The sequence below is a fragment of the Lagopus leucura genome, unplaced genomic scaffold (assembly GCF_019238085.1).
Source record: "Lagopus leucura isolate 7727_CA_CO unplaced genomic scaffold, USGS_WTPT01 Super-Scaffold_100019, whole genome shotgun sequence".
In the NCBI taxonomy this organism is placed as follows: Eukaryota; Metazoa; Chordata; class Aves; order Galliformes; family Phasianidae; genus Lagopus; species Lagopus leucura.
This window is the reverse complement of record NW_024962273.1, coordinates 13,031,421-13,174,396: the sequence shown is the minus strand read 5'-3', so window position 1 is coordinate 13,174,396 and position 142,976 is coordinate 13,031,421. Positions and strand designations below refer to the sequence as shown.

Below are 142,976 nucleotides of genomic sequence, written 5' to 3'. Positions count from 1 at the left end.
GTTAATAAATGAGAAATTTTGAATTGGTTTAATTTGCATATGTTCTGTTTGTTTTTTTTTCAGACCATACATATATGGTCCCACTGCACAAGGAGAAAGAATGCAAATTCTACAAAACTTCAAGCACAATCCAAAAATCAACACTATTTTCATTTCAAAGGTGAGGATGTAGTATGTTGTTGTACTCGTCTTCAGAGTGCTCCTTATATAGGAACAAGTTGTACATGCACATTGGGCATTTGACATTATTGCGACTGATAAAGGTGCACTTTGTACAGAGTTGTTACTGTGGCAATCAGATGCTGCTTCTTTGTTGTAGGTGGGTGACACATCCTTTGATCTGCCTGAAGCCAATGTTCTGATTCAGATTTCATCCCACGGTGGATCTCGAAGACAGGAGGCTCAAAGGCTGGGGCGAGTACTGAGAGCCAAAAAAGGTGAGGTAGTGCTTGGGCTCTGCTCGTTGGAACGCGGTACGGCGTTCAGGTAACTACTCAACTGTTTAGAATACTGGAACGTAGACTGAATAAATGGCAGTATCATGAATAAGAAGGTAGTTTAAGATCCTGTGTGAGAGAAGTGTTGGGGTTTTTTTTTTTTTTGTAATAATGTGGATGCTGTTCTGTTTGTCGTTTGCAGAATCTCTTCTTTCTTTTCTCCATTCTTTTTATTCAGAAATGAATTTTCTTGAATGCTTTCTTGCATTTTCCTTGCCTTCCTGTTATGATGGTTTACTATGCCAAAATAGCATTGTTTCCCCTTTCTGTTTTAAGAACTTACGCTCAGCTATGTCAAATCTGCATAGTATTACTAGAAGCATTCAGTGTTCCAGGAGCCAGAATACCCAGTGATGGTTTTTTTTCCTCCAAACTTGTGAATTTGTATATACTATGTTACAATAAATCTAGCATTGTTTCTATGAGGTATTTCTCTCCTCTAATGCTTGTTTTATTAAAGTTGAGTAGTTGCTGAATGTTTATTAAAGTGGAGGTTGTAGAAAGCTGTATCACTAACAGGAGCAGGAATCCTGTCCATCCATAGCAAAGTGTAAATAGAGTGCTGTAGCATTCACTTCCTACCCAAAGACTGTCAAAATCACGTTTATATCATCAGATTGAATAGTTCATCAGGTTTGTGCTGTTCCTCCCCTCATCCTCCAGTGTATTTCTAGAGTTTAAATAAACTGTAGACTGAAAAGCTATTTGTTGCTCTGGCCTGGGATATCGGTGGAGTTGCAGTGTCACTGTAGCTTCAGTGATGGTGAGCTTTGCTTTTTGTGGTATGTTCTGGACTCAGTGTGGAGATCACCTAGGAAAAAAAACTGTCCAATTGTACTGGCATTTTTTTTCTCTGCTGGGTATGTATGTGAGTAGGATTAAAACTTACTGAGGGGTCAGGGATGTAGGAATTGCTTCATTGGTTTGAAATTTATCTGTGTTTCAGTTTGAAGAATGTGTGTAAGTGCTATTGGGATGCTTCTGTCACTTTGTCTTCTGACGTTTCTATTGGCCTTGAAGTAAGGAGAATTGCTCTTAGGCAGAATTTGCTGGTTGACTTGATTAACTGAATGTTTCCTGAAAGACACTCACATAAGTCTGTTCTATTAACTGATAAATAGGAGATGTTTAATCTGCTGTAATCCCATTTATATCTTCTTGAGATGAATTAGGATGTAGCTCAAGGTGAAATGGTTCTACTTCAAGAATTCTCTCGTTAAGGTAGTAAGAAGCTTGAAAATTGTTTGTGTCACAGCCTGTTGGCACTTAGTTTAGATAGAATGAGTATTCCCTAGGAAGTGGTCATACTTCAGAGGAAATTATTGGTAACTGTCAGGTGGAGAATAAAATTGCAGTGCTTCAGTTCTGTTGGTTGGTGGGTTTTTTGTTTGTTTTTCGTTTGTTTAAAAAATGCACAGACTGGTTTATCCTTTTATCCTCCTTTTAATGCAAACAGATTGCTAACTTTGGCTTACATTGATGAATTTCCATTGCAGTTTCTGTTTAGTTTTTTTGACATCTATTACAATCTTTGTTCTTCTTACTGCTTGTTTGCAAACTATTATGTAAGTAATTTTTTCTTTTACTTTGTTTTGCATGGTTAAGCAGCAAGTTGTCAGGGTACCAGCATAAGTGGGTTAGTCTGAATTTCCTTTTCCATTTAAACTTATGCTCAAGTTATTATGAATGATAGTAGGGATTTCGGCGTGGTGTGCTTTGTCACTCAGTTTATGTAAGCTCAGGATGTAGCTTGTATTTTAAATAAACCTTACAAATTGATTTTGTGGAGAGAATTCTTATTGGAACACTATTTTTACAATTTAGTCCTCTTTTCTTCTTGGTTGTAGTAATCCAAATGGAACTAATCGCTTGGTGGCTTTGTCTCCTAGGCATGGTTGCAGAGGAATACAATGCCTTTTTTTATTCTCTTGTATCCCAAGACACTCAGGAAATGGCATATTCAACCAAGCGACAACGGTTTCTCGTAGATCAAGGCTATAGCTTCAAGGTAATTAATCCATTCTTATTGTTAAACTATGGCCTGTGAATATAACTTTAATTCTTTCATTTTGTGGCTAGGTCAGATACTTGAGAATTACTGTTGGGAAGTGTATTAACGAAGGTTTTGCTTGCGGGCAAAAAAATTTCCTGCATTATTCTGTTAACTGTGTTACTGTGAGGGTAGATACAAGTATTTTAATATAGACTTTAGGAAGGTAAGTATTCAATAAGGGCAGATCTGAAAGTAATGCTTCCTATTGTATTATGTTGGTCCATAGAATCAGAGGTAGATATTGGTGGAATGGCAGCACAGGCTGAATGTTCCCACCAATACTCCGTTACGTGTTGTTGTGCGACAGATGGCAGCAGAGGGGCCCTCTGACAAAATAGTGCCTGCCATGGAAGTGCATATGAAGCAAAGCTGCTGCATATGGGAAGCAGGAAAATTTCCATGCAGGAAAAAATGGCACCCATGGACTTCATTGAGGCTTGCTGAACACTTATGGAGACTAAACAGTGGATGTGAGCACAGTGAGGTGGTGCATTTCAGCAGTGGTGACAGTGACGTGGAAGACAACTGATGTTCCAGATGGCCGTGCACAGCAGTCACACCTCAGATTGCACAGGGTGAAAGCAAGCAGCCTCAGCTGGACTGCGCTTGAACCCAGCTGTTGAAGATCATTAGAGACACACGTGCATTTTGGGACATCTGTGTGGGTAAAACCTGTATGAACTGCAGGTACTCTGAATTAAACTGCTTTGTTATCATTGGCTCTGTTAAAGAGGAGGTCTTTCCATCAAAACAGACGTGCCATAGGCTTTAAATGTAAAAGCTTTGCTTTGTAGTGAGTGTATCTTCACAAAATTGTAAGTCAGTCACCTGCAGGTAATTACAACAGATGAGTCTCTGTGGCTATAGCCAAGAAGATTAAAGAAATCCCTTTTTTATTTGCTTTTATTTGAATATAAATCTTGGATTATAGAGCTCAGTAAGGGGTTAAAATAGAGGAAGATGTTGTCCTAGGAGTTCGGACTTCATGGGAACAAAAGTGCAAATGGCAGCTGAATTTCTGGAGCAGAATTTTAGCTGACCAGTACTGGAATGTTCTTTATTTGAAGATTAGTAGCAAAATGTTAAAATACCTGTTTTCTTCTGTTTGCTGAACTTTAAGCTTTAGACATAGCTGGCGTTGAGCAACAGTAGGGTTGGAAGAAACTTGAAGAAACCATCTAATGTTTCTTCATTACAAGCCAGAATCAACTGTGTATGTCATTCCCAGCTGATGTTTGCCTTCATGACTATTTCATCTTTAGGCAATTATTTCAGTGCTGGTGTCTTTTCTTTTGGAATTTTTATTCCTGATACCTAACATTACTAAAAATTTGGTACTCTCTTAGAAGGGTAACAGTATGCATTTTTTTTTTTCTAGGACTTTCTTCTTTTCATCTGTCAGTAGCTCATTTCTCTGCCTTCCAGCAGAAAGGGAATTATTCTAACTGTTTGCTGAATCACACCTTTCGTCTTTGCTTCTTTTATACAGCCTTGCCATCACTATTTGCTGCTTGGGGTCTAAATTATTTAGGAGTAGTTTGGTTAGCTAACTGAAGGTTAGTTACCATACTGTATATTTTTTTTTTTTGAGGTTGAATGCAGGATAAATTGCTTTTAAATTAACAGCAGAAGAACTTAATGTATCAAATAATCTAATTAGTTTAAACTTGGCATCTGTTCAACATCTTAAAAATATTGTGATGCAGTGGAAATTATTTCTATTTTATGAAATATGCTAGCACTGTTTTGCAACAACTGTAAACATGCTAATGCGGTTCTTCCTGTGGTTCCATTTTGTTTTTGACATGATCGTAGCACGTGCACTTTGTAAACAAGAGGAATCGTAGAGTTCATTTGTTTGTATAATAGGACAGGTTGCTTCCCTGCATAGATTCTTAGAAATACACATTTTTCAGAGAAATGCATTTTTCAACTTAGAAATTGCCACTGACAGCAGTGACACTGCTGACACTTTGTTGCAGGTTGTTGTGCAGTCTCTCAGCTTATTGTGAGTGTTCCTAAATGTGAATGTTAAAATTCTTGGTGTCAGGAAAGCTAACTGATTATTGTTCTGAAATACAAAGTCCTTTAGTGTAAAGTATATTCATGCAATATAAAGCACTACTTCTTAAACTGGACAAAACCTGAAGGTACAGCATAAAGTCAGCCTTCCAATAAGGTTCCTGGTCAAGCTGGCATGGAATTTGGTATACGTTCTCTTGTCTAGAGCTAATGCATTTCCAGCCTGAACATTACAGGAGATTGTGAGGTGGGGGATAACTTGCACACGCACCATAACTGGTAACAGTTCAAAAACCCCCACCTTGTATTGTGCTCTGTTTCTTAGGTAATAACAAAGCTTGCAGGCATGGAAGAAGAAGAGCTTTCATTTTCGTCCAAAGAAGAACAGCAGCAACTTCTTCAGAAAGTCCTACAAGCATCTGACCTAGATGCTGAGGAGGAGGTAGTTGCTGGAGAATATGGTTCAAAGTCAGTTCAGGTAATGAACAATACTTTGAAAAGGATGACCACAAATGCAGTAGAACAGGACTGTTCCATTTTAATTCTGAATGTGATGCCAGCATTGTGCTGCATTGAAATTGCATGTAATGCACTGATGCATTAGTGTTTTGTTTTTTTTCTAAGCTGCATTAGCACTTGGCTAATTAATTCACTAATTTGCCCATGCCCAAAGGACAGAAACTAAGAGGCCACTTATGTAGAGTGAGTGGTAGGCAGTTACTTTCTTAGTAGAAATTCTCCTTTAAGGAAAATAAAAACTGACTTTGAAGGCATTTTGGTCTGAAGGTCTGTGGATGAGAGCTGATCTGTCTAATCACCCACTGCAAGCATGTGTTTTTTCTCTCCGTACTTACAGATGTCACGCCGTGCAGGCACAATGAGCTCTATGTCAGGAGCAGATGATGCAGTTTATATGGAATATCACTCATCTCGGAGTAAGGCATCTTCAAATAAGCACATCCACCCGCTGTTTAAGCGCTTCCGGAAGTGACGGCCTTCGTGTGTGCATGCTATAAGAACTGTGCATCCGTGTACCTCTTTCCATAACTAAAAATATGGATTTGAGACTTCTGGCAGGTCCTCTAAAAGGCATCTTTGTGTGCGTCTGTGTAACCACGTTTTTGCTTAGCAGCATTTATGTTCTCGTGATTAAATGTGAAAGAAGATAAGGAACTAAATCTCATCATGGAGATGTATATTATCCAGTGGCTGGATCCTGTTATACCTGTCTGGTTTTCAGTGTGATGAACAGATTTTATTTTTATCAGCTGAAGACACTTTTTCAGGTGAATTCTGAAAAGGTTTTGTATATGACGTTTGTACTGGTATTAGAAATATTATTTATCTGGTTACTGTCTACTTAGCAAAACATTGATGTTTAAATTGCTTAAATGAAAGTTATAAATGGAGTCCTGATAGGAGCACTTTACGTAATGTTTTTAAGCTAGGACCCAGTTGGTAATCATGACTTAAATTGTTCTAAAATCCTAACAAATTGGTTGAAATATTTGGAAGTTCTAAGAGAAAGAAGGGCTCTGTCTTCAAAGTAAACTAGAGGAGAGCATTGGTAAGCACAAATAAACTCTGTGCTCCATTTCCTTTATTTTTGTTGCTACTGTTGAGAAGTTTCTGAAATAAAAGCTACTTCCCTTGTTATTTATGTACTGTTTATTAGTTACATAATAAAACCATAACTGCTAAACACTGCGGTGTCACCATAGAAGTTACTGTTGGATCAAAGAGTGTTTTGTCTTGCCAGAGGGTGGCTAGGAGGCAAAGGCATGAAGGAGAGATTCCTGCGGCTTTATTCGTAATGAAGTCAATAAAGTAACTTAGTAGAAGACCTGTGAAGAGGTAAAGACCACTTTTAAAAATAAGCAAACAAAAACCCTTCAATTTAATACTGCAACAATTAGTTATACTACTCGTATTGTGGATTTTTTTTCTTCTTTACCTTGCTGAGAGTTTATAGAGTTCTAGGAACAACCTATCAAATAGCATGGATCTTGAGCTGTTGTTTCAAAATGGATTACTGTAAAAAAAGAAAGGAAAAAAGAAAGGAAAAAAAAAAATTGCTCTACTGGAAGGAGTACGTATGGTAAAGCTATCCAAGTTATGTGACAGATGTGTTTCAGAAACAAATTGATTCTTTTTAGTATGAATCCACGGATGAAAAATATTTCTTGAATACAGTAGGCTGAGCTCAGAGCACACAGCACTTGTTTTCAGTTTCTGTATCAGAAATAATTTTGAAAATGAAACTAGTCTGATTCTGTTAAGGCTTTTGTTCTGTCCTCTGATATACCACGTAATGCCTGGTTCTTCTCTTTCTTGTTCTAGGTTTTTTGCCTCTTAAGTTGGGACTAGTCACAACAGTACCTGAGCATCTTAAAGGCAAAAGACTAATGGACAGTGTTCTAGCACTGATTTCCATTTCTCAGTTTTGAAGCATTATTTCCTTCTAATAATTCAGACAGGCTCTCGTAGCAACAGTTAATGGAAAGAGTCTGGCAGTGGGACAGATGAGAAGGCCAGTAGCCCTCTGTGTAATTTTCTGTACCACACTTTATGAATAACTTTGGAATTCTTCTCCTTTCATCATAAACTGTGGAGGAGGAGAAAAGGAGAAGAACTGCTACATTTGGAAATGACAGCAATATTTGTTTTTATCACTGTTGCATTAGTAGCACTTGAAGTTAGGACAGTGATGCAGTATTCTGTGAATCTTGGCTATGATGTCCAATGATCTTACTTTAAATAACAGTCTATGTGGGATGCAGTACTTCCAGCATTAAGCAAAGAAAAATAATGTAAGAGGTAAGAATCCATGTTCCAGTAATGTGTTGGTGTTCACAGTTTAGATGCAACAACTTGATGGAATTGCTGCAGTGATTACTCCATACAGATGATTGTGGCTGCACGTGGCAAACAGATGTGCAATGCACTTGCTCAGTATGAAACAGTTGCTGTCCTGTATCTGTGCTGCAAAATACTCAATTCTGCCTTCCAGACAGGAATCTGGAATCTGGTTGCTGAGGAAAAAGTGCTTGTTCCTCACTAACTGCACGGGCTAGCAGTTCTCTAAGGCATGACTCCCAATGCAGTGGGCACAATGTACTGCTCCAGAATTAGTCTGCAATCCCAGTTCTGCAGGAAACGAAGCTATCTTGTCCAGCTACAAAACTCAGCACTGAGTTTTGTCACACAGGTATCTGTTTGAAGCAGTATGATAGGTTGCATGATGCTTCACAGTAACTGCACAGTACCTGTGGTGGGCTCTCACTGCCCTGTGGCCTAAATCCCAAGAATCTGATCCCTGGAAGCTGCAGTCAGGCACTCACATTCTTTATCAAATGCTTACTGGCCGTTTATTGTGCAAATGGATTGTGAGATTGCTTGCTACAGAAACTGTAGAAACAACATGGCTGAGAGCTCTGAGCTTGTCTTGAGGAAGCATGTGAAGGAACCCTTTCTTTCTGCCATTACACATTTGTAATTTTTGAGATGCTGCCTATATCCCTGTAGGAGTATTCTGGCATAACAAAGCGCAATGCAGTTCATGGATCCTGATAAACCATGGACATCTGGAAGTGATAGAGCTCAATGATATCCTGAATTCTCATTAAGTGGGGGACAAAATAACACTAATTTGTATAGCAAAACTGTTTTCAGACTGAGTGGTGACAGAAGCAGGTGAACTTTAGGGTAAGCATATTACTTCTTGGAAGTCAGTGAATAGATGTGCAATTTCCTTGGACATAATTCAGGTTACTCTGCTCCTGGTTGCCTCCTTAGCCAGGCTGAATTCCAGACAGAGAAAGCTTCCACTTCCTAGCTTCATGGAACTGTCATTCTTTTTTATAGTTCTTTGTGGTTTTGACAGTCTACAATACTGAAACTCATGTTTGTGCTCTTTATCCCCATGGCAAGTCAGCAACTGTCTGTGAAGGGATTAATGCTTGGAGAGTGCTGCTATTCATTAAAACAACTTTAAAGACTATAAGGGCACGCTGGTGTTGGTGTTACACTTTCCAACAGCATTTCAGCTCTGCAAAGCACTGAAATAGATGCAGTTTCTATTTCTCTGTGGTTTCCTGTGCCCTCCTGATGCTCACAGTCTTTAGTGGAACCTACCTACGATGTGCTTAAGAACTTAAAAATGGGAATTGGAGGCAGCTATTCTGTGAGACAGGATAAGCATTTATACCTGGTACAAGAAATCTATAAGTAGAGCTGAATCACTTATTTATTGCAGTTGATTTATGGTTTTCTGCTTAAGCATTAAACAGTAAATAATAAACAGAGCTGTCAGATGCTGGGATGGGCTAGCTTCTTGGATTTGTGAGTTCTTTTATACAATACTTGATTAAGACTTGAAATTAAAGTATGGTGGGTGAAATCAAAGACAGTGAAGTAGTTTTCTTTTTTTCTTGTAAACTAAAGCTGCTTCATGAGTAAGTTACTATAAGCTCTGTTGTCACCTAATGCTCTAAGTTCAAATTTGTCCTTTTTCAGGAAAACGAATGGGAATTTGGTAAGCGTTTAGAATTCCAATGAAGTGATTTCACAACTTGAAAAGGTCTTTCAAAATACGCATTTAAGAGCAGTCAGAAGAAGCAAAACCCATGACTAATGGCATGGCTTTCTCAGTGAAAAGATATTTCAAATTACAATGGAACTTTGCTGAAATTTCTGACGTTTCAGTGCTTCAACTGTTCTTCCTTTTGAAATTTCTGCAGAGCCCATCTTTATAGCATTAGTTGAAGGTGTTACTTGGGCCAAGTTAAATGCCTCCAGGCAAATGCCTTTTGCTTTCATAACAGTATTTAGATGCATTAGCTATTTGAACACTGTGATGTCTTGTATGTAGTACAATATTTATAACGCTGTTCAAATAATTACAAGGCAGGTACAGCCTAGGCTATTAAAAAATGAAAATAATTCTGAGAAAACAGAATTCCTGCTAAGACAATAATGTAACCACTGACTCTGCATAGCAAAGCTATTAGGACACAAAGAAAGCTTCAGATGAACTTTGTCAGAGTTCATGCGAAGAGGAGGGCAAGTTTAAATTGGATTTAGAAATAACTTAGTGAAGGTAACAAAGCACAGTTAATATGACCCCACTAGGGGGTCTAGACTGAGAGAACAGGATGATTGTGGATTTCCAGGCAAGCTATCCTCCAATAATAATACCCAATCTTAAATTGTCAATAGTCAAGTTTAGTTTATACTGTGATCCCGTTACATACCAAAAGTTAACTGAAATTGAAACACATCTACTGTGAAAGAGGCATGTGCTCCAACTTGTTTGGAATAATAAGTGTCCAAGCTGACTGGTTACATAAAACAATTTTTTAAAATCAGCAGACTGCTGATTTTAGCACAAAAGTCATCGTTTAAATTTAAAGAACTGCATATTCAAGTTTCTGTTCAGTCTGGTGAATACATGTTCTGCAAGATTGTGGAAGTAGGAGAAAATGTTTATCTTCCAAGTCACATAAATGTGTTTTGGTTGGCTAGAGCTGACGGCATAACTTCTTTACGGTTCAGTGGGCTTACGTGGATTGGAACAGCAAGTTTTATGTTACAGCTGCTACATTCACTGTTTTTCGTGGGAATTCCTTGTTTCTCTGATACTACTGGACTTCTGGTACCTGAAACAAATCTGTAATTGTATTTCTAAGGAAAAGGGAACCAGACAATACACATCCTTTCACAAGCCTAGCTTTTACCCTAGGTCATGTGAAATCTGCTGCTGCTCGCTCAAATGTAGGTAAGTTTCATTCTATTTGTCTTTTTCTAGTCTACTCTAGGAGACTTATTTCAGCTTTGTCTGTTTCTTGGAGCAAAATCTGGGTTTTACTGATTATGTTGATTATTTAACATGCTGTAGTTGGTCGGTCTAACCTCCATCTTGAATTCTGCCGTAGTAAGGATGCAAAGTGTGGTGGTAAAGCAGCAAACAGTGATGCATGCTTTAATAACTCTTATTTGAAAGTCAAACAGAACCACACAATTATCATCTGGCACAGCAAAGAGAAGAAAATAGTGTAATTACATATTCAGTGCTGTGGTAGCCCACACAATTGTTCACGTTCGTAAGTATTCCGTTCCTGGTTTTCACTGTTTAACCATGGAGTAATTTGGCTATTACAATTCCAAGTATTATTTTTCAATAGTTTAGCTAGAAAAACAAAACTGCGTCTGCATTGATAGATGACTACATTATTACTGATAATAATCAATGACCAGGGGAGGTTCAGGTTGGATGTCAGGAAGAGGTTCTTCACTGATAGCGTGGTCACACATGGTACTGTGGCCACTTCCAAGCTTACTGGAGCTCAAGAAGCATCCCAACAATTCTGTCAGACGTGGTCCTGTGGAGCCAGGAGTTGGACTCAGTGATCCTTATGGGTCCCTTTGAACTCAGGATATTCTATGGCTACTGTACAATGTTACTGTATAATAGCATTATTGTAAAAGTCTATCTGAACTTGTATCTACTAGCAGCTCTTCATTTCTACTCCGTTCAACAAACTTCCTAGAAACAGATATCTATCATGTTCCAAATATATTTATAAGATAATATTATAACTTTTTTATTTTGTTATAAATTACTTTGTGAGCCTTCTGTTATTACAAGCTATGGTATGCAGGCCTCTTAGGCTTACTGGTACTATGTTTTTGCTGACACGACTTCAGAGCTATTGGCTGCCTTGTATACTGAGTAAAAATTATATTACTGTGGATGTCAGTCAAGTTGTGCCTGAAAGGAGCCCATTTTACAGATATGTGGAATTGCACTGTTAATTTTCCTTTAAATTTCTCTTCTGTTATAATCAAGAAAGTTGACATTTTAGTCATCATGGCTGTTTCTTCATTAATTTGCATTACACTCAACCACTGCCTCTAAGCAGATTCTTCAGTATTTTTATTTGGGGAGAAATGGGTTAAGATATTATTTGTTAATTCCTAATCATTGAAATTACAAGACAGTAAGGAGATATGGAAGTATCTCACAGGCATGTCTTAGGTCTCTTTTATCAAATGCTTTCTGCCACATTCGTTCTGCCTTTTCTTTAAAAGCTGATAACATTACTCAAAAACAATCAAATTCATTGGCTTTTCCCTGCATTTTGTTTTGACATTAATACGTGTGCATGTGAATAATGGGAGAACCTTTCTTAGACTTCCTAATGTTGAGCATGATCTTTAAATGACTAAAAAGTCTATCCAGGTGGCAGAGATATATAGGCGTTTGTTTTCCATTTCCTAAAACTAGATTTATTATGATAAACTTGATAGCAGGCAGTCACGGAATGATAGAATGATATTATATATTTATGGTATTATATATTGTATATTGTATGCAAGTTCTATGGTTTAGTCTCCTTTGAAGTGAATAGAATACGATTAGTGTTCTCTTCAGCTCTGCTGTAACTGAAATTGCATTTTCTCTGTCTACCTTTTTTTAAATACAATGTGTTTCAGACTTTTTTTTACAAACACACAACAAGAGAAGTGAAACATGAAAATGAGCTAAACTGCTTAGATGTGTGAGCAGAAGTGTGGATTTACAGTATAGTTCCTATGCTTGGACTACTGCCACCTCTAGAAACTCCTCTGAGAAAAAATAGGCACAGTTCTGATGAAGTTCTTAGAGAACAAAGCTTCTGAAACTCTTTTTCAAGTAGGCTGGCTTCAAAAACTCTCTTATAATTGATTTTGTGAGGAAGAGGTAATTCATTGTGAAATAAAGGGTAGGGGGAGGGAAATGCCCAAATATGGAATTAACTACAAAAACATACAAGTGGAGAAAGCTAGTGCCAGTTGCAAGATTGAAGCCCTACAGTATGTAGAATATCTGAGTTTCTTACTAGCGTATGAACAGAAGCAGGTACTTTTTGTGATATTAATGGTGTGAGGCTGATATAAAATACTTACCATATTAAAAGATGTGAGAAGCAGTTTCAGGAGGAGCCTATATTCTCTCCATCAATCTAGAGATTAGAACATAAAAATCAATTTTTAAAGCTGGTGAGCTACTGCATAAACTTGAAAACAAAATTTACTTCCCAGTTTCTAGTACTGATCTTAATTTATTTTTAAAATTCTGTTGTAACCTTTAATATGTATGGCTATGGAGTTATACCAGTGTTCCTGGCAAAGTGAATTCATGCTCTTTTCGTTTTATTTGTTGGCATTCAATCTGGGGACATCATCAGTTATTCAATAGCTTTAAATATTTTAGATATTGTTCTTAGAATATTGCCAATGCAATCTAGGTGATTTAGTTTGGAGTGTCCTTTCCATTCTGTAGGGCTACTGTCCATCTTCCTGTTCTTTTTAACTCCTCCTACAGCTCTCTTAGTGCATCTACTATTTGCTTTAAGAGGTATTCCCTGTTTTTATAATTTTGGTTTTTTTTCTTCTCCACTGTTCGTAAGCAAGACACAGATTTACCTTTCGATAGTACAAGTCAGAACAAGTTTATCATCACATCTACCTGATTTTATTTTTTTATTTTTCCCCAGAACCATTTATTTTATAAGTAATTGTCTCCCAAACCATCTTTAGGCAAATGTTAAAGAAATAACATAGCTACACCAGGCATAAACGTAGACAGTAAAGGGAAACTACAAAGGTAATCTAGAATGTGATACACCCAGACTGTGCCCAACAGATGTTTATTAAATCTGCTCTTACAAAGTTAGTGAGAGCAACTGCATAACCTCATGAGGTAGCTTGGCAGTCTGAAATGTGAGAGAAGCCAGAGATATGAGGTAGCAAGGCTATCTGAAAATCTACCCAAGACACTTGTAGCTGCAAACTAAGCCTATTGTTTCTTTTCTTCTGATACGCGTTTCAACAGAAGATGTATACATCTGTATGCTGTTGTCATGCTTCTGGCAGTCATCTTTACCAAATGATGTAACTCCATGGCCTCTATTTATCATTTTTAAAAGCTTCTAATTTTTTATGTTGCTTTTCTCTGGACTTTTCAAACATAACGAAGTCTATTTTAAAGGCGCTAATTTAGCTTAAACAAGTGCATACTTTGTAGATGCTATTTATCCTGTGCATTTTATTTCTGGAACATATAATGCAGTGCTTACTAAGGGTGATGTCTAACAGGACACAGACTTTATTCTCAGTGATAAAATCAAGCATGTACACAAATCTTAATTGGTTTGTGACCCCAAATACAAATGTACAAAAACAGAGAATAAAAGGAAAAACAAGACAAATAACTTAGAAGCTCACTGAACATAGTCATGATTAAATTGCTGGTAAAGTAAGTTCTAGAAATGTGGATCTTGCCTTTTACTTTCCTCTGTCTTCTGGTTTTACCGGAGCTTCTGATCTACTTGTAACTGAGCTGCATCTCTTGCGCACCTTTTCTGAAGCTAATGAGGTTTTCACAGAATATCACAAATACTTCCATGAGCATATAGAAATGGGTATGAAGGTAGAACAAAGGACTTTGAAATTGTGTGAAACAAGCTGATCTACAGGCTGCAGCTCAAGTTCTCTGTGTGTGATTACAGACCTGTGCAGCTGAATTGAGGAAAAGCTGAGGTGACCATTGCAAGTAGTTGGAAAGCACTGGATATTTTCTACAAAAGTTGACACAAGGTACATCGCTTCACAAACATACCTCTCTGTAATACAAATAACATCCCTGGTTGTTGTAACTTACAGGAATGTAAGCTTGTAGTATTGCAGTGGGAAAACCATTGCTGTTTTCTGTGGGTGTAGCAGTGTTTCTGTATATATGTTCTTGGATGACAAATGATACTGAGAGAACTTCTCACAGAAAATACTGTTTTCTAACATATGGGAGGGTGGGGGGAAGGAGAAGAAAAGAAGGTGAGTTTGGGGCCTTTGTAATGAAGGAGAAAGTTGGGATAACCCACATGTGAGATTTTGCCAAAGCAATTGGGGAAAGAGGAAAAAAGTAAACTTGGACTGCATGCTTAATGGGCAAACTTATCTGATTTGAATTATACGAAATAATAGGTTAGTTCTATTCAAGTCTCATCCCAGACCCACCCCCCTTTTCCAGCCCTAGGGGAGGGAGCGTTAAATAATGGTCTGTGTAAACTGATGCTCATGCAGTAAGAGTTTGGAGTAGTGCTGCTTGTACAAGTTAAAGCAGGCAGAGAAGAAAGAACAACCAAATAAAAAGCAGCTGCAGGGGGGGAAAAATAATAAAAGTGGACCTTCCTGAAATTAAGACATGTCTTTCCTGACGAGAGTTCTGACCACGAAATGCAAGCAGACACTTGAATCCGAGAGGACTTACTTCCAGCACGCGCTTTTTGTCAGCAGGTTTCACCAGGCGCCCGTGCCGTCGGGCAGTCAGTCCCTGGAGGTGCGGAGCGGCGCGGGGAACAAAGCGGCGCGGCCGGGGGAGCTGCTGGAGCCCTCGCCGCAGCTGGGCAGGGTGAAGAGTTTGCACGAAATGCCCGGACCCAACACCCTCTACAATCTCTACGAGTTCTTCTGGAAGGACGGCTTCGGCCGCATTCATGAGATCCAGGTACGACTCGGTCGGCTCTTTCGGGCTTTATTCACTCCGGATTACCGAACTTTTCCTTCTCTCCCCTCGCAAAATGTTGCCTAATCGCCGCGTTACCGCATCGCCGCGTTCCTGCTGTTACGAAAGAGCCGAGGCGAGGAGGTCCCCGTTCGGTTCCGCGTCCCTCAGCTCTGGACGTTTAGCACTTTTTGTTTCGGGTTCTGCGGGCATCGCCTTCGGCAGTTCCCCTTAGACGTGCGGGCGGCCGCTTCGCCGGCACACCCAGGCTTTCGACTCTTCCCCTTTTTTGGGGGGCTTTTAGCTGAGTGCCATAGGCTCTGAAAGGGAAAAGGAAGCACCTCTGGAGCACGGTTGCCGCAAAGACTCGCGCTTCCCCCGCTCGCTTGTTTTTGGCGGCGGAGCTGGGAAACGAGGCTTTTCCTGCAGCCTGGAGGCGAGGCCGTGCCGCGGCTGAGGTGCCTCAGCCCGCAGGGGCTTCTGCCCATCCTTCACCTCAGCCCGGCGTCACCCTGTTGTGCCCAGAGACCATTTTTCCTCCCCGCCCCTCGCTTCTACCCTGGCCTCTCCTTACGTAAATATACTTCGGCTCTACAGGTCCCCTGAGGGGGCGGTGGATGCGCCTGGCCCCCAGCAGCTGCGGAGGGGCCGCCCGCAGGGCCCTCCCCTCCGCGGGAGGCGGGCGGTTTGAAACCTTCCCCCGAAGGGGCCGTGGAGGGGGAACCAACGGTCGCGGTTCGCGCTGCCCAACCCCTGCCCGCGCCCCCTCCTCTGGCGGCCCCAGCGGCGCGCGCGGGCGGGGAGGCGGGAAGCGGGGCGTGATGGCGGCGGGAGCTGCCTGAGGGAGGGAGGCGCAGAGACACCGAGAGTCCCCTCGGGTCCTTCTCAGAGAGCGCGGCCGCTGTCACCTGGCGTGAGGGTGGGAGGGTAGGGGCGGAGAGGTGACCCCTTAGTTTGGCTCTTCGGTCTCACCCCTCGTGAGGGGGCAGCGTGGGCTGGGCGTGCGAGCCCCTTAGTCTAGCTTTGGAAACCAGCAGGAATAGAGCTTAAAGAACCTGGAAACCGGGAGCTTGAAAGGAGCTGGAAATAAAGGAGATCGGGGAACAAAAAGTCAAACGCGTTCCTTAGTTTTGACTGCAGCGTGCTTATCACTTGGATCTCTAAAAAGAAGTGTCAGTCTGCCCTGTGATCTGAGCTGTTGGTGAATTAATAGCTTAATTACTTAACAACAGTTATGTGCAGATTAAACTTAATTGTATTTGCGGAAGGTGTGTTTTTTTTTTTTTTTTTTTTTTTTTTTTTTTTTTTTTTGTTATACTGCGTTTCTTATTTCCACTGCTGCTGTGGTAGTGCCCAGTTTGTGAGGCACTCTCCATATGCCGTCACACCGAAAAAATACCTTGCATGTTGAATTCAAGATTTCACTGTTGAAAATACGAAAGCGGGAACATTCAAAAGCATCAAAGTATTGGAATGGATATAAAAATAGGTAAATAGTGTATGCTCTGAACCAGAAAACCTCTTCACTGAATGTTATTCACAGAGAAGAAAGCAGGAGGAAGGATGAGGAGGAGCTGTAAAGCGGTGCTGGTTTTTATTCTGCATGGAGCCTCAGAAATCACTTTGCAAATCACAGATGGCCTGTTTGCATACATGCTGCATGCAAGCAGGCATTAGCCGGCTTAATAACAGTCTGTTAAATTTAACAATACAGTGAACATCAGGAATGAATTAATTTGAAACCCTTTAGTAACCAGCAGAGCTACTTAAGCAGTATCCTTTGGTGTGCAGCAATGCTCATAGGCTATATGCAGGAGGGGTGGGGAAAGCTGGGCTTTTCACAAAGGAGGTTCTGTTCTCTGTAACATGATTCCAGTCAGTCCTGGCCAAAGCAATGCTTACAGCAATTATGATAAAGGGAATGTATTCCTAATTTGACAGGATCAGATCTTGTGTCTCATCAGTACTGTTTGAGTATAAAGGAAATAAAAGAGAGAGGAAAGGGTTTGGATGCTTACAGAATTTATGACATATGGAAGAATGTATGGTGTGAGAGTGAGTGGTATGTGAGTCATTAAACTGCAATATTTTTAAGGTCTGGAATGAGGGAAAGAAAACCTGTGTTGTGATAGAAAATATGGAAGAGAAATTCCAGGCATTTCTTTAAACATCAGGTTAATACTGAACACCGTTCTGCTGAAAGCAAGAGAAGGCCAAATACCTTGTTGATTTTTGTTTGAGGACTGATATTTCATTTATTTGGTTGAACGGCTTGATACTCAATTTGTTTTCTGTTCAAGTTCAATCTCCTATGTCACCCTCACAATCAGTGGAAAAAACAGACAGTTCTACTACAAAATTTGATGAGCTTGACATTCTGAGATTGGTATTTCCCCCCTGTATCCCCCTCACACCACTGCCTTTTCCTTGCACCATTTGTGCCACAACATGCCTACCTTAAAGACTCATGGTCTCAGTTCTCTCCATGCTCAGCTTCAATATCCCTTGAAATTCCTCTGGGGCAAGAGCTGCTTTGGGTTTTGGGAATGCTTGTTATTTATACGTTGGTCTGCATGTATGTTTGGTTAACAGGAGACCAAGCAGGAGTGGTCATGGTTGAGTTCCTACTGCAGCACTTCCTTTGTCAGAATGGCAAATGTGTGCGTCTAGTTTAAATCAAGATGCTGATCTTTGAAAATGGGAAGAATATATTTGTAGGAGATTTAACTGCTTGTTTAAACTTGACTGAAATTGGCCAATGTGTTTCAAAAGTAGTTAAGTGGAGACTGGCAGAGACCACAGTTGCACAACTCTTGTTTTGTTTGGAAAGGAGGCAAAAAGAACTACATTTTTATAGGCACTTGGTATCATATGGTAGAAAGTGATTCATGTGTCTTAAATTTACTTTTGGCAATTGAACATTTCATCTCTCTGAGCAATACTGATTAAAACATCTCATAAATTAGTCTTGGTCAAAACTGGACTTTCACTAACTTAAGTGTACTGAACTTGTTTGATTTATAACCAGCACAACTCTGCAAGCAGATGTCTTTACATTAGATGAAAGTAATGTGTCAAACTTCGGGCAGTTTAACTTATTTTGCTGCTTCAAACAGAAGTAAGATCCTTAAGATCTTAAACAGTCTTAAATTTAAGTCCCTGTATGGTTTCGACTGTTCCTTTGCAGACTTTTTTTTTCCCTAGAATGATGTTGAACCTCTGTTCCAAATGAGTTCCTGGGAGTTGTTTCATTTCACAACATTGGAATTAAATTTGTTGAACATAATCATTAAATTTCCTCAGACAGTGATGCATCACTTAATGTTTAATGGCCTGTTGCTCGCCTCCAGCTTGAATCATACAACTCATGAATCAACCACTAAACAAACTTCTCTGCTGGAATAATCCTTCAACGTTTTCTTCTTTTCTCAGAATTAATCTGTGTCATCAATTTGCTGCTCATGAATGTGTCCCAAAATGTTATTTTATTGGGCTGTTACATAGTTGCTATCCTAGTTTAGATGGAAGAAAGTATAAACGTTTCTTTGTAAACTGCTGCAGCATGTACATTAAAGGCATTAAAAGTGACTTATGGTATCTCTCTATTATACTTTCAAATTCGCATACTGCCTTGTTTTTTTTCTCTTTTTTTTTTTTTCCCCCAGATATTCTAATGTATTTGATCTGAAGATAAATGTGTTTTTAAATGCCCTATGTCCTTCCATCTTTTCGATAGTTTATTTCACCAATAATTTTGTGCCTTAGAGCTGAATGTTCAGGCAGTGTGACTGCTGTATTTTCCTTATGGATTTTTCCCAGTAATACTTCAATGCTTTCTTGTGATGTTTCAAACCATTCCATGACTAAAAAGCTAGAAGTCAAGTCCTAGGTGTGATAAGTTGACTCACTCTGTGACAAATTGTCAGCTTCCTTCTCAGTTTCCTTAGTAATATTTTACTTCTCTTTCTCTTTGTTGGTGACGTTGTAGCAAAAACACACTCAGGAATATGGAAAGATCTTCAAGTCTCACTTTGGTCCCCAGTTTGTTGTATCCATTGCAGATCGAGATATGGTTGCTCAAGTGCTCCGGTCAGAAGGTAGAGCACCACAGAGAGCTAACATGGAATCATGGCAGGAATACAGAGACTTAAGAGGAAGAGCTACAGGACTAATTTCAGCGTGAGTTCTGTTATGCCTTCATTTTCTAAGTTTTGTTGTAAAAATTGAATCGCTTTTCTGAAGGACTGTACAGGTCATCTGAGAATTCGGGCTTTCCTGTAGATATCCATATGGTTAGCCAGGGGAGGAGGGAATTAATTTTTAGTGACTTCTACATTATGCTGTAAAATTTCAGGAAGTTGATCGTGATGCATAGTTTGACAGTGGAATGAGCGACCTTATACAATAACATTTGTGGGTATTGGTTATCTGGACGCAGTATATAGGAGCAGGGCACACTGGCTTTGACATAGCACTGCACAAACATGCTTTTACTGCTTCAAATCCAAGCGACTGTATCCAGTTGGCAGCGTGTTGTGTGGATGCTGGTTTGGGTTCACTTTATTGTTTATCAAAGTTCTCTCTCGTTGTATTAAAGCACAGAAGTCGCTGCATTGTAAATCCATACTGAAGTGCATCCCTATGCAGATATATGTTTGTGTGCAGCTAGACTGTAGAAAAGATATCCATCTTTAAAGCTTTAATAAACTGACAGTGAATGTGTGGGTGTGTGGTTAGCTGCCACAGGGAGCAGCCCACAGTTGGCACTGAGATGGCTTGTTTATTTAGAGGGAAACTTTTCCTGAGCCACAGCCAGTCTATTTCTTACATGGTGACAAAAGGCAATATGGATTGCACTGCAGAGTCAAGCCAGCAGTTCCTTGATATTTTGTGTAAGAAGAGCTTAAACTGAGGCATTCAGAAAGTGTCTCCAAAGAGAGACTAAAGAGGTTCAATTTTGCTGCTGGCCAGTAAGTTTCTGTACCTTACAGCAGCATTTCTCAAGGTGAGCGAATTTCTTGGGAATACACTGCAATTCAAAGTAACTGTCACTAAAGAGAATTAGCTGTCTTTTGAAGGAGTTGAAAGACATCTTTGTAATCACTGTTTCCAGTCGCTCTGCTTATATCAAGCATGCAGATGTTACAATTCAAAATTCAAGAAGATTTCAATACATACCTCAGCTAAAGGAAAGCTTGCAAATGTACAGGAAGTATGAAGTAAAAATGTAGGCACAAAATACTGAGAATGTTATACCTCCGCTGTTTTCATTTCACTACTTGATTTTTCTTCTCAAAAACATAAATGATCATCATGACAGCTTTTACCGAGCTAGCGGTTGTTAAGAATAATTTTGTATAGATGTTATTAATGTTTTTTTTTTTCTAGAGAGGGGGAACAGTGGCTAAAAATGAGAAGTGTACTGAGGCAAAAAATTCTGAAACCCAAAGATGTGGCGATTTACTCCGGAGGAGTCAATGAAGTTATCACAGATTTAATTAAAAGAATCTACACCCTTAGAAGTCAAGAGGAGGATGGGGAAACTGTGACCAATGTTAATAATCTTTTCTTCAAGTACTCAATGGAAGGTAAGTTTTGGCTGAGTAACACCCACGAAGAAGAGTTAATGCAAAGCAACGTGGTTGCATTTAGCTATTTTTGTCATAAGTTACTGTTACCTTATTGTGATTAATGGAGACTGATATTTTGCATCCATATGCATCTCTCCCAGCTTAGGGAAATGGATATTGGTAGAATTGCTTTGTACAATCCAAAGAGATACTTTGTATTAAGTAACACTTACTGTGGAAACACTGATGTATAGGCAAAATGCATGGTGAAGGCCCCAGCTGCTTTCCAGTGTTCCTTGTTTCTATCTACATCTCAAGAACAGAAGTGTAAACCTTCTCTCAGTTTGAATTCTAAGATGTGTCAGTTTAATACACCACTGGCCAAATTACAGATGGGCAATCATGGCGTGATCTGTCTAAATTCTCTTCACTGTATATTGGGAGAAAAGGCACTGTTTTTCCCTGCCTACAACACCCCGAGTGTGAGATTGTTATGCTTGCCTTAGAATAACCTGGCACTTGCAAACAATAGAGAGATGATGTTGTGCTAGATTGAACTTCACCCTGAGCTAGTATGGGATTTTGTGTTTTCTTTCAGAGATCTAATGGTGAGATGGGTTTCACATATTCTTTTAACTGACTTCTTATGATCTGATCTCGTTATATGTTACACCTTTAAAAAACACAGGCACTCTGCAGACATGCAGCTGAAGAGCTTGAGTTTTGCAAAAACTTTCAAATAGCTCAAGATGCTGCATCAAATAGCTGTCTGTTTGGCAAAAATAATTGAAATCTGTTCTACATCAGTAATGTCTACAAAGGTATTCAACTGAGTTACAAATTTTGAGATTTTAAACTCTGAGCTTAAAGATTCACTTCAACTTGTAGGTTAAAGTTCCTCACGTTCTTTTAGCTTTTCATTTATTATGTGCCTGACACACATGGTTTATTTCTTATATCAACTGCATTTTTGACTTCACTCACTGTCAATTGTTCAGGGAACCCAATAAGTCAGATTTAAAAAAAAAAAAAAAAAAAAAAGACTATCTAAACAATAAAAGAATGCATATGAGCTGGCAGTTGTTGAAAGATGCCTGGGAGAAATAAAAGGCGTATCAAAATATCTCCAGAGGGAGGAAAGCTAAGGAAGGAAAAATATGTGAAAATAACCAGATTCAGCAATTATTTTTGTCAGAAAAGAAGAAATATGAAGGAAAAAAAAAAAAAAAAACAAAAACGTGTACAAAAAAAATACGAACAGAACAAAACCAAAAAAACCCCAACAAAAACAGAAGTAAATGGAAATTGCTGAAAATTTCTGTATCTCTCTGTATATTCTTGAGGATTCATGGGGTCTTTGGAGGGCAGAACAGGAGTTAAGCATGTTTATTGTATCTATTAATAATAAGAAAGATGGGGGTGAAAAAGACTTTGAATGGCAATCACTACAATACTGCAAAAATGCAAGTGAGAAAATCATAGTAAATTGTGAACAGCAGTTAGTCCTGTCATTTGCACTGCTGTCTGACAGCTGCTGTTTTTCAGGGCCAAGTGGAATATATTTATATGGTGTGCAGTGAAATCACTGTAGTGCAGTATGTGCTCGTTATCTGTTCATGTGTACTAATTATCCATTTACTACTAGCTTATCAGGATCACGAAAGGCACTACTAGAAATTCCTGCATTATCACCAGTTACCAGAAATATTTTTGGACTTATATCTCCCTATGTGCTCAGAGGAGAGACTATCAGGCTTAGAATTTGTGGTACAGTGGGAAAAACAGCAAACATGCTGGAGGGCTGCTCTGCTTCTTTTGTGATTCCTGAATATCTTCTCATGCTAAATGTTATTGCAGAAAGACATGGCTACTGTGTCAATATCTAGCTAGGATTTTTTTTTTTTTAAGTATTTTAATATTTTATTCACTTACAGCTGCAGTGAGAATAACTATGAGTATTTGAAGGCAGTTCCATTGTGTTAGAATTCAAATTCCTCAGCTTATTAATGTGTGTATATGCAAGTGAATAGCAAATTCTTTGATCTCATATGTGCAGGTGTGGCTACTATTCTGTATGAATGCAGGTTGGGCTGCCTGGAAAACAACGTCCCACAGCAGACCGTTGAATATATCGAGGCTCTGGAGTTGATGTTCAGTATGTTTAAGACCACAATGTATGCAGGTGCCATTCCCAGGTGGCTTCGTCCGTTTATTCCAAAACCCTGGAGAGAGTTCTGCAGATCCTGGGATGGACTCTTCAAATTTAGTAAGATTTAATAGTAGAAAAATTTTCACTGTATTTCTGCAGGTGCTTTGTGTGTTTGAACAGGACTTCATAAATTTCTCTTCTGCAGTTTAAAGGAGGCAGAAGAAATGCTGTGATAATACAACAAAACTCCATCTGAAATACTAAATAATTATTAGAGTAATACCTATGGAGAAATTGAACAAAATGTTTAGGCTGTATATCAAGAAATTTCTGATATTAGTTGGATCTGCATAGAATGTGAGAGTAAGCTTTGTATTGAACAATTTTTCGAGAAAATGTATTGTTTAAAAAGAATTAATGTTTCTAGTGTGCTTTAAATATACCCCATGTTACCATGTTTTTTTTCTTTTGTCTTCATCTGTTCCAGTACTCTGTCTTCACTCAAGGTCTGAGTTCTCTGCAAATGTTTTACCTTAAGCCACTCAAATTTTGATGAAGATAATTACTTTTGTTGACTTCAGCAAGATTTCATTCAGGCACTCTGAATGATGGCCACTAAAGCTGACTAGAAATTAAAAAAAGTGAATTCATTGTGAAGTGTGTGTATATACATGTATATAAGCACAGAAGCTGGCATAGAAATATACCGCTGTACTGCAGTATGTTTTTTGTAAATAAAACATTCTTTGCAGCTTGGTTCATAAAGTTGCAGTCATCTGAATTAAGAAAAGAGGAGTTATCCCTGTAGCATACTGTCTTATTCTGCAGCACTTAAAACCCCTGAGCCCTCTTTCTGTCTCTAATGTTAGGAAGCTGCATGCATCTTTGTATTTGTTTTATTAACAGTATTTGCCTTGGTATGTCTGTGTAGATTACCTTGAGAGCAGATTCTTGGGTTTCTTCATTTTTGATCTGCTTGCATGTACTGAGCAGTACTACAGTAAGCATCAGGGAATCTTTTTAATGCATAGGTGCGTTTTCTGTAAAAGAGTTGTTCCCTTTTGTTGGTTAAAACCAACATCAGATTTTAGCTTTATCCCTAGAGCAGAGATGAATCTGCTCTTGAGGAATTTGTTCCATGCAAAATTTGTTATGCAGCTTCTTCCTTTAAGTTCTTTGTGAAAGAGGAATTGAACAGTAAAACTCACTGTGATGTGTGCGTTTGTGTGGTTTTGTAAGGGAGTAAGTTGGTTCATGTCCTTTTGTAAGCTCATGCTGTGAGACATTAACTTCCAGAGGAGTTTTCTCCTTTGAAGCACTTGTTTCACTGAAGATGCTGTTTGTAGCCAAGTATGTATGGGAATATGGGTAAAATAATTCAGGAGTTACCATTCACTGAAGTTTTTCAGTTTTTGTTATCGCTTGATGCCCCTCATCTTTGTCTTCATTGTGATTCAGTTCTGTAGTTTTGACCTCCAAGTTGCTGCTAACATTGTGAAACAGCTGCTGTATGTTGAGCTGCAGCATCATTCTGCAGTTTGCCATTTCTTGCAGTCATCAGAAAACAAGCCACTTCAGTGGGCATAGAACTCAACCTTGAGGTTCCTCTGCCCCCAGTCAGAATCTGCATCTTGTGTCCTTTCCCCATGCTAAGTGTTCTCATGCTGTGAGCTAGGTTGTTTCTGCCAGTTCAGGCTTTCCTCACTGTGAGTCCCCAAGGAGACCTGCACCACTAACTGCTCTTTTATCTTTGCACCTAGAAAATAGATAAAAACATTTTATCTGTTTGGGGCTACATAGCAGAAGAAAGAACTGTCTTTACTGAACCGAAACAAAAGAGAAATAAAAACAGAAGCTTAACAATTTTTTTTGAATCCCAAAGGTCAAATTCATGTTGACAACAAACTGAAGTCTATTCAGTCTCAACTGGATCAAGGAGAAGAAGTGAATGGTGGGCTACTTACCTACCTCCTCGTGAGTAAGGAGCTTACTTTGGAGGAGATCTATGCCAATATGACTGAAATGCTTCTGGCAGGAGTGGACACAGTAAGCTTGCTATCACTTTTCTTGTGCACACTGTACCTTTCACATCTTCCTTTAGGAGTATGAGGGTGGGGTGGGAAGGTACACTGTTTTTAAGGGCATTATTTCTGGTACGTTTATATCATTATATCTTTCATATGACAGAAAAGTAACAAAGTCAATGAAGTTCTTTTCTAGCTGCAGTTTACAGGATCCCACCAGTTCCACAGTTTGTTAGATGGACAAAATGGCACTTGTCTTCACATTCACTTCAAATTTTATACGTTTTCTTTCTGTGCTTTGGATCTCAGACTGGTGTCTGTGCTTTTTTAAGTAGACCACAGTACAGAGACTGACACAAGTTAGTGTGAATAATTGATCAGTAAACTCACATGTAGGATTTGGTAAAGGATTTTTCATGTACGAGTTGCAGCCAACTGGTACACTCATTTTGGATCAAACACCTCGTTTCTGCTGAAATCCATAAGGCCAGCACTGATGTAGGAAGGTGTGAATTCACTTTTTCTCTTTTTTTGTACTGGTAAGTTTCAATCAGACTGAGACAAAGAGCTCTGCAGATGGGAGTCAGTGTTACTGAGGCTGGAGTACAAGGTATGTTACATTAATAAAAAAAACACTTGGGTGGGCTAAGCTAGACTGAGTGGTGCATTTGTCCTCTTGAGTATTTGAAGAAACTTTAAAGTCATGTATGTGTATTCCCTTTCTCTCTGCCCTGTTATGGGGAATCAATGTATTAGCTTCAGCATGACAATGAGAATATAAAGGTAAAAGTTTACTGTACTGTATATATAATGCATGTGGTGTTTTATGGAATATCAATGAACAATGTTACTGTAAAATACTGTAAACACATTAAAAAGAAAGAATTTAATAAGGTACTATATTGGATTGTGCTTAATAGCCATAAGGTAAAAAAGATTAAGTAGAAATGTAACTTTTAAAACTTTTTTAAAGAAAAAGCTTTATAATTGGATGCAGATTTTTTTGGTTTAAGAAAGTTTATGAGGTTTCTAAGGAAAACAAAACAAAACAAAAAAACCAACCCAATAGTAATACGTTTGAGTTCCAAAATAAAGAGCGTATGTAATGCTTATTTATATGTTGAAGACTGATCTGTTGGTTAGATATCCCAAGGATTTATGAGTTTAAAGAGCTTTCTGATGTCTGGCTCTTCAGTAAAACACAGTTACTTATTCATTTTCTGGTCTTTCAGATTCTTAATTTTCCATTTCTAGTGTGTAAGAAAGTTTTCATTACATTAAAAGGACAGCATTCAAATACATGCCAGTGAGAGTTTCTGTTCCTGTTGAACCCAGTTTTCTCAGCTGGCAACAATTATTCTGTGAGAGGACAATGCTTGTGATTTCCTCATTTCTTAGTACAAGGGAACTTTTTTTTCCAATGTTCTGCTGTCATTTCAGTGCTCCTTTTGTCATAGAAACTGGAGGGTTAGAAGATTATAAAAGCTTTCAACAAAATCGTAAGGCAGCTTTTGGCTGCAGGGCATTTTGGCTGTCCCTAGAATTTTTAAGTGGTTATGAAGAAGCTGGGAACCTGGGAAGAGACTTTTTACATCACAGGAAGTTTTGCATGCAGTTGGCAGAATTGCCAGCTGCTCTGAGCTCTTACAAGAATAGGATAGGGTTGTATTTTAGCAAGGGGTGATCAAGTCGCTCAGTATTACAAGGAGAAGAAAGTTTCTGAGAATTTCTTTTAGTGTTATATCCCAGTTCAAACTTTGGACATTAAAGGTTCCCTTTATAATGAATGTGCGTTCTGAATTTCTCTTAAATGCAAGCCCAAAATAAAACATTTCCAGAACTTCAGGTGGGAATTTTCAAGATGTAGAAGACACTTCTTGTGGTATGGCATTGTTTACTGTGGTAATAGCAGTTGTGTTTTCTGGATGGTGTGAACAGACTATTCTGTGCTTAAAATTGGTCGGTAGTGTTTTGAGCAGTATTCTCTTAGCCTGTTTCCCATTAAATTTGTAGTTAGGTGGAAAGGTGGAACACTGAAAACACTGAAAAAAAAATTGATCTGTTGCTGTTCAGAGTGTGCTGATGTTTCAATATTGTTTATGTAGTTTTGTTTGCATTTGTTTTTTCTGTTGATATTTAACACTTTACTAGGAAAATATCAGCATGGATTGTTTTGATATGCAGAGGATTTTTAGGTGCAAAAAGACTGATGGTGGGGGTGGTGAAGCCTGACAACATCCCATGGAATCCAGATGTTAGTCATTGCCAGTCTGTTTTATAACTGCAAACACACACGCACACACAAAAAAACCACACAGCTGAAAATTCATTGCTTTTTTTGACTTGAAGCTTTAATCTACTCCTGTTGGATTTGATGGTAGTGATTTCTTTCTTAGACTTCTTTTACTTTGTCCTGGGCAATATATATGTTGGCAAAGCACCCTGAAGTTCAACAACGTGTTTATGAGGAAATCATCGATAAGCTGGGGAAAGACCAAGCTCCTGTTGCTCGTGATGTTCCCAAATTGCCTTTGATTAGAGCTGTGCTGAAGGAGACTCTGAGGTAAGGGTTTTATCAACTGTTGATTAAGAAAAGTAATTTCATGTGGCTGTAAGGAATTTTGAGTCTGTGTTAATATTTATGTTAGTATTTACTGCTGTTTTCTCCTTCTGCTTTTACTTACTGTGGCAGTATTGTGTCCAAGGATACCCAAGCAATGAGATAAGATAGTTTGCATAGTTGTTAAATACCTTTCCAGTATAGTAAAAGTAGTATTGAATATTTAGGACATGTCTGTTAAGATAATTGAAAACTTGAGATTTGCATTTAATTATTCTGTATGTAGGACTGTAGCAACCTACTCCCCTCAACCCCCTGCACTACGAAGTGGTACTTTGTAGTGCCACTACAGCCAATTTAAGCTTCTTGTCTTAAATTGAAGGCATGTGACACAACTGTTTGGTTTTTTTTTTTTTTTTTTACATTTATACCAAATGTTCATAGCAAGGTGAGAGAAGTAAGAGGATTTTGCACAATGCATCAACGAGCATTTTCCAGCAATCTGTATTGTAAAAAATATCTGCAGCTTGAACAACTGCTTGTGTATGTGCACATATGTGTAGCAATCATATAGGGCAAACAGCTCAACTTCTAGTTACTTGTAAATAACTTCTCTTTGGTATTAATGATATTCTCACAAATGCTTCAGGATCTTTTTATCTCCAAGGTTATCAGTACGTTTAAAAAAACCCAAAAAACTCTTTGTCCTCTGAATTGTATATTGTATTGGAAACCGAATGCTTGAGGTTGTATTAATTACTGCTCTTGAAAGACTTTTAAATATTTGTCTCTAGGTTATATCCTGTATTGCCAGGAAATGGAAGAGTGACCCAGAAAGACTTGATTGTTGGAGGATACTTAATACCTAAAGGGGTAGGTATTGTTCTGTAGGTTCTGTTGCAGTTTTCTGGAGAGAACTCCAGTGGTGCACTGGAACGGGTTGCCCAGAGAGGTTGTGAATGTCCCATCCCTGGATGTAGCTCTGGAGGATGTAGCATCTAGAGGTTTGTGACCCTGCACACATAGCAGACAGGTTGAAACTCAGTGATCTTTGAGGTCCTTACCAACCCAGGTCATTCTGTGATTCTTAGTTTAATTTCTGTATATGAGATGTGATCTGTTACAGTTACTTGCACTTCATTAATTTAAAATCACCAACCTAGAGCATTAAGGATAAAATACTAGTATAATGCTTGTGTATCTGACAAAAAGGTGACTTTATAATTGACCTGTTGCCATTGTTTTTTCAGACTTGGTTCCTCACCCACTTATCGTTTAACTTTTAACTTTTCTTGATAGTCTGCGGGTAGAGAGTTGATAATGCCTCTTTGAAATGTTAGGATTTAATTTAAAAGAACAAGCGTTTCATTATTTTTGTTAGTTTTCTAGTACTTTGCCCATGTATTTCCGTTGTTGAAAGATCTGAATTTACTTACTTACAAATGTTTTCTTTTTTAATGCGCATTGGAGTTGGTTATATACAAATAACATTTCCTTCTTTAGACGCAGCTGGCACTCTGTCATTATACTACTTCATACAGTGAAGAGAATTTTCCAATGGCCAATGAGTTCCGGCCCGAGCGCTGGCTGAGGAAAGATAATTTGGACAGGGTTGACAATTTTGGTTCCATCCCCTTTGGTTATGGCATTCGAAGTTGTATTGGGAAAAGAGTTGCGGAACTGGAAATTCATCTTGCACTGATTCAGGTTAGAAATGTGGGACCGCATTACAGGAAGAAAAATATATTGCTATGGTTCTTTTTTTTTTCTATGCACCATTTCTCAATATGTTATTGTGCACAAAAGTATTGTGTTGGAGTGTTGTCAAACACTCATCCTTCAAAAGAGATTGCAAATGATAATGCTTGAAGTGTAGCATACTAGTTAAACTGCACTGCAGATGAAAAATTCTTTGTAGTGAACCGAAGTGAAAATAAATGTAAGATTATTCAGGAAATGTATGGGTTTAGCACAGAAGGTTTTCTTATTTTAAGCAAAATGAAAAATTTCCCTAATGTATATTAGGATAGTTACCTGCTCAGCTGCAGTACTTTGCAATACACTCAATACTTAAGAGCTGAAACATTTTTTATATCCTTTTTCTGAACATTGTGTTATTACAGTGAAATTAAATTACTGAGTTCTCTGTATTCCATGTTTTCTGTCCTTTCTCCTTCCTTCTTCTAACTGTACCATCATTTTATATACAGGTTAACATAATGCAAAGTACATTTGAATATTTGTAGCTTTTCTAACAGCTGCTGCACTTCTCTTGTCATTTACCTTTAACTCAAATATTGAGACAAATTGTGCATCATAACACGAGGATTTAGAAGCTATCTGGAGATACTTAGCCATAACGGTAGTTAGACGTGACATCTATTCAAAGCACAACTTGATTAAATTTGCCTTTAAAATTTCCTCAGGTAAATATCTAGAGCAAGCTCAATAAAAAATAGCATCTATCTTTTGGAACTCAGAGTGAAATAAGTCTCGGGACTGAATAAAGAAAAACACAGTTGCAGCTTTTTGAACAAGAGGATCAAGGAAGTTGTAAAGATCTTTGTTTTGTTTTCTGGAAAGAAAGCAGAACAAAATGCCACACGATCTATTTACAAGCACAGAAATACTGAAGATGTTCAAAAATAGAAACACGTGAAGCATGAAGGTGACAAATGAGAATTTCTTAGATAGTTCTCAATTCTTTTCTTGATTTGGTTATTAATCTAGTGCCGTGGATATAGAGAAAGTCATATTTTCTAACATCAGAAAATATTTCTTACATGTCCTATGTATTGTTTTTGCAAGTAAATTAATAGTTTTTTTTTCCCCAGATGGACGTACCTATAAAATACATGCAGAGCTGGTTGAAAAAAAAATAGCTGGAGGCAGTAGTTGTCCAAAAAAAAAAAAAAAAAAAAAGCTGTTAAACTGAGAAAATGCTGTATTCAAATTCTGTAAGAGACTGTCTTGCATTTAGTTTAGGTTGGTATTTTCATTAACAGTGTAAAATATGAGTTAAAAAGATGACTCTGCATTGCATTTTAAAGACAGTACAGTCAAATTGGAAGAAGGGGAGGATAGTAAGAATGAAAGGCCTGAAAAACAGGAAAATTCAACTTGTTATCTACAGTTAAAATGTACTTCATATATATGAAAGTAATGCATTGTTTCATGTTCTTATTGTGAGAGGGCTGAGAGAAGATAGCTTGATTTCTAGGAGAAGAGGCTGAGAATGCTACAGTATTTCCTTTGTAATAGTTGAAATATATATATGTACCAGAAGTATTGCACGTTCAACTCCAAAGTAAGGTGGGCTAAATGTCTTGAAGTTTGTTTTAGCCCACTATTTCTGTGATTTTTGTTTCAAAAAAAGAGATGAGTTTTTGGTTCTCTCACTTTCATTAAGTGTATGGGAACAAAAGTTGTAATGCACAGAGAGCCTGTGTGGTTGAATTGTACTGGTTCTACTCGGGAGAGATTTTTGTATCCTACTTCTTGATGATTATTATTATGATTATGGTGCACCAGATTGTCCCTGACTCAGGTTTTGTTTTTTGTTCATGTGTTTTATAGTTGCATATACTGATTTATGGTAAAATAAAAAAATCATGAGAGGAAGGCTCACAAGATTTGAAAGATACTTCAGTTTCTTTGAAAGCTCGGATGATTTAACCTAATCTTGTTGAAATTCTCCAGAAAGAGTTGATCTCAGTTTTTTTTTTTTTTTTTTTATTTCATTTTAATTTTTTTGAGAGTCTTCTTTAATCAGACGATGAAGATTTTAAGCTATTATCTTTGCACCATTTGTTTCTCTTGTGTAAGGATCACAGTACTCATGCTGTGTAGGAGAGGAAGATGAAACTGACAGCTGAGATACTGCTTGTGACAGTCTCTTACATTTTCTTTTCCCAAGTTTTCATCTATTCTTCATCTGTGATTTTGCAGGTTTTCTAATATTTGCCTTATTTGTCTTTACAGTTGCTTCAGAATTTTGAGATTAAAATTTCTCCCAAAACTGAACCAGTTCACGCGAAAACCCATGGACTTCTGACTCCTGGAGGCTCCATCAATGTGAGATTTTCTGACAGAAAGTGAGACTGAGATATTTTGGAAATACTTGTGTGACTTTCAGGGGAACAGGCTTGCATCTAATGGACGTTTGATCGTAACATGTTTTCTGGTTTGTAGTTTCTTTACAATATGACCAAGTATTATGTTCTGCCTTGTACCTAGCAGCACATAACAAAAGTTACCTCTCTTGTAATTGAAAATTACGCGTTTGAAAATACATGCTAAACAGTTCCTTCTTGCACTGGCATTCTCCTACTTGTATTTCAAATTGTAGCAGCACGTGCATTGGAAAAAGAAAAAAAAAAAAAAAAAGTAAAACTCAAGACATGTTTTTGTCATTCAGTGATTTTATTACACTATTTTATAGTAAAAGTCAGTTATTCTTGTGAGTTATTAGAGAGCAAAAGAATTGTTATGTGGTATTAGCTGCATTTAGGAGTTTGTGTCTTTGTTTTTTGTCCTCCAAGTGTGTTCTTTAAAAATTTCTGCATAACGTTAAAAATGAGGTGATTTTCTCTTGTCTGTAAAAACATTTACATTACATGTATTTAAAATATTAACACAATAGTATGAAATGTAAGGACTGAAAAAAATACAATTTGCATCAATTTTAGTCTCAAAATTCAAAAACAATTTACAGTTTATCTAAATACAGCGTCCATAAAATATTACCATATGATTTCCTTAAAAAAAACAACAACAACAAAACCATGAAGTTTAAACAATCCATTGTAGAGTTGTGGACCTAGACATTGTCTTATCACCGAAGAAAAGCTGAGTGGATTAGCACAAGCCACTTTCACTGTTCTAACTATTATTATGCCAAAATCATCTGTAAATAAGAAAAATGAAAAAGTTGTTACATTTTTATCATTTAATGGAAATACTATTAAATATCTTCACAGTTCTTCAACAGTAAGAACTGGAAACTTCCCATTGTAGTGTGCTGAGCTCATAGACAGGTACACGCGTGCTATAGGATGGGAATGTGACTACTGAGGTATTTGAAGGCTTTTAATTTTTTTTTCCTGGTGTCCAATATGAAGTGTGGACAACAGAAATATTTCTGTTTTTGCTTTATTTTTTTTCTGTAACAGCTAACAGAGATGAAACTTCAGTCTTCAGATAAATTTTCATGTCTCTGTACACTAACCTTACGTTCTCTTTCTGGGAGAAACCTTATACCTTGGGACCATGTTGTGCCTTCAGCAACACTCAAACCTGCCTATCCTAACATGATATTATCTATATGATAATGTATAACTAACTGTTTACATGTCAGGCTTTGACTGTTGTTTGTGAGGCAGTTTACATACTGATAATCATAGATATTCAGATGTGCCAAGATAAAAGTTGTGCCACTCGGTATTTAAAATTACATTTTTCTATTCACATCTGACTGTAAAATGGCAAAGGTAAGTTATGAATGAAATAATATGCTTCAGTTAAAATGGTATACATGAGATTTTATGTAGCTAACCATTACAGTCATATTTTTTTGTTGTGCTTTGGTTAGTTTTTGTAGTATATTTTCAAGGTCTTGACAGAAGAAAAATATTCCTTTAAAATAATAATAGTCAACAAAATTGATTTGGTCTGCAGGAAGATGAAATGTTTACACGACTTCAAAATGTCAGCACTGCATTGAGCACATACATGTAGGTGTGCACTACAGCATAAGCAGGTAATCTCTGGAAGTTGTTCTTTTCTTGAATGAGCTGGCATTCTGATGACGATTTTTTTTTTTCCCTCCAGGAATTCACATTATTTCCATTTTTCTGTTCCATTTTTATTTCTAATATGAAGTAAAATGGAGAATCTTTGCCAGAGCCAACTGGCATCTAAAGGGGATGTTTTTTGCAAAGGTTTGTGCAGTTAATGAGTTGAATATTTGTCTTCATAACTGCCATTTTATGTTGACCTGAGGACCAAAGCCCCAAACCCTAAATCCAGATATTGATTCCTTATAGGGTCTTCCTTTTTTTTTTTTGCATTATCATAGCATTTTTGAAGCACCAACCATTGCTAGGTAGCAGTATTTTCTGCTTGATACCAGTTCCTAACTAATGCATCACTGTAAAAGAGGAAAGAAGCATTCTAAAGTGCTCTTTAAAGGATTTCAGTATTCTCATGAAAACCTGTAATTCGTGTTAACAGAGCATCTATCCATGTAAGTTGTCTTTTTTTTTACGTAATAAAGTATTTATACAGAATATGTAAGTTCTGGTTCTTATTTTATTGCTCATTATAATTGTGTTTTTCTTTAGTAGCCTGAAGTTTTTAACTTCCTAGATAGAACTGGAAGGTTCATTAATGCATGGGAAATTACTTTTTCAGCTAGAGAAGAGGGGGATTAATATGAGAATTAAAGGTGTATAGTGACCCAGTTGAAGGAGTGTTATATAAGTAGTACTGCCATATTGGAGGAAAGGTGCTGGCAAAGTTACATAAGTAATGTGGACTGCTCATAATGTCATATTTTGATTAATGATGAATGCTCAATACAAAGGAGAGTGTAAATGATATAAACATTGGAGGAAAAAATAGTAGGGAAAAACAGCATAGGACATACTAATAACAAAGATGGGATGGAATTCAATAGCAAACTGTGTTTTTAGGGAAAAATATTTATCTGAGGAGGTCTTCAGTTGAAAATGAAGTGTGTAGACATGGCTATGAATTTAAGTATATTGAAATGATGGAAAATGTGGCCTAGAAGGTATCAGAGAACATGACTGGTAGAGATTAGGAAAAAAGTAGGTGAGACTGCACCTGGCATGCTGTGTACAGTTTGATTGTTCAAGAGTTATGGAGCTTGAGTTGAATAGGTAATGTGGCTACCAGGGTTCTCAGGTTAATAAAGAAAGTTTCTGTGTGTGGAGAAAGGGTTATATTTATCATGCGTTTCACTCTGCCCTCCTGTGGTTTAAACAGACCAGAACACAAGCTTGCAGATCCAACCCTGGCACATCTGAAGGCTATGTGACTACAGGCTTATTAGTACTTGTTTCTTTGGGCACGAATCTGTTCTAGCTTGATTACACACTTTCCAATTGGATTTGGTAGGAGATAAAGGAGCCATGGATATCTGCTAGCAATTACATAGATCTTTAAAAAAAAAATTGAAAAATTCCTTGAGGCAATTCAGAGTGAAAATGGAAAGAGGAGATAAAACATTCTTTTTCAAATACCTGCAAGTGTTTATCCCTTAAAGTAAAGGGCAGCACTGCCCAAAGCAGGTATCTCCAGGTAGCAAACTGAATGAATGAAAACACTGCAACTGGCTAAGTTAAGAAACATAGATTCCTTTGCAGTGTCTGTAATAAATTCCTCTTTCATTTTTTTAACAGAATTACTACTTTTTTAAATGATAATCCATACGTTTAAAATTAGAATCGCTGTATTCAGTCAGTCTTTTTTTTTTTTTTTTTTTTTTTTTTTTAACTCTGTTGTAGGTACACAGGCATGAAAGGAGTCGGAAAGCAATGGTGAAGTAGTCATACTGCAGCAAAATTTTATGCCAGTGGTGAATGAAACTTACAAGCTCCTTAAGTACCCAGTGTTGATGTGGCTGTGAAGATGGAGAGTAGCATGGCTGGCAGCTCTGAGCTTGAGAGTAGTAGGCAATGGGGGGATGTTGGGAGGTAGGTGGGTGAGCTGTTCTGCTGAGCACAGGATTGGGTAAGGGAAGTAGGAGAGCCATGCAACGTGAAGGCTTTGGGGCTGTGCCAGGCAGATGATCTGTGGGAGGGTGTGTGAGATTGAAGTTAAAGAACAGTAGGGGCGAGTTATGGGCTGTTTGCTCATAGGATGAGGGTGAAAGTAATGGGATAAGGTGAGAGAGCACTGTAGTGTGCGTGCTATTTACACCAATACAAAGACCCCGTGTTTTTTTTTTATAATGCAGTTTTTCCTTCTCATGTTATGTTTTCACAAGTTCATAATGTTTTTTTTTTAAAAAAAAGCTATCATATACCTATAAAAGATAAATATATCTGCTATATATAAGCTTGCAGATGCCTGACTTTCCCATGTTCATGTTCATTCTGAATTGAAAAACAAACAACACAAAGAAAAAACCCGCTATTGTCATACCACTATTTTAAAAAGAGTTTAATCTGGGAGTTTCACTTATTGTCCATGCCGTTTTTCTCACAGCTCTGAAAATCCTACAGTGTGGTTTTAGTACCTCTAGATGGTGCTGCTTTTCTAGTATTCCTCATAAAAGACTGGTTATGTACCTAAGGAAAAATAACAGTAGAAATGGCTAAAAGCCGCGAACTTACTATAGTTCCCTGAAGATAGAGGGCTTCTGTTAAATGTTTCAAACTCTCAGCTGTTCTATATGCAGGTGTGTAGATGTACTCAAATGGTGTTTGTTTTTGTGAATGCTTGCTTAAAATAGGGCTTTGTAAATAGCTTGTAGGATGGTATGTTCAAAGTTTCATGTAGGTCTCCTTAGAGAAAATCCAGCCTTTCTAGTCCTGTGTGCCTCCTGCTGAAGTTTCACTTTAACGGAGTTCATTAATAATTAAGCTTTGGAAGTTAACCTGTTATCATGCAGAACTGGAAATAAAGACAGATGCTACTCTGAAGAGATTACATTGTAGGTAAGATAAGAGTAAAGGAGGGCAGGAAATATGTGAGAGGGATATATTGCTTGTTCCGCTGTGAATTTCAGTCCCGTGTTGTAGTAAGCAGTGGAACTTCTGACAACATTTGAAGGATGTTGTACCAATCTTGGCAATGCATGAAACACACTGTTTGCTGCCAAGTGTTTACCTAGTTGGGAAACAATTAAATTGAAGTGTAAACTCACTCAAGCAGCTCCCCCTGCTGAGATAAAAGGAAAGTTGGAATCAGGGATGTTGGATGTGTCTAAGGGATAAACAATTCCAAGAGAATATTTGCTGCAGTTGAGTTTTAGGATAAGGTCTGCTTGTATCATTTTAATATTTCAAGTCAGACAAAACCAGAAGGTCTGCAAAAATCAATGGATGAAAGGGATGAGCAACTTTGTTCAGATTGCACTGCTTCTATATTTTTGAGGGTAAAAACAGAAAAATTTGAAAGCATGCAAAAACTTTTGTGCTTTCTGATATGCAGGACATGAGCTGCAAAATTACCCAGCTTTGCTCAAGTTACATCTCATTGCATCTACAATTACATTAGTCTGGTCTTTCAAAAAAAAAAAAAAACAAAACCTTTTTTCTTTTTTTTTTTTTTTTTTTGAATAGTATTGTAACATGGAAAATTTAGGATGTATATGAAGTGGAATGCATGCAATGATCGTTAGAGGTGCTAACATATACTAGAAGAGAAATCCTTGACCTGGATTTAAGGAAAACTGATAACAAGGGATGCTTGAAGAACTTTCCTGAAGGAAGTTCCTAAATCGTGTCATTTCAGATTGCAGCTATGTTTACATTAGCAAACCAGGTTCTTTTTAGCAATTCGTTCTCAACTCTTTGTTTTTTAAACTGAATTAGTGCTTACCTTAGTTTACAATTGAGTATGTGGACAATGGGTAGATTAAAAATCCTCATTTGAACAAGATTCTTTTATTCCCAGTAGCTCAAACTGTGAAGATCTTTCTCTCTTTATAAAGGCAGGTAACCACTTGAATTTGCAAGATTCCCAAATGCTGTGAAGACTTCATACCGCTTGAGAATGGAAACATTAACTCTAGCCGATTAGAGAATAGGAAAGGTAAGTGAGGAATTAGTAATAGGTATCTTGGGGTGGCTTGGTCTAAGATAGTACTGGAAAGTAAACCGGTACTTCGCTATGACATGAACAGATGCATTTTCCATGTTTTTGCTCAAATCCGCAGATACTAAAATGCATTATAACAATAACTCTATCAAACACCAGTCATTTTCAGATGAAGCATTGTGAAATAGCACCTTTTGCACCAAATTTGTGCAAGAAGTAATCATTTGCCAGTTGCTAGTCAGCTTAGTTGTGCAGTGTATATAGGTCATCGGTGCCAGAAACAGCAGGCAGCCACTTGTCTCACATCTATCTGACGTCATATTTTAAAGGTGGTTCAAAAAAATCCCATCAGATGCAGATTTGAGATGCTAATCTTTGTTGGCAAAGGTTTCTAATTCATATCGTGATGCAAGAGATTAGTCAGCTCGCCAGCTAGGACTGCAGGGAATGTCTGCATTTGTCCATTCATTTTTTATGTGAGGTTAAGTTGAAACACGAAAGATCTAATTTAACCGTGCTACTCTAAGAAAGCAAATGTCTCTTAATGTTTGTGTGTTTGGGAGACTGATTTTACGTGCCCCATCAATAATTTCAGAATTTTGAAATGCACTTTCTGCATCTTCTGATAATGAGTCATCTTGACTATAGTAGAGATTAACGTCGTGACACTGTGCCACAGAGGAATGTAGGAGTAATACCTGTAATTACTACAATTTTATCGATGTCTGATTTGCTATGAAGTACATTTGTAACTATCTGACACCTGATGTTGGCATTTCACCCTGTAAAACTATGGAGAGCAGATTAATCTTATTTGGTATTTGGCTAGAGAAAATTCCAGATAGTGAACTATGCCTAGTCTGCTGGCACACAAAATAGTGATCTATTATTCAGTTCCTGCTGTAAGAAGCAGGAATATGTCTCTTGCTAACTCAAGTAAAAATCAAGATGAATTAAATGAAGGAAAAGTGAACGGTGAGGAATAATCTTATATTTTCCTGATACGTTGGGTTAAGATCTGAAGGCTTTTCCACTGTTTTGTCTATAACTGGAATGGAAAAAAATCCTTCTTAGGCCAATTCACTTTTATGGTTAATATTTGCAACTGCTTACTGTTAGAAAAAAGATAAAAGAAATAAGTTCATTAATTTTAGGTATCTTAAGGTAATGCAACAAATGAAACTGCCCTCCAAATTACAGATTGTCAATGTGGTTTTTACTTCTAAAGTTTGGAAATGTTGGACTACTTGACTGTAAGAGTGATTTTTAGCCTCAGGACCAGGAGACTAAGATGCCTCTTGTGCATGCTTAAATGTTTTCACAAAAGTAATTATTAAAAGGATGGCAAATCAAAAAAGAGTAAGAACTGTTACTTAAAAGATATTTTCCTTTGCTGGTTTTTGTGGTGTTCTTGCGAACAAGTGTCTAAGGGAAACAGGTATCAAAGACAGCAATGATTCAGCATGTTCTGTATGACCAGTTACACATTCCTATGGAGTGGGTAGGAACCTGAAGTGGTGAGAGAATGAGGGACTACTACTTGTGTCCAAAGAATTTGCTCAGCTTTTCTCTGTCGATAAAAATGTTTTACTGTTTTTATCGTTTCAAAAAGCATAACCGATCTGATTGGCTTCATCAGAATATACTTGGTGCAGAGCTCCATCCTGGATGGTATAAAACCAAAAATCGCGTGTTGATATATATCTTTTCTTACAATTATACAGATGACTTCTTGCTTGCTGTGAGCTTTGTAAATAGGGTTATTAATTATATATTCTTCCAAGGAAATAATGCATTAATGGCAAAGTAATACCTTGTTCTCCACTACTTCAAAAACAAAAAAAAACAAAAAAGCACCATTTTTCTATATAGAGAAGGAATGTGAAATTTCAGTACAAAATGATTGTGGGACTTCTCGGATTATCACATCTCTATAAGGCTGATAATAGTTGTAGCAGTATTGGTAGGATTTGCTACTGGCTCCTACCTATTTGTAGCTCTGTCTAGGGAATGTAGGATTGCTTACCTTGTTTTCTAAATGTTTACCATTTTAAGCGTTGATAAATTTGGAATACGTTAGCATGCTAGGAAGGAATATTTTATTATTAATTTATGATCTTAGATCTGACAGCATGTATACATTCAGAAGATAATGCTGTGCTAGATTATACCTGTTGGGGCAGTTTGCTCTTTCTTCCTGTGGCTGAACTGACTGGTGTTATGCAGGTCAAAAGTATGGTACAGAAGAGCTCTGGTGGTTTCCAGGCAGCACATTTTTGTAGTTCAGAGGCTAAATTTTTCTTCACCTCTAAAAAAAACATTGTGTTTCATGTCTTCTGTTAGCTTATGACTCAATGTCACTATCATCAAAGCATGCCAGCAAGGAAGCTACCATGAATGCCTTAAAATACATAAAAAAGTTGAAATGCTGACTGGCCGCCTTTGGTTTAGATTTTTTTTTTATTCAGACTTTTACAGAAAGAAGTTTTCTTTCTGTATTAAAACACATCTATGTTACTCCAAAAGGTGGGGCTTTTAGAGATCATCTGTTGTAAAATTCTTTATAAAAAATGTTGAGATACTGCAATATTTCCAGACTTGTTCTTTGGCTTTCAGCATAGGAAAAAAAAAAAAAAGAAATAGTGTGCATTTCTGTCACTTATACAATGATATGGTAAGAAAAGTTTCCACAGTTTTAGATGGTCACTTGGTAGGTTTATCGGATAGAGTTGCCTTCAGTTTGCCAAAACCAAAATAGGGTTTTGAAACAAAACAGAAGTTTAGCTTGACCTGTTTGTTCCTTCTAGCATGCTGATGACTCTGCTATCTGTATACACAAGATGGTGACTCATTAGACCGTCAAGGATGCTTACTTTAAGAGTCACAATATTGTCTGTTAAATTTGGCAGGGACACTTAAAGATGTCAGAGGATTCAATGACATCTACAAATGTCAGATAGCCCACTTGTAAAGAGAGATAAATGCTAATTAGGAGACTTTTAATTTTAATGTAACTCTCAATACTATTTCATTGTCAATCATGGATCAAATATTCATCTACAAATAAAAGAAAATTTTCTTGACCAAATTCAGAAACAGCTATGTATTGGCAGCAATTAAGTAAAATATTTAGAGTTTAGGTTAGACTCCAGAGTGGAATAGCAAAGAGTTATTCATGTTAGAAACCATTTTGATGGCTGTTTCTCCTCAGAATTGCCAATGCATCTCTCTTGATTTTCTAGGCATATGCCAGCGCTGATGATACAGTGCTCATAAGTTCTTTGTAGGGAAGGAGTTGCTCAGTTTTGTTGCCAAGGAAATTAATTGAGGCTGTCAGTAAAGGGAAGCAGGGAAGAAGGCAATGCAGCTGCATTGTGTGTTACCATTTTATAGGTCTATGTAGTGTAGCTATCACCAATGTGAACCTTGTGGAGGTGTGTTTCTTAAAAATATTTCTGTATTTCTCTGGTGTTTTGTGCTGGTGATATCTTTTGTGAGATTGTATGAGGTAGGCTATGTATTCTACTACAGTTGTAAACTGACATAGGAATATGTAGAGTGATCTATTAATTTCTATTTCTTAGGTAGTTTACTAATATGGAGATGAAATCTCAGAATTCAGAGCTGAGCTGAGTTTGGAGCTCTTCCTGCTGTAGCAGTAGATAACTTCTTGTGTTTTGGATACAAGAAGAGCTGCTTAAGCATCATCTTCTCTTTCTCGTCCTTGTTAACAATGAAGAGAAATCAACTAGTTGTGAGTTTGGAAGCTGTGGGAGAGAACAGCTTCTAGACACTATTTTAAAATAGTTTCATCTTGGTTTTGTTTTAAGGAGTAGAAAGCATAATCAGCAAAGCCTTACCTTATATTAGGGCAGAAACTTCCTAATCCTTCCCACCATCTTCCTGCAAGAGAATAAAGGAAGAGTTTGCCTAAGAATACAGTCAGTCAAAAAGGAATGCTAGGACAAACCAAGAAATGGTGGAAGTGATGTCTGAATTACCCTTGGCAAATGATCTTATCAAGTTAAATGCAAAGATAGAAGTTACGTTTGCTAGCTCTTTCTGAATGTTATCCCAGAAAAGCTCATGATTGCAAATGGAAAGAAGGAAGTAAAGAAGTTGCTTAAGAGCAAGATTGCTTTAAGTTGATGATATTTTGCTACCTAGTGTACCTTGTGTTATTTCTTGTTTTCGAGGGCTTGGATGTAGCATTTTAAATAAATCCCACAACTGGCATCATAAAGCAAGAAAGTGCTGCTGGCACTCAGGCCATCTGACTTTTAGTGTTATGGCCAGAGTCAGACCAAAATAATACCATGGCTCCAAGCAGCCAGTCTTTGGGGTAAAGGTGAGCCTCAGCTTTGAATATTAACAAAGAATCATGATACTTATAGACCTATAATGCGTTACATTTACTTGGAATTACTTAAACAAGAAACAAGAAACACATGCATTTAGTTGTATGAATGTTAGAAACCACTAAACAGTCAATTCAAAAATCTGTCATTGAAATGAACTGATTCTATATTAAGGGTGTTGCCACCAACAGCAGGGGAAGCAGATAGATTTTGATTATCACAGCTTGTAGCTCTAAATGTGCAAGCTGCAATTAAAGGGTTCAAGTCAGAGATGCTGAAAGATGTATTGCTGAAATCAATCTTTAGAAAATATTTTACACCAATTTATATTTAGGAATGATTCCAAAAAACATTCTGCTCCTAGATGGACAGATTGGGCAAAAACAAGAATTAAAAAAAAGTGAAAATTTGTGCCATGAAGGCACTAAATTTTATCTGAGCTACAAAGTGATAGAATCCAACCCACAAAGCACTTAAACATATGCTTAACTGTAAACAGATGAGCAGCTCATCCGTCTTTGATGAGTGAGAAGTGAAATGCACTAATGTGGCATAGATTGATTAGAATACTAATCAATTTAGAACACACAAAACAAAAAACAAACAATAAAACCCAACAACTGTTAGGTATAACCTGTAAAAATGTGCACTGTGGTGTTGTATTTGTCATACTTTTCATGCTTGTGAGCTATGTGAGTCATACTGTCACCCAGGAGATGGACTACAGGCAGGTTTCATAACCCACCTGGCTTTCTTGATTTCAGCTATCTAAACTATTTACCTAATCTCCCTCTGTAGCTAAGGGGGTGGGAGACGTTGCTGGAAGATGTTTTATCTGTTTGACTGGTGCTTTGGAAGCACCGATTTCTCAGGTGACTATAGATGCCTATCTGACCTCAGCTTAGATCAGTCTAGACATGTTCAGCTGGTTACAGTTAAGGGAAATGAAGTGTCCAAGGGTATCAAATTAGGTTTGATGCATGCGTAGTTGTCTAATTTAATGAATCTCATTGCAGAATGTATGGATGTATGAAGTTCTATGCCTTTAAAGTCCATTGTGCAGAATCTAACTTATAAAAATGAGATCAGACAATGGTGGATGGATATGAGACTGAAAACAAAACACTGACCACAAAACAAAATATTTCAGCATATATCAGCTGGTTAAAAATGGCTTATATAAATTTAATTCAAATGCTTGGCCTGTTCTAGTATGGTGGTGGTCAACTGCATCATGGTAGGGGATTACATCTTGTGCCACACCTGGAGCCTGACAAAGGCTTTGCAGCTGCAGTGCTGATCCAATCAAGCACAGGAACAACTGGGAAATGACTCATGCTGTGAAATGGATGCTTGTTGTTAATCCTAGCTTTAAAAATGTACTCGGTTTGTCATCAGTTTTCATTGTGGTGAATATGGTTGTCTGGCTACCTTTGTTTCACAATTGTCTGATATTTTCTATGGACTCTCTTTTCAGCTTATGTGCTGCAGACTCAACCTCTTTTCACTTCAAAGATCATAAACAAAAATCCTTCAGAAACAGTGTTACTGAAGAGAGGACACAGACAGGAGAAGCAAGTATGTGAGGTGAGGTAGGATGCAGAGGAACGTATTCTGTCCCTGAAGCATCTGCTAATTTATATTTGATGTGACAAATACTTAACCACATCATTCTCTTAAAATTTTGGTTGGAGAGGAAGAGTTCTGAGAGGAGTAAGAAACAAAGAAAATCTCCTTGTGTTTTCAGATGATACATGGGTATGGCCGGGTTGGATAGGGCTCTGGGCAGCCTCACCTGGTGGGTGGGAGCTCTGTCCGTGACAGGGAGTTGAAACTGGATGGTCTTTTAAGGTCCCTTCCAACCTCAGCCATTCTGTGGTATGATTCTGAGTGGCATCCTTCTAACATAACTGAGGTACAGCATGGATTTAAGCACGTTTCTGAATTTTTTTTTTTTTTTTTTTTTTTAAAGCCACTGACGTGAGAGGTATGAAATGCAGCGGTACTCTATCATGAAGCCTCACAAAGGGATGTTGGAGAGTTCTTTACTTGCAGTTTCTAAGAGCTCTGTCAAAACAATTTTTTTTTATTTCAAGTTCTGAATGAGTGGAAATAGTACTGAAGCAGATATGGGAAACAATAAGTAAAATATAAGTTGAATAATCTGGCTTGGCTCTCTCAAGTAATCACTGTCATTGTTTTTCTTTTGCTTCAGATTGCAACAGTGAGTACTACACTAATTCCCTGTGTGCATGAAATTCTGGAGGTAGCTTTTTTCATCTGGCAAAATAAAGACTGTGAAGTCATCTTGAAACACAGGTCAGTTTTACTACCATCTTTCTATTAAGTGTAAGAGATGCACATCTCCATCTTAATGTGCATGTGAATTGTTTCTCAAGTGTTGTTTTGGCTGCTGTGCTGGGTGCTGCGTTCATATAGCAGATGCCAACTCACAAGCAGTAAGACCAGTGTACAGAAGCAGCTAGGAAGGAGCCCGACCAAGCCCCAATGTGAGGAACTGGAGGAAACTTTGGGGCTGAATGTTAGGATTCCCATTTTTCAGGAAGCGGAACTTTGTCCTGTGTTGTGAAGGAGCAGTTTCACAAAATGTATTTGCACAGTGGGTGGGTATAGGAGAGCAAGATGGAGGCCTGGCTGGATGAAGGCTGTGGCACAGCTGCAGTGTGTGCCGGTGCAGTCAGGAGTGCAGGGCAGGGGACAAGGGCAGACAGGAGGCAGGGTGCACACCTGGGCCAGTGCTAAAATACTGGTCACAGCTACAGAACAATACCATGTGGGCAAAGGCACTGAGAATTCCAGGGAAGTTAGGTGTGCAAAGCGCTGCGCAGCCCCAGTTGGTTTCTTCTAGTAGGTGTGCAGCATCTTCTGTGGTGGTGCTTGACATCAACGTTACTCCCTGATGGGAGCAATGAACCACCATTCAGCTATGCTGAATCCAAATTATTGTGCGCAAGTGAAAATAGAGGAGATTGGTTGCGCTGTGCTAGCAGCTTATGCCTGACTTCCATGCAAACCAATCAGCCATCCCATTATTCCTGTGAACGCTCTGTCAGTTGATATTTTTTTTTTTCCCCACTTTTCAAAGAGATAAGAGCTAGGTGAGGGCATTTACCTGTGTGCCACAGTGGGCAGCTAAAAGTATGGAATGAAAACTGCTGACATTTCAGCTCGCTTTTAAATCAGGGCCTTGATTCATTACAATCCCCATCCCCAAGAATGTAAATTTCTCACTTTAGGTCCAGGAATAATTTGAAAAGTATTGATGCAGCGTTACCAATTTCATATGTGGTTTCATCAGTGGTACAAATCTCTTAAAGCAGGAGGAAAGACAGCACCCAGATCACACCATCATTTAAGATCACTCGCTACCGCGCAGCCCTCTGCAATGGTACTATTAAGGAAGGCTTCCTGCGGGCAGTGCCACTGCTGCCCCCTCCCGGGGCGGCGCGGCCCCTTTAAGGCGGCGCGGCGCTCTGTCCCTTTAAAAGGCGGCGCCGTGGGGCGGGCGGCGGCGGCTGGGGCCATTGTCTCCCGCCGGGTTTTCCCCCCCTTCCCGCCGGCCCGGCGCTCGCAGCCGCCCGTTAAAAGAGCAGGCAAGATGGCCGAGCTGGGCAGCAAGGGGGTGACGGCCGGCAAGATCGCCAGCAACGTCCAGAAGAAGCTCACCCGGGCGCAGGAGAAGGTGAGGGGGCGGGGGTGGGGATGCGCGGGGCCGGGTTGCCGTCGCTCGCGGCCCGGGCTGAGCACCGACGGGAGGCGACGCGGGCGCTGCCGGAGGAGAGGCAGAGCCGGCTGGGCGCTTAGCGAGCGCCGCTGCGTTCTGTGGCGTTGCGAACGTAACCTCGGAGGCACCGAGCGAAGGGGACGGGCGCCGCTTCCTGATGGTCTCCCGGAGGCTCGGTGCGGCCGCTCGCCTTTCAGTGCAGCTCTCGGAGCGGCCGCAGCCGAAGCGGCGGATTGCTGCGGTGACGGGAGGACAGCTCTGTGCTCCCTGTGCCGGCGGCACGCGATGCCCGGGTCCGTGCCCTGGGCAGTGCAGCTTCGCGTAGGGCCGCGGCTCGGCCGCTCAGTCAGCCGCTGTCAGCCCACCGCCGCGGGGTGACATTGACTGAATAAGGACGGGTGCGCGTCCGAGGGCGGAGGGTGAGCGGATCAGAGCTCCGCTCGTGTTCCCTGCGGTTATCTTTAGCACCGGATTTAATCCTGGCGGTCTGGGGGTGGGTGCTGCGCTGGCCTCGGCCCCGACGGTATTACAAAACGCCGCGGGGTCACAGCGGAGCCCGGACCCGTCGGGCCTAACGTTGTCGCTGCCCCGGGCTCGTTGGCCGGGACCGGCAGCCTGGGAGCTGCGGAGCACGCGTGCGGATGGCCGCGCGGGGCTGCTGGCTGCAGCTCCTGCTTCCCTCCCTGCGCTCCGCGGAGCGCGGTTTTCCCTGCGGCTTTCCCTGTCGCAGCTCCTCGCGCCGACAGCAGACCTGCCCGAGCTCTCGCGGATGCCGTATTCCTTCCCTGCTAGCCACCAGGTGGCAACCGTATTTTGAGCTAATCTTAAGGTGGGTGATGCAGGCTGAGCTCCTGGCCTGCTGATGGAGTACTTACTGGTGCAGCTTGAGCCAAGCTTGGCTGCCGGGCCATTCCCTGCTCCTAACGTGCAGGTTCCTTCCTCAGGGGAAGAACGTTCCACAAGTGCTCCCACCAGGACGTGTAGCTCTTTCCCTTGCTTGCTCTCCCCCATGGTGACGTGGGATATGGGAATGACAGTAAGAATCGAGAGCATAGCTGTGTCTTGTAGGGAATTTGCACGATCTGAAATCAGTTTTTTATTGCTTTACACAAAAAACAGACAGCTAGTTTCCCTTCGAGGAGGAAAGGAAAGCAAACCATAAAGAACTTAATAAGTGAACACAATTTCTAGGCCCTTTAGCTGTTATTATCCTAGTACAAACAGTGCAACTTCTCTCTCCTGGCTCTCAGAAAGAATAAAAGGCATTGATCGCTGACTTTGCCCCCTTCATACTGCTGTTGCTTTGCTTGTAACAATTCCTCTTTTGTGGAGTTTCACCTTTGTCTTGAAGGGGCAGAGTGTCACCGAGCAAGCACATGGATGTAGATTTCTAGCTTGTGAGGAAAGCTACTGCTGAATGGGAGAGAAGGCAGCAGTTATAGTGTGATACCGATGTTACTATTATGTCATTTCCTTTTAAAGTAGGCATACTGTTTAACAGGAAGGGTAAACCATATGTCTAGGGATAAGGACCAGGTTTTAAAGCAAAAACAAAGTCCTTAAGTAGAAGCCTATATAGGTGTACCTGGGTGCCCAACAATCCAAGTGCTTAAAGATGTTTTGGATTTTTCTGATAGAAGCTGAATGAGATTGAACTTTCCTTTTTTGAGGCAAGTACAAATTGAGGCTTAAACAAGTTGACAGCGTTCCTTTTATGTATCCTCTTTCAACTTCAATTTAGGATAAAAATGGTTCCCTTCAGAGGGATGTCTCCCTCCCAGCTAGAGCCCAAAGGCTTTAACTTGAGCAATTTCCTTCATGGTGAATTTAAGCCTTGTGTTAAGCAAAGAATGATGTCTTTTTGTTCAACACAGAATTCACACTGGAACACTGTACACATCCTTTTTTCCCTTCTGAGATGGCTATTATGTAAAGTATGTAAGATATTCCTTCAGAAGTACTGTTTGTTTTGAGCCTTTCAGCAAAACTATTGGCTATTTTTGGAAGGAGCTTTCTCAGTTCAGCAGGAAATATGGGGCAGAATGGTTGACTGTGCTGTTTGCAAATGGGCTGTGCACGCTTTTAATCCCTCTTCTCTATTCAAGAGTAGCCTGAAGTGTAATGCTTAGCAATAGTCTTCCTGTTGTCCGGTGAAACGTATGGAGGAAGTTGATGTCTCTGAAAGGAACCCATCTAGCAGAAAGGACCCATGCAACTATTGCAAACATATCCTCCTTTTCAGCAGCTGGGAGATTTAGGCTGTAAGCTGCACTTTGTCATCCCGCAGTTTGCTGAAGCAGACCTTATCTTTGAGCTCAGAACCTTTTGTAGGTTCTCAACATCAGTAAAATAGGGTAAAATTGTAATGCCTCCATTGTCGTGGTATTTGGGGAGAGGCTCGTGTTTGCACGCTCTTTAAACTCTGCCATTGAGCATTTGACAATAAAGGTTTGAAAGTTGTTGTTTTACGTCTGGAATCCCAGAATTACTTCCCATGTCATCATTTTTACCTTCTATTTTGGAAATTTTAAGAATCTTTCATGCTCGCACAGTTCTCATTTGGTTTGAAGAGTCTCCTGGTTTTGAATGTATCAATCTGTGTACCTGTGAGTTTCTGCTTTAAGCAAAATGAAGCAGCACCTTGGTGCTACAGGGCACCTCTGGTGTGAGGAACCTCTGGGAGATACTAGGAGTTGGCTGAGCTCATAGGGGGGGGTTTTGTTCCTTGTCTGGCCGAATCCTCATCCCAGGGATTCAGAGTGGAAAGAGAGGATCGGCTCTGGAACTGGGGGATGTGAATTGCCTGGAGAATAGGCACTTCTCAGGAGACAAACTGTAAACTTGGTGTTGGAAAGGGAGTTCTCCTCAGGAGCTTTTTTTTTTTTTTTTTTTTTTTTTTTTTTTTTTGTGTGCGTGTGGAGTAGAAAGGAATGAGCTTACATTTCCCTTTCTAGGCTTTGTCTGGGAGCTGCTGTGATTAGAGCAGTGGTCTCTTGCTCTTTTCATTTGGACCAAATGGAAGATCTGGATCACTTTCTGTGAAGTGTGCTTCAGTGCAAAAAAAAAAAGCGTTTCTATGCCACTAAACCAGAGGTTTCACTAAAGTATTTGTGACCCAGCACTGAAAAATAACCAAGGACGTTGGCCTTGACAAGGAAGGCAGAGGAGTAATTTTGGCAGTGCTTTTTGGCTGTGGTTTCCCAATTCTTTTTTTTTTTTTTTTTTTTCCATTAATTTGTGTCATGTAACAATCCCTTCTCTGGGCTCTGCCTGTGCTACTTCCCACTCCCTCCCCCCCACAAACACAGTTTGCAGAAGGCATGGCTTGCATTTTGAGCTTGTTCTGATAAGACTTTTTTTTTTTTTTTGAAGCTGCTAGTAGCTGTAGCATGGCAGGTGACAACACCTGGAGTGAAATCTCAGCCGTTTTGAAGCAGGTGGGAATCTGTTCTACAGAACGGCAACCGAGAACCTTAAGCTAAATTTAAATGCAAATGTCTTCAGGATTCAACTGAAAAAGGAGCTGTCTGCTCTGTGGAACCTCTGCACATAGGGAGGCAGGCTTCAAGCAAAAAACTGTAGATGGAAAAAGCTCTCTCGTTGAGAAAGAACCATCACAGTCACCTGTCTAGGAGGAGGGAAAATCCATATTGATTATTTTTTCCCTTAAGGTCTTTGTTCAAAGCTTTTATGGTTTTTACTTAGTTTTGAGTGGGGTTAGGATGGTTTGGCAGCTGTGAGCTTTATGGTACTAGAGAAGTACAAGGAGTGATAAAGCCTGACAAGCTACAGATGTTCTTTTGCTGATCTGACTTAACTTTTTTTTTTTTTTTTTTTTCCTGGAGAACTCCCTAGGAAAGCACTTCATACTTTATCAAGAAGATAAGGCTTATGTGACAGATAGAATCTCAGAGGTACTTTGTGTCCAGGTGTTGCTGGAAAGCAGGCAATGGAGAGAAAGGGAGAGCTGAATTAATGCCCCTCATGTGCAGATGGTTCCAGTATGAGCTCACATTGTATTGCTGGATATCGGATAATCTGCATGGGGCAGGGAGGAGGTGAAACAGGACACCATGCTCCACATGTTTACTTGCCAGTGAAACCATCGTTGCCCTGCTGAAGGTACCCCTCTGCCTGTTGTGTTGGCAACAGATTTCTTTCAAGCAGAATCTCAAGGATGGATGAATTTTCTGATTAGAAAAAGCTGAGGCCTATCTCTGGGTGCTTTATCTTCCCTGTGAGTTCTAGTCTCACAGCCAGTCCTTTTCAGTGCGCTTCTTATGAGATCATGTTACTGAAGTGGCTGTAAGATCTCTTTTCGGAGAAGGGTTTTGGTGAGGCTCTGGGCAGGATATAATTAGTGTTGCAGAACTCATTGGTTGGGTTGGTGCTATCAAACTAGTGTCTGTCTTCTCCATTCACCATGCATGCTGGTTTTTCCAGACACCAATGCTTTTTGCAATATTATAACTTTGGAAGGAAGATAGAAAAAGTTATGGGTGGTTTCTTTAGTTCCTGACCCTTTGGACTGAGTGACAAGATCCTGTTGTTTGTAATCAAATGTGTTGTAAAACCCCAGTTCTACAAACTTTTTGCATAACAGGATGGTATCTTTGGTTTATAGGTATTAGAGTGTTTATTTTTTCCCTGTGGTGGTGATAGGACACCTGAGCTGCACACTGTGTGAATTCTGCAGCTTCTCAAGGATCATCTTGCAGCCTTGGCTTCTACCTGTGTTACACACCATTTGCCCAAGTGTAACAGGCTTCTTAGTTGGGCTAGCAAAGCCAATGTGTACAGAGCAGCTTCTGCTTTAAATATGGGTAAAGCTTCCTAAGGGAGCTGCAGGCAGGTGGAATAGAGCGAAGCACCGAGGTCCAGTTTGACGTCAGCCTCCACTTACGATTTCTCTTGAGGGACTGTTTGCTTTTCGTTGATACCTGTGAGATGGAGTATGTGAGCACCAGCAAACCTGTGATGCTCTGGTATTTGTGCTGAGCTACTTCCCTCCAATCCTCAGATAAGGGATTGGAAAAGAGAAGAATGTCATTTTATATTGCACCGTAGTTAAAATCAGTTTAAAATGTGGCTTTAGTTAACTATTTGTCAAGACAGAAGTGAAAAATCTTTGCAGGAATGCTTGCATTATCAGCCATGCTGCAAGGGATAGTCAGTCTCAGCAGGTGGGTGCAAGTGGCTGGTCTCGGTTCAGGTGTCACGTGCTACATCTGCTGGCTTTGCTGCCTCTGCAGCTGCTTGACCTTCATCAAGCTGGCAGGTACTGCAGGATAGGCCCAGTCCCTCATTCCTAGAATAAGAAAATAGAGTTTTTAAAGCAGGATCAGTGGATCTTTTCTTGATTTAGGATCGTTTTATTATGCCAACTTGATTATGTTGTTTGTTTCTTTGCTGCTACTCAGAAAATGAATCTCTTTCAAATTGTACTTCTGTGCTCTGAAGGAACAGTTGTGATGAATGCAAATAGAAGCAGTGCAAGGTGAACAAGTTTCACAGTTGCTTAATTCACTTTTTTTCCCCCGAGTTTCTCCATGACTGTTGGGAGCCCTCAGAAGGGTTTGGGGCACTGGTTGTAACAGGGAAGACTTGGAAGCTAGAGCTCAGGGCATTGCCTGGACCTAGACAGGTTTATGAAGCAGCTGTGGCACAGTCAATGAACTGAGGATCAGATGATGTTTGCACACACCTCTGGAAGTATGCATGCATAACGAGTTTTTTGTCTGTACAGAATATGGTGGGGCAAACCTGCTCAGATCTGGAGCTGGTGGTTTAAAGCCTTTTTTGAAGTAAGCGTTTCTAAAGAGGCAGGGTGGCTGGGACAATGTTTAGGAGATTCATGAGAGCCAGACAGTGCTGTTTCTTTCTGTCTCTTTGCTCAGAAGAAAGGAGAAGTCTGGATGGCAGTTTCTTAATATAGGCTGCCAGATAGCATGGAGGGTGCAAACTTCACCAATAAGGAGGGAAGGAGGAAACTAGTGATTAACAGTAGCTAATCCTGCTGTAAAAGCCATGGGCTGCCATTAATCTCTTGATGATACTTAGATACCGCAGTCTGAAGCACTGGCCTCTGCTGAGGTTTGACGTGCAGACTCAGAAAACTGGTACCTGTTCTGGAATGATTTTATTTTCTGCCAGTACTTCACCAATCATGGATTGATTTTTTTAAAATTACTTTTTAAAAAAATTTTAAATTTTTTAAGTAGGTTTAGAGCTTTTTGTCAAAATTGCACGAGAATTGTGCTAGTTACTGAGCTCTCCTCAAAGTTGTCTTGTCTGGAGTTGAAACACATATTTCACTGTGCTTTTCTTAACACTACTTTGAAACTGGATTAGGCAGAACAGCAGTACTTGCCAGCAGAAAGGAAAAGGAAGCTTCAGTCCTACAGTAACTAGTGCGTCTGAAAACAGAGCTAAAATGTTTGTGTTTTTGACTTCATGTTGCTTGTCTTGATTGCACGTTTGATAAAGCCAGAAACAGTAACAGTTGACTTAACCAACTCAGAGCTGAATGTCAAGGTGTTTGCAGAATGAGTGATGACATCCCATTGGATTCATTTGGAATGGTGCCAGTTGAGGGATGTGCATACGTGCATAATATATAAGGTATAAAGAGATATGGAGATGTAGAGCTCTGAACCAGTTTTCTTTAGTAGAACTGCTGATCCTGTAGCTCTCTGCTACCCTTGTAAGTAATGTGGCACATTCCTGTAAATGAGAGTAAGTCTTGCGACAGTACTGGCTCTGGGTGTAGAAGGACTACATTTATTTCCATTCCTCTTTCCTCAGCTGTTACGGGAGGGGAAAAAGGGCAAAAACTTGAGGGGAAAGCATTAGATTTATAAAACATGTAGGGAATTAATTTTGTTTAATTTGGATGTTCAGCTCATGAAGTTTGAATTTTCAGGCAGTAGGGCAGTGTCTGAAGGAGGTCCTTTCATCCTACTCCATCTTCGGGTGGAACAAATACTGATTCCAACATGACACTGAAAAGGGGAGCGAGCTGGTGTGGCAGGGGACAGCGTGTTTCAAGGATTATTTTGGAAACAAGCCATGAGAGGGATGCCAAGCTTAGAGACAAAAAAAATGCTCAGGAAAAGTTTGTTTGTTCAGATATAGAAATACACTTGGGTACACTTGTGGCATGGAAACACAGGGTTCCCCAGTGTAGAACTGAATCACTGTACTTGTGTGTATTGAACTGACTTCTCTTCTGGACTAATTTTTCTTCTTTATTGGCTCAGACTGAGTATCATTGCAGAAGACCAAGTTTAGCTGTGCCTTAATAAGCTTTAGCCACTGAGTGAGCATACTCATGTGATAATGTTTCCCTCATTGTGACATACAGCCATTATGATTGTTTGTTAGCACCAGTGGTGCAATCGTGTTAGATGTTACTGAAAAAGGATACTTGCTATCCCGCAGCAATTCCAACACAAATATCAGACAGCCTCAGTTAAGACGCTGTTTTATTTCAGTAGAATTCCAAGTTCCAGTGTGCTGAAAAAGCTTCTTAGATAATTTCTGCAGAGGTTCAGTGAGGATGCTTTTATATAGACAAGGGCAAAGGCTATTTTCGAACCCTGGAAAACTCATTAAAATACACTGAAGACTCAGAAATTGAAAAGAGAGACTGACTTTCTTAGGAGAGGAGGAGCAGCTGAATGTGCAGGGTCTGAGAGGGGAGAATTAGAAGAGTGACCATGGTAGGAAGGGCAAGGTCAAAGAAAGTCAGAGGTGATGTGATGTGTCAACTGTGCATCCTGCACTGCTGTGCTGCATCCGGACTCCTCACAGCCTAGGGTTTGTCTGGGCATTAGGGGCAATTGCTGGACTGGAACTTTTTGCCCAGCTGGAGGCTTTTACTCTGTGTTCCCTGATCTTCAGTGAACATACATAATTCAGGGAAGAAGTGAGTGCTGTCAGGGCTGGATGCCATTACGATGTGGCTGTGGATATCAGTAGGTGAGAAGAGCTGTGTTGCTCTGCTGGATGAAGACTTATTAGAGTCAGGCTGTATTTAACTAGGGTGTTTTCTAAGCAGCCTGTCCCACATCTCCATCTCAGACTTGTATTTTTGAGGAGTCTCTTTCAGAAGAGCATTGTGATAATTTTCCTCTGTGATGACAGCCTGGCCCAGGTTCTTGGTAAGTACGCTGTCACAGAAACCAGTGGGCTTACACCTATTCACAGAGGGGAACGTTGCCCCATCAAGCCAAGTTCTTTTATTTGCTGTTACTCATCCTTCTACTATTCTGAAGCAGAGGCAGTCCTCTCAAATGGAAAAAATAAGCTGCTCACAAGCTGGTTCCTTCAGACATTTTTGCAGTCAGAGGGTTGTTTTTTTCCCACTAGTAGAGGACCTTTGACTTGCTTGAGAAGGATCAATGAGTGATGGCGTTGTTCCGTATCTCTCAACTTTGCTGAGACAAGCCACACTCAGTAACCCAACTTCTCCATGGAGGAAAGTGTTCCTAAGCCTTTCTCCCCTGCCTGATCCTTTGCTGCTGTCTCCCTCTTCAATCACGCAGTCCCAATTGATGAAGTCTGTGTCTTTTCCCTTTTCACAGTTGTGTGTGTTCTTGATCTGTCTTGCATTTGAGAAACTTCAATCCTTGTTCACCAAGACAGTCATGAGCCCTTAAAGGAGCTTTCCTAGCCTCTTAAGGACTCTGCATCTCCTGTATCTTCTGGAGTCCTTTTGCTCATGGCTCTGCCTTATAAGAGTTCCTCTGCACTGCTCTCCTCTAGCACGCACCTGCTCATTTATCTCTCTCTTCAGCTCAGCATGGCCCCAGATGCCTTTTGTGTGTTGTCCTGATTTGGTTACTTCATTTTGCATCAGTGCCTGTATAAAAATAAAAATACTTCTTGCAAATGTATCAGTGTTTAAAATGAATGTTGCAGGGGAGGAGGTGGAGGACATGAGAAGGGGGATTTATGCAAACAGAACTATTTATGTTATGTGTTCCTCTTACTAGTGTTACTGTCAGCTATAGATAGGGTTTAATTAAGCGATGTTAAATGCCTACCCAAGTAATAGACATTGATGTTGCTCAAGTCCTGCTGCCTGGAATGTCACATTGATGCCAGATGAATTAAGAGATGCCATTTGGCCTTATTAGCTACTCAGCTTCAGTGTAGCTATTGCCCAGCTCGGTAGTTATCTGCTTTTTTTGGTCCCTGATTTGATGTCTGCAAAGGCTGAGACAGACAGAAGCTGGGGTGGAAAATTACCTGCTTTCTTGGAGTCTGTTTGAAGTTACCTGCTTCTTTATTTCCAGGGTAATGATAGATAGACCTTCTTTCTGACTTCTGCTTTGGTAAAAGCCTTGAACTCTGAGGAATTCATTGTTTTACCTGCCTGGTTTGAAAAAGAGCAAGCTAAGTGGGGGGAATAGGATACCCACCAAGTTGTGGTTTTGGCATACAAATGCATATGACTACGGTGGCTTGTACAAATACATCTCTAACATCTGTGTGCAGTGGCCAGCTGCTTGTTCCATTATGCATTAAGAGATGTCTAGGTGCAGGTCCTATACCTCAGACTCAATGAGCCAAGGCTGAGTGCTTGAGAGGAGGTTATGTATCTTCCAGCGAGGCTGTGGATTTTCAGCATCTCTCAAATCAGCCCAAAAGCTGTCAAGGTTGAAGTGTTCATAATCTGAAAGCCGTAGCTTGAACTCTGAAAATTCTTCATCTGCCACGCTTCTTGAGTTAGTTGCCTGCTTCCAGCTCTGGATTTGTTCTGATGAAAGAAGTCACCACTTCCAAGTGGTAGTCCTTCGGTCCTGTGTTTTCTTCTCTATTTACGTGCTGCTGGAACAATCCCTATGCATCTGTATCTGCTCACCTCTCGATTGGCTCTTGGCCTTCTCAGATCAGCAATTTGAACTGACCTAGCTAATTGGACTGGGCTCTTACAACACAGCTACCACCAACATGAGTCATCTCCAGCTGCTCCTTCCCCTTTCTGTCTGTATACTGTTGCCCTGTTACTTGTGATGAGTTGGGCTCATTTACTTTTCTTTCAAGCTTACCCTCACAAATAGGTGCACTTGATAGTAAGTTCTGAACTATGAGACTGGCGGTCAGCAACAAGCATGGGAATGGGAAATAGATCAGCAATAGTCTGCCACTGAGGCAGAGTTAAAAGGGGAATTAAGCCCAGTTTTGACCTGATGTATGGTGAACCAGCAAAACTGACGAGGCAGAACCATAGGGTGGTGGGGTGGTGATGGAGCTGGGGGAGTAACCTGTTTACCAGCTCAGTTCTATTACACCTGTAGGTAGCATGTGGCACATCAGTTTTACATTCCTCCTCTTTGCATCCTGACTCTCTGAAGCTTCCATCTGAAGGATGTAAAGTAAAAAAAATGGAAACTGAAGTTTAAATGATATTTTCTAGTTTGTTTTTATTACTGGAAACTTTGTTGGTGGAAAATAATAGGACATCTTCAGGTTCTCCTTAAAGTCAATAGTTAGTGATGAATAAGGAGGTAGGAGATGGCAATATTTGTGCTTTGGTTTTAATTGCTAAAATCTGTCAAACAAAGGAAAATATAAAAATGCAGTGTTTTCCCAATAACTTCTTGTAAAGCAAGGCTCTTGATTTTTTTTTTTTTTTTTTTTTTTTTTTTTTTTTAGACTGGAGTAAAATGGGTTTAATAAAACTGAATCATACATGGAAGGGAAATGATGTATTGATCACCTGTATGGGAATGGGTTTATCGATAGCTCTGAGAAAGAAAGAAGCAATTATTGTTTCCCTTTGTTGTCTTTAATATAACCAACCTACTGTTGGTTATATTAAAGAATGATCCTTCACTCTTTGATTTATGGTAAGGTCATGCTTGGTACGTGAGTTGTAGCTATTGCATTGAACTGATATAATGGGATGTCATATAAACAGATGAGAGAGATTCAGAGGTAAGATAACAAGGCTAAATCTTAGCTAATGTAATAGGGGCCTTTATAAGGAACCTGGGCTTGGAGGTGTTTGAGTGGTTTAGAAATAGATGCTGAGCTGACTGCAATTATCACAGAATCACAGAACTGTAGGGGTTGGAAGGCACCTCCAGAGATAGAGTCCAACCCCCCTAATTATGAGAGCATAGCGAGCCTGCAGAGGCTGAGCTGTGCCATGTCAGTGAGAAGAGAAATGTTTTTTTTCCATACTGTCACGTATGTGTCATATCACAATACAACACACACTCCTGCTGTATTGTGACTTAATTTCGATGTGAATGATGCAAGAAGTAAAAATGCAAAGAACTGTGGGTAGAGGAGAAGGGAGAAACAATCTGGAATGTTGAAAAGAGCCAAGAATTGTGCTAAGAATTTTTTCTTAAAGACCTTTGTTACCTTTGGGATTTGCATCAGTGCAGTGTGCACACTGGGGACCCCAATCCAAGATCTAATTCTCTGGTAAATGCCCTCCATGGGAGAGGAGCCTGGGATTACATATGCATAAGAGAACCTCTGCATAACTGATTTGCTGTGTGCAGAGGTGGTGAGAGATAAAGCTTGCACAGTGTCTGGAGAATCAATTATTTGTTTGTGCTTCTGTAAATGAGGGAAATAGCTCTTGCATCCTAGAGATGCGCTGTGTATTTTTCTTAACTATGAGAATGGCTTTTTTTCATGTGGGAAATAGTCCTTCTAAGGGTTGGTAGTAGAAACAGAGAAGGTGGGTTAATTTTGTCTTGCAACAACAGATGCAGGTTTTTAACTTATTCACAGATACTCAAATTTCAGTTTAAATTGACTAATATTGATGTATTTCCACACTTGACTTTTTTGTGTGTTTTCATGTCGTTACTTGTTATCGTTCTCATGTTATTGTGAGAGCAGCTTCACTATTTCATCTTGGTCACTGGGGAAGTCACTTGAGGTTTTTTCATCTGTAGTTAAGATACCGCATCCGTAGAGTCAGCTACCTCTACAGATAAGGCTGTCTCATCACCTTCTGCTTTATTTCACTTCGGCAGAAGTTGTTACGCTCAGATGAAATTATCTCATCTTTTATCTTTCATTGCTGGACTCCTAGCTGTACTCACAGTAAACCTCACAGCTCAAGCTGGCTATGTGAGAAAATGCTCTCCCCCCCCAACTCGTGCACAGAGTAAACTGACTGGGATTTCATGCACTTAAAGGGAAGTGAGGAGTGAGTGTACGGCTACACAGATAAATGAAATTCAGCAGATTTTGGTTTAAAAGAGAAAGGAAAATGGTGCTTTGGTTTTTTGCCTTTATCTTAACAGCATCTTTTCCACTGGTTCATGTCACAGCAGTGTGGTTTCTCCTACAATGGATGCCAAAGCCTTTTTCTCCCAAGCCTCTTTTTGGGCTTCTGCTGAAAGATGTGCATTATTCACCCACTGCTTAGTCTTCAGAAATGCAATCTTTTGTGATGGTTAAAAGTTGTCTTCTCTTTAGGTATCCTAGACTATCAGCTTTGACATCTGCAGCGCAGTATGGGTGCCAATGACATATGAGAAACTTGCCAGGAAAGGAGGGGAAAATTATGCTGCTAGATCTCAGGCTGATTTTTTTTTTTTTTTTTTTCCACACAGGCTGAATGATCCACCCCAAATTACTCTTAACGCCGCACCATATGTTTAAAGAGCATTACACTGCTTAGCCAGGTGGTGGATTAATGGCAGCTGATGGAGAGCTGAGGTGAATTTGGGCAGGCAGGCTTGTTATGCAGAGCAGTGCAGCCTGCTCATGAAAAAATAAGCAAAGACACTGGGCTGGTGGGAATGACCTGCTTGAGGAGCTCAAGGAGGTTTCTCACATGGAAAGCTTGTCATGAGTGGTAGTGGTATTTGAAGTACTGTGGGAAACAGTTTTGGAATAGAATGTGGATAAAGTAAAAGGCCGCTCCATACCTTGATTTCTAAATCTGAATCATTTTAGCCATGTGTTTTTAGCTCCAGTCCTCTCCCAGGTTGTCCTACACCATGGGATGTTGGGATCACATGTGATAGCAGTTGTTTCCAGTTCCCTTGGCTAGGAAGGTGTACAGAAGTCTCCATACCTGCAAGCTGTGGGTGGAGCTGTTATGGGAATTGGCACCTCGGAAGAGGTAATGTGGCAGAGGGAGATGAAGGAATGGCCTTGCTATAGGAATTGCTGATAGCTACCGGGTGAGAACATAGCAATGTGTTGCGAGTTACACAGACTGTGTGGTGAAGAACAAGATGGGCTTGTCCTGCTGGTTGCAAGAGAGTAACTGAAAGTACAGAAGGAACAGATAAGAGATTTTAAATAACTGAGAAAAATCCAGTTGTATTAATGATAACAAGGTAAAGGAGGAAGAGCAAAGGCTATTATGGGGCTTCCAGAGAGGAAATAAGGTGTTCTGCAGTGGAAGTGACACTAGTGCCAGTGCTTATGTCAGAATGCTGTTTTAGAAGAGCAGGAAAGAAAGGGAAATGCCAAAGGAATCCCAGGAGAGTGGTGGGCTACCTTGTCTTTCTGGAGCATATGTTTGTTTGCAGGGCCTGAGACCCTGCACAGACTCATAAATTGACCCCCATGTTGGCAGGGCCAGAGTATGCAGTGCGGTATGTGTCTGTCCTTGTGGCCCTGGGACACAAACACATGTGCTGCCTGGTCTGGGGAAGTAAAAGTAGGACAGGAAGGTTTCCTGGGTGACTTAAAGTTCACCATCACGAATGGGGCAGTGAATGGAAACGAGGATGTGGGGGGCTGTGCGTGGGGGCTGGAAGAGTGGCAGGCTTGGGAATGAACTGCTGGTAGAGAGCCTGCAGAAGCCGCCTGCCAGCCCTGCTGATGGGCAGCCGGAGGCCCAGGGACAGCTGGTGGCCGTGCTGGGAGGGGCAGCCGCAGTGTGTTCTTCTGGCCCAGCGGGTGGCACGGCTCTGCCCTCAGTCATGCTGTAGGCATGGAAGGTTATCAGAAGTGTTGATAGATATTTTTAGGCAGAATGAGGAGGGGATGGAGGTTGAAGGGGCCAGAAAAACTTAGTGCTTCTTGCGTTTTCAGCTCCATGCTGCTAAGGAAGTGAAGGTCCTCGTCAATAAACTATTAATTCCTTGTTTCATGGAGTGAAGAACAGAGTTAAGCATTTTTTTTCTTCCTTATCAGAAGAAGCATGTACTTGATTTTGGGGGTGAATTTGTCACGCTCAGTACCTGCTACTTCCACAGCTTCCTTCTCTGTTCTCCTTTGCACTGTTACTGGGTCTCTGGCATGTCATCTTCATGTAAACCTCAGCTCCCTTGTATGCTCTAAAATGAAAGATTTTTTTTAAAGGCATGTTACACACATACACACACAAAAAAAAAAAAAACCACCAAAAAACAAGCAAACAAAAAAACACAAAAAAAGGGATGAGATGAACCCTGTTCCGGAAAAATGTATTATTAAATTCCTTTGTTTTGTTATTGTAGGGCTGCTTATCAGAGATAGACTGAGAGCACTGGTATCTAAGCCTGTTCTGTTTCTTCCCCCTTCTGAGGTAAAGTCTCTGGAGTGAAGCATCAGGGGAAGATACAGGAAGGGCAAACTTGAGTCTGGAAGTAATATGGGCTCTTGTGCTTTACTTGTGTGCTCACCTGTAAAAAAAAGTCTGTGGATTAGAAGATTAAAAAATGGGAGAGGGTGTATGCAATGAGACATTCCTCCTTCATTTTCTGACACCGTAGCAACCTTCTGATTATACTTCTAATCAGAGGGTATTATCTCCAGTGATAATGTTTGCTCTTCTCCTAAACCTGTGAATGTGTACCAACCTTGATAGATTTAGAATGTGTTATTCCAAAGCTGTGGCCAGGATAAGCAGGGTTGTTAACAAGTGGCTGGAAACTTCAGGAAGACGTATGAAAACAATCTATTTTCATGGTGACAGACTGAGAGATGGAAATTCAAGTGTAATGCTTTCTGTTGCTTATGCTGTCTGGCTCTACTGCTGCTTTCCTAAAAATCCCTTGATCTGCTTTCTGTTTGTTGCTGTCATTCTCTCTAGTGTTTCTTCTAGCTGTCAGTCAGGGATGGTTGGATTGATTTTTACCTCTTTTTTAAATTTTCTTTTTTTTAAAGTGCCAGTCAGGGAATCCTCTGTGAATTTGGCTGTAATACTCTGGGAGAGTCTTGCAAGGAAAGAGGAGGAAATGAGATCAGTCAGCTCCCCTGTCCTTCGGTTTGTCATTTTGCTGGACTGATGTAACTGGGTTCTTTGGGTTTTTGCTCTAATTCTTGTAGCCATATGAGAAAGGTTTAAAAAAAAAAAAAAAAGAGGGGTTCAGAGGAGTTAGTTTGTATTTACCTGTCTTAGTGTATCTTGGGACCAGTCCCAAGGCATACTTGTCCTGTAAGTTTTAATCCTGTTTCTGCCAAGCAGTAAGTCTCACCATGAGAATTATTATATGGGAATGCCTTTGAACCTTTTAGATTGGCTTTGCTGCACAGTTGGTGTCCTTGCTTTTTGGAAGGAAAAGGCCCTGTGTGGCTGAGATTCAGCCTGTGCAAAGCTGCCTTGAGGTTAGCAAAGTATGCTATGTTTTTTGTTCTGCCATCACCCAGCTCTTGGAACCTGGAAGGCTGAAAGAGTCAGAACACAGTCAACATCTTTGTTTCCTCCAGCAATGGCTGGGCTTGACTGTGTGTCAGAAATCTTATCTTGCAAATGTGTACTGATAACACAGCAGTGTCAGCAGTGGTGAGGAACAATGTTCAGGAGCTGTGAAATCATACACTTCATTTTTATCGTGCTTCCTCAAGCACTATGTGTAAACACAAACCTTATTCTGATAGAAGGGCAAGGTTATGATACAAAAAGGCACTGTGAACTGTACAAACCCAAACTGTTTGTGACGCAGGCAGTTTTTCAGTGCCCCTTTTCATGATTTTAAGGAGGACTGTGTCAGTTTCTCCATTCCTTCTGTAATAATGGTTAATGTACTGACCTATAATTTAACTTAGGTTTACTCCTTAGTGCTGTTGCATTGCCACAGTCAAGTTATTTGTTCTCAGGTGGTCTTGCTCTGATATCTGCAGAGGGCAAAGAGGAAGTGATTCTGTGTTGGAGTGGAAAAATCCTTGAATATGTGTATGCTGCCTGGTGCAGCAAGCCGTCATATGTTGAGTACTCTCCTGGCAGCATTGTTACAATGCAGATAAGGCTGTCCTGCTCTCTGTAGCAGGAATTCATTATGCCTGTGTTGTTTGTGGTAGTGAAGACTGGCAGAAACAGGCTGCTTCAGCCAGCATCTTTGGTTTGTTTTGTGCTGGCAGTGCACTGGGGCAGTACCAATGTTTTGTGTGATGCATTGTTTCTTCTGATATGAAGGGAAGTTGTGCTCGTTTCGGAGGAAGGCATCTTTATACTTCACTTAAACTTATGGGTGCATGTGTACGTGGAAAAGTAGCTGCAGCTGAAGATGGATGTTGGTGACATGGGGTACTGGTGGTCAGCTCTGAAGTTGCATATGTTTCTTTCCCTATATCTGCTTGGCAAAGCACCTGAGTTCCTGCTAACATCAGGACACCTGCACACCATGGAGGTTCCTCAGCCACTTCCTTCTTTTCCCATACTGTAACTTCCAGCCATTGCTGGACATGGTAGGAAGCCAAGTGCCCCAAGCCTGGATGCCCTTCCCAGGCAGCTAGCAAGGAGAGCTTTCTCCAGTGATATCTAAGGGATCCCACAGAGCCTGCTCATGTTGCTAAGGCGCTGGCTGCCTTTTGTTGTAGCACTTCTGCTTTGGGAGTTTTCCTTCTCTGAGGAAAAACTGAGCTGTTGGAGGTGACAGCTGCTTTTTGGATTTTCCTTTCTCTCATTCTAGACATGAAATAGGCAAACATAGGCAACCATACCTTTTTCAAGGTAACACTTGCTTCTAAGCATTCATGTTGTTCAACTGTAGTGTTCTTAATAGTTGTTTTAAGTTCGTCTTGCTATACTTTTTTTTTCTCTTCCCAGCATTTTTAAGCTTAGCCTATGGCAGTTCTGCAACCAGGCCAGAATCCAAATAAGGCCGTCTCTCTGATCCTAGTTTGCATTTAGTAACAGGCCTCTGGTTGTTAGTGAGGAAATAACATATTGAGCTGCATTGGCTCTTCTCTCATCCAGAACTTTAGTTAGAGACACTGGGGCAGTGTACAGTAGTCTCTGTGCATTGGAGTGGTTGTATGAAATTAGGGACCTTGGATACTTAGGTGACTCAGCTGATATGACCCTTGAAGCAGTGAGTTTATAATGCCTGTGAAGCCTCTGGATTCTGCATTTCTCTCAAATACCTTCTTACTTGCAGGATTTTAGGCTTTCTGGTAGATGATCCAAACAGAGTTGTCTGTCCTGAAGTTGTATGATTATTTATTTTAACTGGAACTGCTAGATGTAAGCTAAACACAAAGAAGTGATTTGGAGTTTTGCCATTACAAATTTATCTCTATAATTTTGGGTCAGTGTGTATATAGTTTAGAACAGGAGATTCCCGTGGTGTTTTTTTTTTCCCTCGTTTGGACCTCACTGAAACATTGATGCATTATAGAAAGTGCAAAAGCTGTGGTTTGGTTTAAAACAAACAAACAAAAAAATTCTTGGTGTATGAAACCAGAGTTTTCAGTAAATAAACTTGTTCCTAAAACACTTAACGATTGAGTGAGGTTAACCTGAGAATGTGGCTAGCTAATTTATTTCCATCTCCTTTGCATAAATGAGTGTGGGTGTTTTTGTTGTTGGTAGTGGCTTTTTGAATAATTTAAACGCGAAGGCCAAAATTCATCAGCTTGAGTTTGAACAGAAAAAGATTTGGCTGTGGTTCTTCCTCATTTCTAAAGAGAGTGAATTTTCAATTCTGTTCAAAAATAAGTTTGGCAAGTCTAAATCTTGATAATTTCCAGGGCCTCCATGAATAGAAATGGGGCGTTGTATTCAGTCAGTGCAGGCACTGTGTCTAGCGCATTAGCCAAAGATACTCCCTCTCAGTTGGTGCAACTTAATGAAAGCAATGGCCCAATGTTTTGTGAGAACGTGTGAGTAGGTGCTGCTGCTGAGGAAATCACTTCCACTCCTTGTTAGCCAGACTGGGAAATGGGAGACAACTGGTTTCTTTTGAGCCTGGTCCGTATCGCTATTTTTAATTAAGGTTTCTCTCTCAATCCAGTTCAGTCCATGGCTGTTTAAATGCTTGGGTTAGCACAAAGGAAGACAGTGGTATGTAGAGGCAGAAACGAGTGGGAAATATTGTTTCAGTGGCTGTGTTGGGAAAGCTCCAAGTGTTCCTGAAACTGAGGCCTCTGCTAAGGCTCCTCCGTGGTCTCCTCCATGCTCTGTAATTCTGTAAGCCCAGGCTAAGCTTCATTTTATCCACCAAGCAGGACTGTTCTGTTCTAGAAGTGAGGGCTGAGATAATGCTCTACCTGTCTCTGCTGGAGGATGTACTTCTAAAGAGAGTCCTGGTGTTTGTTACAGGAAACTTGTAACCAGCAGCCTTCTCCCCAGGAGTGGTTAGGTAGCAAGTTTTGAATGCTTTATGTGTACAAAGTCTCTACAAAAGATGGTTTCTGCTAGGTTTCCTAGCAAGTTCCTGAAGGTTTCTGAGATGGTGACCTTCAGAGTCTTCATCCCTCAACGTGTGGTGCCTGGGAGCTGGGAGCAGCACAGCCTATTCTTTCCTTAATTCTGTTTCTGAGTGCTGCTGGAATGGGTCCCTGTTGACAGTGGCATGGCTGTGATGGAAGCCACCTGTAGACAAAGGCTGCTTGTGCTGAGAGCTGCAGCCCAATGCGGATGTGCTTCTCCACACTTGCCTGGTTCTGGGGTATCACGCAGGGATGGCGCTGCATCCTGGGATGTTTGTTCCTCAGCTCAGGGCTCCCGCCTCAATTGGGAGGGATTCTGATTGTCGTCTTCTGGGAGAGGGAAAAGGAATGAGCAGTGAGCATACTGATGTTGGGAAGTTTGCAGAGGAGGAGGCTAAATATTGTATTAATGTAACCTTCTATTGCCAGATGCCGATAGCGAGCAAATGGACTTTGTTCCTCATTCTCTTGTCTTCATCGTTAAAGTGCGTTGTGCAGCTGAATCTCATTTTGTTTTGTTGTTTTTTTTTTTTTTTTTTCTCCTAAAACCTGCCTTTGTTCAAGCAATCCTAGCATTTAATACTTTCAGTGCTCTGCGGGCTGCACAGCACTAATGCCAAAGTCCAATGGTTGCTGGGGTGAAGAGGCTGAGAAGCAGCTTGGGAGCAGGGGCACAAGCTGAGTAACTCCTCCAGGTACAAAGTGTTCATCCTGCTCAATTTTCTGTTCTGCCTGGTGGTGGGAGCCCCCTGGTTCCTCTCTGTGCTTGGCTGCAGTCACAGGGCTCTTTGAGGAGGGGGAAGTGAGAGCTGTGGGCAGGGTAGGGTGCAGCAGGGAGGTTTTATTCTCTGGCTGATGGGGAAGGGAAGTGGCAGAGCGTGATTCTTGCTAACAAAATATCAAAAGCTTACGCTCAACCTGTGAAAGACCATCTCACATGCCAAGCAGGTACTGCAGCATTATCCACTGTGATTAAGAAACAAGGCAGGTTCTGAGAGTAGCCTCAATGACTGTACTTCTTCCTCACAGGCGATAATAGAAGTATGCAGAGATGGCACTTGCCTCATGGGGGATGAAGGCACGGAGCAGTGTGCATACGTAGCACTTATTTTTTCTGAGCTACTGGTGTGGATAACAGCAGCTATGGAACACTTGCTGGTTGCTGTCATTATTCATATCCATTAAAACCATGGCAAGCCAAAATTAGCATGTAGGAGCTGCCCAGGAGGCTGATGTGATTGTGCTGGGAAGACATCTGTGTGGGCTAGCACGTGTCCTGCTGACACTGCGTGCTGCCTGCTTGCTGCCACGACACGCGTGTGTGTGAGTGTGGGCCTAATGCCTGGTGCAGGGCATCACTGGAAGCATAACCTAGGATGTGCTTTGTTCAGACAGTTGGCCTGCAATAGCTCTGCGGTTGGGAATTGGGAAAAGAAGCATGCTTTCCATGGTGGGTCTTGAAGTCTGCAGACCACATGCTGGAAATCAAGGAATATTCTCCAATGTTTATTGCCAGATCTGTAATTTCAGCCTGTGGTCTTTTGGCCTTGCTGCTTAGTTAGATATCTCCTCTGTGTTTGCTGCACTTGGAGATTCTGAGTAGGTAGCAGTGTGTCAGGCTGGGCATCATCATGTTGATGGCTTCTGCGTCATTTGTAGCACCTGGCTACTCATGCAGGAGGACCTGAAGGACATGCTTTTCTTTCCATTGCTGCTTTCACTTCCAATTTTTTTCCCCTCCGAGATGTCTTCCCTCTTTTCTCAGCATCCAGCATTCTTAATTCAGGTTTGGAGAAAAAAAAAAAAAAAAAAAAAGTAATGGAAGTGTCAGGGTTGGTGTCCTGCCATCAGCAGAAAGTTTTGAGATATGTCCAGCTCCCATGACACGGCAACTTCTGGACTGGAGGCAGAGATGCTGTCCTGATGGGTACTGAGTCAGTCTGGGGTTAGGGAGGAGCAGCAATGAGCAGGATGTGAAAGCAGTGTGTTTGTACTCTGGATGGTGCATTGGGGTTGGCTCTGCTCTGATGTGGGCCTCTTGGGCCTAGGTATGAAGCTTGTGATGCTGTGCCTTCCTGGGAGCTCATTTTACAGTGCCACATGGAGTGTGTTGAAGCCTCTGCTTTTCTAATCCAAAACAAAATAAAAATCACTTTAATGATATAGTGTAAGTCCTTATTTTCTGATGTGTCTGGTAACTTATACATTAGTTCAATATAAGTATATTTCCTTCCTCCTTCCTTTTCCCACCCATGCAGAGCCAGTGGAAGGTGAATCCCATATTCCTGGGTGTGTGAATAATGCAAGATAACATATTTTGTGTTTGAGAGGATTATCCCTCCACATCAGCTTAGTTCAGCCATCCTGACTTTCTGGCAGGGAAACCAAGAAATGGGGTGACTACAGTTAGCAGTTCCTGCTATTTGATGGATAATTTTGTTAAGGGATCTGCGAACTGTGACTCAATTACAGAATCACAGAATCACCCGGGTTGGAAGGGACCTCAAGGATCATGTAGTTCCAACCCCCCTGCCTGGCAGGGCCACCAAACATAGACACTTCTCTTTGCACAGCAAATATCTGCATATAGGAAGCTTGTGAAGGGTCTGTGGTGTCTCACAGGAAAATGTTTCTAGGGGTTACAAACCCCAAAACTGACCAAGGCACTGGCAAAGTGGGCTCAAACTCATATTTGGTTCTTAGGAGTCTCCTGTGACTGGAGTCCTCTTGGCCCAGGTCTGAATTGGTCCGTGCCTGGTGTAGCACATCTGTGGTGATGGGCTAAAACCTGAGTGGGGCTCACACAGATCTGGATTCTGCTCTGTAGCATTTTTTCTCTGGGCATTCAGTTTTCTGAGTAGCTGAACAAAACCTTAAATCACTTCAGTCATTGCAATCTTAGTTCCCTTCTTTCACTAGTTCTTCCCTGATATTGCAGCAGCGGAAGAACAGGATCTGAATGAGAAAATCTCGGGGGTAAAGCTGGTTATGTTAAAGCAGAAAGGAGATCTCATGATAAGAATGGAGCAATTCTTCTGAAAGGGACCAGGCAAATGGAAAAAGCCCCTGTTGTGTTTAAGTTGTGGGACAAGAACGAACAAACTGACTTGCACATAATATTGTGGAATAATGGTACTTAAATTGTTGACTTACAGTGAGGAGAAATTCCATTGTCATAATCAGAAGCTTGTCAAAAAGCTGTTTAGACATTGATTATCTAAGGTTGTACTTGTGGATAATGTGTCTGGAGACAGTTAATGTGTAATAGGTCACTTGTGTCGTTAACTTGAACAAAATGTATATATGTATCCTGTTTGACAGCAGCACAAAAGCTCGGTTTCTTTCTTACTGTCTGGATTTCACGTACGACTTTGTGATGATGATGATGTATGTCTCCCAGAGCTACAGTAGAGCCAACTGAACAACAGGATGGATTTCTGGCAGTTCAGATGCTCTATAGTGATTCTGTGTCAAGATCACAACCTGGTGCCTTTTTCACTGTGGTGGCTGATTATCCATTGCAAACAAGCTCTGGGCTAAGAGGGGGACTGCAGGAACAAGATGCAGTTGTGGCCTTCTTCCCATGGGGGTTGCTGGTTCTAGAAATATGCATGGTTTAACCACAGAAGGTCAGTAAGGCCTCTAGGCTCTGGGCAAGCTTTTGACTTTATTGTTAGCACATATAATAAGATTAGCACCAAATGACTCACAGAACAAGTCAGGTGGTCTTTAATCTGGTGTTAACTGGGTTGATATGAAAGCATTTTCACTATTATGACAACGTGGCTGAAATCTTTGTCAAAATCAGGCCTTTCTACAGAAAGAAAGCACTGTAGCAGAGAGAAAGGAATGCTTTCTACTTAGCTCTGTGATGAACCCAGAGTTGGCCTGAGCTTCTGGTGTGAGGACTATGGATATCATGGCTGAAGCTACAAAGTCTATCAAATTTTCTCTTGTAAGACAGGTTCCTTTCTGACTCTTGGACTTTTTTTCACTCATTAATTTATAGATTGCAATTATTGATTGAGCTCAGGATTGCTTCAACATGAGAACTTAATGCTTTATGGTGTTAATAGGTGGGCAAGTCCCCATAATGAACAGAATCCATGCTAAAGAGGTGTGTGTTGCAACACAGATGTTCCCCTTTCTCTTAAGCAGATCTTAAGCAGTAATGATGCTACAAGTCTGGTGTGCACACTGTTCTAGACACAGACTAAAATACCTTTATTTCTCTTTATTTCAAGCTTCCTATTTTCTTTAAATGAAAAACAGTAATCCATGTAAGTACCAGCAGGCTTTAGTTTATCCAATAATGGCATGGAACAGGGAGTTGCACTTTAGCAAGTCAAGATCTTCACCTTTAATGAGAATGTAACTGGGGTTAATAATTCCTGTCAAGGCAATTTAGCTTCTTTATAACTTTTGATTTCTCTCCTCTTGTTTATTATCTGTCTGTGATAAGTGTATGGGTCTGCTTCATAGCAGCTCAAGAGGTTTAAATGGGGCTCTGACAACTGACTGCTGTAGGAGGAAACAAAGAAGTCCAGGCTCTAATCCTGTTGAATTTCCAAAAAGCCCCTTGAAACCCTTCAGAAAACATGCAAAGGACTGATTTATCCACGTAGAGACGGTGAGAAGTGCGTGCTCAACTTCTTTTGCAGGAGATGGGATCTCTCACAACTGTGGTGATCGTAACAAGTGGTGATACTGGAGTGCCCTAGATGTGTGATAGAAGTGTGTGAGTACGGTGAATAGAGAGATCAGTGCCAGTGAGCCAGGAGGTGGGATGTGGGTGGCATCTCTTGAGCCTTTTGTGCAGCCTTTCATGTCTGTGGTGCAGGCCAAGTTGAAGGGGCTGGGTTTTGTCTGCAAGCATTCTCATAAACATGGATCATTTAGCCAAAAGCAATGGAACTTGCTCCCAGTGTCTGCGAATCTGTTTCCTAAAATGTCATACGGGTCCTTTTGAGGGATGAAAGGCTGCAGGTGAAAGGCAGCTTCTCTCCCACTCTGTAGTAGGATGCAGTTTGTGGGGAGGAGGCAAAAATCAAATGTCAGCTCCACAGTAGATGTCTGAGTGAATCAGTGAGCTGAGTTCAGGCTCGGCTCAGTTTGCTTCTGCGTAGGATTCTGCAGACTGGAGGCAAGTGCACTAATTCACATAAAAGATGTTTCCATTTTTCACAAGTGATGCAGGTCCCCATGGAGTTTTAATTCTCTCTGAGGCTGTGACATCAAGTGTAAGTGCAGGGAGTGGGAGAGGTGCAGGCTGCTGACAGTTTCCCTGGTTATTAATGGCTGCAGTAAGGACTCATTGGGTTCTGAGAATAGATTCTGCATTTGCTTTGGAGGAGACAGCTGACAATGGTGTTCGATACAGCAATATGTCTGTGCTTGACTTTTGACTGACAGCAACACAAACTCGCTCTCCTCCCAGCCAGTGGTTAAATCTGATGACATTTACAGCAAAGCTGACTTCTCTGGTCTAAATTTAGATGGTGATTTCTGTGTTTGTCTTCCTGCGTGTGCTTAATAAGATATAAAAGCAGGAGAGGACCTCTAAATAGAAATGGAAGAGGAATTTCAAACTCTGGCTAGATTGTGGATGAGAGGGACATTAAGCTTGCATGCATTTTATGATCTGGTTGCTGTGCATTGTTGAAGGTATCCATGTGTTTGAGGGATTATTACCCATTTTGATGCTTTTGTTTCACTCTCACAAAATACATGATCAATACTTACAGCTATAGGACTGTTTAGTGTTGTCTTTTTTTGGGCAAGCTGTGCTTGGAGCTGGCTGGTAGCCTTAGCCCCAGCTGTGCATGTAGTATGGGTGTATGTCCATAAGTCATCTGGAAATAGAGTATGATCTGAGCTGACTGCTGAGACTGTGTCTTTCCATGGATCTGTATTATTCTTTCAGAAAGCTTTGCTTCTTGGTGAACCTTCCTTCAGACTTCGGAGGAAATAAAACATTCTCCTATTCCCTTTCAACCATCCATCATAGGGAAGGAAAGCTTGTGAGTTCCTCATCAGAAACAATTGACAACTTGTGTTGGGTGGGGAAAGATTTGTTGGGAAGGTTTTTTTTTGCTATTCTTGCTCTCTCTTTACACTTCCTTTCCTCCTTCCATTCAACTATCAAAGCTGCACTTACGTAAGCAGAACTAGCAGCGTTTTATGCTGTTGCTTGATATCTGTCAAGTGAGCTGCATCTTTTATCTGCAGGAGTCTCGAGGATTTTCAGTCCCATGTGCTTTGCAAACCTCCTGCCCTTTGCTAAGCCAGACACATGGTCCAGATTCATTCCTTTTAGCATGGCTGTGCATCAGTGCTGCAGCAGGTTTGAAGGCAAAACCTCAGGCTCAGAATCCCGCTGTAATCAAACATCTGGAACAAGAAAACCTCTTTTCCTTGAGGCTGCATGTGGTGAACAGTGATGCAAGCAGACCAAGCATGCGGTGGCACTCATAATATCATCAGTGGTCTTTGATTTTCTCGATCATGGTACGCAGGTGTGTGGAGAGGAGGGAGTCTATCAGCACAGTGGAAAGTTTCCTCAGTGTGCCTTTTCCTTCTCCTTTGAGAGTGACAGCTCATGCCCACTTGTCTGTAATATATTCAGTGTCCACATCCACTTGTCTGTCGTATATTCATCATCTGTCGGCACCCAGCGTTGGGCAGAGAGCCTTCTCAGCCTAAACTGGTAAGTGAGCTCTGAGACCACTGTCAAAAATAAAAGCTGCTGAGCTCAAATCAGATCTGGTTATCTGAGAACTGGAAACTGCGTGAAGGACAGAAGCGACTGGGCTGATAAGTAGGCGTACTTCATGTTTCGCCTTGGTTGGGAGATGTTGATGTTAAGGTTTGAGAGGGGAGGACAAGCAATACAAACATCTTTCCTTGAATTGCTGCATTCTATGCCCTACTTATGGATTTTGCAGACTTGATGCTGAGCTAGAGTGTGAAGAAGCCCTCTATTTTTTGCTCTTCTTTTTTCTATGGAAAATAAGGCTTTGAGTTGCCTTGTTAATGTGCCAGACTAGCAGATAGAGGTACAGCAAACCCTGTTGTCTGGTGCAAGTGTGACTTGTTGCTGCACATCACTCTTTCTGTCCTCATTAATGTTGTCAGAGCATTCTCTAAAATCGAAGGAGAAGGAGCTGAGCTGGATGAGTTTGGCCTTTCCATCTTCTGCCACACGTGAAAATGACACCTGAGAAGTCTGCCCAGAACTATGCTGGGGAGAGGGAGCAGCTGAACTCAGTTGTCACCACCTGCTCTGGGCACACAGACGTGACTGGCGACATGGAGCCAGCTTCCCCTTTCATACTGCCTGTAAACGTGTGCCTGATATAGGCAGGGCAGTGTGGTATGGGAGAGCCCCATTCTCTACAGCTGTGACCTCAAGCAGCGTGTAGCTTGTAGAATACCTGATGTGAGTATACCAGTTGTCCTTGTGCCCCTCACTTTTTAATTGTGCTGTTGTCAAAAAAACAGTGAAGCACTCTGGATCTGGCCTTTGCAGTGTCGGAAGCATTTGGTTTCAGGCTGGTCGGGTGGTCCTGGCATAGAGTATGTGTGATTGCCCTACAGAAATCATCAAATGCAGTATCCACTTTACTGTTAGCTAATAGAGTAACCCTGCCTCTTGTGGTTATATTAGCAGTAATCACTGTTGGGAAGAATGGACTTATGCTTCGTAACCTGCTCTTAAACTTTAGAAAATCTAGGGGCTGGTCATGCAACTTAAAATAATAATAATGCTGACTTCTGGGCAGTGTCATTTCAGAGTTGACCACTGAGAGAGTGTTGCTGTAGGGTGTCCTAGAAGACCTAAAGGTTCCTAATTTTAACATTCTTTGCAATAATGTTTTGGAGTTTTCCTAGAACACTTAATAAAAGAAAATTGGAGATCCTACTCTTAAAGGAACAATTATTTCATTATTATTACTTTTTAATTACTGTTTGAGGTGAAGAATGTGCTCATGGTAGAGTTTCCCAATAGCACTGGGAAGATCTGAGCTTGTCATTCTAGGCAGAGTTGTTTTTTTTTTTCTTGAACTTTTTCTTTGAAATGTAGCTGTTTAAAAGTACTGTGAGTGACACAGTTCCCTAACAAAAGCAATTCCTATAGAACTTGTCTGTTTCCTCAAAACATCATGTTATTTACAGGCTTTTTGCCAAGGCAGATGCCACAAAAATTGACAGATTGCATACAGTTGAATGTCATCTTTATCTCCTTAATGAGTCTGTATGAGGCAGGAACTAGCACAGATTTACTGCCTGGTATTTCCTGTGCCCTTTGGTTTCAGAACCGATTCCATGCCTCGGAGAAAGAGTCCCACTGCTCATCTGTGGAAAGCTGAGAATCAACCAATGAAGCTTGCTAAGTTACACATGTAGCTCAGTGATGTGGGCATTAATAGTGTGCTAGGTGCATATCTGTATCTGCATATCTAGGTGCATACTGTGCTTGTGGAGCTGTCTGCATGCCAGCACTTGAAAACCTTTGTAAGAAGTGTAGGAGAAACTGTTAGTTCAAGTTCCTGAAGGTGTCTTGGGAGCTTATGTAGAATACTGAAGAGGTCATCATCAGTAATGGCCTTGTGCTTCAAAAATATCTCCCCCAAATACCGGCTACATGCTACACTGTTCCTTTAAAGGATATATATTGAAATAAAGGCAAATTTCAGAAGTCTTCTTGTGTGTTTTTCACTGATTGTACGCTTCTAGTGTGTAATGCAAGGAAACTGCAGAGGTGTTGCAGGGAGCTCTAGTCCATGAGAGGCAGGACATGTAGCCCGATGGGTTTAACATTGCCTTCTTCCCTACTTGTATAATGCTTGCCAGATAGCATTGATATGCTGTACTTGTATGGTCAAAGATGGGAGGATAAAATGGGCTCTGTTGTAGCAGATTGAGAGATACTGCAGCTGTAAGCATGATATTGTCAGAGAAAGGCAAGGTGGAAGCTACTGGCTTCGTGCTCTCAGAGCACTCTGGCAGTGTATTAAAGCAACAAAGGAATACTCCAGCCTCCTCCTGGAGAAGAGGATTGCAGAGATCAGTCAGCAGGCAGCTATTTTGGAAACACCCTATTTCTTTACAAAGAAAACCAACCCAAATGGCTCTCTAGTGCGTAGCAGCTAAAAACGCAAGCTGCAACTATGTCTTGGTTTATGTTTTGAAGTTTTGAAGTTATGTTTTGAACCATGGACAATGGATTTCTAGTGCTTAGACCTGTAGATGGATGAGCTGTTATGCCTCCCATAAATAGTAACCTATAGTTGCATGCAAAGAGAGGGAGAGAGTAAACTTGTTAATTATTTGGAGGCAGGAGATTTCAGGCTTCTTAATGGCTTTTTAACTTACTGTTTTCGATATATAACTGCTTATTTCTTGATTGTGAGGATTTGCTGGGTTCTGCAATCTTCTGGCGAATTTGTCTCTCTGAAACCTGTAGGCTGGATGGATAAAATAACTATGTTGGAACACTGTCAATGTTGACATTATTCTGTACAGTAAACAATTTTATGGCTTTGCCTTCCATAACAGTGTACATAACCTTTCTTGGGTTCATCAAAGTGCTAATATATGCTGACAAAACATCAGTGCACCAAGTATAACCTGTGGACTTAGTGAATTCCTGCCTGTCCTATAGGTAATGTGTAAAGGCTACTGAGGCTGAATGTCATTATTTTTAGTGATGAAGGAGGGCCTTCGAAGTACCCCAGATAAGTTTATGAAATTGCTCTCCTGACTCAGAGGAAGCAGAATGAAGCTGGTGAAAATTATTCTGTCATCTTTGTGCTGTGCTTTGATATACTTGATCTCTCTGAAAATGGAAAATTCAGCTTCTGCTGTCCTCAGAAGATAGTGGTCCTTCTTCTTTTAGTAAATATGTTGACAATATACTATAGTTGGAGACATTGGCAGATGTTGGTAACCAAGGCTTTTTTGGAGTGAGTGGCATTAAGGCAGGAAAATGTCAAAGCCCAATTTAGAAAAGTGATTTGATCACAGGTTGGAAAATGAAAGCAAAGTACCACCCTCAGAAAGAGTTGGTTACTGTAAGTGAGGTAGCAATGGGGCTCGGTTGGAACATGGTGCAGACTGCAGTGACAAAGATGCTGTCTGTGCTGATTCTCAGAGATGTTGGTCATTCCAGGATGGAGAGCGGGTCAGCAAGTGTTATTTTAAGTGCTGACAGAGCAATAGGAAGAGAGGAGTGGGTAACCTTGGTGATGAAAATCATCCTGGCAGTGAGCAAGGAGAATCCAAGACGGCTCTTTACCTTGTGCACAGAGCTCTGCCCATTGGTATGGCAGAGCAGCAATTCTTGTGTGTGCAGGAGCAGCTTGACATCATCGGGGTTGACTGGGCTTGGGCTGAACTTGTCTGAGAGTTGGGACTAACTCTTCATTGTGTTTGCCTATGGTCTTAGGACACTTTATAGTGATACAAACAGTGAGCACTATGAGTGATGTCAATCCCATGGTCTATAGCCTGTAACTTGAAAAAAGCATCCCCAATCCAAAGGGAGCCAATCATTGGAGGAAGAGTTTTAAGAGGGGAGAGGTCAGGAGCTTGCTCCAGTTAGTTTTCCTAATAAATATTGTGAGGTAATCGATGTACCTTTGTACACAAAGGTAAACTGATGTACACATTCTGCAAATATAGAATGCAAATATAAATCAGAATGAAATATAAAGAGTGCAGACATGCAGAATGCAAATATAAATTGTCTCTTGTAGTGCTGTTACTGTAAGAAAACAGAATACCCACTCTGTACCAGTGTTGATGAATGTGTTTCTACATCTTCCTACTTTTGTTTTTGAACACTAAGGTGTTCTGTGCAGCAACTAGCTGACTCTTTTCATCAGTTTAGAATGGATGTTAGCTGCCTTAGCCCACAAGGAGAAACTGAGTGCAGTGATTTTGATTTGTTTGAAATCTTGGGTGAAGTGCATGGTGCAGTCAGGAATAGCTCATCCTCAAAGGGCTATCACTGAAGGTTGTTGCCCTGCAGTTTCTTCAGTTAAAACCTCTGAGTTTGGATGGAGGATTGCAACTGCTACAGAAAAAGAATTTATTGCAGCCAAACAATCCCCTTTTTATGCTTCACAAAAAAAAAAAAAAAAAAGCCTTCAGCAGAATATTCAAAGGAAAATACAGAAATAAAGCAGGCATTCTTAGACCAGGGTGGCGCAACATGAAGCTACAAAACTAGAACAGGTCTTTTGTGTACCCTTTTTTTACAGACACTACTCACTTATGACTCAGCCATAATGATGACCATCATTTCCAGCTACAAGATTGGAAACAGTCTTGCACCTGTTGCACATTTTTTTACGTTGTATTTTATACCTGGCACACAGAGATCAGAGACATGGGTATATCTGTAAGGTGCTAACTTCAGCCTGGTGAAAGTGATTGCCTTGAACGGCTTCTGAGCCCATTCTGGGGTAGTTGCAGTAATTGAGAATGAGAAAGTGGATCTGTGTTTTGTTTTGTTTTTCCTCCTTATTGACTGTGGAGTGAGCAAAGAGAGTTGATGTTGTAAGGCAATCCAGTATGACCACACTGAGTCATGTCAAATTTGAGAGATGTTTCCTAGAGGTGCAGGTAATGGTGAGAGTGCTCCTTAGCAGCTGTCAGAGGGAGATATTTGAGGTGAGCCTCGAAGGAATGCAGTATGACCCTTGCTGTGGGTATTTCGCAATATGGTGCCGTTTAGGGAAGGTGGCGGCAAAGCTGTGTGTTTCTGTGACTAGCTGTATTTGCTGTTATCTAGTCATACTTATCTGTATGTTGCAGCGATATGGAAGAAGTGATGTATTTTTGGAGAGTATTCGTTCAGAGACCGAGTGATGAACCTTTTGTTTGTTGTCATCTTCAAGATTCAGGAACTCTAGCTCTGGTAGGGTCTTAGAAAATCCTTCTTCTATGCAGAGTGGGATCAGTCCTGCTCAAATCACACCTCAGATGGTCATCTAACTTCCTAATTTTTTCGGAGAGGTCTGTCCTTAGTGATGGATTTCTATTCAGTCTGTGGTAACGCTTTAAATTCCTCACTGTCACCATATTTTTATATTGGTAGTATTGAAGGCTCAGGACATGCAGTGTGACCAAAATGTTTTTAGATGGTTTTTTTTTTTTCTAGTTAGGCTCAGTTTTAGAGTACAGCAAATAAATGCAAACTCTCACAGACTTCAGTGAGGTGGACACCTGTGAAATCATAAACAGGATAACTTGAGCTGAGCACTCAAAATCCTGGTTGTCTCACCTCTGTTTCTGTTTCCCATTTGCCAGCTCAGGATGCCAGGGATAAATTCAGTCACTCTGACATGCTGAACAAACATTCCCCTTTCCAGCTAGATGGATGTGACACTGGATGTGGATTTCCAAGGCCACACAGGAAGTCTCTTAACAAAACACTGTATTGAACCTTGATTTCCCCACGTCCTGCCTTTGCAGGATCTGTTAAACTTTGCCAGCATATAGAAGCACACAAGAGGTGTTCTGTTCGTGCTAAGTGTGAAACTGCCCTTTCCCATTGTCCAGTGATCTCAGGGTCTTGTTGATTGACTAGCCCCCAGGAATAACTTCCTCAATTTAAAATGTAGTGCTAAGGTACTGGGAGTGTCTTCCTGTCCATCCTGGCCTCCTTTGTCCATTTGTTCCAGAGAGACTTGATTGTACTGGACTGGGAGAGGAGGTCTTGCCCAGCTGGGCCTACCTGCTGGTTCTCGCCCTGAGCACAAAACCCAAGTTCTTTTCTGTGCGCAAACCTGCTTGGCAGAGCAAGTCGCTCAGTGGCACTCACTGGGGCAGAGGGGAAATGAGGCTTCAACAGCACCTGAAATTTCCTTTGTACCTTATGTTATGTGGCTTTGTGCTTTCCTTTTTGACTGCTTTCTTCCAAACCCATTTTAGTATCCTCCACGGAAGAAAGGGCTGAGAATGGAGATGAAAGATTTGTTCTGTTGTTAGTTAACCCACTCCCACTGGTGCAATTTGTTGCAACTCAGAATTAGTTACTGTTTTCTGGATCTTTACCCTATTCATAATTGAAGGTATTGCACTGAGGTTGACAGATGCAGCAGAAGTCAGAGGCATTTGTGAGGGAGGAGAGGTCAGGAGATGAAAGAAGTTAGGAGCAGAGGGCCTGTATGTGTAAGATGTGATGGCAGCTTCTTTGATGCAGCATGGAGTAAGGTGTTGTCTGGCAGGGTTCAGCTCCCCTGGCTGTGGGCTTAGCAACACAGTTCTTTGTCAGGGCTGGACTACCCTAAATTCTGGTGTTTCAGGGGGAAACTTAGCTCAATTAAGGATTCACAGATTGGATTTATTGGTGATTGCTGATCTGCATTGAAAAGTTGATTCATGGAACTGATCTCTATTCCGTGTGCCCTATGCTCAAAAAGGAGCCTGGGAACCAATGTATGGAGTGTGGCCATTTGCTTCTTGGGAGTGCTTGTTTCTGTGCTCCTGGAAAAAGTGGTTGAATTGCAGCCGATGAGATGCTTCCTTTCAAATCTGTCAAAACTGGGTTGCTTAAGTAAAGCTCAGTCAAGTCATGAATCTTACATTCTTCCTGCTGAGAATAACCTGCAGCTCAGATTTCCTTAAGCAAGCTGTACATCTTGCTATAAAACGTGCTGTTTTTCAAGGCTATTCCATACCTTTTCTTCGCAGAATGTCAGATCTTTTATGCAGAAGAATTCAGGCTTCTTTGTCAGTTCTGTCATCTCTCTCTTTCTGGACTGTATCAATTCAAAACTGACTGCAGTTAGCTTTGCCACAACAGCAGGATTACAGATATATTCCTGATAGGAAAGGAATGTGTTGTGTTATTATCTCTCAATCTCACCTCCCTGGATTCTTGGGTGCTTTTAATTTAAAGCTTCAGTTGTAATCTGAATCCCATGGTCCTTGTTGCTTTTGTTGAAGTGCCGAGAAAATGGAGACAGAATGGAATTTTGGCTCTGTTTGAAGAGGTTGTGGTAGTTGATCAGGCACCTGTAGTCCTAGCTTATGAGAAATGCCAGGCACTTGCAGATTGAGTGAATGGTCAGAAGGGGCATTTTTTCTGAGTAACACAGGAAATTGTGTTCAAATATATACTGGGTGCCTGAGGCCAAAGACGTTGGCTGGGATGACATCCTCATCTTGTCACTGCGAATTTTTGGGACAGCCAAGGTTAGACCCGCAGTGAGGCTGGGGACCTCCTCTCAAACCCATCCCACAATGTACTTTTTAAAATCACCTCATTTGCAGAAAGTATTCCCTCTTTCACCCAACTTTGCACCTTCTTGAAATGGCTACTTTCCTTATGCAGGATTGGGACTTTTCAGGTCAAGGGCAGACCAAGGAGCCCAGCCATGGTTGCTGCTTAATCTTTTAAATGCCACGTCTATGCTGCTGCCTAGTGTGGTTTGCCTCCAGACAGCAGCTGTCAGATCACACCATCTCTGATCTGCCCTGAGATTTGGGAGCCACAGTGGGGTTCTGACTCCTACCCTGGTAAATCTGCTCCATTAATAGCTATCAAAGAGCCTGAAGTTTCCATCCGAACTTCATCTGGCTTTGCAACAAGCTGGGGGATTAGAGACCGTCACAGAGGAAGGGAGGGAGCAGCCGTGGCTCACTCGGAATAGCCTGACCTATGACGGCATGTACCAGCCTGGGGACGGGAGTTGTCCTGTGAGCTCACAGGTTATTAGCAGAGAGAAAAGGCATGCCTTCAGTTAGCAGCACACCCAGGACCATCTGCTTGGTGTAGGGGCTCTGGGGGAATCTGTTGTTATAGTTTGCCTGCTCTACTCTCTTGGAAGATCTGGGAGTAGGTTTGAGGGCCAGCCTTGTGGAGCCATCATTTTATACAGCTCAAATTGCATTTGGATTTGACATCTGTGTGGGTTGTGCCATAGCATGTAATAAAAGGACCAGAAGACTGCATAGCTGAGACTTTTATACAGGGCCTGCAGATATGGGGTGCAAGCCTCTGTGTAGCGATGGAGGAAAATTGAGAGCTGGGCCCCTTCTAATCCTGGTTGTTTTGTAGGACCTGTGCAGAACCTGATCTTCCCAGCTGGTTGGATGATCCCAGACTGAAGTGCTTGTCCCCCTGGCAGCAGATGAGCTCCTTACGTGTATGGGAAGCGGGAAGGCAGGCCATCTCAAAGAATAGTCTGTGGGTATGGGTGCACTGAGGCTGTTCTAAACCTTTGACCCTCAGTGACATATTCCAGATTCCTTCAAGTTAAAGTCTCCTTCCCTCCAGGCCTGAAAGCATCTTGTCTCCTGATTAGCCAGACAGATGTATTGCCTCATACAAAGCTGCTTTATATTCACAGCAATTTTCTTTGATCTTCTCATTAGAAACTTCATTCCTCAGGCTTTGCAGCTTATGTTTTTGCTAGGCACTTAACATTGTTGATGGCGCTTCTGGTGTGATGGTGCTTTTCCTGTATTAGAAATTAGAAAGTCACACATTTGTTGGGCAATCCTTACCCTAATAGATCTGGTAGCATAAGGAAGTACAGCTGAGCTTGAAGCCTTTGAGCAGCGTTCTTAGAAGAGGTTCACCATACTGCTTCTGGAATACGAATCCATATTGAATCCTTCTCCTAGTTGTTAGAATGGCAAAGAAGCATGTAGCCTGAGCAGGAGCAGCGTTCCCATGGCATATACCCACCTTCACTGATGCAGGTGAGAAAAGGAGGTACCAGTAGCCAATGTACAGGACTCTGCCTGTCCAAACAGTACAGCTTTTCTTCTGGTCTCCAGCAAACTTGTGTGTACCAAGAGTTTGGAGGAAGGTGGGAATAATCGCGCTGTCTGCATCTTGCTATGTAGACAGCTTAGAAGCCCATTAAGCATTTATAGCTGCAATGCTTGCTGCTGTCACCTGAGTTAACTCAGAAGGTTTTCAGTCACAAGCTGTGGTCAGATATATATATACATATATATATATATATATAGCTCATATATATATATGAGCCTCCCTCTCACCTTTGGTTACACATGAATATCTCAAATAATCCTGGAGCTGAGGAGGGGCTGCTGAGCAGGAAAAAAAATGGAAAACAGTGATTCCTTCCTGGACATTCAATCCCAGACTAAATAAAGGGATTTATAAGCTGAATGACTGCGCTCGTGCCCAGCTCTAGAGTCAGTTACTGCAGTCATGGCTAAGCTGGGGAATGTGTGTGTTTATGTAGGAGTGGGGAATTGAGATTAGCCTCACAGACTTAACACAAATGCCTTCCTCCTTGCCTGTGCGGTAAGATGAGAGCGGGCCAGTAGGTGAATGTTGCATCCTGTTGCGTGGACCTTCACAGTGCCATTTTGGGAACTGAAAATAGAAGTCTAATCCTTGCCCTGCAGGAGCATAATCCTCTTTACATTCTCTGAAAAGATCCATGTGTAGTATAAGGGGTTGGAGGAAGCTGATTCAGGTGGCCTCCCTGAAGGGGCTGATGACAGAAAAGCTGAAGCAGGTTCTTGCTTCAGTGCTCTGAACATAATGGTTGAGATCTATGGATAAAGGTCGGTTGTCTTCAGCAGAGCAGGATACTTCTGCTTTCCAGTGATTTTTGCCTTTCTGGAAGTCACGCTCTTAGCAGCCAGCACTCCCTTTCTTGTCCAAGCATTCCCTCAGCATTCCCTCTTCATTGCACACCTCTTGCTCTACAGAATCTCATGTGATTGAGGACTGAGTAGACTTTTCTGTGTTTTTTATTGGCACTACAAGACAAGGCTTTATTTTTGATTAACAATGATGTTGTAATCAAGCTTAACCAGCTGTAGTTTGTATCCTTGTCTCCCTGCTGCTGGAGTTACTTAAGGCATAGCAAATACTGCTGCCCTCCTCTGCAGCTGCAGTTTGCCTGGGACCTGCCCAGAAAGTGAAGTGCTTTGTTCGTGGCACCAGTGTGACCCACTTAGCTGCACAGAGTTCATTAGAAGTGAAGTGTGATAAGGGAAGTACTCCGATAAGGAGTTTTTTGCAGGCTGTGTCGAGCTGAGCTGTGGTGAGAGGAAAAGGGCTGGATGCTGACACTCTCAAATGTGATAGTGTCACATAGGCTCATGGTGTCATGGCCCCAAATATTCTCAACAGCCAGCTCCTGCCAAGCATGTGCACTGTGAGAAAAGGGGGGAAGAATATGAAACTTTCACTACTCCATCCATTGTCTTTTTCCTAGGACATCTCTACACAGCTTTCTGTGTTTTAGGGCAGCACAGTCCAGCTGTTCCAAGAGCAAAAACCCACCCTGTCTAGACCAGTCTCGTGTTAAATCAAAAAGAGCAAAACCACAGAAATGAAGGCATGTTAGGGATGTGGTTTGTCTCATGTTGGTCCAGGAGATGCATTAGACCCGTGAAGAGCAAACCTCAGTCATGCTCTTCTGTACAGGAAAGTATTAGAGGTCAAAGTTCATCCTGAGTCATCTATAAATCCTTTTTCAAACTGTGACTATTTGAAGAAATACTGCAGAACTTCTAAGTACAAGAATAAGGAAGACTTTTTTAACCTTCCTTCTTTACAGCTTCATGAGCAAGAACTTGCAGTGGCTTCTGTTTGTCTGCTTTGTTCTATCTTTGTTCTGTGTTCTAAGTCTCTAATCTTTTCCCTCTCTTTCTACAGGTCCTTCAGAAGCTTGGGAAAGCAGACGAAACAAAAGATGAGCAGTTTGAACAGTGTGTGCAGAACTTCAACAAGCAGCTGGTAAAATAATTAGAGATATGTAATTTCACCCTGGGTTTCAGCGTTAGTTTTTAATTATCTGCTGCAATAGGCAGTTAGAGCATGTTACATTAAATGATGCCATAGTCATATTGAAGTGACCCACAATTCTTAATGGTCCACTCATGAGAAATCACACTCTCTTCCAAATCCCCTATCGTGGAGTGAGTATAAGCTGAAAAGTGATGCATATTTTGGACCAAAGTTTAGGGGAAAAAAAATACTTCAGCCAGAACAATTCCTTCAGTTAACAGCTACTTCACAGTGTAATTGGTTTGCTGGGCTGGACGCAGAGGTAAGGGAGAAACATTATTTTTTTCTGAAAGATGGGTAGGAGGGGAAACAGATTAGAATTGAAAAAACAAAATGGAACAAGAGTAAATTAAGTTCCTGAAGTGCAACAAAAGGTGGAAGAGAGATGAACAGAGCAAATGGAGAAAAAGAAAAGTCCTTCCATGGATAAGGTCTATATGCAACTTTCTCTCTATCTTTGCACAATCACTGAGTCAAGCTTGAATCCTCAGTCTTTTATATTTCTGCTTCTGACTTACATTCTAGCACACAAATATTTCAGTAGTGTAGCAATCCCTCCTCCCATGGACAGGAGTAGGATTACTTCTTGACCTGGGTGTGTGTTGTATCTGTAATGTTCAGGCACCCAGATGAGGGAAGGTTACATCAATTGCCCCAGGGAGTTTACAAGGCTGACTGTAACTTGGTGGGCTTGATGCTAGGAAAAGTGCTGCTCTTGGCTCACAGCAGGAAGCGTGTGCCACCCCAAACTGCAGGTGGTGCTGGAGAAGGTCTTTAGACCCTTTATGCCCTGGCATAGTTGGGGCTTTTTTCTGGAGCTGTTAGTGGCAGCTGCATTGTATCTGTTTAGACTCAGCAGATGTGGGTCTGTGTCCCAAAATTGTCTGAGATGGGATTATCCACAGCTGAATATAATGAAAATCTTTCAGTCTGACTTGGACTTGTATTTAACCAGGGCTCACTACAGATTCCTGGAGACTTATGATCATTTTCTTGGCAGAGATGGTTGCTGTTACTTCAGAATTACATGTAACATCTCTGCAGCATGTCTACCCTTGGAATTCTCTAGTACACAGAGGAATACTGTTTGGCTACTTTCTGGGGACATAACATTACCAGATGTGACTGTTCCCTATCATTATTGAGACTGTCAGCAATTAGGGAAGCTACTTTTTAAGGAAAAATGAAAAACTTAGATTCAAATCTGTTTGGTATGGATTTTCAGTTTCCAAAGCCATCAGTCCAATGGTGCATTGAGAAGCGCAATGAAGAACTACTGCCTCTACACTCCTTACAGCTCAGTTTGTTTTCCCATTTTGCAAGGACAGTCCAAACAATTTATTGGAGGATCCGGAGGCTGCTGGGCATTTTCTGCATGTTGTCTGTTGGTTTTCTTTTGACATGTGGTTTTCCTGTTGGTAAAATAAATGCAAGCAAATACCTATTTCACAGTGCAGATCATAATAGTGAGTTATCTGGATTGTCATCTGAGATTGAAGAGGTGTTACGCTGATAAGAAAGGGGAAAAATCCTTTAACTGTATGTGTGTATATACAACCTTACTTTTGTTTTGAATGTATATACTACATGCATGTGGTGTGGTATGGCTGTGCGTGAGATCTCAGTGTCCTTTCCATACAGAATGTGCTCTAGTTGGAAGCATTAAGTCTGGAGGAAAGATGATCTTTCACTGCAGACCTGTAACAGAATAGCTGTTCTGTGGAACTCGCTGGGTTGCAACCAGAAAGTTTTTGAAACAGGAAGGGACTTTGAAAAATAGCCTTATGGCAGTAGCCTTGTTTGCTCAGTTGGTTAGAGGCTCCTCTGATTCTAAAGACTGTGCCGGGTCATGCTGGCATGCATTCTCTGGTGGTGACTGTCAGTGAATGGTGAGCAGGTCTAAAAATAGTTTACTCATTTTATAAGGCATCTTATAGTCCTTCCTGATTGTGGATGAGTGGAGAGAAGGGAAGGCACTGCATTTTCCAGATCATTCTCCATTCAAGTTGGTAACAGATATCACTCTGAGCTCTGAGTAACGAGAGCTTTTTAGCTCAGGCACATTGGATTGCTGTGTGACAAATGAGCTGAACATAGCCGTGCTTCTGGGCTTCAGGGCCTACAATTGGCCCTCACAATGGATTATCTTTGGCAATAAACCTCCCAGCTTGTTCGTTGTAAGGCCTTCTCTGTCCCAGTATCACTTGTTCCCAGGCAGCAGCACACATAGAATGGTTCTTGGGGACCTGGCAGCAAGACACCTGAGGCAAAAGTGCAATGATTGAGACGTGCCAAGAATTGGCTTGTCTTTGCCTGCATCTGAAATACTCTCAGGAGTGAGCGAGCAGGAGGCTGGTGGCAGCCCTTACACCTGGCACTGTCTCATGTTTCTGTCTGGCAGAGCTGCTGAGTTTTGATACCATTCAGGAGTTGCCAGTCCTGTGGAAATTCAGCATTTCACACCAATTGCCTGAGAGAGAAGCTGCTGCTGGTGTGCTGTGCATCCATCTCTGCCTGGCTCAGCCTCAGCAGGGCAGGCTGTGCAGCTCTGAGTGTCCCTGTGGGGTTGCGGGTTTAATTTTTGCTCTTGTGCTGTAAGTTTGGCTGTGTCACACCTAAAAGCTTCTTTATGGGCAGAGAGGGTGCCATACACGTAAGTAAACCCAAGAAGTACTGTTTGTAAAATTGAAATTGTTATTTAGTCCATGTCTAACTGTTACTGAAAAGGAAAGAATAAGAATGCAGTTACAACTGTTACATACACACCACTTCCTGGCATTGTGCTTTCCTTCTCACTGCTCCTCTGTGTCCTGAGGTCAGTGTTTGTTCTGGCAGTAGTGGGGTCTTAGGGTGAGTTGCCAACATCCAGCACTGCCAGCAGTATGATGCTCATCTCGATGATGTCATCATTCTCTTTCTAGGATCCAGCTGGGGTCGTTTTTGTATTTTTTCCAATGTGTTTTTAAGCTACATTCCATGTCTCTATTTCTCAAGTCCTCTGCTATCCTATGAGACTTGTATTCCTCTCATGAATCTCATTATGGGACTCATAACCCATTCTACATAAAATAACTGCTTGTTATTCCCATGTTTGTAAAACAAAAACTAAACAAAACCCAATGATGCTGTACCAACAAAAGTAACTAAAAGGAACACAAATTAGCACTAGCTACCAACTGGATTAGGGAAGTTGCTGTTACTGCTAAGCCATGCAAAACAGAGCTACTGGCTGGTCGAGAAAAGTTTGGACAGATCAGGATTGATGCCTCTCTTCTGAGGCCTTGCAAATGGAGTGCAAGGCTTGTTGCAGAGAATGGCAGTACTGTATTCCATGGTTACAAGATGTCTGGTACAGTGCTCACAATTGCTAATTCCTGTGCAGTTGTCAAGTTTAGACTCAGCTGGAAAACCTGGGATGTTCTCTTCTTCAGCCCTGTGATAAGGGCTGTGGCTATCTATCTATCTATCTATCTAAAGACACATTGGAAAAACATACAGAAATGTCCCCAACTCAATCCTAGGAAGAGAATTATGACATTTTTTCTTTTGAAGCTGGGAGGGGAAATGCTTTAGGAAAGCTGACTACTACTAAGAAACAGCTCTACTGAAAATTGCATCCTTAAATAGTGCTGAGTGAAAGGTATGGTGAATGAAAGCACACACACACTCCTTCAATAAAACAAAAAATTGTGAAGAACTCCTAGAAATGCTGTTGTGGTTTTTGTCACAGTTATAAGTAATAGGTGATTCATTAGGTCTTTGAAGAGAGAACTCTCCAGTCTTCCCAGCATAGCATTTCTTTTTTAAAATAAGCATCTTCCTGCATATACTGCCCTTGTATTTTACCTGGTTGTGTTATAGGCTTACAGGATTGAATTACACTGGTTGCTAGCATGGCAGTATCTTCTCACACATGGCTACACCTATGTGTTGCAGCACATCAGGCTTTTCACAGTGCACATTTCTTTGTGTTTGATTAGAATAACTCACTGTGCTCACTTCCACATCAAAAGCCAGTGCTGTTATTCTGGTGCTAAGATTTTATGTCATCAGTGAAAGGATGAGAAATTAATATGTTGGTCAGCTAGAATTGGCACTGACCTTCCATTTTGGTCCTAGTTTTTCTTTCCTTTTGTGGATTTTTTTATTGTGAAATATGTATACTATTTATTTCTAATATCTTTACATTCTACATTTTAAAATGACTGTGCAATGGTGTTTCTTTCCTGAGCATCTTCAAGTTCAGCTATACCTCTGTAACTTCCCTCTGCAAGCACTTAAACCTTGTGTTCTTCAATACCTTCACTGATGACCTTCCCTGCCTTAGAGCTTTTTAAAACCTCAAAACTGTGTTCAAATTTAGTGACTCTTAAAAATGATACAGCTGCATTATAAAAATATATAGAACTGAGAGAATTTACATACTCATTTCTTTTGTACCATTTCCCCTTCTGAACTGACATTTGCTAATTCTAGTCCATGAATTCTAGTGCTGCTTTCTTGCCGTGGGCATAATTGATGGAGCTACTGGTGGTCCTCTCTGTGTGGTCTTTGATTACTGTGGCATCTCCCCTCTGACACTTTCTGATTGCACCACTACAAGGTTTCATCTGCACAGCTTTGCGCATTTACCTTAAGCTAGCAAAGAGCTCTGTTTACTTGCTCTATATTGTAAGACACCCTTAGGACTTCAGCAGCTGTTATGGCCGCTCTTCCTTTATTCTTGTATGCTCTTTGGGTCACTTCCCTATGCTTTTCTTGCCAACTAAGGTCCAACTGTCTTTTATGAAGGTAGACAGCTTTTTGCTGTCCCTCATTTTCTTTGCTGATGGCAAAGTAGAAAAATAATAAATGTGAATTCATCCAGAACTTTTGAGGCAAGGAAATCAAATCAGAAACATTGTTTGGAAGCAGATGGATTTCTTCACAATGCTATACTAGCAATACCATTTCAACAGCTGGACAGATTTAGCTTCTGCTTAGAAAGCACAGCTGCACCAAAAGCACAAAGGATCTGGGCAGGAACTCAGTTATTGAAGAGGTGGCTCTTTTGTAGGGAGAGCTGATAGGAAACATCTGCTTGTGAAGTTATTAGCTCTGAGGCAGCTGTTAGAGAAGTTCTGTGAGCTCTTCATCTCTGGAGTTGTCTTCAGCTGTCAATATTCGTTGTACTGGAGGCCCCCTCAAGGTACAAACTGGGAAGGAAAATGAGGAATGGTTGTGGGGACATGGATCTGACTGTGCTCAAAATGGAAGAGTGATTGTATTGAGGAAGGTGTACGTGTATGCATGTCTGCCTAACTTTGCTGTAAAAAGTTCTTTCTAATCTGAGTTCTTCTGCAGCACTTATCTGTGGTGTCTAAAAGCTCAAGCAAGCAAAACTCAGACTGGTGTCTGGTTTTAATCTTTCGTTTCCCAGTATGCAAGGTCTGCTGTTGGCAGGCCACTAAGACAGTAAAGCTGAAGAAGAAAATTATTTCTTTATTTGCAAGCCCTGCAGTTTAAGTAGGATATTTGGTCAGGTCAGAGACCCCTTGTACTCTCTTTGCACAGGGGTTTTTAATTAGAGTGTTACAGGAAAGTGGTGAACTAAACTTCTCCCAAGGCAGTACCAGACAAATGTGTCTCCTATAACCTGCAGACTCCTTTCAGTTAGATTTGTTGCACAGAACTACTAACCTCTTTCTTACAAACTATTGTCTTTTGGACTATTGTATTGAAACATTAAAGCTTCAAAAGCAGTTCACAGCTTCACTGACACAAAGTTCATCAATAGTCTGGTGGTATTGTTGGCCAAACATGCATGCCAGTTACCAGTTGTGGACCTACCAAGAAGATCAGAGGATTGTGTGGTTGTCTTGTTAATGTTTGTTCAGGCTGGTTCAGGGCTGATGTTTGGCTCATCTGCAGGGTGAATTTTCTTTCCTTAGAAATGCTTGATTCCTCCCTCCTACTCTTTAAATGGGAAAATAACTGATGGTCTTCTCCTGCTATTCACAGTCTGAAGGCACGAGACTGCAGAAGGATCTCCGAACTTACTTGTCTTCTGTAAAAGGTAAGATCAGCATATGCAGAGGTGTTTGCTATCCTCAGGCATGGGTTTTAGAATAGAAAGAGCATTCATTTGGAAGAGACCTTCAAAGGCCAATCAGTCCTGACCTTTCCAGAGCTAACCAAAAGCTAAAGCATATGAAGAACAGCATTGCCTATTGAACACTGGCAGGCAGGAGTCATCAACCTTCTCCATCTAAAGAAGCCTGTTTGAGTGTTTGACTGCCCTCATGGTAAAGACATTTTTCCTAATGCTTGGTCTGAACATAGTGTTTCCCAAAACCAATGGCTTGCAAATGGTAGTCAGGTCTACCCAGCTCCGAAATGGTGCTCTGGAGGCAGTGCTGTGTGGGTGCTCACAGTGTGTGTAGTTACTGAAATGCATGATAGTGTTTTCATGGTCCTGAGTGAGGACTTGAACTGTACAGACAAATGCAGAAGAGGTCATCCTTGTCTGGTTGGGGGTTGCTTCAAGAGTTTCTCAGACAGGATGGGGTTGTGCTTTAATGCTGAGCTGGTGGTGCTCTCTTAACAGATAGATTCTTACATCTTCTGCCTGGGGAAAATGAACACAGAATAGTAAATGTGACTGCATTCTTAGTTCCTTTTTTTCCTGTGATTACTTCCATTTTTGTGTTATTAAGGGGCAGACATTCAGCAAGTCCCATCTTAGCATTTGTTGAAGCTTATTCAGTGCTGCTTGCATTGAATTTCATTATGGGATAAGGGATTAACTGTTTCCTTGTTTCTGAGGCAGTTGTCTCTTCTTTCCTAGCTATGCATGAAGCCTCCAAGAAGCTGACGGAGTGTTTGCAGGAAGTTTATGAGCCGGACTGGCCTGGGAGAGATGACACAAATAAAATAGCAGAGGTAAGACTCAACGGAGGATGTAGACTCACTAGGCTTGGAGATAAGGAAAGGAGATAAGCTTTGGAAACTGCATTAGTGAACTGAATTCCTTCAGATGTGCATCTTTGCAGTAGGAATCAAAGAGACAAGGTGTTGGGAAGAAGGGATGGCTGAGGGGATGTGGCCTGTATTTGTTTCCCAGACTCCTGAACACTATGAAGAGCACTGTACTTATGCATACAAACAACTTTGTTCCCTCAGCAATGGCTAAAAAGGGGCAGAATAAGCCAAAAGAGAACCTGTAATTAAGTAACTGGGTATGTTTTTCATTCTCTCTGCAAGAGGAATGGGAATATAAATCGATTCCTAAAGCATGATCAGAGCAGCTGTTGTGTAGCTGCGATCAACCTCCCACTCATAGCACTACCACCAGCTACTGTATTTTACTTGCCACTTTGTTTGACTGGGCCATGTGTCACCGCAGCCTGCTCTTCTCCTCATCATTTGGTGAGGTGATGCCTGTCCAAATTTGCCCAGGTGTTTTCTGTGGAGTGTGGGGCACAACGCATCATTTGACAGCTTGGATCTTCCTTGGCATTTACGTGCAGTGGTCCAGCTGGAGACAGACATGCTCTGCTGTCTTGTTCAGCTGTTCAACTGAACAGCAGCTGTGGCAGTTCAGCTCTGCCATGAGGCTGCAGCTGTTTGTGGCAGCAAGGAAGGCACAGGGAGGAAAGCAAGACAAAGACTGTTCCCTTCCCTGTGTTTTCCCTGCAGAATTCTCTCTTGAAATAATATTTCCATCTTACCCAGGAAATACTGTCTTTAAAGCAGATAGAATTAAGCAAAACCAGGATGTTTCCAGGTCAATTCTTTCATTAATACAGAAACTTTCTATTATGAGGTGCTATTGCAGTAAATGGAGATGTAATTCAGCTGGTTTGGCTTCACATTCTCTATTGGCCTCGTTTCTTCTTGAGCTACCATGGTGCCTCCTAGAGGACTGTCCTTTCTGAAAACTCGAGCCAGAGGGGCTAAAGGGAGCAAGAATCCTGAGACCTAACTGCAACTCCTCTGAGAGTAGGCAGTAATATTTTCAGCCTCCATCTTCCCATTTAATGTCTGTCTTGGCTTCTCTCCTTCGGGAAAAGAGAACTGGAAGAAAAGTACTATTCCTGACCAGAGAAATAACACCCAAAAATTTCTCCATAACATGGGCATTTTTTCTGAGTAGTTTTGCCAAAACCATTTGGCCAAATGGAAAAACAGGAAGTAGAAGTAATTTCCACTTAATCCTGGTTGTTGATGGGAAATTAGCTTGGCTAAGAAAAATAAAGGATAATGTATGTGTGGCTTAGAGAGCTAGCTTTGAAAAGAACCTCCAGGAGGCTGTGGAGGCAGGTGGTGAGGGCTGAAGAGTGCTGTGATAGCATTCTGCTGTTTATTATATTCCAGAGCTGCATTACAGTGAAGGAGAAAACAGTGCAGTGGTGTCAGGTGTCCCAATTTTGTTGCTGCTGGAGGAAAGTGACTTGGGAGGAGGATATGAACGGAGCCCTGACCTTCATCTTCCCTTCTGCTATATGGATTTGGGCTAGTTTTGGGCTAGCACTGCTGGGGAAAAGGCAAACCCTGAAAGGAAGGTTTCTGAAGAATGCTGTATCTTCCAAGTGGCTCCCTGAATTAGCAGCATCAAGCTGCCTTTTCTGTTTCTACATTTCTGCCATGACCTCACTTTTCATCTTACTTTTCTGCTTCTTTGTTTTTCCAAAGAAATGACTGTTTCTTAAGAGCTCTGGGGTCTGAAATTACTAACTGTAGCACTTGCAGAATGCAAAGCTCTGTGCTCTGAATAGTTAACTCATTGCTTTTGTTTTTCAGAACAATGATCTCCTCTGGACAGATTTCCATCAGAAACTGGTGGATCAGGCTCTTCTGACCATGGATACATACCTTGGCCAATTCCCAGATATCAAAGTAAGATTCTCTTTAAGTCTGATCTAGAGTCATTGCAGATGAAATCTCATAAGCATTAGTTCTTTGCATCCCCATGTTTTTTAAAAAGGTATGTGTGCTGTTGCAAAAGTTCCTATTAGAGCAGCCAAAGTCTTTGCAGCTCTGGGTCGTATGAAAGTACTATTTTCTCCATTAGGCTTGAATGAAGAATCCAGGGGAAAGATGCTGAAAAAAAAACCCCTTAAATGTATAATGAGAACTTGTAAAAAAAATTGTGATTGTATCACAGTGTAGGAGAGTGGTGTCAGGAGCAGCTCACCAAGCTCTCAGTTTTTTCAGTCCTTTGTTATTTTTTAATTTCCCTGTAAGTACAAAACATTGAGGAAACAGTTAGTGGCAAATATACTTTATAGATAGAGGCCAGCGTGAAGGACAGATTTCTTTGTGTTCCCTGAAGTCCTGCTGTGCATATAATCAGCTCTTTGCAGAGAAGGAGGAATGCTGAATATAGGTCTTTTGGTGGGAGATCAACCTGGGTTTGAATGGTGTCCTGTAAATTCCCCTTCCCCTGTAGTCATCTCTCCATTTGTTTTGGGAAGGTTATGCAGGAAATGTCTTCACCATATGGAAGCACTAGTAATGATATCACCACATGGAAGTATCAGCTTGGCTTCTTTCCAATGAAAACAACCCTTTTCCCACCACATGGTTCTTAAAGAGTTTGTCAGTATTTGTTGCTTCAGGAGGATCGTGCTGTATCGAAGGGAGGCAGGACATAGGCTTGTAAAATGAGCCCTAAGCAGCAATGTCATTGCCTCCTGGAGCTCCTTGTTTTTGTTTCATTTTTCCAACCTCTTCTGTTCCTGGAAATGTGAGGTGGGGAAGGGCTATTGCTTTCCAGCTGTTAAAGGCTGAAGTGCTGATCATACCCTGTAGTGTGATTCCCATATGTATCTTAGCAGTGCAGAGACTTGTGTGCTGCTGCTTCTTTAGTGGGCTCTCTGTAGGTTCAGACTTCTGCCCTGCTTCTGACTAAATTGCATTTTATCAGCCCTAGTGACTGTGCACTGGTTAGTAATAGCAGTGTCATGTTTCTTCCATGCTTAGCATCTTTGGGATTTCATAATCCTGAGGTTGTACAGTGTGATTTTAAAAGGAGTGTGAAACTTGAACCACCCAAATTCCACCAAAACTCAAGGGATGAGCCAATGAACACTCACTGATCCTTTCTGATTTTGGAATGGGTCAAGAGATAACTGTTACTGATATCACAATCTTCAGGTGATGCTCTAGAATATCAGAAGTTAAAGTTCTGGTGGCATGCAGGAAAGAAAAAGTAGTCATGTATAATTAATGAAATACTTCAGTTGCTGTGGTAATAGTTTTGTTTTGTTTGACACAAAAACCTTTTTTTTTTTTTTTTTCTTTTGCTTTTCCTGGAATTCTGGTGTTAGCGTGATGAAGAAAGATGATGGAGAGAAAATGATTTTAATTTAGTTAAGTGAAGGCCTGTTTTTTGTTAATGGCCCAGTAACAAATGTGTGTTGCTAGATCATGCGTGTGTTACTTGTTTGTTAAATTCTAACGTGTTCTGAATCTTCTTCTGCTGTTCTGATGGGGCTGGAAAAATTCCCTTGAATTTTTTAGGTTTCCTACAGGATCTACAACAGAAATGTGAAAACATACTATTCCTTTAGTAAGGAAAACATTTTTAATGTTTGCTGGGGGGAAATAAAACAGTCTCTGCCTTTTGTAACTTGAAGAATGGGAGCAAAAAAATTCAGGGTCCTTTCTGTGCAGGTCAATATCTCTAGCTTTCTGAAGTAGGACTTTTGTATAGTCTGTTATTTAGTGTTTCTGAGTGAGTTTTTGATTGTGATTGTGGAACACATAATGACAGTGCAGGTCTCTGCAGTGAGCCCAGAGAATATGAACCAAAACCTGTTTTCTGACTAGCTGTGGGGTTGGAAAATGTCTGTCTTACACTAAAACTGGTGCACTGTTTCTACCAGGTTTGAAAACAAATATCAGCACGAAAAAAATATTTTTAAAATTGAGGTTCAAATTAAGATGGATATATTGTAAGAAATAAAAACATCAGTTGAAGTTCAGCTTCTGAGTAGCTTTTCAGTGAGTAGCTACAGCTGTCCTATAGTCATACAGAAAACCTTGCAGGCATCCAGAACTGGGCTAAGTCCTATTACTGCCATTCAGTTCAGGCAGTTGCACGATCAGTGAGTGCTCCAGAAGGACTTGCTGGATACTGATTCCTTGCAGCACTTCCATGTGTGCCATTCTGACCAAAGGAAGGTATTCATTCCCATAGATCTCCCACTTGGTCGTGTGTTTAATCTGGATTGTGTGGAAGATGCATTAACTTGCATCTTGGAGACATCGGTGCTGGAAGCCCCCTCCTACAGCCCATCTCGGTGCCCAGCTGGCAATATTTCTCAAGAGGAGTGCAGGCTGGGAAGGTGTCTTTTGCTGGCTGTGGCTGAGGACTGGATCAGCTTCTTCGTGATTCCATTCTTGGAGCAAGCTGAGTGCTTTGACATTGTCTGGGTTTGCGTGTGGCTGAGATCCTGCAGATTTCTGTGACTCACGCAGTGCTGCAGCAGTGTTCACTGAAAGCTTAGAGGAGCATGTGTGGGAGATGTGCAAACTGGTCCCAGCTGGTCTGGCAAAGAGATCAACCCTGAGTGTGGTTTTGCAGTTTATCTGCAGGAGTCTGGGGAGAAGAGACCACATCTCCCTGCCAAGGGCTGTGGGGAAGATTTTGCTTTGCAAGTAAATCCTTGATGCTGATTCTTCATCTTGCAATTTCAATTTCCCCGAGCTGTATGATTAATTTGAAACCTTCCTGGCTCCTTTGTGTCCTCTTCATTCAAGCTCTTCAGTTAGTCTTCAGCTTGCTGATCACTGACAGGGCATTTGGCTCTCTGTGCTACAGCTGGGCTGGGAAGCCCTGTGCTCTGACTTATATCATCTGGGTTGTTTGTAGGGGAGCACAGGGGGAAAGGGCAGTGGATGGTTTATAGCAGAGCAGCCTAATGGGCCTGAGTCTCTTGGCACTTCTCTTGCTCAATAGCTAGTTACAGTGGACCACTGGTCATGACCGTGGTCACATCAGCTGATCCATACTTCTGTCTGGATCTCCTGTCGCAGGGTCTAAAATGCTGTCGTAGGCATATCCTGAGCATGTGGAAGAATGCTTTTGCTGTGCTGGCAGCAGAGATGCCTTCTTGTGTTGAACCATCTTTTGAGCTTCTGCATGAGCTGGGGCTATGGACTGGTTAGTTAGAGAGTGGCAGCAGCCCTCTTGGCCCTGAAAATGAAGAAACAGGTACCTGCAGGTTGCAGGCATCTGGTAGCACTTAAGCAGCACCTGAACTACAGCTCTGAAAACATTAATGTCATTCAGAGGAGGGGCTGTTGTTGTATAGATCTGTTTGTCTTCCCTGGCTGGATGTTCCTGAGCAGCTCCCTCCAGGGTGGTTGTTGCCATACATGGCTCCAGGGCAGCTTTTGTAGGATATCCAGTGGAAGTCCTCGTGCAGGCAGAGCATGAAGCTGGGTGAACAGGTACAAGCAGGGAAAGCTGAGGGGATGAGAGGGGGATCCTAAGATTGTGGTTTTGGCTGCTGGGTTGTCATAACTCTTTTTCTCCTTCTTTTGTAGTCTCGCATAGCAAAGCGAGGAAGGAAGCTTGTGGATTATGACAGTGCCAGACACCACTTTGAAGCCCTGCAAACTGCAAAGAAGAAGGATGAAACCAAAATTGCGAAGGTAAAGCAAACAGAAGGATGTGCAACTGTCCTTTCATTTGGGAAGTCTGCTTTTTGCTTAATGAGCAGGTGTAAAGCAAGCATGTACCACTTCACTGGGTATTCTTTGTTCAGAGGGGTGTTGTGGTGAGGTTTGGCTAGGTGTTTCCTTCTCACCTGTTCAATTCTCCTAGAAGGCAGGATGCGTTCTGGTGTCTCAGATCACACCCACCATCATCAGTTGGGCATTTGTCAGCATCACTGCAAGGCCCTGACGTGTTTTCTCAGGTGTTGCAGAACCAGTATCCTCTATTGGAATAGCATGTGCCCCTCTGGGGGAAACAAAGCCTTGCAATACCACAGTAAAACTTGCCAGCTTGTTTGCTTCTTAGGGCTCTGTCTCCCCATATTAAAGCAAGAGCGACTATAAGAGTTTGAGTGTTTCTTGAGGTTGGTGGCATTTGTGAAGTCCTTTGATACTCTAACCTGTATTTTTAACCAGGCTGAGAAGTGTTGGCACCTTTTGCTTTGCAGTTCAGGTAGGAAAGATTAGGGCTATGTGAGAGGCAATAGTATATCTATAACATGGAAAGAATAAAGATGCTTCTCTCCCCAGGCTAAAGATTTGTGTTTAATGTCTGACAGTATTTTATTTTTATGCTGCCAGTCATCAGTCACCTGCTCTCCTAGCACATGCACTGTGATTAATCCTGACAAACAAAGAGGAGAATGATTGATGGCTCAGGTGTCATTGCATCATTTGTGTGGCAAAGTGATTCATGGTTATGTATGCAAGGCATGAGGCCCAGCCAGTCATGTTGTCTGTTGAAAGCCATACTGCAGTGTGTGCAGGGGTAAGAGAGGTATTTCCATGGGGCGTGGTATTGTTTTTGGTATGTGCCTCTGGGATCTTTGCTGCAGTGGCAGTGTGGTAGGAATTCATTTACTCTGATTGGTAGCTGGTGGTCTGCACTGATCTTTGTCATTGCTGCACTCTCTCATGCTGCCACGACTGCTTGCAAAAAATATGTTTTTATTGAGGGATGGTTTGTTGCTCTTTAGTTAACATATGGAAAAAGTAGTACAGGTTGAAGAGTGAAGTGTTGCAGTTTAGGAGATGGTGCTCTGTTCCTGATTCAGCCCATGCAAATGCCTCTTAATACTTTACTAGACTTCTTGTGAGCAAAAATGAGTGTCTGATCACATCTTTCTCCCTCCTGTGCTGTAGGCCTTAAGTCCAGGCAGTGTATCATCTGTGATGCATCACTAGCCTGATCCTGTAAAGACAGGAACACTGAAAGTACCCCAAAGCTATGTGCTTGTGCTCTTCCCAAAGAGGCAGCCCAACTTCTTGATCCCACAGCTGCTGCCTGCTCAACTCTGCTGAGCCTGCCAGGGCAAATTGTGCACTGTGACTGTAGGGAGTTCACCTCTTCATCCCTGTGACTGCAGTTTTGCGACCTGTGAAGTAGGGATGTTTCAGTGTAAGATACTTTGAAATGTGATGATGGGCCCAGAGGGAAGATAAATTTTGTTTATGACACAGCATACGAATGCAAACTTAGTTGTGTGATGTTTCATGGTATTATAGTAACACGAGCAGCCTTGGGAATGCCTTTTGGAGATATGCAGTCTCTTCTTGTTCTTTAATATACAATGTTCTTTTCCCAGCCAGGACTCCTGCCACTTATTGCTAAACTCACAACATGCCATTAAAATAAACTGCTGTGGACTTTCAACTGTTGCAAGTAAACAAATGGCACGATTAATTAATCCTGACCTCTCTTCAAGGAGCTCCCATTTCACAGCCATGGCTTGGAGTAGAGTTGTCTGTGTGCTAGGCCACTAACAACAATTATCTGTTGCTCTTTGCAGCTGCCCGGCTAGTCTACAGTATCCCAGCCCACACTGGAGCATTAATTACTGCTAAACTTGGCATGCTTCAAAGGATTCATAACTGATCAATCCCAGGATGTTTGTTTTATTCCTATCGCCTTGATGATACTGGTTTGACCCAGCCTCTCAATACAGTCTCTGTGATTTTAATTTTTTTTAATCCCCAAAACAAAATATACGTTTGTCTCTCTCTTGTATTCTGTTTTTTTCTCTTTTCACTCAAACATGCTCCCATCCCCAAGCCTGTTTCGCTGCTTGAGAAAGCTGCGCCTCAGTGGTGTCAAGGGAAGCTACAAGCTCACCTCGTTGCGCAAACTAATCTGCTCCGAAATCAGGTGACTGCTGATTTACCTGGCTCTAACCCTGCATGCGCTGTCTTGGGCTCTAGATTGTACTATGCTACTAATGTCTAGGCAACGTTCACTCTGGTCCATGTGTTAAGCCTGTCCTTAATGCTCCTGCGCGGCAGTGGGCACACAGAAGTTGCTAACCAGTGACTGGTCTGAATCTGTGCCTGCCCTGTTGATTTCTGACCAAGTGCATTAACACTAGGCTATTGTTTTCCCCCCATAAAATGAGATGAGGATGGAGAAAGGCTATGGAATAATGCCAAGATGGAGGGGGGTGTAGTGTAGTTCCTCCAGTTATTCATTTCTTCTAAATGAAGCAATCGATTTTTACTGTTGCTGTTTAAGAAAGAAAAAAGAGGGAAACACTGAAAAATTGGCTTCTTAACTTCTGCTGTTGAGTAAAGCCGGAAATAAAGCATTGCTTCAAAAACAATTTCTGTGGCAGCTGAGTTAGGTTGCAGTACTCTCCTATGGTAAAATCCAAAATCATCACTGGCTTGGCTTTGCTGGTCTGAAAAAGCCATTTCCAAAAACTCAGAGGTTCAGTCTGCATAGAAGAGGTGGATTCAGCCCAGGGAATTCGTACCCCTCACAGTATACCTGGGAAACTCCAGGTGGATGTCATGGTTGCATTACGTGGCAGAAATTGGGAAAAGGTTTAGGTTATAGCATCTTGAGGGAAATGAGTAGGGAAGTAAGAGTAGTCCAGATTTCAGATTGAAAATTTCCTAGTAGTTCTGGAGAGGCACAGCCTCCTGATGAAATTTCCCTTGGTATCTATCTTGGAGCTCAGAACAAGAACGAAAGCAGTGAGAAGAGAATGTTATCAATAGGCAAAGGAATAGAAGATCGTTACTCAGACAGAGAGCACGAGTTACCTGCTGACAAGGCCCTGGTCTTGTTCAAATGCTTGTACTTTTTCCATGTCACAATAAATGAATTGTAGTTTGGAAATACAGGAAATAAGAAAACTGACCTTATAGATCACCTGGGATTTTCCGTCACTTTGTGATGGAAAATCTAGGAAAATACTAGGTTACCACATGCCTGGGGAAGGAACAGCTGTGAGCAGTCCTGCTTAAGATGCATAGCAAAGTGAGGAAATAAGTATTCATTCTCGCTGGAAGGGAGAAGGACGTTTGGCAGGCTTCCCAAGGCTTTCCCTGTGCCTTGGGTATGCTGGGAAGGATCTGTTTGGTTCTGGCTCTTGACTGATCTGTTTAGCTGGTGGTACTTCTGGAGGACTAGAAAGGTGGTAGAGGATATTTTAGAAGACACAGATAAATTGGTTCTTCCTCTTCTCAAGCTGGCTGGTGTGACTGGGAGCAATACCACCTCCCACAGATTACTAGCAGAAACAGCATATACAGGGGCTCCCTCATTCATTTCACTGTGATCTCAGTGTGCTGTGTAGTTAATTGATAATTTTAATCTGCTGGGTGACTTTGCCCTAAAGCAGGTAAGAAGGGATGTGTGTCATCTTTCTAGTGGCTCTATTGTAGTGGCTTTAATCTGCTAAGTAGTGTTAATATTTTCAGTCACCCTGTATATTTTCAAATCAATTTAAGTCCTCTAAGTTGTTCCTCTTTTATTCCTTACGTAATACTATTACTAACCTTAAATTTTTGTCTTTCCAGTTATGGGAGGCTTCTTTTTTTTTTTTTATTTTTTTATGTGTAGCCTGCAAATTTCAAGAAGGATGATATGTTTGTGTTCTGAAGCTGTAGGTTTCCAGGCTTAGCAGGCAGAGAGCTTAAAAAAGAGAAAAGCTTCAGTTTTTGTATTCACCCGATTCTTCAGACTAAAGGTGTTAATGGCAACCCTAAATCTCATTAAGCTCATGATAAAAGCAAGAGGGCTGATGACACTGCATTTATTGAAGAGCCTCAGAGTGTTAAGTCCTGCAAAGATTGCTTCTGTTTACCGGCAGCTATGTTGCTTTCTCTTCTAATTCCTCTTACTTTACAACCTTTAAGAAAAAATGGGGGCAGCAATACTTATTATTTCTAGTATTAAATTAAAAAAAAACAACACAAAAGCAACTCCTTTCAGCATTCAGATTGCTGGCTTTTGAGGCTTTTAGAAGAAGGTCTGCGAGGGATTTCTGTAAAAATCTACTGGGAGGCTTACTACTGCAAACTCGCAATTACAAATTTTGGTGACAGTACTTTTTGAAACAAAGAGGAAAATAGCTTAGAACAGCAAATTCTTGCCTTTTTAATAAGCACTCTGAAATGCTGACTTCAGACCAGGAAAGCCGTTCTGGGTGCTGTTGTAGTGATAGCAGAGCAGTGTTTCTCTCCATGGAGGAGAGCCATTGAGCTGGGTCCTGGTCCTTGCTCCCTGCTGGGGAGAAGAAAGTTTGGCAGAGACTGATGGGGCTGAGGTGGATGCCCTGTGGTCTTCCTGCCTCCTTCCTCTTGGAGGATATCTGAACTATTTACTGAGCAGTGTATAACTACCACGGTGTGGTGTTTTAGGAGAAGTGGTTGCCAGATTGCTAAAAGCAGCAGGCTGGAAATTGCAGGATGCTCATGAGATGCACGGTGATGGGATACACAACACAGCCATCCCACTATCACAGCTGAGCTGGCTGTGCTTAGCTCTCAAAGCTGTAGCTCGAGGTAATGTCAGGAAAGCATCTGTGTTGTGTAGCTCCTGCTCAAACCTTTTCAATTTCAGACAGTGAGAGAAGAGGAAGAATTTTTAAGATCATGTTTCATGGGCCTGGGCCTTCGGTCCTGTGCCTCAGTTCTCCGTCAGGATGACAAAGGTGATAACTGAAACAAAAGAGCACAGATGTGTAATGATGAGCTCTGCCTCTGAAGCCTATGTTTTTCCTTCCTTCCTCACAAGTCAGCCTCATCTGTTTGCTAGGAAAGTAACACAGTAGCAACCCAGGAGGCTCCTGGAATGTATTGAGGATAATTTATTAAGCCAGGTAATGGACAGCCCCGCCAGGGAGGATGTAATACTGGACCTTTGGCTCACCAACACAAGGGAACTGATTGCTGACATCAGAATTGGAGACTGCCAGGGCTGTAGTGACCATGCAGTGGTGGAGAGTTCATGCTAGTGAGGGATATCAGACATACTGGCTGTAAAAATAGGATGCTAAATTTTAGGAAAGCTAAATTCCAACTCTTCAAGCAGTTAGTCAGCAAAAATCTCTGGGAAACTGTTCTCAAGGATCAGGAAATGAAGCAGATCTATGATCAGTGAATGCACTAGAAGCTGTCTGCCTTATCCGGTGTCAGGACCCTTGCATCTAAGAAAAATCAACCAGAAGTGGCTAGGGAGTGCAGTGTCTGGGAAGGAGCACTGGCTGAGCCACGGGGTTGCTGATTCCTACAGCTGTTCTGGAGTGAACGTTGCCTGTTGCTGATTTTGCCTTTACCTTGGTATGTCACTACTGATACATTGCTTTCTAGGTTCTTTGACCTTCTGAACAGGTAAATGAGAGGGGGAAAGACTGGTTAATGTTCAGCATATCTGAAAAACTGACGGAATACAGTGGTGCCTCATCTCCCAGCTAGCCCATCTCCTGTGTTGGCTCTGATTCTAGTCTAGAGTTAAGATAAGCCGAAGGATGGACTGGGAGATTTTTTTCCCCCCTCTCTTTAAAATGGCTGAATTAGAAACATTCAGTCGTGAGGGGGGTTTAAAGAAGAGTAAGTCTTTATGATAATCTTTTCTGATCCTGCATAAACTATGTCTCCATTTAAATGGGCTCTTTTGTTGTTTTATGCAAGCTTTCTCAAAGTGCTGTTTTTCAGCAAGTATAGCAGCATATTACAAGGGATTCTGGATAGAAACATCCTGATACCTTCTCCCCATGCCTGTTTCTTAGAGGGTTTGCTTAACTTTACAGTTAACGTTACACCACTCGTGGTGTTATTTTCTGGGGGAAACAATCTATTCCAATCTTGACTACAAAGAGCCTTTGGCAGTAATGCGTGATGCTCTGAAAGGTGGAGCTAGATGGAAAGTGGGAGCTTCTGTGGCTGGCTTCTAAGTCAGGCAAGAGATTGAGAGCTTGAAGACTCTATGCAGCTCTGTGAGAAACTGGACTTTGAGCCACATGATGTTTTTTAAGTCCTTTCTCCCGTCAGTCCTATCTTTGTGTAGACCTGTCACTAAAGAGCAGTAAGCTGTGGGTTTCTTTATTTAAGCTGACACAAAGATGATAAAATACAATTTCGTAGAAGGGGTGAGAATCTGACTGGAGGCACAAAGAGAGATCCAGTTCCCACGCTGTTTGGAGCGTGTTGTGACATTCCTGCTGTAGTCACACACAGAAGTAGGCAGTCATAGCAGCTTTCTTTATTCCTTTTGCTGTTGCAAATCAGATAATACAAACATTTTACTTAGCAAGCTTAGGGTTGTAAGCCAGGACACTGAAAAGAGGAAGAGGCTACCCAGGACAAATATGGGAAGGGGAATGTGTTTGTTGCTGATGCTTGCTGTCATCAACAGAAGCCAGGATCATCATTTTTGACTCTGGAATGCAGAGGAGTTCATGCAGTATCATTGGGGTCAAATAGATCAGATCAAATTTAAACTTTTGACTTGGACTAAGAGGTCTTGTGCAAGGCAAGTTTCCTTTGGTGTTGGTAGTCAACAGCCAGCCAGGATTTGCCCTTGTATTAGATCTTTACCAGTATGAGTATGTTAGGCTGCTGAAACCAACACTTGCTGCTCAAGACTCCCTGCCTAGTCTCCTGCTGCTGCAGCTCATGCTTTACGTACCCTTCCTTGCTTCTCTGCTCTAATCTGTGAGAGAGACATCTCAGTCAAGGTTGCAGACCTCTTCCCTTCCTCAGAAGAGGCAGTGCTTTGGAATAACCTTACTTAAGCAGAGTCCTCACAAGGAAGGACTCTTCATCAACACCTATTGGGATGGATTTCAGCTCTTTTGGAGACCAAGCAAGGGGCAGGTTCCACTCTGTCTTCATCTGCATTTGAACCAGTGGCTAAACTGCCTGACCAAGTCCATTCATTTTTTGGAACCAGGGAAATGTATAGAACTTGGAACACGTTAATGGATGTTTCAGTTATCTTCTGAGTATCTGAACAGGAATCTCCATTGAAAGAAACCCTGAGGGTAACCCAGGCAGTCTGAACGGGCCCATGCTAGTGATGCAACTCTTGCTCCTGGGAGATTCGTTTGGAATGGGGATTACCCCATCCCAGTATTTTGCTTGTTCTCCAAGAAAAGTCGAGAGTCACTATTATCCCAGCCCTCTGAAATACCTGTCTGTGCTGGAGCTTACTCTCTCCCTTCTCTGTTATTAAGGCTGAAGAAGAGTTAGTAAAGGCTCAGAAGGTGTTTGAAGAAATGAACATTGATCTGCAGGAGGAGCTGCCTTCACTATGGAATAGGTGAGTGCTGGAAGTTTTCTCAACAGCTGGTTGGAAGGACGTGAAGACTTTCAGCTTTTCCACAGACCTTCCTGTACAACTGTTCTCAGTTGTTCTCTTGGGCTGGTTTCTGCTCTTGCTTTCTGGATCATCTCAGAGAGTCTGTTCTGGGATTACCTCCAGCTGGGGAGATCTAGGGAGCACCCATGAAGCAGCAGTTTTAAAACAACAGAGAGGGTGAGAAGATGGTTTGCTGCTCTTTGGATGCTCCTTCTGGGTTTATACAGTTGGGTGAAAAAAAACTTAATGGAGGGATCATGATGTGGGCTGCCCTTAAACGTGCTCCACGTAAGACCCAGTGAAGAACTGGTGGTTGCAACTGTACTCCTATTGTGATCTATTTAACAAAATACAGCCTGGCTGAGAGAGGATGAAGACTTGAGAGATTGGAATTTTGCTATACTTATGATTGTGCTGATAAAAAGGTGAGAGAAGAAGCAGACAAAGCAACAGGGAGCTCTGAGGATGAAATATAGGAGCTGACATACAGGGAAGGCAGGGAAAATCTGCCTAGGAGTGCCCTAGCTGCTTATTTTCAAATGCAGTAGCATTGTTTGGGTCAGCCACCTCCACACCTGCCTCTCCCATTTGTCAGAACAAGTTCAGATTCTACCCTACTTGTTCTCCTCCTCACCTGGAGCATGTTTGCCTCATGCCTGGCTTTTGTTCCATCACCCCGTCCACACTTCCTTGCAGCCCTTCTATTCCTGTATGTACCAGACCTGGCAGAGTTGAATTCATGTGGGAACAGTGAGCAGAAGGTGTGAGGAGGGGCATAACTGAAAGCCTTTGGAGAGCATTGTGTCCATTAAGCTTTTCTCTCTTTCATTTTCATTTGGCAGTCGTGTTGGTTTCTACGTCAACACATTCCAGAGTATAGCAGGCCTAGAAGAAAACTTCCACAAAGAGATGAGCAAGGTAAGGCAACTAACAGTTTGTTCTGCTAACACACTCTGTCCTCACTGTTATTTAACAAGCTGAACGGTATAGCTGGAGAGGAAAGAGCAGGTGCCCTGTATAAAAGGAAAATGTTTAGAAAAAAAAAAAGAGGGTTAACAACACGGGAGAAGATCTGTCTGAGATAGCGATATGAAGGGATAGAACATGGGTAAGAGACCACAAGGACCATGCTGCAGTGAGAGTGTGTGTCACTTGTCTCATTTGAAGATCCAGAGAGGGGAGTGTGGCAAATTTTGGCCTTCTTTTGCTTCCTTTCTCTGTTTCTTCCAAAATCTGGATCTGTAAACTTTAACCAGGGCATTCAGCCTGGCATCTGTCCACTCCGCCCACTGCCTGGCAGCAAGTTGCTCTGAACCTTCAGCTAGCTGTGGGGATAGAAACATCAGGGAATCTGTCAGTCTTCATGTCAGTGCAACGTGAGACTAGACTCCAACTCAGCCATTAGGAAGGCCCTTCCCAGCTGTAATTCACTGCTTTGTCTTCTTTCCTGCCCTGTGACCCAAAAAAAGGCATTTGATTGCTTAGTGTGACCTTTGCGTGAGTTACCTGTGTGTCATGGGCTGGTGGCAGCTGGATTTGTGTTGTGTGCCAGCACCCAATAGGAACCTCAGAAGTAGTCTGAGGGAAATCCTCCTAGTGCCACTTTCATTTACAGGTATGTTTTTACTGTTAGTACTCTTAAAAGCTGGAGAAGCCTAGAGTTCCTTAGGCCTCTTTGTTGCACCAAAGACTGATGCACTCTCTGTAAATGTTGCTCTGAGCTTGATGAGCAGTGGAGAATCCAGCTGGAAAACTTTGGTATTGCTTCCTTGTCACTGTCTTCCTAACAACAAGATAGCTGCTAAGCAACAAGCAACTTTATAATGGTCATCAAATTCCCAGCAGTCTAGAAGCCTACTGCTATGGTGTAATGCATCAGTTCTGAGCTCTGCTGACATTTCATGGGGACCTTTCCAGTTAATGGCCTGCTCTTCTCCACTGGGAAATGAACTGATTGTTAAGAGTAGGGAAGGTTATTACAATTATCAGTTTGTTGCTGTTAAGTTACATTCTGCAGAAGGTGGGAAAGATGCCTGCTAGACAGGAGTTATCCTCTTATATCATGTTGTGGATTTTTCTTTCCTTAGGACTTTTGTATGACAACAGGCCTTCTGCTTTGTTCAGTAAGAGCCATCTGTTTCTTATTACTGCAATAGCATCCAACTAAGTGCTGGTGTTGCCGATGCGACGCCTCTGATACAGACTGCATTGGATCCCTCCTCCTACTGATTTGGAATTTGGCATCCAATTTTGTTTGTGAATTGGCTCTTTCAGGATAGGAGTGTCCAGAGTGAATATTTCAGCTTTTGGTGTCAGGAAGAGTTTAACCCCTAACATTGCATTTCTGCCAAGAGATCCAGGTTCTGCCTAAACCTAGATGGCCCAGGCAGCCTGCAGGATCAAAGCTTGCTGTTGGCTTGAAGTCCTACTGCTATATCCCTCATTCGTAAGGAAGTATAAAGAGCAACTTCGCTACAAATCTAGAGTGGATCTTCCCTATGACCACATGGAAGACTCTCAGTTAAACACTCTGCCTGTTTCTACAATGGTGCCTGGCAGCACATGGGTAGGAGTAGGTGAGAAAGAAGCAAGGAGGATGGTCTCTTCAGGAGACTGCATTCCCATGAGGTACCAGCAGTTTTTCAGTGGTTTCAGTATTGTGGGATTTTTTTTTCCCCACAAAGGAGTAGCGACAGATATAGAACTGTTCCTTTGTGGGATAGCTAAGTATATGCACATATAGGCACAAGACTGTATTTCGTCAGCCTAAGCAGGCCAGCACAGGCTCTTTTTGGACACTTTTCTCATTCTTTTTCTCTCTTTTGTTTTTATATTTTACAGTTGAACCAAAACCTCCATGATGTCCTGCTGGGTCTAGACAAGCAGTACTCAGGCAATGCCTTTCCCATTAAAGCACAGCCCAGGTCAGTAACTAGTAACTGGAAACATTGTCTTTCTCCCAGCAGAGGAGGAGGGACAAGCTGTGGAAAAGGGAGTGTTTCTACTGGGGTCTTGAAATCTCCATGTTGTCAGCTGGGGAGTGATTTGATTGCCTACATACAGCCAGCCAGCACCCTCCTTGAAAACTGCTGGAGCATGTCTGAGATTGCTCTTGGGCTGCGAGACATGATGCAATACCTCCAGCCTTTGGAGGATAGCAGATGTAGGCTTCGACTTCTACTGCATACCAATATTTAGGCAATTGAGTAGCATCTATGCTGTTTTAAAAGTCTAATTCCATGAACCAATGACATACACTGGGTTGCCATTCCTCCTGGGTTTGGTTGCCCTGCAGCCCTCCCTTTTTTTCCTTCTGCAACTTCTGAGCTTGAGGACCAAGAGACCCTTTGTTTCCCCAGCCTTCCCTTTGGCCCTCCAAACTTGAAACATCCTCTTCACCAAAGCCCTGTGTCCCTCCTGTGCATCAAATGGGGATGTGTTGCCTCTGTGTGTGTTGTGGATGTAGTTGTAGCCTCAATATCATGAGGCTTTCTGATCTCAGAGCACTTCCCAGCTGCGTGGATGCAAGGAGTGTGGGTCCTCTACAGCCTTTGGAATTTCTTTTTGTAGTTTTGAGTTTTCTTTCTGCAGCTGGGTCCAGTCCATGTAGGTTAACTGCAAATCTGCGCATTCTGTAGCACCAAGAGGGGAGGGAGAGGTCAGGCTCTTGATGAGGCTGCATCTGGGTCCCATCCAAATGCGTGAGTGATGAAACAATGTAGGACTCTGGCTTCCAGCTGCTGCTAATCCCACATGCTGGCTGAGCAGGAGCACAGCCCATGTCCTCAATTGGTATATTAATGGAGGGAGGAGGTGAAATCAGTAAGAAGTAAGGGCACATTGGTTTGGAAGGGGCTGCATCAGCTGTTAAGACCTTTGTGCTCTCTTGACTCTCCTCCCAGCCTAACCTCCAATTGCAGTCATGCATAGACAAGTTTTTTTTGTCTCATTCTGGCAATATGTGTGGTGTTTGCCAGATTTAAAGAAAGATGAAATTTAAGTTAAATTTGGCCCCTGCATTTTGGATTGCTAACGCCACGTTCTCAAGATGCATCTTACGAGGGTATTATCTTCTATTTAAGTTAGCACACGATGTCTGTTTATAATCCCCAACAACTGAAGCCTTATATGGGGCAGTGGTGCTCATCCTCTTGCTGCTGTGCACCGTGTTACCATGATCCACTTGGAAGAGGATAAGGTAGCAAGACAGGTGAAAGCTGGTGCTGTTGCTTTCCCAGCTCCTTCCTTCTCCTTCCTTTCTTAGTCCAGCAAGTGACTGCTGTAGTGACAGCAGATCTTAGATGAATCCTTGTTGTGGCATCAAGTTTTTGGCATGAAAGAGTTTTCAATGAATTTATTACCTTTGTCATGATTTCTACCCAGAAACAGCTGGTTTCATTTGAGGGTGGAATGGGTATCTCAGCTGAGTCTTGCCCCCAAATGACTATTGTTACCCTTTGCTCAGGGGAGTTACAGGAGGATGCATATAAAAGATTTCCAGGACTATAATGCCTTGCAGGGAACAGGAAATACCATGAGGCACTTATCTCTACATCTGTCCTGTCCTTGTGGTTCAGGACAAGAGCGTGCAGGAGGAAATAGCCCTCACCACTCCTGTGGCCTGTATTAGGAGCAGATGCTTCCCTAGCCCTACTCTGCTGGGAAAGGGATTGGAGATGGATACAGTGGCAGGAAGTTAATGACAAGATGTGAGAAGAGGTGCAGTTATTTTCCTGCATCACTCTGGCATCTCACTGACAAATGGGTGGAAAGAAGGTGCTGAATGGGTGCTTGGAAGCTTAACTTTTCCTCCCCGGTCTGACTGTGCTGTCCTGTAACGGAAATGATTTGCGTGCCGTCCTCAACAGAAAGAAAACTAAACTGTTCGCCAGGCTGAGGAAAAAGATGAGCAGGTACCGGTACGGAGAGCAGCATTTCAATATGTGTTTGATTTAGTTCCTAAAACTGGAGAGGCTGTTGCTGGACTCTTTAACAGCCTGGCACGTATTAACCCTGTGATGGGAGAGGGCTCTTCTGCATGATGTCGTGTGTTCATGGCCTGCTGGGACCTGCTGAGGTCTGTGTCTGGATAATCCCATTAACTGCTTGTGTGCCTGGTTTGAATCCTTGCTTCCTTTCCTCCAAAAAAAAAAAAAAAAAAAAAAAAGGTGGTGTGAAAGCTCAGGCATTGTCTGCTTGGTTATTTTTGTGCAACTAAAAGCATGATGCTGGGTTGTATGGGGGAAATAAGGTCTAATTTGGTGATTAACAAGATCTAGTTTTACTTAGCAGGGATTGCCCTTATGAACAGCTCTGAAATGCTGCATTCTCATTCCCTGCCTGGCCCAGGAGGACCAGTAGGCAGCTCTCACACGCAGTCCTTCCTGTCTACCTACTGTCTGTCCTGTCCTGCAGTGAGAGGACAGTGATGTAGGAGAGGGCCACCTTCAGCTTTGCTCTTTACTTGCTCTGTTCCTGAGGATCCTTACTGTCTTATTCCATCCATTTAAGATTTGTGCAGAACTGCAGGAAAGGGAAGCCTCTGTTGTTCTGTATAAAGGCTACTATCAGCAGCTTGCCTTTCAAAACAGCTGTGGCATTGAATAACTGGTTTGCCACAATGCCTAGAGTTACTGTAGCCAAGGTCAAGGACTCTTGACAAGAATGTGCTGTGAGGCAAAGCAGGGATTGGTGCATAATGGCATAGAAATTTCCCCTAATTCATGTTTTTTCCTACTCTTTTTATTGATATTCCTTGCGTGGCGTCCTTTTATAAGGATTTTTTTTTTTCCACATTTTCTCAAGATGGTATTTCACCAGCAATAAAAGCAAGTGCTGGTATTGAGATCCTTGCTTTCTGATCCTGTCTTCTCACTGACCTTTCTCTTTGTCTCTGCTGTACATCCTGTCTGGAAGGAAGAGAATGGTAATTTCACAGGGAATCTGGTGGGCAAATATTATTTTTTTCCTCAAGTGAAAAATATTGAGTGATTGTCTTGTGAAGGAGGATTCACAGTGCTTCTCTGTATGTCTGTCTCTGACCATGAGCCAGCGTTGCCGTGACTGCACCAGGAGATGTAGCACTTCCAATCATTGTCAGCCTCTGCAGATGCTACAGCAAAGAGGGAGCTAGTAAATCTCATTTGGATGAGCTCTAACCACAACATCCTCCTGCTGCGCTCTGAAAGTCTGGCTAGTGCAGCAGTTAAGGTGCTTGATCCAGGCTGTGCTGCGGGTTCTGCTGTCAGAGCAGCTGCAGGGATACAGAGAAATGCATGACCCCTTGTGTGGGGAAGGAAGGTCAAGGGCTCAGTTGTTCTTTGATCAGCAGCAAGAATGTACATTTGGGCCAAGAGACACCTGAGTACATAGGTGCTTTTTTTCTGTCTCCCCTGCTGCCTCTTTTTTGATGTGGGAATAAGTCTAGAGTGTTCAACGAGCTTTGATGCCTAAATAAATAAATAACCCAATTACTTTTAGCTGAAAGACCCTATCTGAGCTCTAGCTGAGATGCCTTTTTCTTTTTCTTTTTAACTTGAGAACTTGGCAGGAGGTGGCCTGTCTGTTTCTACTGTATTGGAGATTTGGTTCCATCTTTCAATGTGGGATTGTTAAAAGCACATAGAAACCCCACGTGCAGGTGTTAGTCTGCTCTTCAGAATAGGTGACCTGTGTGAGGAGTCTGGAAGCTCAGCAACACTAAAAGAAACTGGTGGGATTTGGGGTTCTCCTTCACCTGTGGTAACTGCATTAGACCTTGTTCCTGGCTCTCGACTCAAAGAAGAAAGGTGACACCCCTGTCCCTTCCCTGCCTGATATTCCTGGATTTGGCATTGCTTCTCAATGGCTCATGGGAACCTAAAAAAAAAAAAAAAGCAACTGCAACAACAGGCTACATTGACTTTCTTGTTTTGACTTTCTTCTATGATACGTTTGGTCAGTCTTCACACTCACGCTTTTCCCTATGTTTTTTTGGAGCAAGAAGTCCATTCAGAGGCAAGACCCTGCTCTGTGCAGCACACAGTGTGTGGTTTCTTGTGAAAGCCACGGGATCCTGGTGACAGGGTGATTTGGCGCTGGTCACATTAGTTAAACCCGTGCAAAGCAACAAGTGCAGGAATAAAGGTGCTGCTCAGGGAGCTGGAAAAGGCTCAGTCAAAATTAGCACTGGCATTTTCCTAAGGGGGTTTCAGCCAACACATCAAATAAGCTGTAAATAGCAGTGACTTACTGAGGGCTTTGGTGTGGGGCCCTCTCAGCCGTTGCAGGACAAGAGGAAGAAACCGGGCTGCCTCTCATATGGGAGTCTTTCACCAATAGATCTCCAAATTAAGTCACTGCCAGACACCACAAGTAAGTCACCAGAAAGTCATTTCATGGCCTCTAGAAAATGATTGTGAGCTCCTTTCTTACCAGGAGAAATGATCTTTTCAGTTGCGTAGTTAGAGAAACCTATCCTTGTGTTGGATAGGCCAGTTGGTAGCCAGGACTCCCAGCACTGTTTGGGCATTTGACAAGTCCTGGCAGTCCAGTTGCAGGTCACTGTGTCCTCTTACTATTTCCATTCTTCTGCAACTCTCATTGCAATAAGGTGTTGTAGGACCCACTCTGAGCTCCCAGAAGTGGCGTGCTGAAGTTCAAGACCCCATGTCTTCAGTGAGGCTGAGCTCAGAAAGGTCACTGTGTCCATCTCAGATGATGCTGTAATGGTGTTGCCATGGAAATAGCGGCAAGATAAACTTCTGCTGGAATCATTTCAGGTTTTCCATGCTGTGAATGAACTGTGTGAAGCCTGGTAGCTCTCGCTTACAGCAGGACTTCCTTACCTTTGCTCTGTGACTGTTGCTACTTAATCTGTAGCGCCATCATGACAATGCCACAGAATCTTTCATGCAACCCACTGTGTCAAAGTGATCTCTGGGGATATTTTAGGAAGACACTAGACATATCCAAAGAAATTGGAGAGCTGCAAAGGTTGATGTATGTGTTTTTCAGTCCATCTTCCTTTTTTCTCTGTTCTTTCCCCGCTTCTTTCCTTTGTGTGTGTGCCCCTGGTTGAGAGCTGCTGGCATAGAACATCACTGATTTTGTTGCAGCATGTTTGTGTGCTGCTGGTGTCACTGTTATCAGAAACATCTGACCTGCATGTGGACCTGAGAGCAAGTGCTTTGTGGGAAAATGTGTGTGGGCTGTATGTATATGGGAAGAAAGTGGGAGGGAGCAATGGTTGAGGGCAAAGTGAATGGGGTGGGAAGCTTGAAAGCTGGAATGCTGAGCAGAGTGATACGCTTGCTTGGGAAGGGAGGTTTTCAGAAGTGCCTTGCTGTCCTTCATCTTACTGCCCCTCTATTTGTGAGTGTTTAGGAATGAGGTTATCATGCATGTTAGCCAGTGACCACCACACCTCGTGCATCCAAGTGTGAGTGGATGTACATCTCCAGGACTGTTGGGAAAGAGTAAAGAAAAAATGTATCCCTCAGGTCTACTTTGTTGCAGTTCTGAGTCTGTGCCACCATTTATTGTCTCAGGTTGTAGGAAAGCATGACCTTTAACTTTACAAAAGCTGCAACTTTATCATTGTAAATTGAGGCAAATACTGCTCCCTGTAGATGAGATTGCACAGCCCTTTTGAAATATTCTGTAATATTTTCATTTTGACTCTGCATAGTTTTGCCAGGCTTCTTCTGCTAAAATATCCCGTTAGTTTGAGTGCTTCTACATGACTTGAGATAAGCTGCTTTTTGGGGAGCCAAAGTGTTTCAACTTTTCTGAGGCTGGGAAAATGGATTTACCTTTATCCCCATCTAAATTCTCAGATAACCAGCTTTTAGCTAAATATCTCATGATTCCACAGATTGAAGCACAGACCTGACGCTCTGCCAGGGCATGCCTTTAGGGAGAGGCATTTGCCTATTGCCATTCCTTTCAAAAATCCAAATCTGACCAAGTTATGAACCAAAAACACCATTGGTATATGCTTCTTGTATCTTAATCCTCTGAGGAATCCTCCTTGATTGTGTCAGAAATGGTCCAGGAGCAAGGACCTACTGGGAAGGCAAAGGCATAAAAGAGTTCATCATTGAAAACAGGCTGAGGAAACTTTCCATGATAGAGCTTATTAGCCAAAATCTCTCTGTTTCTTTGCTGACTGGCATGATCTGTGAAACCTCGGTCTGCTTTTCTCTGTTGCAGCTTAGACAGTTTGTACCACGTATCTTTTATTACTGCCGTAGTTCAGGTGTTGTAGATCTGCATGTGGATCTGTTGGTCACAACCCATACAACTGTCAGTTGTATGTCACCACTCAGAAAATATTTACCTGGAAAAGTTACAGAATGACCTGCACAAGATTCCTTTCCCCATATGCTTCCCTAGAGATGTATTACTTAAAGATAGGCACTTATATAGAATCAGTGAGAATTAAGGATGGCTGTGCTTTTTTTTTTTTTTTCCCTTTTTCACCCATATCTGATGCAAAATATATTAATGTAGTGGGACTTTATTGGGTAGCCTCCTGTCCAGTAATCCTGCTGCAGTTGGGCAGCAAGTGATTCAGCAAAGATGCTTGTCAGAAGCTTGTAGAGGCTTCAGGTATCGTCATCACACTTCTGGGCAGTGGAGCAAACAGGCAGTGAAGACCAATGGTCTGTGCTGGTTAGCTCAACTTCTCCTAGGCCTTGCTCAGACTATTCTTTTTCTCTCTCTCTTTTTTTTTTTTTTTCTTTCTTTCTCTCTCTCTCTCTCCCCTTCCTTCAGTGACAGCACCCCAGCGAAAGCAAATAAAAGCCCCTCGCCTCCACCAGATGGATCTCCCATCACCAGCCCTGAGACCAAGACTGTTAACCATGAGCTGGAACCATCCACTTTGGAAGCACCTGGGGCAAGCATCCCAAAATCACCATCTCAGGTAGCATCCCCATGATGTTAATCATGTCTCTACTGTATTACCAATGCTCTGTGAGTCAAAGACATCCATAAGTTGCTTTTATTTGAACCTCTTCCTGCTACGGAGCACAGAATAGAGCATGCCGGTTGCTCTCCATCAGTGCGGAGCAAGCATGAGATTTCTGAGAATGCAAGCTGTTAATTGATTATCTCTGTATTATGCAGGGAAGAACCAAGCTGTCTCTGAATTGCTCGTACACAGGGATGAGGCTGGTAATGTATTTTGCCATCAGGTAGGATGATCAAGAAAATCCAGGGAAAATGTAGCTAGGCAAGGAGGTTTGCTCTTCACATTTGAATTAACCTGTGGAATCCAATGGTCCTGCCTCTTCCCAAGAACTTCCCTTACTGAGGAGAATCTGAAGAAGAAAGTTTTGTGTTTATGTGGATAAGCAGAACATCAGTATTTTGCATGATGCTTTACTTTAATATAGTATACTATCTTTTAATCTATTATTTTGATCTTGCAGTTAATAATAAGGGTACTGTATTATTCCATGAAAAATTAGCTGGGTAGTAGGGAGAGAACTGTTAGTTGGCTTTTGATACCTTCCATGTGGCATTTCTTAGGCCTTTGTTTGTCCTCTTCTTACATGGGAGACACCCAGCAGCAGGTTTAAAATGTGTAGTGCCTGCTTCTTAGCATATCACGTGTTGGGATTTAAGGAAAATAAAATATTTGCTTCTTTTCCCCATCCCCTTATTGGTAAATGGAGAAAAAAAGTGTGGTGGGAAGAAAGAACAAATAGACCAGTTTCATGTCTGGTACCAGTCATTGCATTTCAGTAAGTCGGACAACAAAGAGGAGTCTTCCTAAATTAAATCTGATAAGGAATCTGGGCAAACTGGTAAGAAATACCTACTGCTGCTTAAAAAGGTTGAAAGTAAAACAGGACTCCTTTGCTGTTGTTGTAAGTTTGCAGTATGATTCCAAATCCAGGCCTGTGTTTGTTAGGGCTGTCTACGTTTTCTGGAGTAGCCTCTCGCAATGTTTTTCCCCCCATTATGTTTTTGATTTTCAGAGAATCTAGAGACAAAAAAGGATATTTATACATTGACAAAAGGGTCTCTTCCAGCGAGGATACCTGGCTGTATCTTTGCAAGACTTCTTCAGGGTCTCTGCATACCCAGCATTAAGCCTAGAGTGACTTAACTGCTGCCACCCAGGCCAGGACCTTGGAGCGGAGTTTGCATATTTAAAGGAAGAGAATAGTGTATGTCTTTCTAGAACTGCCTTACTGTTGTTTTTTTTTCCTGAGATCACTACAACTTGGTGGAAATTTGGAACAAGAAATGGTACAAATCTATTGAGCTTTTCACTGCAGACTTCACTCAGACTTGTTTTCCCTTTCCTTTAAATAGCGCACATAGACCTTGTTTTTGCCAGGCTGCAAGTGCTTGCTCATTCACTTGCTGCCTTCCTGCCCACAGGAATGGGGCTGGAGGCCGCCCCATGTTGAGCAAGCAGAATATTCCAGCAGAGCTTCTGGAGAGTCAAGGCAAGACTGAAATGGTGTTTAGCAGTGTGTGCTGCCACCAGCTGGCAGCTCTTTTCTACTTTACATTTAATTCATTTTCTAGACCTCAATACAGTGAAGAACAAGAGCTCCATTCTATGCTTCCTAGGTGCCAAGAGTTGGTGCTGATTCCACAGGGAGGAAAAACAGCTGTTCTGGAGTTTCTGTGTCTTGGAACTTGACTGCAGCACTCCACACCGAGTAGTTTGGCGGTGACACAGGGCTTGAGGGGTCTGGGAAATTTCAAAGGTTCACCTTTTGCTCTCAGTTACACCACTGAAATACTGTAAAGGCACTTCTGAAAACAGCAGAGCTGTATTGAATTTTTAGACCGATAAAGCTCTGTGGGATCCAAATCAGCAAAAAGACTTTAGGGGATTTATTCTAGTCAGCAAAGTTCTTCATGCTTTGCGCAGTTTCAGGTACAACCCAACATCAATATGCAGTTCTGTTGTCTTTGAGATGGTGTTAAACTGCTGTTGGAGATGATGCTGCATGCTGTGTAAGTCTCCGAAGATACTAGCACACAGGAGAGGGTAGGGGATTATTTCAGAGTAGTAAATCACAGAAATGTCAGGATCTTTTTAGTTTTGAGTTTGTAATTGGAACCTCCCAGCCTGCAGGGAACTTGTATGGCTGCTTTGTTCCAACACAGGAACAGCTCTTCAGAGTTTGGTTGGAGCTACACGAGAGCATTGAGGCTTGGGCACAAGAAAATGTGAAGAGGATGTGGATCAGTTGATCTAGGGAGGGTCTACTGCAGCTTCCCACTGGGGCTGGATGCAGCGTGAGGCTGAGTCTTTTAGCTTGATAAGAGAGTAGTAGGGTGTGTTAGAGTCAGTCTTCATTTTGCTTTCTCTGGGGTCTTCATTTGGGCTACACTTGTGACTTCATTAGTGTTGATGTGCATTGGTGAAACTGAGAGCAGAGGTGGACCCACAGCAGTCTTGGCTTCTCAGGAAATTCAAGTGTTCTTCCCCAAAACTGAGATACATGGTAAGATGCCATGAAGAATTCCTTCTGACTTCATGGTCTACTGTTTATCTCATTGCCGGGCAGATCAGAATCTGGCCTCATGGGCATCCCACAATAAGACAGAGTCTGGGCTCTTATTCCTTTAAGTATGGTAAGTATGGAAAATGGAGGCAGAACTGGCCTGGTCTACTGAGTTGTGTTCTTAGTAACTTGTCTGCTTCCTTCCCAGTGTTGATTGTTTTCTGTTTATTTTTTTTTTGGAAGGTTGCACATGTTCTAATTATGTATGCATGTCCTGTCAATGCATATTAATTGTTACGCTTCTTCTCTGCAGAGGGAAACTTGCCCATAGCTGAAGTGTAACTAATGATGCCAAACCTTCTCTGGAGGCGTGTGGTTGTTTATTTTAATTTTGTTTCATTTTCCCCTTCTCCCTTCCTCTCTCTCCAGATGGAGTTGATTGGACCATTCTCTGTGCCTGTGGTTGTGATTTCCCTCACCTTCAATTTTTGTGGCTAACCTGGTTCCTGTCTCTGGTTTTTTTGGGTGTCGCCGTCTGTGCTGTGGCCGTGTGCTCACTTGCATGCAGTTGAGGAAAGGGCCTCCGGTGCCTCCGCCTCCAAAAGTCACCCCTTCCAAGGAGATCAAGCAGGAGAACATCATCAGTCTGTTTGATGACAATTTTGTCCCTGAGATAAGTGTGACAACCCCCTCGCAGGTTAGCTGCTATGCCCTGCATTGTATTTGTCTGCCTCTGAACTTTTTCTTTTCATCTTTCTTCTCTCTGGAGGTGTCACGCCATGAAACCTGGTCAGGTGAAGGAGGAAGGCAGTCTCAGCATTGGACCTCAGAAAGCAAAGAGGGAGATAGGGGGCTATTTTGGAAGGCAAGTCAGCTGGAAGGCAGCTTAGACAAACATGTAGTCCTGTGAGAGCTTTGGCTCATAGAAGAAATGAGAGAAATTTAGCTGGTGGGAGATGCCAGAATCTCAGTTCAGAAATTATCAGTGTGTTTGCTTAGTGGAAGTGTATGTGGAGTGTAGCATCCCTTGCATCCCATGATATGCTCTCTCCAGGCCCAGGGATCCTAGGTGTGGATGAAGCTTGTTTTGTCTACTTTTGTATAATCCCAAACTCTAACCCTGTCTTTTTTGCCTTTTTAGAAGTCAGTTTTGTGCTCTTTAGGTGGGGGCTTTGTATTAACTTTTAAAGCCCACACATGCACTGGAAAAGCCGACAGGAATTGGTGACTGAAGTGTAGACAGGCAGGACTGTGCCTGCTGTGAATTCAGGGCACCTGACAGACTGTTTTCACCAGCCAGCAGTTCCCATGAGAATATTTTTTTCCTGAGGTGTGACACCTTTTGAAGCTCTAAAAATGGTAACAGCATTTTCAAGCAATGAATTTTCATCTTTACTTACCTTATTATTAACATCACTGGAAGAGAGGATGCCCACTTGGGGAATTCATTCTATGTTGGATCTAGGAGAACAGATGTTCTTATGTATACAGGAGCCTGACCAGATTTCTGGCTGCATCATGAGATACCTGTATTTATATTTTTATATATATACACACATATACTGTTTGTTGTTTTTTTTTGTTTTTTTTTGACCCTAAATGCTTGTTAAAGCACAAGTAATGCCTGTAGCAGTTCTCATCTGTGACTCATTTGCTAACTTTTCTTCATGTCATGCTGCCCTGTTGCCTCTGGTTTGCCACCTTCCACCTCACTGCTGAAGAGTCAAGTTAGAGTGGAGAGGAAAGGATGATGTCAGATTTTGCATTACAATAGATAAAGCCTGCAGAGCAGAGATGATTTGACTGCAACATTGGAAGCGTGGGGACCACAGGCAGCTGAGCGACTCTCATTCTCTATACTTCTTTCTCTTATATCATAATGGACAGTTCTGTCTGCTCCATGGTTTGCATCTTGTATTTCCATGTGAATGCCTGCCCTTAGCCAGTCGTATTCTGCACCTGATCAGTGTCCTGACCCAGGATGGGATCTGCTGTGACATTCAATCAGATTAAATTTCTGAAGGAGGACTCTGGTTGCCAGAGCAGTCTTCACCGAAGCGCTCAACAGGCGCTAGTGTTCAGTGCATTGCCCAGGGCTGCTCCTGTCAGATGTCTTGGCTCCAGTGAGCTTTTTTTTGTGGGAGATCTGGGTAAAGGCAAAAGGTTCTAGGCCTTGCATGTAAGTCTTGAATGACAGGTAAGATACTTTCATGACCATCCCACCACCAAACAAAGCTGAAGATTGGGATTTGAGCCTTCCTGATGGCCTGAGTGCACTGGAGGAGTGTGCTCAATGCCAGTTTTAACATACTGGTCAAGGTTTATTGTTGTGAGATGGGAGAATTTGGTCGTCCTCATGGAACTGTGGATATCAGAAAGTGGAGAGAATGTTGTTATGGGAGGGAAAAGTCCAAGAGAGAACTGCAGTAAGAGAAAATAAAAGGAGGTGAAACATGGTGATGGTATGGGCTGCATGCAGAAGACTTTCACTTAAATTTTATTGCTGTTTTTCCCATGTTCCTTCATGGTGTGGCTATGATGTAGTTGTGAAGGCCAGCCTTCCAGATTTGGTGTGTTATTGGAAAGGTAGCTGAGGTGGTATGGCAAGTGAACTTTAGAGATCAATGGAAATGGGGTCAACTCCTCCTGCACTTTGAGCTTCCTCTGAAGAGAAATACAAGGAGAGTCTTGTGGTTATGCTAAATTTAAAAGCAGACGTATTGACTTATTTTGAATACTCCTTTGTTGTGACTATTTTATTAAAGGTAATTAGTGAATGTGCTGTCATTGTCTTCAGCTGCTACATTAATCAGAAAGTTATTCTGCTGACTTGGAAGAGAGCAGCACGTGCATGCTGCTTTGGAAGGCTTGTGTATGCGTGTTTCTGGGATACCTGAAATGGAAAGCATTGTAAATATCGTTTTGAACTGGAGTGATATGAGTCCCATAACTAGGGTGAGCTTTTATGTTACGTGTTTCTGTGTCTGAAGGGAATTAGGAGCTTGGGGAGTTATTTCTGAGCCTTGCTTGTTTTTCTGTCTGGGTCCACATTGCTGAGATGTGTGGCTGAGTAAGTCTGTCCTGGGCTTTCAACACAAAGGCAGCTGGATGAGCTGTAAGGTGTAGAAATAAATAGAAAACCACCTGAACTGGTTAGTGGCAGTGATCCTTTTGGCTATAACAGGTCAGGTGCTTGCACCATGTGAGCTCATCTGGTCAGATGAGAAGGTGAGTGAGCCTTATGGAAAAGGCTCAGGTTTGGCTCAGTGGAGCCCTGCTTACTGCCCGTGATTAAAGACATCCCAGAGTCAGGAGCCACGTCAAGTGTTCACATTCCCACACTGTCTTCTACGCTTGCAGCCATAGCACCTGGATGTTGCATACCTTGTCTGTACTGTACATGTGTGCGTGTCTAATGCTCGTACTGCTTTTCTTCCTCACTGCTGCCAAGTTTGATGCCCCTGGGCCCTTCCAGGAGGGAGCCAGCCTGTTGGATCTGGATTTTGATCCCATTAAACCAGATGCCACTATGGGGAAGACCCCCACACCTGCTTCTCAGGTTGGTTAATATCCAACTCTCCCTCTCTCTTTGAAAATGAGTTGTTGCCAGGGGTGGTGTGACCTGCAACCACATCAGTGACAGTTTGGACCTGAGCTCTGGGTGGCTGGGCTGGAAGCCACCAACTTCTGATGCCCTGCGGATGGGCACCTTGGTCTTCTCTGCTGCATATGAAAGTCCAGTGAGAATCACGTGGCTGTTAGCCAGGCCACAGTCTGGCACTAGCTGTCTGTGGGGTGCTTGTGCTTTGCTCAGGTGATCTACTGCTTGACAACACGTTCATAGATCTCCATCCATAGATTAACATCCTCTATATACTGTGTGGATTTAAACCATGGGTAGGCATTCAACCTCTGCTCTGTGCTCCTGCTGTAAATTGTTCTCAAAGAGATTTTTAGTAAACAGACACTTTGATAGTCTGCAGTTACTTAAGATGAATAAAACTGCAGAGATACTCAAGTGACACGAGGCCCTTCTGTCTGAGTATAACATAGCCTCTGTTCATGATAATGAAGTGGCTTCCTCCCTGGACATATTGCCTCACAGTGAAGTAAAAGGAAGATTCATAATTCTGGTCTGACCTGTACCTGTTCCTGTCCTACTAGAGACAGGTGGGCTGCACTTTGGTTTCTTTCACCCAGACATTCCATTTCTTATGTGTGAAATACATGTTCTTGGCCTGTGCTTTCCACTAAAATTTGTAGTAGTATAATTTGGATGTTACAGTATTTTTCCAGTATCATAAAGTCAAGTGGGCCTGTATGGCTGATCTTTCTAGCAGTAGGATCTCTGTTAAAAGTTTGATGCTTCTAAATTAAAATACTGCGTCTGCAAAATTCTAGTTATTAGCATAGTTTAATACACACCAATGTGCCAAACTGCCACTTTGGGGAACTTTAAATGGACAGATTGGCATTTCTTGACTGCATCACTGCTACATACCCCAGAATAAGCTTGTTTTTTGTTGTTCTGAATCACCTGTTATAACTTGAATAATTGGGTATGTTGACATTGGATATGAGTATGAATTTATTTTAAAATGAAATTATTTGCAATAAATGCAATAAATGTTATGCTGAGTGGGATTTTTAAAACTGTTCAACAGTAACATGTTGCACATTTATTGTTAGTTTCAGAAGTCACTTAAGAGTCTGAAATTAATACTTTACAGTGGTAACCACAGTATTAAACCTAGCACAAACCTCCCCATTTTCAAAGAATTCAGATTTATTTCCCACAGGGCAGGTGGTATGGCAGAGAGGTTAAAATATTTCGCTGTTGATCCAAAGATATGGGCTGAAGTCTTGCTCTGAAATAACGTGTAACTCTGGTTGAGGAGATAAGAGAATATTTAACTCTGATAGACCACAAATCCATGATTTATTTTTTTTCCTGTCAGTACTGGCACTAATAACTGAATGTGGCTTAGCTGTCTCCCTTCATACCAGAGCAAGGAATGACCCTCATTCGGATATGTTAGTGCTTAATTTGGAAATGCGAAGGGGATGAGTGTATAGATCTGCACACTTAAAAACAGCAACAACAACAAAAACAAAAAAACAAAAAACAAAAAAACCATGCGGAGGTAAGTAGTGCTGTTGAATGTGTATGTCTGCTTCAGACTGTCTGTAATTTTGTACCTGCTGAAATAATTGCATATAAACATGTTTTGTTTCTGTTGCTCTTTGACATGCGTAGTCTTTACCTTGGGATTTATGGGAGGTAAGAACTTCCTATGGCTGTCATCTCTCATCACATACTGTGCACGCCTGTGCCATCCCTGCTTGCATCTGTCTCATTTCCCTCTCTGCTTTTCCTCTTTGCACACCTCAAACCAAAGTTTCTCCATATACTGCTGAGCCCACTTACATACCTTGGCCATAAAGCCCTGGGGCAGCCACGTTTGCCACGTCTGGCACTGTAGCTTAATGCCTCTAGCAGCAAACCACGCCACAGCTTTTCCCTGCTAACTCACTTATCTTTCCCTTGGCATGATAGTGAGACCTTTTTCCCAGACTTAATCCCACTGTGGCATCATCCTCACCCTCCACCCTTCCGTGTGTATATCCTGTTGGTCTTGTGTGTGATGCATAAATGTCTCAGGAGTCCTTGGTCCTTACTGCCTGTACCGTTGGGTATACGTGTGCATATTTGAGGTTATCTGCATTATTTGCTGCTCGTTGACCATCATTGTCAGAAAGGCTGATGTGAAATAACCCAGCCTGTGTCCATGCAAAAACTTAAGTGTAGGCCCAAGGCTTGCCTGTTGTCTGTGACAGCCCCAGTTTTGGAGCTTTCTGACTAAGGAAGAGCCTACATGCTCTGCATCTGAACCCAAACAGTGCACTCATTTATGCCCTCTAGATGTATCAAGCCTGGGAAGGTCTCAGAGCACTGCAAAACAGCCCACTGGGAGATGCATCAAGCACTGCTGATTATGAGCCCCTCTGGACAAACAGGTAGCAGTGTAGGCAGAAAATGTGTGATCTGGGCATTCATACCTGCAGCTTGAGCTGGCTGTAGCCCATACAGTTGATACAGGCCTCATGTCCTTGACTTGCACCAGGGAATCAAGTCCTGGAAATCTTTGGATTCTCAAAATCCACATCCCCTACTTAGAGTAAGTACATGGAAGAAAGCAGCTCTACCGTTGCTGAGAGTTTGGCCCAAGGACTCACAGCGGCCAAGGCTGTCCTTCACATGAGTCTGTTGAAAGATGTTTCCCTTGAGTGTTTTATCAGCCATCAGTGTTTAAGCTGTCATTCCGATTTATGAGCATTGTTAGTCTGTCTGGGAAAGTAAAAAGTCGGTGCATTGGCACTTGAATTGCCATTCAAGTGGACAGGCAGTGGGTGAGGTATAACTATATGTGATGTAGTCTAGGTGCAAAAGGTATTTGAAGTCATTTCTTCCATTTTGGAAACTGATTTCGTCCAAAGGACAGTTTAATCAATTAGGGAACACTGTTACAGCAAGAGGCTCTCAGCACGCCAGTTGCCACCTGAACATACACTGTTAAAGGACACAGCTCCCTATATCTGGGAAATTGTCTCCTCAAACCTTCTGAAGTGTTTTTGCTCTAATATTGTTCTTAGATGGTGATGAGAGGTCTGTTGGATGATAAAATTGTACCATATGTTATGCGGTTAATAACGATAGAAATTTGGATGCAGGTGAACTTGCTTAATTCTGCAGACAAGTAAACTTGTGCTTTGTTTGTGTGATGCTGCTGTTGGAATAAACAAAGCTTTCAAACTGGCAGCAGCAGTGAGCAGTTCTCACTCTTCTTTCCATGACTGCGAATGTTTTTGGCATGCCTACAGGTACATAAAATAGAAAAATAAGTAGCTGACATGAAAATGCCTTTTGTTGAAATACGGGGAATTAATTTAAGTCCAATTTCTCTAGTTATTAAATATTGTTTTTGCAAATCAGCTGCTTTAAGAAATCTGTGGCTCAATATGAGCTGCTTTTCACCTATCCACATAAAAACCATGCTTGGCCTGATAGAGTTGTGCTGGCATCTGTCCCAATTCTGGTTGCACTGAGTCCAGATAAAAGGCAACCTGGGAGCAAATCTAATTAAACAGGAGAAGCCTTTGTAGCATTTAATATGCATACATTTACCTTAGCTCTTCCAAAGCTGCTCTGGGAATCTGCTGGATGGGAACAGGTCTGCTATTTATAATATCCTCTGGCAACATCGGCCTGTGGGCATGTTGATGAGGGAATATGAGGAAGGATGTGTCAGGAGAGGAAAGCGTGTGTTAAATGGCACCGTTGGAACAGCTGAAGTTTAAGTGATGGCTTTTGGTTAAATAAAAGTATTTCTTTCTTGATTGTTTCTGCTGTTACTGGGAAACCACTTGGAGAGTTGTGCCAGTATGTATATCTAGTACTCAGATGAGTATGGAGCTGGGGTTAGCATGGCTGTTGCTTTACACAGTGTGTGCATGCTTTGGTCTGGCCAGGTTAATTCAGAGAGCATTGGAGTTCACTCGCCTGACTGGTGCTGCACACCTGCTGCAATGAAGGCACAGAGCTTGGCTTGGTGTCAGCCCAGGTCTGATGAAGGAAGATGGAAGAAAGGTATGGTGAAGGAAGGATGTTCAGAGTGTGGCTTAAAACCTGGTGGATCTGTGCATTTTCTTGTTGTTCTTATGAGGATGAGGAGACCTCCCTGTCTGAAGGATGAGTTTGGGATCAGTCCACAGACTGTTTCTGAGCTTCAGTCACCATTGATTTGCTTGGAATGTCTGCAGAGCCCAGATTCAACAAAGTTATCTGGGTTCCCAGGGAAACTGCTGAAAGCTGGGGGGTTCACTGATCAGTTGAACCTGGCCAGAGTGCTTCTATAGAGCTGGGACTAGGAGAATTGCAATAGTGGGATATTTGGGCAGTGCTTTGCTTTGAAAATGGTTGTATTTGGAGGTACGTGTGCTTACCAAATGTATGAATCATGCAGGCATGTAAAAACTTGTTTATTCACGTATTAAAAATGGAAGTGTCTGTATTAGTGGTTTCTATTGTGCAAGTTTGAAGCAGGAATCTAGTTAGATTATACAAAGAGTTGTCTGTGCTATGATTGAATAAATATAGATGGGCAGTGAATGCTTCCAGGCATTAAATTAGAAAACAGACCTTACTAGGCCCGTGAGATTCTTGTCAGGAGTCTTTCTAATGCTGTCTGGCTGGAAGTATTAATGCTTCCAGATCCAACTTAATTCCTATGCTGCTGCAGTTTCTGGGAGGGGCAAATGAATGTCTTTATTTTTGCATTAAAACAAAGCTAGCTTGGTATCAGGTGTGAGAGACCAGAAGCTTGAAGCTCTGGATGAGTACTAGAGCTCATTCTTTGCTGTGCTCCTACTTCCAGGAGCAATCTCTGCTGGGCAGTGGTTTGTAAGTGATGCTGAATAGCTCCTGGTGGAGGTAGCTTTTGTGCATTAGATTCTTCCCTACCAACCACGCAGACACCATGCAGAATAGTCATAGCAAATTCTTACAAACAATCCAAATTCATGACTCTTTGGGCCTGTCCAGAATCAAACTGGATTAAAATTAGCATAGTTTTCAGTTGAGTTTCATTCAAAGCTAACATTATAAAGATGCTAGGTCCACACAAAGTTCCACATCTGGACATGTTATTACCATGCTCTTCTTTTTCTGGGAGTATATGAAGGCTCAAACGTTCCCTGATTATTGATGCTTGGAAATAGCCTATGGGTTGATCCCTGTTGGCATGTGAGCATTCACACTGCGTATTCACATGCAAGTGGAAATCTAGATGTAGTAACAGATACTGTGTATGTAAGTCAGTATGTTAAATCCTGAAAAGAAAAGGCATGCAGGTTCTGGGGATTGCATTGTTTCTTCTGCAGTATTGTCTCTTGTGTGGCTGAGAGGGGATTCAGGCTTTACTGTGGTTTCTCTAGGCTGCAGACAATTGGGAGGCAGATGTAGTGAGAACTGAAGTTCTTCACCTGTTTGTCAGCAGATGGCAGCAATCAACCGTGTAGGGAGCACTTGGACAGACTGAGCTGTACTTTCTGCACACAGATATGACGGTAATGAGAGTAACTCCACTTGAATGGATTCTGTGTTGCAGCCTACAGAAGCAGCCCATGCAGGAGCTGAAGCAGCTGGATCTGAAGCAGCAGCTGGAGCTGAAGCATCTAAAACTGAAGGTGATTCAGGATCGGTAAGTACCTCAAGAGAAAGTAGTTGCTTCTCCACCACTTCTCTTTGTCATACAGCCGACATATGGGTAACTAGGCTGAGAAAAGAGTTTTGCAATGGCTTGGAAAAATGTACCCTTGCCGCTTCAGCAGTTGCAATGGTCTTGCTCAAAGGCCAGAGTTAGCTGTTGTATTTTCCCTGTGTGATGCTTAGAGATAAGCTCAGCTGGAAGATCTTTAAAAAGAGCCTTCTATTTGTTCATGTCATGAAGCCAGCCTACAGCCCCTTCTATATTAAGCTTGCATTGTCTGATGGGCTCCTCTTTTCCCACCATTTACTTTACCTCCCTGAGCTCTGCCTATACCTCCTGAATAACCAGATCTCCTCTCTTTTGACACTATCATGTTTTTAGGGGCTGGAGTAGGTCCATTTTATGGCTGCTTGGTTCTTATAGATTGTCACTTGTGACTTGTTCTTCATGGACTTTACAAGGACTGCTTTGTGACTGCATTAAATGGAAAATACTGCAAGTGTGGTCCCAGAAAAATGCTCTAAATCCTCCATGAACTTTGCAGCCATAAGCAAAGAAGGGCAGCAGTCTTTACTGCCATTTGAAGTGTTCTTGTCACTGTTGAGAAAACCCACTGAAACTTGGATGGAGTTGGTATTCCCAACTGGGTTATGGATAGTTTTGATGTGAATCCTTCAATATGGATCAGTGAGCTGCCCATCTTGGATTCTCCTTTCTCAATGGTCCTTTTCTTTCCCTGGCTGCTACCTACCAGAGCTCTCTGCCCGCTGTCGTTGTGGAGACTTTCCCTGCTACTGTCAATGGCACTGTGGAAGGAGGCGCCTCCTCTGAAAGAGCTGACATGCCACCAGGATTTCTGTTCAAGGTGAGTGCATGCTGGTGGGACAACATGGTGATTTAGTTCCAGTAACAGTTTAACTACATTCACTAAGTGTGACCATGGGATATGTCACATTGAAGGGTCTTGGTAGCAAGGCATCACAAATGCATCATGCCCCATGAAGTGACAGCCTCCTTTTTTGTTTGTCTGATCTGGTGTAGGAATTCTTTTTTTTTTTTTCTATTTCAGTTATGTTCTCATATGGCTTTTTCTGGGAAATCCACCAAAAGCAAAAGGATGGCTAAACTTGGGAGAACAATAGGAGGGTCATTGCATTCTGACTGATTATGGGCGGAATTATAGTTTGTTATAGCAGTTGCATATTATTGTAGTAGTTGAAGTGAAGGGCTTTGGCTTGAAACAGAAAGACTATAACACAGATCTTGATAGTAGACGGGATGGAAGAAAGAGAAATACAACAGGAGAAAATCACCTGAAGTTCCAAACTGATGCTCTTGTATCAAACAGGGAGAGTAAGCATAGGTGACAGAGTGGGGAGGCTATGACCTCTAATACTCTTGAAATCCAGATGCTGAAAGAACACAGGGCACCACTTGAGTGAATGCAAATCTTAGGTCTGCACCATGGGAACACCTGGAAACACAGCCATCTAAAGGAAGGATGTGCAGGTGCTGTTGCATAACTAATTGAATGAGTCACCGGGATGCTCCTGTGACTGTGCTGGTCGGTATTAACACGCGTGTGGCTCTCCTCTTTTTTTGGCTATAGGTCCAGGCTATGCATGATTACACAGCTACCGACAGTGATGAGTTGCAGCTGAAGGCCGGGGATGTGGTGCTTGTGATTCCATTTGAGAACCCTGAGGAGCAGGTGAGCAGGGAAGACTGGGTTTGTGCCTGGGCTGGGATGAGCCAAAGGGATTTCTGGAGCTGCTTCTTCTTCCACTAACAGTCTGGCTGTATGCAGAGTCATCAGTTTGTGGCTGGAAGCTGGCTGCAAAGCCAGTTGTTCCTGTCCTTGTCTTCCTGCAACAGAGGAAGATGGCTTGTGACTGGAAAGTGGAGACATTATCCTGCATAAAGCATGCGAAGCAGCCATGGTGTCCTGCCCTTATCGGGGCATCTGAGCTAAGGCAATGGCTTTCTTCACAGGGAGCCAAACAGAGCCCAAATTTAGCTCCTGATCTTCGTGCACAGTATCTGTGAACACTGCAGTGCAGACCGTGGAGCTGGCAGGAACCACCCAAAGTTTTCCAAAAGATAGTGTGTGGCCAGGAGATGGCAGCAGAACCACAGGCTGGAGCAGGATGCCCAACTCCAGAGAGCATGCTTCCTGTCTTTCTCTGGCCTGGATTTAATTGGCAGTTTTTTTTTTCTTTAATCTCAGCTATTTCTAAAAGTCTCGAGTAAATCCTCCTCACTTGCTATGTTTGAGGGCTTCCAGCTGATAGAGACTGCAGCAGTTTTACTATCTTGGCTGAGAGAAGTGGTGATTTTGTAAAAATCAAGCTCAGATCTCAGATCTTCATTTGGAAAAGGAAGGGAATTCTTCCAGTTGATTCAGAAGTCACTGCCTCTTCGGTTTTGACAAGATTAGGATTTCATAAGGGGTAAAGGAACAGTGTAGTTCAAAGATGATGTGATTCATGTGGCTCAGCTGTTGACTTTGTGAGTTACAGAGGGAGATCTTGCTGCTGCTTGCAAAACGGGATCTGTAATACATTGGTATTTCCCACAGCGCAGAATGCTCTGTGAGGAAGGGTTGTATGGGAAGAAGCAGTGATTCCTTCCACAGACAAGACTCTTCAGTGGGTGGGACTGCCCTGCACAAGCATTTATGAGCATTTCCATCTCATAAGACTTTTTGGATGGGAAATGAAGGGCAGCTCCTCTGGTTTCAATGGTAGGAGATGGCATTTATGGAACAGAGTTTTTCAATGCCCTATGTTTGCACTCTAGCTGGATGTGGGTGCAACAGCCATGAACTCGAGACTCTCCAGGCTGCAGAGGGTGAGCTCTGAGTGTTGCTAACAAATGCTGTAGCTGCACTGAAGCCCTCTAACTCTCTACAGTGTATAGCGTGCTACAGCTCATTTCCCTAACCCTTACCATACCCAGCCAGAAAATCTTGGCTGTTAACATGTGCATGAATTGTGCACGTGGGTGGAGAAAGCCTAGGATAATAGACTGTGAGCCATGTCCCCATCTTGCAGCTTAGGTGTCTGTGTTCATTGAGCAGGCCTGGAGTCATCTCCCTTGACAGAAGGCATTGAGGGCAGCAGTGCTTCTAATCTGGCACTTCATATGATGTTAAGAGTAGTCAGGAGTCAATCTAGGTCCCAGTGTCTGATCCCTGTAGCTGAGGAGATCCTTTTGAAGCCTGATGCTGTGGGAGTGATGCATGCTGTATGGCACATACACTAGATGCAAATGGATGAGCTTTTGTGCTTGCTGTGCTGTGAGCTTGGAAGCTGCCTTCCAGGCACTTGCGCCCAGCGCCTTCTGCCTAGTAGTTTGTCTTCCTGATTTATGGCATGTCAGTCTGTCTGCAGCCCCTGCAGCTGGCTTCTGCAGATGGGCTCCTGACTCACGTCATTCCCCTGACATCCCCTGAATGCTCAACTCTAAGGCAGCAGCAAGGGCTGTCTGAGCCTGCAGGCACCCAATGCAGCCTGCATGGAGCAGGGAACTCAGGTACAGCGGCTGATCTGAGCTACTGCCACTTGGAAACACACAAGCATGAGAGCAGAAGCAATAACATGGCAGTAGAAAGCAATACATGCCCCATGGATCACCCCTGATGTGGGCTGCATTGTTCCTGCACTGTGCAGGTATGTTTTTAAAGAATATGTTTGAAGGGAGGCAGTGTGTGTCATTGCTAAAATTCACAGGTAACTCCTGCTGGTTCCAGGAGCGAGTCAGAACAACTGTGTGAACTGCATACAAGCATGCCCCATTTTTCCACAGCTTAGAGCATCTGGTTGCCCGAGTATTTCTGCTCTGGCAAGTTATGAAGCTGAATGTGTTGACATAGCTCTAAATGAACCTGGTGTATGCTTTGCCTAGAGCAGCAGATGCAGAGCAAGCTGTTAAGTTTGAAGGCAGTGGTCCTTCATACAGCTCCATTGCCTCATGCTGTGGTCTTGATGCATAGGCTGCCCCACTGCAAATGGCATGCATGAGCACTTGCAGGTTGCAGGGGTGGGTGGCATGCAGAGGTGGGAGTAGTTCAAGGCATGCGTTCAACTGGGTAGCTGCACACCTGAGCCACAAACAGTGCAACCATCTCACTTGGAATATCTCACTTCCCTCATGTTCTTCAAATTGAGTAGAAATCTCAATGTTGGATGCTTTGCAGAGAGCACGGAGATGGAAGGAAGACTGGTTCTCCTCCTGAGCAGGTTCTACCAGGCAGGACTCATTTTGCTTCAGTGAAAAGTCATCCCTGTTTATAGAGGATTGGGTTTAATGTCTGTGGGTTTAATGGCTAGGAGGATGCTTGTGTATGGGGAGTTCTTCCAACCACGTTTTGCATCAAGCCCAACAGCTTGCTGGGTTTTGGGATTAGATGTTGAGCTCCTCAGCTCTCAGTTTTCTTAGACCCTGTTTGTGTTATAGCAAGACTCATTTTGTTGTGTAAGCTGCGTCAAATGCTATTCAAACAGGAGCAGAAGATGAGCACTTCCAGAGCACCAGAAAATGGGTCTTTCTGAAGACCTGTGCCCTGTGGAGGTGCCCATTTCTTTCCTGATGATGGAGAACATCAAACCCATTGTGTTTAGGTAGTTGAAAGGTAGGGCAGATGATTGGATCCCATTGCTCCAGAGAATGTCTCCTGCTGCACTGGATGTGAATAATGAAATGTTTCTGTTGCACTTGTGGATTGTGTACATTTCATTGCTTCCAAATGCTCTGGGTCAGGCAAGTTTTAGTGCTGACTTTGGAATGTGGCCTTTTCTGTTTAAAAGGAAACAAAAACACTTATCTCCCGCTCCTCAATCCTCTACCTGGATCTCTCCAAGCCAACCATGAGCATGGCTTCGATGTGCCTTGACATCTCCTTGGCCTGCACTCTAAAAAAAAATCCTCACTCTTATCTCACCCTCAACGTCTTATCTCTGTCTTCTCCTCTAGGATGAAGGATGGCTGATGGGTGTGAAGGAGTCTGACTGGATCCAGCATAAGGAACTTGACCAATGCCGAGGGGTTTTCCCAGAGAATTTCACAGAGCGGGTGCAGTGAAAGCATGAGCCTGCCAGCCACGTTTCTGCTGGAAGAAAGCAAGTTTTCTGGTAGATAATTGAAAAAGAGCAGTAAAAACAAAGAGAATTTTAAAGGAACAGAAGCCTGAAAAAATTGTCAACTTAAAGGGTGTGTGCTTTTCAAAGGGCAAGGTTTCAGAAGTAAATTGCAATTCAAAGCGTTATCAAAATATATAAATACTACTACTACTAAGGCAGACCGATTACGCTCTTCCTCCTTCGGTTTAACAGCGTTTGAATTCAGAGGACTGACACAGAAGCAACTCAGTGTGGTTCTTTAAATGCTGCATTGACTGAATTGGCGTGATGTCAGTCCGACCCCTGGAAAGGCAGTGTTTGTCTGTTGGCTTGAGAGCTTTTGCTCTTGGGTGGGTTCACCTGTTTCGTCTTGAAGGTGGCTTGCATGGCAACTAGAAAAATTCAGCCTTCCCCACAAGATCAACCTACAGTAGGCCAAACTTCCTGTGATGCTGTTGAAAAAAATATTTAGTGTATAGTGTTCACCAATACAATGTATGTGTGTGTATTTTATTTTCTTCCTTTAAGACAGTGTTATGCAAACTAATTTTATATGTGTAGAGAAAGGAGAAACTACGTGGTAATGACATGGAGGTGAAATGTGTCAAGCTGTGCTCAGTCCAAAGTTCTTTCAACTGCAAGCATTAAATTCTCACAGTAGTGTATTGGCCTGCGAGAGCTAAAGGGAATGGAGGAATTGAAGAGGACAAACAAGACAAAATGAGCAGATGCCATCTACCTGATGGGAATGATGCCCTGCCCCTACAAGCCCTGTAGGCACTTTCAGAAGAGTTTAAATTCGTGTAGATGGAAGATAGCACTCAAATCTGAAAGGAAAATGTGTTTCTAAAGAAAATTTAAAGAAAAATATTCTTCTGAAAGGATGTCTTAAGAGAAAAAACACTGAGGAAAAACCATTTGCTTTCTGTGTTTTTAATTGGCATTGTTATCTGTGGAATGATATATTTTTTTTTACTTTCCTTTGAAGATTTCTGTCAGTGAACTATTATTAGATCTGCTTTCTCCAGTGCTGTGCTGGTGATGAAGTTAACCTCTAAGAAAACTGGACTCTCAAAATACTCATTTAGAAATGACTGCATGACTTCTTGATATTTTAATGCATTAGAAGAGGAAGGCAAGAATATCAAAGTGTCAAGAGGACACTCTGCAGTCTAATGCTGATGCTGAGACCTTTCCTATGCTCCTGTTTGTTTTTGAGTTCTGTTTTTTAGTTTAAACAAGCAGATGACAAAGCTGTTTCAAAGTGCATATTATACTTGTTAAAGTAAGCTGGTCTGACCCTCCGAGACTCTGAAGTCCAACAAAGGTACTTTAAACTTTACTTGAATACTGATGCAGCTGGCAAGCAGGTCAGGCTATTATCTCTTCTTTTTTTAATGGCTTCCCACCCTTCCTACTCCACAATCTTTTTGCCTTGGAGGGATTTTTAACAGTAAGGTTAACTCCTGCTGTAAAGGGACAGGATCACTCATGGAAATAATCTTATTAGGAGCTGGCTTTTGTCAGAGATGTGCAGGGTGCTGACACACACTACTGAAAATCCCACCTTTTCTCATCTGCGTTAATTACTTGTAGGACAACAGAAAAAAAAGCAAAAATACATTGTAGAGCAAAAATGCTTTTGTTTTGTTTTTGTTTATTTTTTAAGCTTTAATTCAGAGCAAAGGGTCAGATTTTGATCAAAACTATATTGCTGTAAATGCAAAAATTGCCAGAGTTCTTTCTGCTTTCACCTCTGAAGATAATTTGTGTTAGTTCTTTTACAGCAATATAACAAGCATCAAAATCTCCCTGTATATCCAACTCCATCTCAACTACTTTTTTTTTTTTTTTTTAAATAAACTTGAGGAATTTTTGTTTCTCACCGCTGTTAAATCCCCAGTAGTACTTAAGAGTAATTGCACGCAATACAGAAGGACTGGACTCCACAAGTGGCAGTATGGTGAGCCATTGCTTTAGAATACTGCGCTATTTGGATTATTGGTTTTTTTTTCACCAGGGTTGTCGTTACTATTATTACTTTTTCTTTCCAAAGTATCTATTTTTATGCATTTGTGACTCTCATTACTCCTTTAAAGAATATTCATAGAAGAAAGATATACATTTAAATATACATAGAAATATATATATATATAAAAAGCGGGTTGATCCAATTAACATAACGACGTCAGCTTAAAATGTTTATTTTTATGCAAAACCTGTGGATTATTGTTTTTTAAAAAAAGACAAGATTCTAAGTACCAGAGCTGTGATTTTTTTTTTTGTCTTGCAAGTAATTGTTCTAGAACACTTAGAAAGCTGTGCTGATATCTAATTTATTGTGGGTTTTTTGCTGTTGTTGATGTTGTCTTCTGCTGTGTTTGAACCAGATGACTGTCCCAACAGAAATCCTTGTAAGGCCTTTTCTTTTAATTGAGCTTGCAAAGCAACTATCCAGTACTGTATTATCCCTGCAGAAGTGGTAACACTCTGCAAAGAAGGGATGTTGTTTTCAGGTCACGTGATTGATGCTCAAGTATTGCTAGTGGAGAGGACGGTGCATCTTTCTCCATTTGCTTCCTTGCACCCACAACCCTCATGCCTCCCCCCCCCCCCCCTCCCCTTGCTCAGAGCACATAGTGTGAGCTACCTAGATTTTGCTGTGCTTGCAGTATCCCATCACAGATTCTAAAAATGCAGGATTGGGCCCACAGGTTGTAAATTGCCTTATATGAGAGTAGGGTGGCATAGCAAGAAGCTTGTAGATGGCAGTATTCTTTGGAATCATCTCTTTGTCTCCTGGGTTACGTTCAGCCCATAAACAGGCACATCTCCTCTGATTTTCAGGATTGTTTTTTTTTTTTAATCTGCTAAATACTTTGATTTTTGGTTAGCATTACCTGGTGAAATAAGATTCCCATTTTCCTTTGTCTTAGGACTGATTTAAATAGCAAGAAGGACAGTAAACTCCCAAAGTAGGCTGTGCCCACAAACGGTTTTTCAGTTTGCAGGCTGAACTGAAAAATCTGGGGAAAAACATTGTAAGGGTGGCCTGAAGCTGCAAGGGTGACCTGAGACAAGTTTATTTTGTTTTCATTTTCTCATTGAAATGAAAAAGAGAAAAATCAAAACATTAAGAAAAAAAAAAATCCTTTCAAACCAAAATGAAGCATTTCATTTTTAGGGTTGCTTTTTCACTTTTTTTAAAAACGTTATGACTTGGGCTATAAAAAGTTGATTTGAGGCACAAATGTGAAACTTGTTCTGAAAATGCTGAAAGAAAAATGTTTTATTGTTAATAGCCTTTTTGCCTTTGCCTTTTTTCTTAGTCTGACAAATAGTTTCAGTTAACCCTTATTTCTGTTTTTGGTGAATGCATTGTCCACTGAAGAGATCCCAAAGAAGCCTATTGCCCAGTACTGCTCCAATGACAGGTACACTGGACACATTTCAAGGATTACCTGGTATTCATCCCAACAAAGCTGCTGTTTCCCCATCTAATAATCTTCCACTGGATTGTTTTACTGTGTGAACAATAAAAGCATCTTTCAGCCCTTGCCATTGACTGGTATTGTAACTTGATTTAGACATTCTTGCTCTGTCAGTCTCAGTTTGGACATAGACTTCTGACTTTAGATTTATAACATTTCTCCAATTTGAGCCTAACCTGATTGTGCAGCAGGAATTCTCACTTGCCCAAGCGATACGAGAAATAAGGCATTATTCTTTCTCCTTTTTTCTCTCTTTCAGCAACAACAGTAATAGACATTTACTAGATAGAGTTAGGGAAGGAGGTCCCAGGGTAACAATGAATGTATTGTTCCACATGGGACTCCTACGTGCTCTGTGTTACTTTCTGTGGGCATTCCTCAGCTGCCTGCTTTTACCACCTTTGCATTTCTTGACTGTGGAGGTCATGCATTAAACAGGATTGTACAGGCTTCATTCCAGGTGCCCAGAGTGATCTGTTTGCCAGTCACTGGCTCTGTTTTTCCTGTTCACAGGTGCAGTACACTTTCCTATTGAAATGTCCAAAGACTGCAGCCAAGGTAAACAGCCCCAGGTCAAAGGGGTCTTTCTTTTATAGCCTGGAGCATTGGAAGGGCTCCATTTTTCTGCCTGGAATCAGGTGTTAACTCAGTTTAGTTTTGCAATGGTGTTTTGAAGGGAAAAGGCCCAAGGCACCTTCTGCTCCCTTACTGTTGACCCTACTCATAGTCTGACCTTGAGGTGCAGTTGGCAGAAACACTACAAAATAGATGAGAGCAAAATTACCACAAATATTGGGGTGCCGTGGTCCTCTTGACTTCAGTTAGAATGCTTCCCGACCTCTTCCTTCTCTCTATGAGGATGATGTTAGTGTAGGGCATTTCCCACCAGCCTGAAGCACAGAATTAGAAGATGCACAAACTCGTGTCTGTCAGCAAATCCTGTGCAGTGCAGCTTGATAATGCTGATAGCAGGAAAACTAGCAAAAGCTTTTCTTCTCTGGGCTGCCAAAGGAAACTATTTCTTGCCACAGCTGGCACAGGTGCTAGCACATGGAAGCTGAGAATTAGAAGGTCATTTCAGAAATTATATTTATGGAAATAAGTGGAGAAACTACAGCTGTTAAGACTGATCTGTATGAGCTTGTATTTCGATGTGTCTCAGAGCTATAATTCCTTCATGTGTTTTACAGTGTATTCTACTATTCCTGTCCCTAGTCTGCATTTCATGTAGATGGTCCTTACATGAATCTTGCCAGATGCACTTCTGGGCTTATTGCTTCTCTTTAACTGAATTAAATTGCAATGACTTTGGCAATGTACTGGCAATCTCTTTTCCTTCTGTTAATTCATCCTCTGAATTTAACCATGACGACCTGAGAAATGTTTGGTTTTTGGGTGTTGTTTTTTTTTTTTAAAAAATTAATTATTTTAATTCTTGTTTTGTTTAAACAAAGCTGAACAATTCCCATTGTATTCAGAGCTGTGACGCCCAGTTTCAGTGACAAGTACTAGATGGATTTGTCCCATTTTGTTTCTTGGCAATGTTGAGAAATATAATTTGTGTCATCCTAAGTCCTGTGTCAGTTTTTCTTTTTCTCTCTTTGTCTCTCTCTCTCTCTTTCTTTCTCTCATTTTCCTTACCTCTGAAACAATTGAGAACAATTTAGTACTTCTTTCTCCTCAGAGAGGGGAGTGACTTCAAAGAGCTTGGTCTGCCCAGATGCCATTAAAGCTGGGATTTTGTTCAATTTAGTGGGATGGAAAAGATAATGCTGGACCTAGAGATGAATCTATTCCAGCAGCAGTCTGTTTTGGTGTGTTGTAAGGACCTGACACCAAATGAGTTGCAATCATTGAATAGAATCATTAAGGTTGGAAAAGATCACTAGGATCATCTAGTTCAACGTTCTGTTTACCACCAGTATTGCCCATTAAATCACGTTCTTCAGTACTACATATATCTTTTCCTTAAACACCTCCACGACTGGGGACTCCACAACCTCCCTGGGCAGTCTGTTCCAGTGCCTGTCCACTCTCTGAGAATATATGGAAAGATGAGAGATTGTTGCTTGTTAAAAGCAAGTAACCCCAGGACGATGCAGTTTTAATCCCTGAAGGCAACTCTGTTGATAGGACAAGCACTGTTCACAGCCACCTGTTTTGGGGCCATTCTGTCTGTTACAGCCAGGCTCAGTGCAGCAGTACTCAGGGCACGGCATGTAAACAGTGCTGGCCAAGGATTGGAACGTGACCTGATGCAAACTGGTGCTAATTAGTACTATGATGAATGAACTGCCAGGCTCTGAGTTTGCTTGTGTGTGTGCAGACCTCAGGGCCAGACTGCATTTGCAGAGCCAGGGCGAGGAGTGGGCCAGGCAGCACTTGTGTGGTTCCTACATTTCCAGACGGCTCGAAGGGTTTAGTGCCTTTAGCCTCTCACCTTGGTTGGACCTGAACCAAATCCTGCAGCAGGTGGAGGGAAAGAGGCCGAGACTGCTGCTGTGGTCGGCGACCATGTACAGGCCGCAGCTGCACAAACGCTGGCAGCATAATGGGGCACAGACAGGCTCATGAGCCCTTAGGTCAGCCCCAAGGAGCCCTCAACGTGCTACAGGAGAGCTGGGCATTGCCCTGGGAGCACAGCTGGAGAAGGAAGCCTCTACAGATGGAGAAAGGTAAGGCTTAGTGCCCGGAGCAGGTGGATGGGGTCTTGGGTGTTGTTGCCATGGAAACAAGTGGAAAAAGGTTGGGGTCTCAGTAGCCTAACTTGGTGAGTGCGGCTGCTCTGTGGTGCCCTCATGAATGGAGGAGAAATTGCTACTAGAGCTGTCCTTCAGCCCTGTGGCACTTGATTTGAGCCCAGATGCTCCTTGATGGAGCGGGAAGCCCCTCCATGATTCCATGGGGGGGATGTTGGGGTAGCTCTCCACAATGTCCTGTTTGCTGCCTGGGTGCAGTGGTGCCCTTCACAAAGCAGCACTGCTTCTTCAGCAGGTGTGGGAGCCCTACCCGCCCTCCTCAATCCACACAACCATTAATAACAGCACAGGAATTCAGCAAATGCCCGTGATTAATTAGCTCATCACAGGCAGCTAATGGCTGCCTCCTCCCCTAGGCCCTGTGGTGCAGGTAATGGAGTTGGCATCGCTCATCGCTGGGCTGGGAGGCAGCCAGCTGCCAGGAGTGGTGGGCAGGGTTTGCAGGTTGTTCTGATGTGTTGCTGTTAAGCATCTGATGAAGGTTTTTCCTAGGGGGACCACAGGCACCCAATTCTCTCTACTGTTTGTTTTTGGAAGTTCCCATCTGTGTTTCTAGACTTAGAGGACTATGGTGCCTGGCACCTTGGGATGGCAGAGCAGTGTCATAAAGATGCCATGTAAACCAGGCTGGTTTGAGAAATTTAAGTGGTCTGAATCAGTCTGTCCACAGGCAGCCGTGCAAGGCAGGGGCTAAGACCCACCACTTGCAGGGGATCTCCTCCCAGCTGTGTGCAGTGCAGTGGCAGAAAGAAGAGCTCCAGTGAGAGTGCAAGGTGTTAAATTGCACACCTTCACGCTGTTTGCACAATGTGACAGTCTGAAGTGTGAAATGAATGTGATGGGAGCGGTGCTGCTTCTGCACCAGCAAGAAGAGTGACACAAACATCTTGTGTTGCGTTCTGGGCTGGAGTAATTTCTCATTTCTCCAGTTCACAGATGTTGAGATCAAGCAGGGCTGTCTATTTGCAGGCCTCCCAGTGCGACTTCCCTTTCTTACACTCAGAGTTGCCACTGTACATTTCTATTAGAGATTTCCATTAGAGCACTGACTATTGATTTTGCAGAATGTGCTGTTTGCTGCTGAGGGAGATGCTGTGGTTAAGTATACAGCAATCCAGCCACACAGTGACACTCCTGAAAACTGTTGAGTGTTACTCCTCAATGCAAAGCGTCACAAATGTCTGATGAAGATGCTAAATGTACAAAATTTGAAGAAATTTGAAAAAAGCTCACACTTGAGGTATCCATGCTGGGAGCAGGCAGGGTATTTTAGCCACTGACTGGACCATGGCTTCTTTTTCACTTATGAGGAAGGATCATGCTAACTAGAGACACTTTTAGCCCTCAAAGAGATTTCCCCACAACTCACACCAGAGGCTGGCTTCATAACCTTCCTAAAACCTCAGCAATTTGACCCTGGAGCTATCTTGTAAGTCTGAGGCTCATGTTCTGCCTCCCAAGACCTCCATCCTGTGGGCAGGCACAGGGAAAGCTGCATTTCCACCCCTGTAAGTGATGTGCCAGGCAAGAGGACAGGTATTTTGTTTTGTTCCCCCCCATTTTCGCCTCCCGTTGTCTGACAGCTCCCAGTATTGCTAGCTGTGTCTCAGACTTTCTGTTATGTCTGCAAAGCAGATGCTCTTTTTTACATGACAAACATTTTTTTTCAAGGCTGTAATTTGCTCCTAGCCAGTAATGCTTACACAAAATGCATTTTTTTCTGCACAGTAAAGAAAAATGCATCTGAAGTTGGCAATTAAATGTTTACTGTTAAGTACTTTGTATATTATATATTGTAGATCATCCCATCCATTAAACAAACCATTTAACTTCCTTTACTAGCATTATTGTCTATTATTAGGTTAATCAGCATTCACATCCTGTAACTCTGCATTTTTATCTAATTGGCTTTTGTTTCTTGCTTCATATTTCTATTTAATTAAGCTCAGCGTCAGAGCTGAATTCCTCGTATTCAGCACTAGGAGAGGAATTGACCCTTCCAATGTTTGGAGTGGAGTGGTGTTGCAAGCAGCCCAAATTTCAAGCAATTTCCTTGTCCTCCTGCTAAGGTTTCCCCTAGTGGGTAAGCCACTGCTTTACTCTAGTGATATCTGTGCATGAAGCTGTAGGCTCCGCACCACTTTGATTATCAAAGAGGTCCTCTACGTGCGGTGGCTGAAGCTGCTGTAAGGATGCTGCAGTGGTGGAGTGGAGCATATCCAGCCACTGCTTCAGTCACGCTGTGTTTGCTTCTTTAGCCTTTGCCTCCAGGTCTTTCTGACCCCATGGCTATGCTGCAGGCAGGTCACTGCAAATTGTCACCTGAATGGCTCTGTGTGGCACCCCAGGGAAAAGGCACCAAAGGGTTGGGGTGCTGGGAAAGTCACAGGTGCCTATTGAAAGTTCTCCTGTCACATCACTGAATCATCACTGATCCTGCTTTTAATTTCCTATCACAGTCATTTAAGATTAACTTAAGGGACCACCATTCCCTACTATCTGTGCTTATTTTGGAGTGAAATCTTGGCATCTAAAGCCAGTGTTGGTGATTGACCCAGTATCCCCTAAGAAGAAGACCCACTGAGCTGCTTTGTGTCATTTCACTGGAGATTTCTTTCAGGTATGTGTTGGGCAAGGGATTTTTTTTCTTTCTGGCTAGAAAGGCAATTTGTGTTGTGAGGAGCACACCCTCTGGACATCAGGCTATGGACCAGAAGTAGGAGTGGCTCGCATAACCAGGACTATGAAGGGGATGCTGGTGTGTTCTCTTGCTCTTGGCCTTTGGGCTGACCTGTGAAATGGAAGGTGTGATGAGGCTGCACGCAGCACACCAGGCTATGTGAGGCTAGGCTGGGTGTTCAGTTCTGCTGTGGCACTGTAGCTTGTCTTGTTCCTGCTGATAGCTGATTTGGCTTATGTATGTGCTCTGCTGTCTCACTGCCCAAGCCCCAAGGCCTGCTGCAGGTGGCTGCCAATTGTAATCTCTTCCCTACAGACATTTATGGGGATACCCAAGACACGCAGTGTGACAGGATCCACTGGAAAGGAGATTAAAATGCAGGCAGGGAACACCTTGCTTGTCACTACTTAGCATCCAAGCTGCTTTGAGGAATTGTCTGGGCCTCTCCAGAGTCCTTAAGTACTCCTTTTGCCAGTACTGAGTCCAGAACAATCAGCAAATTGAGTTCTTTTTATTAACTTTAAAAGAAGACATTAACTTCAGCCAGGAGAATAAAACCAACGTATGAGGCAATTAGTTCTGCAAAAACATTTCAGTCTCCCCAGAAAAGCCATCTGAGGATCATATTCCATCTGCCTAGCCTTTTCTGGTCTTGGATTTACAACACACATTTATCATAAATAATAATAACACATAAGCAAATGGCGTTCTAATGGGTCACTCGGCCATCCCACACAGTTCCACACGGACAGCCAGCAAGGTCTTCTCCACCTGCTGGCTTCCTCCCTTCAGCGTGATTCCTGTGCTCTGACACTTGATTATATTCACGTTGATGCTGAAGCATCATTTAACATGGACTTTTCATGGGATCTGCACAAGGGTTCATTACAAGCCAAAGGAGCAGGCTCAGAAAGCTGTCCGGATATTCTCCAAGTCCCTTTGCAGGAACCGCGACTTTCTCAGCCCACAGTAATTGTCTGTTAATGGTGGAAGCGTAGGCAAAATTCAAAATGGAGGTCCTCCCTTGCCATTTCTGTCTGGATCAAATGAATTCTGGATGATGAAGGCAGTGTGGGGATGAATTGGATTGGAGAGAACAGAGAAGTTTAGTTTTCTACTTGTTGGCTTGCCTGGTGCTTCCAAAAACGTGGACTGAGATGAAAAGTTAAAATTTGGTTTGGAAGAACTGGCACAAAATATCACTCTGCCACTACTTAACTCCTGTTCTGTTTATTTTCCTGTTTCAGCTCTTTCATTTTATTATAAACATCCGTTTTCTGACTTTTAATTACATGATACTAATATGGAAGTGAAATATATATTGTTAACCCCCCAAATGCTATAGATGTAATATTTTACAACCAAAATTCTCAGCAAAATTAGTGAAATGATACCAAACTTCATTATTCTGTTGGATCAACTTGTTCTGACACTGATGAAAGCCAGTGTTCAGGGCCACAGCCTGCACCTGTCCTCAGCCTCTATGCATCCTAGATACAGCTATTACTATAGTAGGAAGCATGAATCCTGGGCAGACCTTCTAGGTACAAGATAAGACAAGGGGGAATGGCCTCAAGCTGCTCTAGGGGAGGTTAAGGTTGGATATTAGGAAAAAATTATTCTCAGAAAGAGTGGTGATGCTTTGGAACAGGCTGCCCTGGGAGGTGCTGGAGACAACATCCTTGCAGCCAGCCATTCAAGGAAAGGGGATGTGGCACTGAGGAATATGGCTTTGAGTGATCACAGGCATGGGTTGATGGTTGGACTGGATGATCTTAGTGGTCTTCCCAACCTTAATGATTCTATGATGCTGAGATGCTGTTATTCTATTCTCAGCTTTCAGTGACCACAACAGTCTTTGGCCCTTGGATTAAAGATGTGATCCAGATCAGAAGGATAATAGGTTCTGTTCCATTCCAGATGGTTTGGGGTTAAGCACATAGGTGGTTTCAAGTGCTACAATAATTTGGTAATGATTTTCTTGCTAACAGCTGGAGCGTGAACAGAAAATGTTTTATTTTTAATACTTCATTATTCTGATACGCAAGAATTAGCAAGAAAATGGAAATCTCCAGTTAACGGGGATGGTCAGAAAATCCACATCGTTGGGACCTACTTCAGGGAGTCAGTTTCTACTTTATGGGGTCACCCAGTGGCTTTTCTAGCTTCAACTTAAAGGAGCTTAGTAGCTGAACTTCTCCTGTGCCAGGGTAAAGCCCTATAGATTTTTGCAGCCTTCTGGCAATAGCTTTGCTTTTGCTATCTGTTTCTGCTAGTTAATTGATGCTTCAGCTTTCATCCGTAGATGACTGGTGAAGCCTCATTCGCTCAGTTCCTCATAAAGCTTTAAGAAGGCATCTACTGTCCCAGAATTGCATATTATGTCCTTTCCCTCCCAAACACATACCCACAGACCTTGCAGAATCAAAACACCAGGTGTGGGACAAGCTGCACGTTGGCCCTGCACATACATATATCCCTTGTACTCTGCTCTGCAGAGTATGTGGGATTTACAGCCGTTTATAAGTACTGTTAGAAATAACTAGACCAGCCCAAGTCTGTCAGTGGCTTTGAAGGGATTTTTTTCTCTTTATTTTTAAAAAAATCCTCTCCTGTCCCACTTCTTTCTCCATTATTGAGTTAAAGGTCTGGGTAACATCTTCTTAGGAATATTTTTGCCTTTAAATTTTGATGACTCGGTGAATCTGCCCAAAGCTTTTTAAAAGCTTTTAATTCTAAGCTTTGGGGGTTTTACACAGCTGGTTAAATCTGTAATAACTTTTTTTTCGTTCCCTCTTGAATTTTCTGCCTTTTTGGTGCTCTTTAACTCTTAAAATACCTTATTTAGGACAGATGAAGCACTTGAATATGGAGATGAGTGGTTCTTCGCAGATCTCTCTTTTATTAAATGTGAATGTCCGTTCTGTGACAGCATCATTTATACAGAGGTATATTGCAGAATACAATGTTTTTAAGTATTGGCTATGGTGGCTGCATTATTCTGTATGGATGCTTTAGCAATTAAAACACTTCCTCTCTGTGTACTTGCGATTCACCATGCACAGATGGCGCTGAAGACATTCCTGCTTCTGTCTTGCTTAAGTCTGTGAACGGTGCTGTTTGTTTTATATCTGAGCAACTTTGACATGGCAGTCTCTGTGATCAGGGACATGGAGATTTTGTGCCAGGGAAGATTGCTGACTTTAAGGAATGTGCACTCAGTCAAATTTTTAAAACTCTGATGTTGTTGTTGTGGTCAGGGCTGGTGCAAACCATGTGCTCAGCAGAAAGATCTTGAGCTGTAGATGTCAAAGTTATGCTCTCCATGGCTAAACGGGCACACTGACATGATAATCATACGATCATTAAAGTGGGAAAGACCACGAAGATCATCCAGACCAACCATCCACCCATGCCTGTGGCTGCTCTAGACCATATCACTCAGTCTGACATCTACAAGTTTCCTGAATACCTCCGTGGACAGTGATTCCATCACCTCCCCGGGCAGCCCATTCCAATGCATCACCACTCCTTTTGAGATTGTTTCCTAATATCCAGTTTTTCCTAATATCCAACCTCAACTTTCCTGGGCACAACTTAAGGCTGTTACCTCCTATGTTATAAGTAGCAAAGAGACCAATATTTCAGCAGCACTTATCTGCAGGACAGGCAGTGAGACAAGTCTCTGAGACAGCATTGCTTCTTACACTCATGCAGGGTCACACAGCAGTCCAAAAGCACATCTGCTTTGCCTCCTTTCAGGTGTGAGATTGCCTCTAGATGGTTGCTTGTATAGGAAAGAAAAAAAAAAGAAAAAAAAAAAAAAGAAAAAAAAAAGAAAAAAAAAAAGCCAAAGAAAATAGGGGAAAGATAAGGTGAGTTAATCCATTGAGTCACACTTGGAAACTATCTTTTGTTATCTCTGTTGTTACACGCATCAGCTTTCATAGGCTGCCTAGTCATCTTCTGGCCAAATATTTCTGTGCTGATGTACAAAAGCTGTCCCACTTTGGTACTCAGTCATACAAATGTTAGCACTGCTGTAGTGGAAGCAGCTGTCAGCTGGATAATTGCATGGAGGCTGCTGGGTTTTCATACCTATTATGAAACGATTCAGACATCCTTGTGGGAGGCTGCAGTGTGGCATTTGGATTCGGTTTTCAAAGGTGCCCAGGTACTGAAAGATTCATAAAGGCACCTAAGGAGATTGACAGTGCCTGAGAAACCTCCATATCTAAATCTTATTAAAATCAATGGGCGTTTTGGTGTCTGAGCTGCTGAGATTCTTCTGGATCTCTTCTGGCTAAGTTCTATTTGTACCCAGAAATGTTGGTAATATACTGTGTGTCATGGAGAGCTGACAAATACATGAATACTTGGTGCTAAGGTAAGGTAAACAACATAAATGTATAATCTGTGTGCCTTATCACTGAAAAGGGATTTGGATGAGATGCCTACACATTCTTAGAGATCACCTGCAAGGGTGGGTAAGTGGGTCAGGAAATAAAGTTCAGCTGAAACAAGCTTCAGGAGGGCTAATTTGAGTTCCTCGGAGTGGCTGTGTGATCACAGGAGATTGTGGAGGCCCAGGACCCACACAGTGTAGGTGCTGAGGATGGCTTAGAGGTATTTCGCTCCTATTTAGTCCCCTAAACAGGTTATGATCACAGAATGGCTTAGGTTGGAAGGGACCTCAAAGATCACATGGTTCCAGTCCCTTGCTGTAGGCAGAGTTGCCAACGACTGGATCAAGCACTAGATCAGGATGCCCATGGTCCCATCCAGCCCGGCCTGTTATGTACTCATTCCCCAGGTCTGCCCAGCCCTATGCTAGGGCTCAGCTCAAGTGGACATGTACAAAACCTACACTTGATACCTACATACCTGCAGAACAGCCCTGTGTGGCATTTTGCACTGATGCTTTTGGAGATTTGCATCTACATGGACATCATGTTAATGGCCACTACCATGCTGGATGCCTGTTGTGGGTGCTGGTTACTTCACTCTCTGCCAGCAGGCACTGGGAAGTAGCCAAGGGCTTTCATTGAGATGAGATTGGCTTTTTTTTTAAAAAAAAAAATAAATTTGTAATTTCCAAAAGTGATAGTCAGTGCTTTTTCAGCAGGCTACTCGTCACAAGATCATGTCACAAATCATGTGAGGCTAATGGAAATCTCCTTGGGGTTTGTCTTCCTTTGAGGGCAGGCTGGGACAAAAATGCATCTCTTGTAAATGCCACTG

The 142,976-nt window shown here is 42.0% G+C and overlaps 3 protein-coding genes across 13 annotated transcripts in view; all 3 read left to right on the top strand.

Moving 5' to 3' along the window:
• Nucleotides 1-6,276, top strand: part of ERCC3 (ERCC excision repair 3, TFIIH core complex helicase subunit) — a 17,342-nt gene extending 11,066 nt beyond the window's left edge. Inside the window, exons 11-15 of one of the 2 annotated variants that reach the window (XM_042877809.1) lie at nucleotides 64-160; nucleotides 320-437; nucleotides 2,387-2,505; nucleotides 4,898-5,050; nucleotides 5,429-6,276. In XM_042877809.1, the coding sequence (XP_042733743.1) occupies nucleotides 64-160; nucleotides 320-437; nucleotides 2,387-2,505; nucleotides 4,898-5,050; nucleotides 5,429-5,563 (622 nt within the window). In that variant the 3' untranslated portion in view covers nucleotides 5,564-6,276. The other variant, XM_042877810.1, reaches the window with a different exon arrangement.
• An 8,539-nt stretch (nucleotides 6,277-14,815) lies between these two features.
• Nucleotides 14,816-31,699, top strand: LOC122183726 (cytochrome P450 27C1). The gene is made up of 9 exons (XM_042877982.1): nucleotides 14,816-15,118; nucleotides 19,104-19,294; nucleotides 20,504-20,703; nucleotides 22,742-22,951; nucleotides 24,717-24,880; nucleotides 27,255-27,421; nucleotides 28,213-28,291; nucleotides 28,922-29,125; nucleotides 31,400-31,699. The coding sequence occupies exons 1-9, from the start codon at nucleotides 14,816-14,818 to the stop codon at nucleotides 31,514-31,516; spliced, it is 1,635 nt and encodes a 544-aa protein (XP_042733916.1). The 3' UTR covers nucleotides 31,517-31,699.
• A 13,417-nt stretch (nucleotides 31,700-45,116) lies between these two features.
• On the top strand, nucleotides 45,117-129,705 carry BIN1 (bridging integrator 1). Of its 10 annotated transcripts, none has more exons than XM_042877586.1 (19): nucleotides 45,117-45,268; nucleotides 81,540-81,620; nucleotides 87,672-87,726; nucleotides 88,498-88,592; nucleotides 90,453-90,548; nucleotides 94,206-94,313; nucleotides 101,834-101,919; nucleotides 102,801-102,876; nucleotides 104,800-104,882; nucleotides 106,827-106,877; nucleotides 111,715-111,865; nucleotides 114,985-115,113; nucleotides 117,868-117,975; nucleotides 119,674-119,697; nucleotides 123,584-123,676; nucleotides 124,440-124,550; nucleotides 125,295-125,396; nucleotides 126,485-126,535; nucleotides 128,660-129,705. In XM_042877586.1, the coding sequence occupies exons 1-19, from the start codon at nucleotides 45,185-45,187 to the stop codon at nucleotides 128,765-128,767; spliced, it is 1,692 nt and encodes a 563-aa protein (XP_042733520.1). In that variant the 5' UTR covers nucleotides 45,117-45,184; the 3' UTR covers nucleotides 128,768-129,705. The 10 variants fall into 10 exon arrangements, with proteins under 10 accessions (XP_042733520.1, XP_042733523.1, XP_042733522.1 ...); XM_042877587.1 differs by having other exon boundaries at nucleotides 45,118-45,268; nucleotides 106,827-106,871; XM_042877589.1 differs by lacking the exon at nucleotides 106,827-106,877.
• Nucleotides 129,706-142,976: the final 13,271 nt, after the last annotated feature.

What these genes read in the sequence shown, in the direction of transcription:
- LOC122183726 (XM_042877982.1), top strand. Translation starts at nt 14,816, where the DNA reads ATGTCTTTCCTGACGAGAGTTCTGACCACGAAATGCAAGCAGACACTT. An exon ending in TTCTGGCAGGAGTGGACACA is followed by an intron (nt 24,881 to 27,254) that starts GTAAGCTTGCTA and finishes TTTCTTTCTTAG; the next exon opens with ACTTCTTTTACTTTGTCCTG. An exon ending in TTCATCTTGCACTGATTCAG is followed by an intron (nt 29,126 to 31,399) that starts GTTAGAAATGTG and finishes TTGTCTTTACAG; the next exon opens with TTGCTTCAGAATTTTGAGAT.
- BIN1 (XM_042877586.1), top strand. Translation starts at nt 45,185, where the DNA reads ATGGCCGAGCTGGGCAGCAAGGGGGTGACGGCCGGCAAGATCGCCAGC. An exon ending in CTGCCTTCACTATGGAATAG is followed by an intron (nt 101,920 to 102,800) that starts GTGAGTGCTGGA and finishes TTCATTTGGCAG; the next exon opens with TCGTGTTGGTTTCTACGTCA. An exon ending in CTGAAGGTGATTCAGGATCG is followed by an intron (nt 123,677 to 124,439) that starts GTAAGTACCTCA and finishes GCTACCTACCAG; the next exon opens with AGCTCTCTGCCCGCTGTCGT.